This window comes from Neofelis nebulosa, chromosome 9 (assembly GCF_028018385.1).
Source record: "Neofelis nebulosa isolate mNeoNeb1 chromosome 9, mNeoNeb1.pri, whole genome shotgun sequence".
Lineage (NCBI taxonomy): Eukaryota > Metazoa > Chordata > Mammalia > Carnivora > Felidae > Neofelis > Neofelis nebulosa.
In genome coordinates this window covers 16,172,638-16,316,816 of record NC_080790.1, presented here as the reverse complement: position 1 = coordinate 16,316,816, position 144,179 = coordinate 16,172,638, and the positions used below count along the sequence as shown (strand labels likewise).

At 39.3% G+C, this 144,179-nt stretch overlaps 1 protein-coding gene across 3 annotated transcripts; it reads left to right on the top strand.

Annotated features, from left to right (window-relative positions):
- Positions 1 to 25,362: 25,362 nt before the first annotated feature.
- Positions 25,363 to 137,058, top strand: LDAH (lipid droplet associated hydrolase). Of its 3 annotated transcripts, none has more exons than XM_058682638.1 (7): positions 25,366 to 25,476; positions 39,215 to 39,370; positions 54,626 to 54,769; positions 68,849 to 69,018; positions 102,734 to 102,968; positions 117,785 to 117,867; positions 134,919 to 137,058. In XM_058682638.1, exons 2-7 carry the CDS (start codon positions 39,217 to 39,219, stop codon positions 135,141 to 135,143), a joined length of 1,011 nt encoding a protein of 336 aa, XP_058538621.1. In that variant the 5' UTR covers positions 25,366 to 25,476; positions 39,215 to 39,216; the 3' UTR covers positions 135,144 to 137,058. The 3 variants fall into 3 exon arrangements, with proteins under 3 accessions (XP_058538623.1, XP_058538621.1, XP_058538622.1); XM_058682639.1 differs by lacking the exon at positions 25,366 to 25,476 and adding an exon at positions 25,543 to 25,682; XM_058682640.1 differs by lacking the exon at positions 54,626 to 54,769 and having other exon boundaries at positions 25,363 to 25,476.
- The last annotated feature ends 7,121 nt before the right edge of the window (positions 137,059 to 144,179 follow it).

Here is a 144,179-nt window from a genome sequence, read left to right as displayed (position 1 = left end):
TGAGTTCAAGTCCCACATCAGGCTCTGTGCTGACAGCTCGGAGCCTGGAGTCTGCTTCAGATTCTGTATCTCCCTCTCTCTCTCTGTGCCTCCCCGACTCACACTCTCTGTCTCAAAAATAATAATTTTTTTTAAAAAATTTAAAAAAATAATTATTTATAACTGATTATTTGAGTTTCATTTATCCATTAAACAAATATCTGTAATACTGAAGAGTATGCTCCTGTTTGGGTTTATATCTTGGGGAAAATTTGAATTGTCTTAATATTTGCTAACCATGTCTAGAATTCAAGCACCATATTTTCAAATTAAGCTTGCTTTTGCTTGAGATCTTTCCTTTAAAAATATATAGACTTAGCTGAATAATCTATATTTTATTGTATCTTAAGCAAATACAGAAGGAAGCTTTTAGGAAAAAGTTAGCATGCACTGTTTTCTTTTTCCCAATAGCTTTAGAGGAAAATAGTGTGATCAGTCAAAAGCAAATGACTGAAAGGATTGACAGGTTGTAATACTGTAGGTCCAGGAATTGGGGGGTAAACCACACTGTCTTCTTCAAGGACTGCAGAGAAGAGATTAGCTCCCTGTATTTCCAGCAGCATGGCAGATTCAATCCTCTGAATGAAACACCCTGGTAAACACCACTACAATTTCTGAATAAAATATTTTAAACACTTCTTTAACTTGACAAAAGGGTCAGGAATCTTCAGAAGAAGAAAAAAAATGGGGAACAAAATGAATACCAAAGTCAGCTAACTGAAACCACATAAGCACTAGAACACATGTGTGATCTCCATTTTCACTTCAATAGAGAAAAAAAAAATCTTGCTGCAACTCAAAATCCAAAGGCAATAAAACTGGGAGAAAATATTCGCGACAGTATCACAGATAAAGGGCTCCTAACTCTAATTTTAAAGAACTTCTAAAATTTGGGAGGAAAAATGGGCAAAAACACAGACAATTCACAAAAAGAGATACAAAAGTGGCTCCAAAACATACGAAAAGGTGTTGTCCTTACTCATGATAGGAAGAATAGGCGTTAAAACCACACTGAAATGCCATTTCTTACCCAATAGATTAGCAAAATTTGAAAACGTGGCAATGTGCTCTGCTGGCAAGGCTATGGTTAGTTGATGGTTTCATGCTTTGCTGGTGAAGCTTCAAAAGGGAAAGAACCCTGTGTGAAGAGGAGTTTGGCAACATGTAACAGAACCACGTATGTTCCTTCAACCCAAAAATCTCCCTAGAAATGCTAGAAATTTACCTAGAGTATCCTCTAGGATACACTCTCTAGGTTGCATGCTCCAACAAGGTGCATGTGACCCTTTGGGTCTTAGGGTAATTCTATTTTTAATTTTTTGAGGAACCTCTACAATGTTTTCCCGAGTGGCTGCACCAGTTTGTACTCCTACCAGCAGTGGAAAAGGGTTCCCTTTTCTCCACATCCTTGCCAACATCTGTTGTTGCCTGAGTTGTTAATTTTAGCCATTTCTGACAGGTGTGAGGTGGAATGAATCTCTTTGTGGTTTTGATTAGTATTTCTGATGATGAGTCATGTTGAGCATCTTTTCTCATGTCTGTTAGCCATCTGGATGTCTTCTTTGGAAAAGTGTCTGTTCATGTCTTCTGCCCATTTCTTCACTGGATTATTTGTGTTTTGGGTGTTGAGTTTGGTAAGTTCTTTATACATTTTGGATACTAACCCTTTATCTAATATGCCATTTGCAAATATCTTCTTCCATTCTGATAGTTGCCTTTTAGTTTTTGTTGATTATTTCCTTAGCTGTGCAGAAGCTTTTTATCTTGGTGAGGTCCCAGTAGTTCGTTTTTGCTTTTGTTTCCCTTGTCTCCCGAGACAAGGTCAAAGAGGTTGCTGCCTATTTTCTCCTATAGGATTTTGATGATTTCCTGTCTCACATTTAAGTCTTTCATCCATTTTGAATTTATTTTTGTGTATGATGAAAGAAAGTGACCCAGTTTTATTCTTTTGCATGTTGCTGTCCAGTTTTCCCAGCACCATCTGCTGAAGAGACTGTGTTTTTTTCCACTGGATATTCTTTCCTGCTTTTTTGAAGATCAGTTGGCCATACATTTGTGAGTCCATTTCTGGGCTCTCTATTCTGTTCCATTGATCTATATGTCTGTTTTTATGCCAATACCATACTGTCTTGGTGCAGCTTGAAATCTGGAATTGTGATGCCTCCAGATTTGGTTTTCTTTTTCAGGATTTCTTTGGGTATTTGGGGTATATTCTGGTTCCATACAAATTTTAGAATTGTGTGGTCCAGTTCTGTGAAGAATGCTGGTGTTATTTTGATAGGGATTGCATTAAATGTGAGATTGCGTTGGGTACTACAGACATTTTAACAATATTTGTTCTTCCAATCCATAAGCATGGAATGTTTTTCCATTTCTTTGTGCCTTCTTCAATTTCTTTCATAAACTTTCTATAGTTGTCAGAACTTTTACCTCTTTGGTTAGGTTTGTTCCCAGGTACTTTGTGATTTTCGGTACAGATGTAAATGGGATCTGTTCCTTGATCTCTCTTTCTGCTGCTGCATTATTGGTGTATAGAAATACAACCAATTTCTATACACTGATTTTATACCCTGCGACTGCAAATTCACGTATCAGTTCTAACAGTTTTTTGGTGGAGTCTTTCGGTTTTTCCACATAGAGTATCATGTCATTTGCGAAGAGTAAAATTTGGCTTCTTCCTTGCCAATTTGTATGTCTTTTATTTCTTTTTGTTGTCTGATTGCTGAGGCCAGGACTTCCAGTACTATGTTGAACAATAGTGGTGAGAGTGGACCTCCCTGTCATGTTCCTGACCTTAGGGGGAAAGCTCTCAGTTTTTCCCCATTAAGGATAATATCTGTGGGTCTCTTGTATATGGCCTTTATGATGTTGAGGTGTGTTCACCCTATCCCTACTTTCTTTTTTTTTAATTTATTTATTTAAATTCAGGATTTCTATGTTAACTAACATACAGTGTAGTATTGGTTTCAGGATTCATCACTCAAATATAATACCCAGTGCTCATCCCAATAAGTGCCCTCCTTAATGCCCATCACCCATTTGGCCCATCTCCCTGCCCACCTCCCCTCCAGCAACCCTCAGTTTGTTCTCTGTATTTAAGAGTCTCTTATGGTTCATCTCCCTGTTTTTAACTTATCTTTCCTTCCCTTCACCTGTGTTTATCTGTTTTGTTTCTTACATTCCACATATGATCCCTACTTTCTTGAGGGTTTTTATCAATTAAGGATGCTGTATTTCATCAAATTCTTTTTTTGCATCTATTGAGAGGATCTTATGGTTCTTATCCTTTCTTTTATTAATGTATTGTTTCATGTTGATTTATTTGTGAATTAAGGCAAACAACAAAAACAAGAAACAAAACAACAGGGCTTCTAAGAATCTTAAGGGCCTTGTCCCATTGACTGCAGTCCCTCAGGGAGGTTAGGTAGAGGAGGGCGTATCTAGAGATTTGTGAGTGAGACTTTGGTCTAATGGAGAGGCTTATAAATTGAAACAAAAGCTCACAACATTTTTAAAGGAAGCATATCAACTTAGACAAAAAAGAGTGATACTCAATGGGGTGCCTGGGTGGCTCAGTCGGTTGAGCATCCAACTTCAGCTCAGGACATGGTCTCAGGGTTTGTGGTTTTGAGCCCTATACCGGGCTGCTTGCTGCTGACAGCACAGAGCCCACTTTGGATCCTCTCTCTGTCCTTCCCCCACGTGCTCTCTCTCACCCTCTGTCTCTCAAAAAATAAATAACAATATTAAAACAAAACAAAAGGAATGATACTCAAGGAATTGTACCTGAGGGATGGTACCCCACAGAGGACCTTCACCTGCACCTGGACCTGATCTAGATGGTGAGATACTGACTTCAAGCTGATTTCTAAAGGGATGAGAATGGATGGTCTTAGGGATAAGGGATGGATGTATTTCGCACATGTAAGGGGTGGCAACTCTTATGGCCAGAGGGCAGACTGGGACAGGCAGAGTCTTTTCCAAATATGGGAGCAACAATACTGTCATTCCATTTGCCCTCCTCAGAATGTGACTTTGACTCTTCTCTCATCAATAGAGGAGGTCTGTAAGAGGGTTTCCAGATGTAACAAGTGAGAAAATACAGGAAACCCAAAAAATTTTTTAGTATACGTATGACCTGAAAGTTGCATGGGACACACTTAATACTAAAAAATATTGTTATCTGAAATTCAAATATAACTAAGCATTTTTGTATTTTATCTGGCAACCCTAGAATTTCTCCCCTTAAGTCTGGGCGGGCTTGTGATTACGGTTGAGATGATGCTATGTGAGTTCCCAGGCTAGGTCATAACAGGTGGTACAGCTGCCTGGTTCTCTCTCCTAGGTTGTTTGCTGGTTGGAACACAGTCACTATGCTGTGAGTCACTAGCCTGTGGCGCACATGAACAGGAATGGGGCTGCTGGCCAATAGCTCTGGCTAAGCTACCAGACAGCAGCTGGTACCAGCTTGCTAGCCATGTGTGAGAGTGATCTTAAAAGTGAATCTTGGGGTGCCCGGCTGGCTGGGTCAGTGGAGCGTGTAACTCTTGATTTCAGGGTTGTGAGTTCAAGCTCTGTGTGGTGTAGAGATTGCTTTAAAAAAAAAAAAAATCTTTTAAAAAAAGAGTCAATCTTTATTCCAGACCATCGCTGAGCCATCCCAGCTCTGCCACTAAGTTTTAGGGCTGTTTGTTTTTTGTTTTGTTTTGCTTTTAGGTTTCATTTATTTATTTTGAGAGAGAAATAGAGAGCATGAGTACAGGAGGGAGGACAGAGAGAGAGGGAAAGAGAGAGAATCCCAAGTGGTTTCCGTGAGCAGTCAGTATGCAGAGCCTAATTCGGCGATCGAACTCATGAAGCCATGAAATCATGATCTGAGCCGAAATCAAGAGTCAGTTGCTTGATGGACTGAACCACCCAGGCACCCCAAGTTTTAGGGTTGTTTGTTATGTAATAATAAGGTAACTAGAAAAACAGGTCACATGTTATATCAATCAGGGTTCTCCAGAAAAATGAAACCCAACAGTGTAATTATATACACACAACATATAAAGACAGAGAGAGAGAGAGAGAGAGAGAGAGAGAGAGACAAAGAGACCAAGAAGGATTAAGAATTCAAGTAATTGGCTTAAATGATTATAGAGGCTTGGCAAGTCCTAAATTTGCAGGGTAGTCCAGAGGCTGAATACCCAAAGAAGAGTTGCAGCTGCCATCCAAAGGTAATCTTGTGGTAGAATTCTCTCTTGCTTGGAGGTAGGAGGAAGCCAGTCTTTATTCTTTAAGGCCTTCATCTGATTAGATGAGGCCCACCTACATTATGGAGGGTAATCCAAGTCCACCAATTTAAATGTTAATCTCATCCAAATAACATCTTCATAGAAATTATCCAGAATAATGTTTGACCAAACATTTTGGCACCATGGCCCAGCCAAGTTGACATATAAAATTAACCATCACACACATTAAAGGCTTGTAGCTCATGATTTGTCTAAACCAGCATTTCTCTTCTGGGCCCTAGAGAGGTCTTGACACTTTTATATATATGACTTTATAGGAAATGACAGAAGTACACGTTCTCTGCTGCCAAAATTTACCATGATTGGCATTGAAATTGCAACTCTGGGGTGTAACATTCATTAGATGACAGAACAGGTTTGAAAAAATCCTTTTAACACCATATAGAAAATGACCCACGTGGCAGGATCTTTATCAGAACCCCATAAACTGTGAGAGGAGGGCAAGTTATAGCCTTGATAAAAGGCATATGTGTTTCCAGGCTTTGACACTAATGACTGGAGTCCAGAGATGAAAATGGATGGGAGGGTTAATTAGTACTTCCATCTCCCTCAGTACTTCCACTTACCCCTGACCTGTGAGAATGGGGAGGTGAGAACACGCAGCGCTGCTCCAGCAGTGTTTCTGCAACGTACCCAACAAGGGGTGGACATGACAAGAGCATCTCTGCCCATCTCGCGAGAGTCACATAGTGGGTGGAAGAGTGTATTGCTTCAAGGAGGCCTTTCTATTGGTCTCTTACCTCTCCACTTTCGTACCTTATTCTGGCCACATTCCTTATCTTGCTTAGCCAAATCAACTTCCCCTCTTTGACAGAAAAAAAAGGGGGGGGGGGACTCTTTGTGCTGTATACCCGAAAATATTTAAAAGCCTAAACCCAAGGTCACGAAACTTTTGCTTTCACTCAGCACAAGACTTACGGACAAGGACACTGCCTTCCTTCAGAGGGATTGTGAATGCCCTAGAACATCAAGTAAGAGGTATTTCCACACAGTGTGATCTGGTAGAGTCCAATCAAAAGCTCTGGAAAGAGGGGCACCTGGGTGGCTCAGTCGGTTAAATGTCTGACTTCGGCTCAGGTCAAGATCTCAAGGTCCGTGAGTTTGAGCCCCATGTCGGTCTCTGTGCTGTCAGTTCAGAGCCTGGAGCCTGCATTGGATTCTGTGTCTCCCTCTCTTTGCCCCTCCCCGACTCGTGCTCTGTCTCTCTCTGTCTCTCAAAAAATGAATAAACGTTAAAAAATTTGTTTCTTAAAAGCTCTGGAAAGAAAGTCACAACTACCTATGGGCCACTGGTAGCATGTTGACTAATGCAAGGGAAATTCTCTTTAAGAAGTTGGCTCCAAGAGCAAGTGTCATGTCTCCTCAACTCAAGGGATACTCAAAAGGAGACTAGACATCCTGTGAGTACTGACTTAACTCCTTTATGGCTCATGGATAGTGAATACCTTGGCTGTTTGCTCAACTGAACATTGAATGTTCTCCAGATGCCATCTTTCTTCTTCTCCCATGGTCCATCCCATTTTCCCCAAGCTCTTCCCTAATTAATCGTATCTTCTCCCTTTCTCTCTCAACCCTCCTAGCTTAAGAAATGTCTCCAAGTTTTCTCTTATCATATATAGGCTTCCAGTCTACAGTCCAGGTCCTAGAGGGGAATTCCTCCCCTTTTACTGAGACTTAAGAGTTTTGAAACACAAAAGCAAGGATTGCCTTCTTTCTGCTTTCTGCCGTGCTTTCCTACCCTACTGTAGGGAATGTGGAATGTCCGCTTGACTGGGTGGGAGAAGGGCCAGAAGAATACCAGGAACAAAACTGGATTCATTATTATTTCATTTATTTTTGGGACAGAGAGAGACAGAGCATGAACGGGGGAGGGGCAGAGAGAGAGGGAGACATAGAATCGGAAACAGGCTCCAGGCGCCGAGCCATCAGCCCAGAGCCTGACGCGGGGCTCGAACTCACAGACCGCGAGATCGTGACCTGGCTGAAGTCGGACGCTTAACCGACTGCGCCACCCAGGCGCCCCGATTCATTATTTCAATAGCATGATACCACAGCATGCTGGTTTTGAAAGCAGGCCGTAAGTATGAGACAACAATGACTCAGTCAAGGCGAGTGGCAACTCAGCACATTCCATTAGCAGCTACAACTGGACCCAGTGTTTCTCCTTCAAAATGCTGTTTATTCATTCATTCATTCATTCATTCATTTACCCACTCAATGATGTTAACATTTTCAAATTTATTTTGTTAGCTATTTTTTCTGAGAAAAGGGAGTGTGATGCATAAAATATCTTCAACATTTTTTATTTTTATTTTTTTTTTATTTTTGGGACAGAGAGAGACAGAGCATGAACGGGGGAGGGGCAGAGAGAGAGGGAGACACAGAATCGGAAACAGGCTCCAGGCTCCGAGCCATCAGCCCAGAGCCTGATGCGGGGCTCGAACTCACGGACCGCGAGATCGTGACCTGGCTGAAGTCGGACGCTTAACCGACTGCGCCACCCAGGCGCCCCCATAAAATATCTAATAAAATAAGTAAAGAAAAATCACTTTGGAAATAAACCTAATTTTCAGAGTCAACATAGGTCAGAAATGATATTGAATGAGTGAGCATCCAAGTTCAAATTATCATGTTGAACCGAGCAAATACTTGTGAAGAACAAAGGAAAATATCAGAACTGACTGAGGAGCACCAGGGCTTTCCGTGCAGTCAGTGCTGATAGAAACAAACATCATCCATATGCAGGTAGGATTACATATGGAAAATCCACAAGCCTCTGAACTGAGCACCTACTGTAGTTAAGGTATTTTCCCATCAAAGCTTTAGTTACAAGTATAGTGAGACATCAAGGGAAGATTACAGTGAAAATAAAAGCTACTTACCTTCAGGAGAAACTTCTTGATCGATGGAGTTAGGGAGTGGGAAGGACTTGTCTTTTGGAATCTCATTCACAGGAACTTGAACAAACAGATGAAGAAGTTACTAAAATTGCCATTCTCCCAACATTTACTATTTGTGCTATGGCTCATGAATGCCCTTGCAAATTAGATTTTTTTTTAGGGGTGCCTAGGTGGCTTAGTCAAGGTAAGCATTCAACTCTTGGTTTCAGCTCAGGTCATGATCTCATGATTCATGGGTTTGAGCCCCATGTTGGTGGCAGTGCAAAGCCTGCTTAGGATTCTCTCTCTCTCTGCCCCTCCCCTGCTCATTCTCTCTGCTCCCCAACCCCACCCCCCGTCTCTGAAAATAAAATAAACTTAATTTTTTTTTTTACTTTTTAAAAAACATCTGTGGCTTTGTTCTCCATAAAAATACACAAACACACAATTTTTAAAATTTATTTTCTTTCACTGAAAATTGGTTTGTTCAGTGACCTGATATTAATATTGCATAGTGGGAAGAACATTGAATTGGCTCTGTCACTAACACAGGCAAGTTCATGTAACCTCTATTGATCTCAGTTCCTCATCTGTAAAGTGAGAAGGTTGGACTAAATGACCTCCATATGCCCTTCTATTATGATGTGTCCCTAACTGAAGGGAAGTTCAGTATTCCTTAATGGAGGGTCTTGCATTAGAAGCAGTACTCTTGGTGAAAGGTGTGGCTGGCCCTTTGATTCACTTTCCTCACTCTTTCCTCCTGAGTTCTCCCTTATTCTTGTGGACCCTGGATGATTCTTACAGCTACCATCATACTGACTTCAGAAGGACTCTACATGGACACAGGCCCTTGCCTTGGCACCTCTGAATACTACTTAGATAGGGAAGAAACATTTAAAGTGGAAATACACAGAAAGAGCAGCATGCATCTAGAGTGAATCAACTTACAAGCTATGGCTTACTCACTTTTACTCTGTGATGCACAACAAGGGTCCCACTCAGTCTGGGTCCCCATATGCCTTCTCACCTAAAAGTATCCTTATGGAAACGTAAACTCCTCATAGCTCAGGCTCAGAGAGGATGAGAAAGGCCCAGTTATTTATCAACTGAGTTCCCCCTTACAATTGTTCTGGTTTTATCTGAAGACTTTGCCTGGTCTCTAGATGATAGACACCAAGATGACCTTCTGGGAAGTCTCCACTCTTACCAGTACCACCAATTCAAGGATCATGCCCTGACAGAACTCAGCATGATAGTCTTGTTATATTAGAATACAACATGGGGCGACTGAGTGGCTCAGTTGGTTGGGCGTCCGACTTCAGCTCAGGTCATGATCTCATGGTTTACAAGTTCGAGCCCTGGGTAGGGCTCTGTGCTGACAGCTCAGAGCCAGGAGCCTGCTTCAGATTCTGTGTCTCCCTCTCTCTCTGCCTCTCCCCACTCGTGCTCTGCCTCTCTCTCCTTCAAAAATAAATGAACATAAAAAAAAAAAAAGAACACAATACAGTAACCCCAGCTCTCCTCCTGTGAAATAACAGAGTAGGGGAGATATATATGATAAAAGACCAATGTTATAACTTTGCTAGTTCTCATTTTGCAGATGCATTAGTCAAGAGTTGGTGAATGTAAGAGAAAACCCAACTAAAGACTGCATTCCACAAGCATATTTCAAAAGCACGAAGTAGATAAATAAACTTTTATCTCTCAGGTAAAGGAAGTTCGGAGGTACATAGTCCAAGGCTGTTAAGACAGCCTTACAGTGCCAGTCTCAGATTTTTCCATCTTTCTGCCCCACCATCTCTAATACATCGTGTTCATTCTCATGAGAGCCTTATGGTCCAAGATAGGTGCTGGAGCTCCAGCCAATACACCCATATTGCAAGCAGTATGGAAATATAAAAGGTCAGTGCCAGATAACTGTCTGCCTTTTGAGATTTCTTAGAAGTTTCACCCACCATATATTTGTAGTTTATTGGCCAAAGATTGGTCACTTGGCCACAATACATTTGGAAACTCGGCACCTGACACCCCAAATAAAATTAGAAATCCTTTATGAGGGAAGGAGAGAAGAATAGATATTGGATTGACAGTAAATTAGCCATCTCTGCTTCAGTTGGTGTGTAACAAAGTATAGTGGGAAATCTGGAGGATGCTCCAGGCAGGTAGAAAAGGCTTCCCTGAAAAGGTTTAGCATTTGAACTAAAACAAAAGAATTAATTAGCCTCCCCAGTTGGTGAAGGCCATCTAAGACTAAACAAATAGATGTGTAAATACAAAGGGATCAAAATACAGCTTGTAGAAAAGCTCTAGATTTTTAAAACTCCTACAGCAAGGGAGAAAAGACCAGAATGGAAGATTAGAGCCAGATCATGAAGACCTTGTAAGCTGAATAGAGGACTGTGGGTTTCATCCTGTAGGTAAGAGAGAGCCAATAGGCAATTTTAAGCATGGGAGTGACATAGTCTGATTTGCACAACTGTAAGATTATTCAGCACTTACACTAGGATATGTCCATAGGTGAGTGATACAGAGGAATTCTCTCTTATAAATGGCTCACCTCAATAGAGAGTCACTAACAGATGCGATAAGGACATCTTTGGTAATGGGAGGGGGGGAAATGGAGGAGCAAGGCAAACAACTGGGCTAAAAACACTTTCCAAAATTTCCTTGCAAAGACAACACACACATATACACACACACATACACATACTGACACACTGCACACGAAACCCAGTATAAACACACTCCGAATCTGCGGAAGTTGTCAGGGAATCTTGGGACTCAGATAAACATAAAGGAGGGAAAAAAATAAGAGATGGATAAAAAAGTCACAGATCTAATTCTGATCTATTCTTTTGTTCTGTCATTTACAGATCAGTCTCCCCCACCACCACTTAAATTCTATCTCACTCTTAACATAATGGAGAGCCAATTTTTTAATCAAAAGCCATTTTTAGGATCAAAGAGAAACATATTTCTAGGCGGATAGTATGTTAGTTATATCTTGTAATATCATATGGTGAGGGGTATTCAACTAAAATTAGAGATGATATTTACTGAAATTCTCAAAAAATCAAATGCCTCCAAATCCAGGGGAGGCAAATTGAATCTTTTTTCTTTCAGGATATTTTTCTCAAGTACTAGCGGAAGTGCTAATGAGAGACAGGCCTCCTTGCCATCCAGTGACAAATGTAATAGGTTACATGAAACCACAGAAAATGAGTCTATTTAAAAATGTCAGATACAACACTAAAGGAAAACTCGGTCTTGTATTTTTTCCTCTTGATCATGGTCTAATAGAGACAATTCAGAAATGATTTCTTCTGAACTTGGTGATATTCATGATTGAAATAGTGTTGCTAATGATAACAATGTGTAGAATTATTACATGGAAAGTACTAATAATGCAAATCATATGGTCTGTAGATGCAGTTGCCCGCAGATTATTTTTTTCCTAGGCATATTTGATTACTCAGAGATTAGCATACTAAAACTCAGATTTGTACTAACATATTGAGAATTGGGGTTTATAAGAACAAAATTAGACATTTAAAAATCGCTTCTTAGCCTTTTAGCTAAGATCAAGTGTAAAATTAGATATTTAACCAGATTTTCTTATGCCAGCTTTGCCATGTACAATAATGACAATACAGAGAAGGAAGTATTGAACCGAAATTAATATTTTCAAATATTTTTTGATCTTATGTTTTTGCTTAGATCTACTACAACAGTGTTCTGTAACCCATAATATTAAAATAATTGTAAAATTATAAGTACTTGCTAAATAAAAGTACAGCTCTTAATCTGTGGTTTCAAAATAAGATGCATATTTTAGAGTCTTTAAATATTACCTGACTTCTTGACTACAGCTTCAAGAAAAAATTAGAATATTTTCTTTTTCCTAGTTAGAGGAATTTTTTTAAACTATCTTCGTATATCATGCTAATAGTTACAGGAGACACTTTTATTCTGGAAGAGACAACATTTATAAAAATATGTTACTAAGATTATGGGTCATTTCCACTGGTTTTAAGGAATAATGAAGTCAGAATTTTTAAATTGCAAACAAGTAGAGCCAGTGTTTTCTTTTCTTTCTTTCTTTCTTTTTTTTTTTTTTTTTTCATATTATTAGCTTTCTAGAACCATGTCCCAAAGGTGATGGGTATAGAGCAAGGAATTTTCTCAAAGAAAAAAAGTTGTAACAGAGGAACTTTTCTGACCCAAGACTTAGCATCAGACAAATCATGGCTATGACTACAGATGTGTTATAAAAGCAAAGACACAACTATAAATTTTTGTAATAATTTAATTAGCAAGAATTGCATCTGAAGTCCCATAAAATTTACTTATACCTTATTTTTCAAAAGATGTTCCTATATTATATCTAGGTATACATGATATATAGTATATAGTATATAAAGGTACATATGAAGGAATATAGAAAATATACCTATATGCGTTTGTATATATATTCAGTACATGCTATAGCAGACGGTTTTGCTAGCTTATTCTACAATAACAAATAACTCAAAAATCTCCGCAGTTTACAACAACAAAGATTTATTTCTTGCTCCCATTACATGTCTTTAACTGATTGGTTGCACCTCTATTCTGTATCTTCTTCATTCTGGGACCCTGCTCAAATGAATAGTCCCAACATGGGACATACTGATCTTGGGGTAGAGAGGAAAGACAAATGGGAGAATCCTTCAATGAACCATCTGTTAACATTTCATTGTCCAAAACAAGCCATATAGCCAAGCTTGATACCAATGGGTCACCAAAACCAAGTCTTTCGGTGGAAGGGCAGGAAATTATTGGGAATAACTTTGTTGCTTAAATGACTTCCTGAAAACCTATTTATCCAAACAATAGATCACTCAACTATCTCCTTCACAGGACAACAGATCTCTCAACTGGGCACATCTGCTTGTTTATCAAATGACTTTACTCATCAGAATCATGGGATACAAGCAAAGTAAAGCTCAGGGGAAAATTCATAGCTAAAAAAATTTATATTTACAAATAAGACTCAAAAAGAATGCCAAGGAAAGCAGAAGGGAAGAATCATAAATAACGCATATGCAATAATGAATTTAAAAGGAGAAACATATAAATCCAAGAAATGTTTTTTCCAAAAATCTTAAACCTACATTAACATAAATCTTTAGGTCATCTGATCAAGTGAGGAAATGGGCAATACCATGAAAGCACAAAAGTTGGAAATGATAAGGGAATAACCACAAATAGAGGAAACTGCAAGATTCATAAGTGAATATTTTGCTCAACTCTTAGTAAATTAACTTGAGAAACTGAATTAAAAGGGTGATTTTAGGAAAATATAAATTGCTGTTAGTTCCAATACTACTCAAATTATTCCAGAGCATAGAACAAAAAAAAAAAAAAAAAAGGAAAGAAAATGTCTAAATTCTTCTTATGAAGCTAGTGTAATCCTGGTAACAAAAACCCTAAAAGAAAGCTACATATTAATCCCACTTATGAATATCAATATAAAATCCTACATAAAATATTAACCAATAGAATATAGTAGTGTATTAACATAACATTTTATGATTGTTTATGTTTTTGAGAATACTCCCAAAATAGTGCCCTCCATTTTCATCAGGGTTCTAAAAAAAAATCTGAAGACTAGGAATAGAACATATGGAGACCAAAACATCATCTGGATTTCCAATAAAGGCTATATTAGGGTCCACAGTTGACATGTTAGTCCAAAGGGGCTGCACAGTGAACCCCAGAATTAGATTTACTCAAATAGCATTCAGTTAGGGTGGAGACTTGCCCAGGCTATATCATGGAGAAGCAAAGACCTCCTACATGCTGTGGGAAGCTAGCTCGGAGAAGAAAACAGAAATGAGCTAAGCATGCCCGGTTTATTCTTCCAAAACTTATATATCATGCAAGTCACTCCACTTTCCTGGGGCAGAGAGAAGAAGGGATTGAGAGAGGCCAGGAATATTACATTCATTTAGATCCTTCACCTTGGAGAGAAACATTGGAAGTGGAGAATACATTTTAGCTTTAAAAAAAAAAAAATTCATTTGGTTTGACCATGAGTCTATGGTCTACATCCCTCAAGAGAGACCCATAAGGAGAGTCCTGCTCTTACCCTCAGGAGGCTATTCCACCTAGAATTGGGTGATCTGGGGCTTCGATGGACAAGACAGATTTCTCCCCCAGAAGGCTATGAACTGGCCCAGAAGAGTACATTATATAATAAATCCAAAGCCATGCTATCCTCAAGGCTGAAATTTTATTCTCCATTCTTTTTTCTATCTTAATTTTTGTTCCTGCTGTGCTAAAACAGAGGTTGTGCAATCAGTTTAAATGACAATCTTAAGGTACCCCAATGGTAAAACACAAATCCTTTTGTTGTCTTAGAAGCCCCCAACTGGAACCTTGAGGATGCAGTCAGCTAAATCCATTTTAGAGAAATTCAAGAAATTGAATAAGAACTGGGTAATAAAAAGATATTACTGAGTTATTGTTAATTTTATGAGGGGTGATAACAGTGCTGCTGTTTCTGTTATTAAAAGTCCTTATCTGTTAGAGACTCACACTAAAATATTTAAGGTTAAAGTAGTATCATTTTAAGAATTTTCTTTTAAATGTTTCAGCAAAAAAAGCAAACAGACAAAAGACAGTCAAGTGAACATACTGTAGATGTAGTAAGTGCTAGACTGTTAGAGATGTTTAAGGTATCTCAAAATCCCAGGAGCCTAATTCTGCTGCCTAGGAAAATTAGGGCAGTGTTACTTGAGTATTGGAAAATGCATACAGACTTTTCTGGTCTATTTGGGGGTAGGGTTACCAAGGAAGGCAACTACATTCTAAACACAGGACATGGGATATGTAAGGGCACACAGGTTTGGATGTTGAAATACACATGGAAGAGCTCAGGGCAATTCATTAGTAAAAAATGTGCACAACCCTAGTGAAAACATATAAGGTAAAAAGTGTTATTTGTTTTGATTGTGCAGAGTTATGACTAGAATCAACTTTTTTCCACTGGATCATGCCATTTCAGACCAGTTAATTTTGTTAAATTATCTCCTCATCTAGAATGCCATTTTCCTTTTCCTTTATGAAAATACCAGCTATCTTTCAAGACAGGACTCAAGAATTCCCTTCAGTCAAAAGCTCTCCTTACCCAACATATAGTTAACTGAATTCCTCCTCTTCTGACTTACGAGCAGGCTATTCACTGTGGCACTGGATGATGAGCTCGTCTACAATATCAGGACAGTTTTATGTGGGATAATCTCATCTCCTGGGCTAGAAAAAGTTAACTCAAACCAAGTCTAGAACAATACTTAAGATCTTATAGGACTTATCTGTGGGGTATTTCCCCAGACACAGGGAGAGGGCCAGATGTGAGCAGTCAAAAGTTCACACATCTACTCAACTCCCACAGATGCTCTTTGGGGTTGATATTTCAGTTTTACTAACCAGGGGCAAGAATCACCCCCCAAATGAAAATGAATGTGGTTCTATGACCTCCTTAAATGTTACAAAAATGGGTAATGCCAGAACTAAAAGCTGAGATCCTTTAGTAATATTGGAATATTAACATTTCTTTTAAAAATTTTTGTTTAACTTTGTTAATTTCAGTTAAGAATTCTAAAGAAAAGCACGAATGAAAATGGAATCTAAGAATGGATTTGAACTCTATGGTAACAATGTGACTACATTTTATTTTTTTTAGGAACTAGGCTATGAAAAGACAGGCAAGCACGACTCTTTTAAAGGTATCTAAATCCAAGAAGGCAAAAGTTTAACAGAGAAACCATAATGCAGGGCAGGAGAAGAGTAGACATTTTAGTTCCTCTGTTATGTGGTACCCAGGATCACAGAGGGCGGTATCTCTGATGGATAATTTAGAGAGCTGAATTGTAGGCTTGGGTCTCATTAAAGCTATTAAATATGTTAGCTTGGTTGGTTTAGGCTGAGAACAAGATGGCTTTGCAATTTTTAAGATCACAACATAATGCATTTTTAAACTATAAATTAAAAAAAAACTAACACATATGGCTAAACCCAAAGAAAGCTCAATATTAGAGAAAAACATAAATTAGCTGAGTCGGTTGGCTTTCTCTCTGTCAAGACTAAATACTTGTCAAAAGTCACATCAAGCAGGAATATTCAGCCAACAACAGGACAAAGGTACACTGAGGGGAAATATTTGGTGGAAGAGAAGGCATAGTGTTTCGCAATAGCTAATATTCTGAAGCTTGAAATCTACTTGTTTAATATTGTTCATTTGTTTACAAAACAGAAATGATCTAAGCCTTTATTTAGTTGGTATATTCCTTTCCTATTGCTGCTTCCACAAATTACCACAAATTTGTGGCTTAAAACAACACAAATTTACTCTCTTATACAGTTCTGGAGATCAGAACTTCAAATTCAACTTCACTGGGCTAAAATTAAGGTGGTGATAGGCTTTTGTTCTTTCGGGAAGATGTAGGAGAGAATCCATTTCCTCGCTTTGTCCAGAAATTGGCTACCTACATTCCTTGGTTTGTGGCCCCTTCCTGCATCTTCAAGCCAGCAGCATAGCACCTTGTTATCTGTTTCTTTGATAGAACTGTTGCTTCCACCATCACATTCTCCTTTCTGATTCTGCCCCCCTCCACTTTCCTCTCCTATGGCCCCTTGGTATTACATTAGGTCCACCTGGATGATCCAGGATAATCTCCCCATCTCAAGATCCTTAACACATCTTAATCACATCTGCAAAGTCCTTTTTGTCATGTAAGGTAACATATTCACAGGTTCCAGAAATTAGGACATGGACATCTTTGGAGGACCATTTTTCAGTCCACGACTGTTCAACAAATGGATGATATGGAAAGACATTTTGATTTATGAAAAATTCCATTTTTATTTTCCTAGGGAATTTCCATTAAAGTCTCCACTGAAAAATAAGAAGGAATAATTTGTAAAAGTAACAATATTACTAGTCCACAAAAACTAGGTTGAACAGAGCAATTCACTTCTGAGGAATCCAATAAAATGGAAACATACTGTACTCTAAAGGAATATTCATGTGTAGCTAGTCCCAATCTCTACTTTGTCTTTAATTTATAGTGATAGCTGAACTACATCTCCCATATTTTTCTTATCCTCACTGTACCCTGCCCTGACATTAAAAGCTTCCTTATGATGTGGGTTTCATTGAGGAGAATTAATGGGTCATATTGATGGATTAAAATGAAACATTTGGAGTTGCAGTTACATTATGTATGGTGAATGACCTTGAAAGTCTTAAAAATATTATTTTAGTCTCTCTGTTATATATATATATATATATATATATATATATATACATACATGTGAGATGTATCAAATATCTAAATGTTGATGTTTGCCAGATTTTAAAAAAAAATCATTCTTTTTATAAGCAATGAAGGCAATGCTATCATTGAACAGTACTTTTGCAAGAATTTCCAAGTCTCACAGCTCAAGTGTGCTGGCTTTTAGGGCCATCTATCTCTTTGGGTCTCTGCATAATTAAATGCCAGCTGGCACAGGATAGCTATAATATAGGAGTTAAATATGGTTTTATGAATGGTTTAGCTATTGATTTTTAACTTACATTTAAGATAAATAAATCTCTAAGTGGATCAGTTTTCTTGATCTAAGGTGTTTGAAAAGATATTAATGTGGATCTCAGGGTACAGCAGAGCTATCCTATGGAGGCTGCATGAAGCAATTGTATGTTTCACAAGCTTTTAGAATTATCTATACTTAAAAATTTACAAAGAATAAAATTCACTATTAGAGCCAATGGAAAACCACAATTCAAAAGTCACTGATATTTATGACTAGTGGTTCTATCTCTAGAACATATATTAAGAACAAATTTTAGTTTTCTTCTACACTTAGAAAAAAAACTTTATTTTCTTCTGTGTCTTTGCTCTTTTTCTTCCTCTTGTCCCTTTTTACATAATCTTCAATCTACGTATCCTAGTTCAAAGGGGGTCTAACCAAGATTTTCAACTTTATGTGCAATGGAATAATGAGGAAGAGGGGAACATAGTCTACGACTAAGTGCAGGTCCTTCTGACATCCTTATAACATCCACCAGAAATATTCCTTCCTACCATAAATATCTAGGTGTTACATTTTTCTCTGTTTCAATCTCACTGCTATTGTGGTCTCTCCATCCCTTCTGCAGTGTCCCCAACTACTCTCTTACTTCCATGAAACGGTCCTCAACAACTGTGGCAGTTTCTAGGAGTTATCTTCAAGTGTCCCCACATAGCTGATCTGGGCCATATCAGAAATGCAGCCATTTTTCCTCTCTTTCTGAAACATCAGCAACATTGCCCATGAAATGCCAAGAGGCTCTGACGCTACCTCCACTGCACTTTCTTCCTTGTAAGGGCTGCATATGGTTGACAGTCCCCTGAAATCATTTCATGTCCTTGGACACCGTGCAGACATTTCTGTGCTCAACAAGAGACATATTTCCTTGGTATCATATTTGGTCATGGTAGTTCCTGAGGGGAACTACTTTAGGATCCCAAAATCTCTCATAGATTTTGTGGGAAAATTACTTCTGTCTGCTTCCTGCTATAATCCTTCTCTCTCTAGGACTCAGACATGAATTTGAATGGATAGGGCAAAAAGAAGACCATTATCTGAGACCATCATCCTGAACTCTGACTTCAAATTTCTCTTCCCCTTCTAGAACTATATAAAGTGTTTGGCACAAAACTTGGCATGTAATAAATGTTCAATAAATATTAGATGACAAAAGTCTCTGTCTCTTCTTTTGGTCATTTACATTCCTTAGAGTTCCATAATTAGCCTATTCGACATAAGCCTCAATTTACATTTTAAAGGTTTCTTTCCATAAATGATTCCTTGCCACTCAGTCATGAAGTTAAATAATCAGAAAACCTTGCATCACATCTTTTTGTGGACATTGCTACATCAATAAAATGTGGAGTCCATTCCTGAATGCTCTTATAAATGAGCCCCTGGATGTCTCTAGAGTAGGTCAGCCACTGGCCAATAGCCAGTGAGGAACAGTGACTGGCCAACAATCACATGACTGAGCTCAGCTGTAGATTCTCCAGCCCCAGGGGATCTTTGAGATGTCTGCGTTTCTGACCAATGAGCTTGGCTGCAACCTCATGAACGACTTTGAGCTAGATCCTCACATCTAGGCTACTCCTAGATTCCTGAGCCTCAGGAGATAATAAATTATGTGAGATAATAAATGCCTGCTGTTTTAAGCTGCTATGTTTTGGGTAATTTGTTAAGCAATAATAGGTAACTAATGCACTCCTTACTCTTGATTCTTACCCTTTTAGCTCCCCATCATCAGACGTTAATGCATTTCATTTGTTTATTGTGTTTCTGTGAGACCAAGTGTTTTCTCTTTGGATTGCCTTTGTGTCCTCAGTGCCTGGAAGAGTTTGGAATGTAATAGGTGGTCAATAAACATTGAGTAATGAGAGTCTAAAATTTTCATGTAAAAGGTTAAAATTTTTCAATTTCATATACTGTTGTTAAATCAGTGTACAATTGTCTAATTTTATAGCCATGTGTGTTTACAGTAAACACTCTTGTGGAATGTTTGCCTACTCCCTATGATCCCCTTCACTGGAGCAGAGGGCCCCTCTGTATAAGGTACAATATGACCCCTAGCCCATGTCACTGATGATTGGACGACTGCTAAAAAACAGATCCAAGCTGAGCCAATCTGAAATTCTCCCCCTGAGTATTTGGAATTAAAATCAAGAGAGTGAGAAGAAAGAGCCTCCCTGTGTGGCTGTCCCTGTGTGTCAGTCTGAACAGCCTACAATGTACTACCATAACCACACCAAAATTAACACAGAGGTGGATTTCTTTCTTCTATGTTTTCATCCCAGGATGATCAGAAGGCTTTATGCAACAGCAGCTACTCAAGGATACAGCCTGTTGGGACAGACACCATCTTGAATGTTGTCATCACTGTGCCAAAGAAAAAGCTGAAACTTTGAAGGATCTCACACAAGGAATCAACTGCTCAGCCTGGAAGTGACATAACATTTTTCCTCACAACTCATTGGACAGAACTGCTCACATCCTCTTTGTCTCTCTCCTCCTCTCACTCTTCTCCCAAGTATAAAGGAAGTGCATTCCTAGCAAATGCCTAGAAGGTAGGAAGTAGAAACTATTTGAACAGCACTAATGACTCCTCATCTAAACACAGATTGCATGAGCCATGAACAGCCATATACTTTCAGGTAGCCTAGGGATTGAAGAATGATGACAAAACAGATGTCCAGAGAGAAGTGAAGTCAGGAGAGAATTCTACCTCAGTTCCCAACTGTTTGTTTTTCTTTTTCAGGTCCTGTTTCAACTTTGTACTGAGATATGAATGCATTCTTGCCCTTGGAGTTGGAAATCAATAATTCTGTGTGGGATACGTTAACTTTGAGATGCCTATTTGGCTTTCAAGTGGAGATGTTAGGGAGGCCATCTGATCTATAAGCCTGGAACCTCTGGGAGCAGTTTAGGCTGCCGATGTGACTTTGAGAATTGTCTATAAATGGTATTTAAAGCTGTGGGGGAGGAGGGAAGCATTTATATAGAGCAGTGGATGAAGGATAGTACTCTAAGATACGAGGCAGCTAATATTAAAGGACAGTATAGAGGTTTCTCAAAAAATTAAAAATATACCTACTATATGATCCAGGAATTGCACTACTGGGTATTTACCCAAAGAATAAAAACACCAATTCAAAGGAATATATGCACCCCTATGTTTATCACTGCACTATTTACAATAGCCACATTAGGGAAGTGGCCCATGTATCCATCAATGGATAAAGAAGTGGTGGCATATACATTCAATGGAATATTATTTAGCAATGAAAAAGAATGAAATCTTACCATTTGCAACAACATGGATGGATCTAGAGTACAATGCTAAGCAAATTAAACCAGTCAGAGAAAGACAAATACCGTATGATTTCACTCATATGTGGAATTTAAGAAACAAATGAACAAAGGAAAAAATAAATAAAAGAGACAATCCAAAAAACAGACTCTTAACTATGGAGAACAAACTGATGGTTACCAGAGGGGACGTAGGTAAAATAGGTGAAGGGGATTAAGGGTACACTTACCATGACGAGCACTGAGTAATGTATGGAACTGGTGAAGCACTGTATTGTACACCTGGAACTAATATAACACTGTGTGTTAACTACACTGGAATTAAATTTTTTTTAATAAATAAAATACACACAGGGAATGAGAATGAATGTAAGAATTATCTTCCACTAGATCTTCTGGCTGATTTCTTACCATTTAGGTCAGTTCAGATACTTGCCTGACTGCCCAACCTAATTTAGCCACTCTCTTTCACATTGTCCTTTAATTTTCTTTTGTTACTTTCTTCTTTCTTACTTTCTCAATTATCTGATGTCCTTCAAGAAAGCAAAGATCCTTCTCAGAGAAGATATTTACAAATGACATATCAGAAAAAGGGTTAATATCCAAAATCTATAAAGAACTTATCAAACTGAACACCCCAAAACAAATAATCCAGTGAAGAAATGGGCAAAAGACATGACTATACACTTTTCCAAAGAAGACATCCAGATGACTAACAGACACATGAAAAAATGCTCAATGTCACTCATCTTCAGAGAAATACAAATCAAAACCACAATGAGATACCACCTCACACCAGTCAGAGTGGCTAAAATTAACAACACGCAGCAACAGATGTTGGCGAGGATGCAGAGAAAGAGGATTTCTTTTGCATTGTTGGTGGGAATGCAAGCTGGTGCAGCCACTCTGGAAAACAATATGGAAGCTCATCAAAAAGTTAACAATAGAAGTACCCTACAACCTAGCAATTGCCCTACCTGGTATATATCCAAGGGATACAAGTGTGCTGTTTCGAAGGGGCACATGCACCCAATGTTTATAGTAGCACTATCAATAATAGCCAAAGTATAGAAAGAGCCCAAATGTCCATCGATGAATGAATGGGTAAAGAAGATGTGGTGTGTGTATATATACATGTATATATATATGTGTGTGTGTGTGTGTGTATATATATATATGATGTGTGTGTATATATATATATGTATACATGGCATATACATATATATACATATATACCATATATACACATATACACCATATGTATATATGTATATGTGTGTGTATATATATATATATACACACCACATCTTTATCCATTCATATGTATGTATATGTATATGGACACCATATGTGTGTGTGTATATATATATACACACACATATATATATACACACATATATATGTACATATACATACATACAATAGAGCGTTACTCAGCAATCAAAAAGAATGAAATCTTGCCATTTGCAACAACATGGATGGAACTAGAGGGTACGCTGCTAAGCAAAATAAATCAGTCAGGGAAAGACAGTATCATATGACTTCACTCATATGAGGAATTTAAGACACAAAACAGATGGACATAAGGGGAAGGGAAGTAAAAAGAACATAAAAACAGGGAGGGGAACAAAACATAAGAGACTCTTAAATACAGAGAACAAACTGAGGGTTGCTGGAGGGGTTGTGAGTGGGGGGATGGGCTACATGGGCAAGGGGCATTAAGGAGGACACTTGTTGGGATGAGCACTGGGTGTTATACATAAGGGATGAATCACTGGAATCTACTCCTGAAAACATTATTGCACTATATGCTAACTAACTTGGAGGTAAATTAAAAACAACTAACTAAATAAATAAATAAATAAACAAACAAACAACAAAAAAGAAAGCAAAGATCTTTCTCTCTTGTCCCTAGCATCTGAAACAATACCTAGCACACAGCAGGCAATATATATTATATATATATATATATTTTTTTAAAGAATAAATAAATGAATGCTTCAGTGCAAATCCATTTCACAAAAATATTTTGTGGATCATCTGTTGTAAATGCTAGAAGTGATGACAATTATACATATTCTTAGGTACAAATTACTATACATCAAGACGATTGTCTTCCCACCAAGCATTTCTCTATGACTACCATGTAATGCAGAACCATGAAAAGAGTATGACCTGAGAAATAGCAGTAGCAGCAGCATTATCTCTGAATTTGTTTGAAATGCAAATTCTAGGCCCCACTAAAGACCTACTAAGTAAGAATCCCTGTTTCAACAAACTCTCTAGATGACTCTTATGCACACTAAATTTCATAAGCATTGATGGATTATTTGATTTCAAAATACCCAGACCTTCAAATAAATTAATACATGCATAAGAATATTAACACAGTCTTTATACAAGGACTGTATGGAGCACAATTTGCAAGGAAGTCTCTTTCTTAATTAGACCTGGAAACCAGTGTGGAAAAAGATACTCACATAAAAATTCCACAATGCAAGTTTACCTGGAATAAATGCCAAATGGATCCTATAAGCCTCACAGCACACTCCACTCCACTACTTGAGCAGAATCATTTGAACACAGCTTTACAGAATGCTCACCATGTCTCATACCCTATTCTAGACCTAGAGAATACAAAGATAAAAGAAGGAAGGGGTACTTGTCCTCCAGGACCTCACAGTCTAATGCTGAAGACAAATAAGCAACCTAACAGCATATAAATGGTGATATAGGACTAAAAAGGAGGGACCTCACCATACCTGGGGCACCAGGGAATGCCATTCCAAAGTGAATCTTGCATATGTTGCAGTTGGGGGTGGTGGTGGTGGAGGGATTAGGGAATGGAGGAAGAAGAGCATACTGGACAGAGGGAAGAGTGTGCACAAAACAAATGAAAGCTTTAATGAAGACAGCATGAGCATTCCAGAAACAGCAAGAAGACGTGGAAAACAATGAAGCTGCTTCAAGTAATCAGGTATAGAAGAGTAAGTGCTTCAACAATAGCAGAGGGAGTGGGAACTCATCCAAGCATGAGGTACTATATAGAGTTGTAGAATCCAGCTCTGCCAAGTGAGGTTGGACAAGTTAATTTTCTGTGCCTTACTTTATCGTGCAGATAAAAATGGAGATAATCATAGAGTGGCCATCAGTCTGGAAAGAGATCTTTGTTTTTAAGTGATTGAACTCTCTTGGTTAGGTTTTCTGGCATAGGCTTATTTAATGAAATCAGAGACATAAATCACTTGAGCAAAGCACCACAAATGTATTCACAAGGATTCAAAGAAAGGCTGCATTAGTTAATCATGTTCATTGAAATGCACACACTGAGTTGTGCATTAGTGATGAGAAAAAATACCTTGAACATATCATGTAATGCCATTGCAATGTAATCACTCATTTAGTTTGTGTATTTGTGTTGCCAGATTCTATGGTCACATGTTAATACTGACCTCATTGGGCTGTTGGGAGTATTAAAAATTAGTTAATTCATAAAAAAAAAACCTCTTAGGAAGTGAGAGGCTTTTTCTAAAATCATTAACTATTGTTATTAAGGAAGTAAAACTGAAAAATGGAGAGGTAATCAATAAGAGGTACCAGTCCACTGCTAACAACCCATTGGATGGTGGTCCTATCACTGATGGATACTGATGTTGAATACAAAAGAATCAAAGCTTCTTTCCTAACTGTGGGTAAGATTACTGGTTTGCCAGCCTACTTGTCTGCTTCCCTCCCTGTCTATAAAACGACGTCACATTCACTACTGCATTTTTGGACAGATGAACACGGATCAGCTACTATGCGCTGGGTACTGAGAATGCAACAGTTCACAAGATCAGCGTAACTGTCTTCACGGAGCTTGGGTACGTTAAGTTCGAAATATCTCTGGAATCGACAGTTTCCACATTTTTCTAAAGTGTGCAGTAGCAGAGGCTGGCCCTCTTAATGCTAACAAACAAGGTCCACTGAGAATCAACTTTCCTATGCATATGGGTAAGGGAAAGAAAGAGACGAAACCATTAACGGAGGAAGGGAGGACAACGCGGTAAGGGAAGAAGCAAACGAGATTGACTGCAATAAGAGGAGGATAACATTCAAATGAAAAGGAAGACAAAGGTCCAGAACAGCTACACCCTCCCGACGCTCTCGCTGAACAGGAACACACGCCACAACCCACGCTCAAGAGCCTCGCAAACCTGAGAACGTCGCGCATCTTCAAAGGACCGCCTCTCCGCAGCGGTGCCCGGCGCCGCGCTATGACGTAAGGGTAGACGGGACTTCCGCTCCGAGTGCCGCCTAAGCAGAGTCGTTGCGGTAGAGCCTGCTGTTTTCTAGGCTGACAGGTGAGGCATTGCCTTGGGGGGACGATTTTGCGCGAGAACCGACAGGCAAGCAGGCACAGGGGAGCCAGAGACCTTCCTCTGTGTGGTTTCTCGTAGAGCCTGTGTTGCCCTGGGCCAGACGGCCCGCAGGGCGTAAATAACTGCTGCGACCGCTCGAGGTTCGGATCCACTCTGATGCTGTCCCAGCAGTCGCTCCTATGGGCGCGGTAAGGAGCCATTTGTACTAACTGCAGCCTGCCTGCGGGACGTTTATGGAGGCCCTTTTGGGAGTAGGGGCTTGGACATTGGGCAGTTGGCCGGGAAGAAGTGACTAGCAGGGGCCAGTCTGGGCCGGAGACTCCACAAAGATCAGAGTTCTTGCACCTCTAGGAAATTCTAAGAGTTCTAAGCCTCTAACTAGGCCTGGACTAGTCACTGTCTTCCCTCGAGCATCCCACTTATCCATCGGAGGGGTCATTAAAGGCTGTTTTGGTTTGACCTCAGTTTTCTCCGTCGGATCAGCTTCCTCCCCCCATCCTCTAACAAATTTGTTACACCAGGTACCCTTGAGTATTGACTCGTGGGCCAGTCTCTGAACTTGACACTTCCCTACCACATGTTTGATGTTCAGTCTTAGTTGCTCAAGTATTTTTCTGTGGCACCAACGTCAGAACCGAGCTTCTTCCTTTGAACTTAGAATGTAGCATGTTGGGGAACCCGTTGGGGCTTTCAGTTGCCTCAACTGCTTGCCCTGCATCATGGTATTTTATTTATTTATTAAAAAAAAATTTTTTTTTAAACGTTTTTTTTATTTTTGGGACAGAGAGAGACAGAGCATGAACGGGGGAGGGGCAGAGAGAGAGGGAGACACAGAATCGGAAGCAGGCTCCAGGCTCTGAGCCATCAGCCCAGAGCCCGACGCAGGGCTCGAACTCACGGACCGCGAGATCGTGACCTGAGCTGAAGTCGGACGCTTAACCGACTGAGCCACCCAGGCGCCCCAATGGTATTTTAAATAAGGAGTCTGTGCCTCAATTTTTCTCATCTGTAAAATGGGATACATTGGTATCCATTTGTTAAGATTGTTTTATCAAACAAGATAATTCTTGTGGCACTTAGTGTTTTACACACAATAAACACTCCATAATCATCCACTGTTACCGAACGACACACCCATACCCACACCCACTTCACAGCTCTCTAGATGTTCTTTACAGCAGGCATCTTGTGCTCACATTGCTTTATAATCACTCTTCACCCTAGGGCCTTAACTGTAAATTCTTACCCTTGAGTTTTTTTTATTTTTTCACACAAGGCAAGATGAGACATGTATTCTTTGATTCACAAATTCATTTCTCCTCTCACAAGTAGTAACAGAGCACCTGCTTTGTGTCTTGTATGCCAAACACTGGGAGAGTTCATAGTCTATATCTGAACCCGTAGTTTTTAGCCACTTTTGTTCCAAGAGCAAATCCCTGTGATGAAAGAGATAGATATAACAAAAAGAAACCCAGAAAACTTAGGGGAAATCTCTGAAATCTTTATTCATGAACTTTTTTTTTTTAAGCTTCTTTCTAAAATGATAAATAGGAAAGTCTCTTTTGGTTCCCCCCATCCCCCATTTTTCCACCTAAAGGTGAACGCCTGCAGGATTTTGGTATAATGTGCATCATGCCCATTCCTTCTCTGACTTTCTCCTACAATACTGTCCTATTTATTCAGATTCTATAGTATTACATAAAATTTCAGAGTGCTATGTGACTGGAAAATACTGGAATAGGAGTCAGAAGACTATAGAATTGATTTTGCCATTTAAAAGCCCCATAACCTTGGACAAATAACATAACATCAGTTGTACGTCCTGTCGTGCAGACATTGTTAGAGTCAGAAGAGAGGACGAGAATGTACTGCACAAATGAAAAGAATTGCAAAGAAGGTGGTCTTGTTGCGACTGGTGAGATTATCATCAAGTCAATATAGAAAATGATGACTTCCTCTAATATGTTATTTGGAGAAAGATGAAATGAATATAAATTTAATAGTAAGCAGACTAAAAAAGGTTCTATTTATGCATCTATTATGTGTTGACTTGCAGCTGTATGTTTAGAAGCTTACATGTGACTGTGTGGTAAGATTCCTGGTTTTTCTCTTTAATTCCACTTATACCAATTGCAATTAAATAAATACATGTGTAGTTTCAAAAACTTATTCTGACATAAATTATATATTGACAGGAAGTTGCAAAAAAAATGTATAAGGAGGTCCCCATGTGCCATTCAACTAATGTTCCCCAATGGTAGCATCTTGTATAACTATAGTATAATTTTTTAAACCAGAAAATTGACATTAATGTATCTACAGAATTTATTGAGATTTCCCCCATTCCGTAAGCACTCATTTGTGTGTGTATATAGCTTCATATAACCACCATTTTCTTTATAGCCACAACCTTCTCATCCTACCTCAGTCCTTAACCCCTGGAAACCACTAGTCTGTTCTCCAACTCTTTAATTTTGTCTGTTTCAAGAATGTAGTATAAACACAATCATACAGTGTATAACTTCTTGAGATTACTTCGCATTAATTCCTTTGAGATCCATTCAAGTTGTCGAGTGTATCAATAGTTTGTTTCTTTTTATTGCTGAGTAATATTCTATGGTATGATTTACCATAGTTTGTTTAACCATTCACTTGTTGAAAGACATATGGGTGGTATCCAGTTGTGAACTATTACAGTTACGACTAGTATGAACCTTTGTTTGAAGGTTTTGTGTGAACATGTTTTTATTTCTCTGGGATAAATGCCCAAGAATGCAATTGTGCTAGGTCACATGGTGTGTATTTAATTTGTATGATATGATTTTTCTTCTTTACCATCTTGATATGGAGGATTACATTGATTTCTTAATGTTAAATGTACCTGAAATAGATCCCACTTGATCATAGCATATAATAATTTTTATACATTGCTGGATTCTTTTTGCTAATATTTTATTAAGGTATAGATATGACAGGCATTGGTATGTAGTTTTCTTTCTTTTTTTGTGCTGTCTTTGTCTGGTTTTGTCTTTTATCAACCCACTAGTACTCTACAGTCTTTAGTGATAAACCCCTATTTCATTCCTAATATTAGTAATTTGTGTCTTCTCTCTTTTCATCTTAGTGGAGTTTTATTGATTTTATTGATCTTTTTCAAAAAACTACTCTTTATTCCACTCATTTTTCTGTACTTTCAACTTTAAAAATTTTTTTAATGTTTACTTTTGAGAGAGAAAGAGAGAGTGTGCGCATGAGCAGTAGAGGGGTGGAGAGAGAGACACACACAGAATCTGAAGCAGGCTCCAGACTCTGAGCTGTCAGCACAGAGCCCAAATCAGGGCTCAAACTGTGAGATCGTGACCTGAGCTGAAGCCGGCCGCTTAACTGACTGAGTCACCCAGGCACCCCTACCCTTTCCACATTTCATATGTAATTGTCCTATTTCCTCTATATACATTGAGCACCACATCAAATAATGCTATGAACTTTTGGTTCAAGCATCAAATATGATTTAAGAGCTTCATAAGGAGAAGGATAGTCCCTTATATTCGCCATTGCTTTTAATCATTCCATTGTTCGTCCTCCTCTGAAGTTAAACCTTATTCACTTACTTCTTTCTGTTTGGAGAACTTCCTAAGGATAGGTCTGTAAGGGACAAATTCCTTTAGTTTTTCTTCATTTGAGAATATCTTTATTTCCCCTTCATTCTTGAGAGGTCGTTTTTCTTGATACGGGATTTGTAGTTGATAGTCTTTTTCCTTCAGCACTTGAAAAATGTTGTGCCACATTTTCCTGGCCTCCCTGATATCTAATGAGAAATCTGACATTCTAATTACTGTTCCCTTATAGATACTATTGTCATTTCTCTGTGGCTCCTTTAAAGACTTTTTTCCCTTATTTTGGTTTTCTGAAGTTTGACTATAAGGTGCTTTGTATTTCTGTAGTTAAGAAACTCTGTCCCAGTAAATATGAAAATTTATTATGTGGAAAAGATTGTATTTTAATTCAGTGGAGGAAAAGATGTTTTCTTTATTAAATGGTATTATCTTAAAGAAAACAAAGCAGATACTTATACAGGTGGATTAACACTTTAAATGTAAAAACTAGAATAACAAAAATGAAAATAAACATCTAAGAAGCTGTATGTAAAATATAGGAATCCAGAAAAGGGCCAAGGGTCAGGAATATACAAAATTCTCTTGCAAGTCAATAATAAAAAGATAACCCATTTGGAATGTTGGCAAAGAATATGAATAGACAGTTCATAGAAAACAAAGTCCAAAAGCCCAGCAAACATGAGAAGATGTTCAAATGCACTAGCAGCCAGAGAAATGCAAACTAAAGAGTGCGATGTTTTATACCCGAAGACTTAAAAGAATTAAAAATAATGGTAACTCTTACTGATGATAGGATTATAGAGGGAAAGATACCTTCCTAGATTGCTGGATGAAATGTGATTCTTACACCCTTTTGGAAAGCCATCTGGCAATACCTATTAAAATTCAACCCAGGAATTCCACACTTGGGAATCTGGCCATTAGAAACAAAAGAACTGGTGTATACGGATATATGTAAGAACATGGGGATTTAAGAGTACTTATGGCAACATTGTCTCAAAATACTGGGAGTCAGTAGAGCGCCTGTCAGCAGGGAAATGGTCACATGAATTATAGTGTATCCATATTATAGAACCATTGAAAATAATGAATTGGAGTTACACTATTTGACTTAGCAGGATTTTTGTGTGTTATTATGAAAGTAAAATACATCGGAGTGTGTATAATATGCTCCTACTTACCAAATACTGACAATTCATATTTATCAAAATTCATATAAATGTTTATGTATATGTGTATGTGATTATAGAAAGATATGGAAGACCTTATACTGAGTTAGTAACTTGAGTTTAGGAGTAATATGCATGGACGTGAAAAGGAGAGGTAGAAATGAGGCATATAAAAGATTAAAAAGTAATTGACCATTTTTTAAAAATCCCAGTATATATTATGTCTCATTTATACATTCAAATGAAATTGTGCGTGTGTATGTAAAATTTCTCAAACAAAGAACATGACCTCTGGAGTCATTCAGACATCTGGGTTCAAATTCTGACTCTACCACAGTCCAGTTTACGGGTTGTGTGACCTTATGCAAATTCCTTAGTATCTTTCAGTCAATTTTCTTCTCACATGTTTTGTTGGGGTAGAGGGAGGAAACAGTAGTACCCATCTCATAAGATTTGTTGTGAGGGTTAAGTGATGACAATATGTATAAAGTGTTTAGCACAGTGCCTGGTTTATAGAAAGTACTCTTAAAATGTGAGTTCTTACTATTGCCTCACTTCTTTTGCTCTTTGACATTTGTATGTTTTTAAAAATTCATTACCAGCTCCTAACTTTCTGGAAACATTCCCCTGTGGCTTATATGACTTTACATATCTTCTTAGTTCATGCCTGTTTCTAATTGTTCCTTTTCATTTTTTAGCTGGCTTTTTTTTTTTTTTTCTTGCTTAGGGAAATTCCCCTCCCCCAAAATTGCAGCAGGAGCTGTCAAAGAATCTTTTGAGTTAGGTGACTGGGTGAATAATGGTACTCTCTATAACAACAAAGTCAGGATCTAGGATGGGATCTGTAGAGTTTATTTTTGAAACAAGATGATTTTAATTTTTGACACTTATAAAAGTTTGGTGCATCAGTGAGGCACCCAGATGAAAATGCTCAGTAGTTAGCACTCAAAGGGATGAGGGTCTGGGGCAGAACCTTTGGGTACAGTCAATGGAGGAGGAAAAGGTTCTCAGTGAGGATGGGGAGGTATCACAGAAGCCAAGACAAAGGAGCTCTTTAAGAAGGAGCTGGGCAAATCATCTCTCTACTGTGACCTTTCTGGAGCTTTAGCTCTGTGGGTCCCACTTTCTTCTGGTATTGTCGCTTATTTTCTTGCGACACTTGCTGTGTTCATAACTGCATCAGCTTCCTTTCCTCCAACTAACTTCCTTTCCCCAGTATTTCCCCTTTGTGTGGACTAGTGCTTTCATTCTCCTCATCTTTAGCGTCAGAATCTAAGTCATCTTTGCACTCACCCTTCCCTGGCTTGTCATACAGAATCAGTAAATTACTAAGACTCTAGTCTCTCATTCAACTCCTTTATTCCCAGCCTCATTTCCTGCTTAGGTTATTTTGATAGTATCCAAGCTTTAGTGTATTCTTCTGGTTTTTTTTTTCCCCCGTCTTTCACAGTCTTTTTAAAAGAACTACATTAATCAAATCCTTCCCCATTTTAAAAACCATCAGACTTCCTGTGCCTTCAACACTTTCCCAAACTGTTCAGAAAAAGAGAGTGAGATGTTAAAGGGAAAAGTTAATACGATCACCATTGACAAAATTGGTCAAATCAGCTTTTAGAAGGTTGTATGTATATTCTGTCCCTCTCTTAAAGGCTCAAAAATTCTTATTAGTGTAACTTGAAAAGTTCTGCAGAACTGAAATTTATGTATCTTTGTTTAACTTATTTTAGTAGGTTGTGTTTTCCAAAGTTGGCCACAATAACTCCCATACTGCATATTCTTCTTGCAATGACTTTGACATGCTTCATTTTGAGAGAGGTTCATTTTTCCTCTCTTTGAATATGGGTAGGCTGTGGCTAACATGCCACTGATGCCATGTGACTTGTGAGGCTAGGTCTTAAAAGGTTACTGTTTTAATTTGGTCCTCTTGAGACAATTGCTGTTGAAACTCAACCATTATGTTCTGAACAAGCCCAAAATAGTCCCTGTGGAAAGACCACATAGAGTTGTCCAGTGCAGGTGTTCCTGGCCAAAACCTATCTGACAGCAGCATCTGTCATCAGACATGTAAATAGAGATACTTCCAGATGGCATCTCCTGCCCCCAGTGTACATATCACACACCCGGCTGTTGAGTCTTCTCAGCAAAGGTCCCCAACATTATGGATTAGAGATAGGCTATTCTCCTGCTGTGCCATTTGTCAATTCCTGACCCAAAGAATCCATGAATACAGTAAAATGGTTGCTTTAAGCCACTAAATTTTGGGGTAATATGTTATGTAGCAAGAGTAACTGGAACACTCATAAAATATATGCGATCTTGTTTGTGAATAATGACAGCTTACTTTCTTTTTATCCAATTCACATACTTTTATTTCTTTTCTGTGTCTTATTGTATTGGCTAGGACCTCAAGTACAACACAGAATAGAAGTGTTGATAGCAGATTTGTCTTGATCTCAAACTTTCAGGTCGGAGGTGGGGGTAGGGTTGGTTTTCAGCATTGCACCCTTAATAAAATGTTTGCTGTAGGTTTCTTTTATAGATACTTATATTTCATCAAGGAAGATCCCTTTTTTTCTTTTTTTTTTCTAAAGAGTTTTTTCATGATTCTTTATTGGATTTTATCAAGTGTATTTTCTGTATTGGTTGAGATGGTTATATGGCTTTTCTCCTTTATTCTGTTAATGCAGTAAATTGACTAAATTTTGAATGTTTAAACAGCCTCACATTTCTGATATATACACAGTCTGATTGTCATGTATGGCCATGGTATGAATCACTGGATTTGGTCTGCTAATATTTTGAATAGAGTTTTTGCATCTATGTTCATGAGCGAGGTTGGCCTGTAACTTTTCTTTCTTACAATGTCAGGTATTGATACCAAGATATGCTGGGCTCATAAAATGAGTCAGGAAATGATCTCTCTTTTTCTGTTTTCCAGGCAACTCTGTTAGATTGGTGTTATTTCTTCCCTAAGCATTGACTCTCATCTGGCCCAGGAATTACGGACTCAGTGTCTTTACTAGCTATTGGACTATTAAGAGTCTTCTAGCCTTTTTATTTTGTCTGTATTGGAATTTGCCCATATCAAATGTATTGGCATAAAATTCTTCATGATATTCTTTATCATTTTGATGATATAACTCCATTATATTTTTAATGTCCATAGAACCTAGAATGATAGCCTCTTTTCCCATCTTATTGGTTATTTGTGCCCTTTTTCTTTATGAGTCTTCTCAGGGGCTTATTTATTTATAACTCTTTTGAAAGGCTAACCTTTTGGCTTTGTTAATCCTCTCAAATGTAAACTTTTTTCCTATTCCATTAACTTCTATTCTTTATTATTTTCTTTTTTCTATTTTTCTTTATTTGGATTCATTTAGTTTTCCTAACTCCTTAAGATAAATAGTTACATCTTTAATGTCCAGCCCTTTTTCCCTAATATTTTAGAAAGCATTTTAAGACTTTAAATTCTCCTGCAGTCATACCTTTATCTGCATCCCATACATTGAAATTTCTTATTTTCATTATTTATTTCATTATTACTTAGTTTTCAATTACATTGTGAATTCTTCCCCTACTCATCAGTTATTTGGACATTTATTGCTTAATTTCCAAAAATTGGGGGATTTTCTTATTATTTTTGTTATTTTTATCTAATTTCCACTGTGGTTAGAGAACATACTCTATTATTTCATTTTTTTGGAAATTTATTGAGACTTGCTGTATGGCTCAGTATATGGTCAGTTTTGGTAAATGTTCATGTGCACTTGAAAAGGATGTGCATTTTGCAATTATGTGGTACAGAATTCTACACATGCTGATTGTGTTAATTATGTTAATATAAGTATTATGTAATTAAGTTTTCTATATTTTTATTGGCTTTTTTCTTTGTTTATTATTTCAGATATTGAGGTATGTCAGAATCCTCTACCACGATTGTGGTCCAATCTATTTCTCCCTTTACATTTGCTAATTTTTAATTTATCTCTGGAGGCTAAAATATTATGTACATACTTATTTAGAATTGTTATGGTCTCCTGGTGGATTGACTTTTTGAAATGTTCCTGTTTATGTCTCATGTGCTTCTTACTTTAAAGTTTACTTTTTAAATCTGACTTCAGTATAACTATACCATCTCTTCTTTGATTAGTATTTCCATGGTTTATTGTTTCCATCCTTTTACTTTTATACATTATGTATCCTTATTCTTAATGTGTATTATTTATAAGTAGCACACAATTATTTGTTTTATTTTTATCCAATCTGATCATCTTTGCCTTTATCTAATTAATGTAATTGGTCTATTTACATTTGATTTATTACTGTTATATTTGGGCTTAAGTAGTTTTACTGTTGTTTTTTTTTTTTATTTATTTGTTACACTTGGTCTGTATTACTTCTCTGCTTTCTTCTTATATTTATATTAATTATATTCTCTATTTCCTCTTTTATTACACATTCTTGAGCAGTTCTTTTATTGGTTACTGATTTTTCTAACAGATTTTTTTTTCCAGTACTGTTTTTTCTCTAGCTTTTCATATGGTTTCAACACAAGGCTTTCCTTGCTAACATGGGATTGAACTTAATTCTAATGTACGTTTTAAACTAAATTTAAAACAACCCCCAGACTCACCAGATTCATAGAGCTCTCCAGTATGTTAACGTTCATTAATAGAGTAACTAAAAACTTAACAGAACTTTAAATAAAGCTTCTGCTGCTGTTTTTGTACATATTTGTACTTCTTTTGTTGTGTTTTGAAAACAATTACAAATTTTATATCTCATCACTGGGACTTAAAAAATTCAATTTTCACTTGTTTAGTCACTAAATATTCTACAAGTAGTTTTAGTACTAGTGCCCAGAAACATCATTAATTAACTGTCAGTCAGGGCTCAGGTACATGCAAAGTATATGCTCTGCTCTGTGTAGTTGTGGGACATTAACACAGCCCTAGTGTTTTAACTCTGAAAGAAAATCATCTTACTACCTCTGTTTCAAAGTTAGTGTACTTTAATTGAAGACTATCTGGACATTGCAACACAAATTTTGTTGTGCTCATCACAGCAAGTGCCCTCCTTGATACCCATCTCTCATTTGGCCCATCCCCCACCCAACTCCCTCCATCAACTCTCAGTTTATTCTCTATAGTTAAGAGTCTATTTTATGATTTGCCTCTTTTTCCCCTGTCATCCGTTTCATTTTCTAAATTTCATTTTCCACATATGAGTGAAATCATAGTATTTGTCTTTCTCTTATTTTGCTTAGCATATCCTACAGCTCCATCCATGTCATTGGAAATGGCAAGATTTCATTCTTTTTTATGGCTAAGTAATATTCCATTATATACATATAGCACAACTTCTTTATCCATTCATCAGCTAATGGACATTTGGGCTCTTTCCATTATTTGGCTATTGTTGATAATGGAGCTATAAACATCGGGGCGGATGTGCCCCTTCAAATCAGTATTTTGTATCCTTTGGGTAAATGCCTAGTAATGCGATTGCTAGATCATAGGGTAGTTCTACTTTTAATTTTTTTTTAATGTTTATTCATTTTTGAGAGAGAGAGACAGAATGAGAGCAGGGGAGAGGGAAAGAGAGGGGAAGACACAGAATCCGAAGCAGGCTCCAGGCTCTGAGCTGTCAGCACAGAGCCCAACCTGGGGCTCGAACTCACAAACAGTGAGATCATGACCTGAGCCAAAGTCGGATGCTCAACCCACTGAGCCACCCAGGCACCCCTCTACTTTTAATTTTTTGAGGAACCTCCATACTGTTTCCAGAGTAGATATACCAGTTTGCATTCCCACCAAGATCGTAAGAGGGTTTTTCTTTCTCTGCATCCTCCCCAACATCTTTTGTTTTCTGTGTTGTTAATTTTAGCCATTTTGACAGGTGTGAGGTGATACCTTATTGTGTTTTGTTTGTATGACACAAGTTTTTTAAAAATACTTTTATCATTTGCAGTTCTTACATGCATGAATAAAGCAGAATTCTTATTGAGTAGCCAAAATGAAATGCGAATGTTATTTGGATTTGGATGCTAAAGCTAAATGAGACTCATTTATAACTCCACTTGCAAATATTTTTGTTCATTAATGTAGCCTCACTGTCTCACCGGCTGACTTTATAATAAATAAATATTATAAATTTGAACTGTAAAATTTATACTGATCAAATGCTGCTTTTCTGTTTTATATATTGTCTAGGTTTGTGTAAGATTTAATTGGAAATTTTTTTTTCTAAATAAAATTAAACCCATTAATAAAAACAGATGAACACCTATATTTAGGTAAGTAAAGCTTACCTAAGTTACACAAATTGTATTCACACTTGGTTTTTATCCACCCTAAGTCTTGCTGGTTATCAAAGCTGATTTCATTTAAGATTGCTTATAGGCTGTGTTTGTAGGTAGGGCCATCAGCCTCTACTATTATATACTTAGAACACATTGTCCCTTCTTAATTGGACACTTGTTTGCAGACCAAATCACCTTGGATTCTTAGGTAAGGAAGAACTTGAAATTTCTTACTGTTAAGGTTTCCTTTGCTTTTCATTTATTTATTTATTATTATTATTATTATTATTATTATTATTATTATTTTTGGCTCTGTGGAATCAGAAACATAAGTGTGAGTAAAATTAAAAGATGCTCTGTTGGGGCGCCTGGATGGCTCAGTCGGTTGAGCGTCCGACTTCAGCTCAGGTCATGATCTCGTGGACTGTGAGTTCAAGCCCCGCGTCGGGCTCTGTGCTGACAGCTCAGAGCCTGGAGCCTGCTTCAGATTCTGTGTCTCCCTCTCTCTCTGCCCCTCCCCTGCTCACATTCTGTCTGTCTCTCTCTCTCAAAAATAAATAAAGATTAAAAAAATTTTTTTAATAAATAAAAACATTAAAAAATTAAATTAAAAAAAAGATGCTCTGTAATACATAGGTTTACTCCAGGTCTCTTAGTTGTATTTTATTTGAGGTATTTTAGAGGTGTAATTAATTTTTTGTTTTCCAGATTTTATAGACTGTATTTGAATTTCTTATCTATTTGAATTCTCATTAATTTTGTGGCTAATCAAACTCCCAACATGTCATTTGTTTAAAGTTAAGTACTTATGAATAGAATATAGTTAATAACTTTGGATTCTCTTCTAGTGCAAGTATGCAATATATCCAGTGTCTTCTCGGATGGTGCTCTAATTTAATGCAGTATAGAACAGTTAAATCTCATTGTTTCAAACATTTTATAAATGTCATAAGAGCTTTATAAATATACTCTGTTTTGTGACAGTTTCAGAGATTGGAGTACAGTGACATGTATTAGTGAACTAAAGATCGATCCTTAAGAAAATGTGAGATGATACTTTCGTTTATTTAGTCAATTTATTTTGAGTGAAGAGGAGTCCCCACTTTTTGAGTAAGAATTTTTTTTATTTTCTAAGTCGTTTTATTTGGGAAGGTTTTAGACTTTGGGTTACACATGGAGATTGGGGTGTATGTTAATGTTTTCTTCCTTCCTGTGTCCAATCCTTACCTTAACCTAAGGTGGCTGTCAATCTGGGGAGGTTTGGGTGGTGCCGGTAGTGAGTTTGTTGACTGTTGTGCTGTGAGAGTATGGCATGACATGAATAACAAGTGCATAGATTACCAGGTGAAGTTTACCTGGTTACCTTTACCACTGTTGACTTATGTTAAAGAAAGGTGCTGTGAGTTTAGAGTTTATTTGAGGTGTTCAAGGAAGACCTCAAGTAGGAGGTAGGATTTGAGCTACGTCTAAGATGGGAAAGATTTGAAGAAAAAAATCTGGATAGACAATGCAGGATGTATCAATCTAGATCCATTCAAGAGACAGAAGCCACACAGTAACTCACATGGTTAATTTAATATAAGGAATTATTAAGCTGTGGAAGAAGAGAAACTATAAAGTTACTGTATAAAGAAAACTCTAAAGATCCCCTAGGGATGAGGGAAAGTACCCAAGAAGAGACAAACTGGGAACGTGGGTTTAGATCTTATTTAAAAGGTGTGGTTGCAGCCCAGTGTGTGATAGAGAAAGTTGGTGGTTGCCTGCGCCAAAGCTGATCCACAGTTGCCATGTTAGGACCAGTGAACCAAGACTGGTGGGAGGGTGTGCAGAGTGAACCAGGGTGCTGGTGTAGGTGTGAGGTCTGGAGCGTGTGGTGCCTGCATGGAGGGCCACAGGAGCAACTCCAAGTGAGTTGAGGCTGATAGGCAGGTACAGAGCAAGTTGGGACACTGCTTTGGGTACTGCTGGAATAGGGAGTTGAAGAAGCTTCCTTTTTTTTTAAGCAACCCAGAGCTCTATTGGGCAAGGCACTTCCAGCCTACTGTGTGTGACAGAGGTCAGGTGGCTGGCTCTTCAGTGTGCATGTGAGCTGAGGAGAGGGTGCAGGGAGCAGCCACCTGGTCTGAGGTACTATCTGGGACTCTTGCTACATTGCTGCTGCTGCCAGAATAGAGAGCTAGAGGAAGAAGAAACACTTTGCAGCCAACCAAATGCTGGACAAACTGTACTCTATAGGCACCTAGTATTAGAGTAGGGTTTTGTTTTGTTTGGTTTGGTTTTTCAATCTTGGCGCTGTTGACTTTTGGGCTAGATAATTTTTTTGTTGTGAGTGTTATCCTAGGTGTTATAGGATGTTTAGCAGGATCACTGGCTAATCTGATCCTGATTCAGACTCCTGTGAAATCTTTCACTTCACTGAAGATGTGTCTCCCTGTTTCTCCTTACTCTTGTGGTTTGTTTTAATTTTGTGTGTGTGTGATCCTATAATCCAGAATAGATGAGTGGTCATATACCTACCATATATGCTTGTGTTTATTGAAATTTGCCTTTTTTAAAAAATTCTTGAATATTGTCTTTGGCCCAAGGTTTTACATTTTAGCAACTCATTTTATTGTTTTTCTCCTCTCATTTAGAAATGGACTCCAGTATCAAGGAGGAAGTTCCTGTGCATGAGGAATTCATTTTATGTTGCGGAGTTGAAACCCAGGTTCTAAAATGTGGGCCCTGGACTAACCTCTTCAATGAGCAGAGAGCCAACAGGCCTAAGCTGCTTATTTTTATTATTACAGGTAAGTTTAAAAATCTGGATGAGGAGTCTTTATACAGATACTTCTACAACTTTTTCAGATTTTAAAGAGAATTTGATAAATATAAAAAGCTTTGTGGAAAGAAATAAAATCACTCAAACTATTAATAACAACCACGCTTAGTACTTTAGTGGCTGGGCTTTTTGTTTTTCTTCAGTGCATTTATATTATGTATATTGTGTTGTGTATTACATATGCATTTTATTTTTATTGTTTTTAATATAAAATTTATCAAATTGGTTTCCATACCACACCCAGTGCTCATCCCAACAAGTGCCCTCCTCAATACCCATCACCCACTTTCCCCTCCCTCCCACACCACATCAACCTTCAGTTTATTCTCAGTTTTTAAGAGTAAAAAAAGAGGATCCTGGGAAGATGGCAGCGTAGGAGGACGATGGGCTCACTGCGCGTCCTGCTGATCACTAAGATTCCACCTACACCTGCCTAAATAACCCAGAAAACCGCCAGAAGACTAGCAGAACGGAGTCTCTGGAGCCAAGTGCAGACGAGAGGCCCACGGAAGAGGGTAGGAAGGGCGGAGAGGCGGCGCGTGCTCCAAGGACTGGCGGACAGAGCTGGGGCAGAGGGGCGGCCCGCCAGCCAAGCAGAGCCCCCAAGTCTGGCTGGCAAAAGCGGAGGGGCCGGACGGAGTGTGTTTCGACAGCAAGCGGGACTTTACATCTGGAAGGTTATAAGCTAACAGCTTTGCTCAGAGAACGGGAGGGCTGGAGGACAACGGGAGGGAGAGTTGTTGAGCCCCGGAAGACAGAGCTCAGCTTGGTGGGGAACAAAGGTGCTCACTAGCGTCATCTCCCTTGCCCATCCCCCAGCCAAAATCCCAAAGGGAACCGGTTCCTGCCAGGGAACATGCTTGCACCTCGCAAACACCCAATGCTGTGCTTCTGTGGATCCATCCCTCCAGCGGATCTGACTCCCTCCCGGTGCCGCAGGGCCCCTCCCGAAGCGGATATCCGAAGGAAAAGCAAGCTGAGCCTGCCCCTCCCGCCCCTGTGCACCTTGCCGATCCACCCCAGCTAATACGCCAGATCCCTAGCACCACAAGCCTGGCAGTGTGCAAGTAGCCCAGACGGGCCACGCGACCCCACAGTGAATCCCGCTCCTAGGAGGGGGAAAGAAAAGGCACACACCAGTCTGACTGTGGCCCCAGCGGTGGGCTGGGGGCAGACATCAAGTCTGACTGCGGCCCGCCCACCAACGCAAGTTATTCAAGACAGCACGGGGGAAGTACCCCACAGTCCCGCACCACTCCAGCGACTATCCAAAATGAAACGGAAGAATTCCCCTCAGAAAAACGTCCAGGAAATAACAACAGCTAATGAACTGATAAAAAATGATTTAAACAATATAACAGAAAGTGAATTTAGAATAATAGTCATAAAATGAATCGCTGGGCTTGAAAACAGTATAAAGGAGAGCAGAGAATCTCTTGCTACAGAGATCAAGGGATTAAGGAACAGCCAGGAGGAGCAAAAAAATGCTATCAATGAACTGCAAAATAAAATGGAAACAACTACAGCTCGGATTGAAGAGGCAGAGGAGAGAATAGGTGAACTAGAAGATAAAATTATGGACAAAGAAGAAGCCGAGAAAAAGAGAGATAAAAAAATCCAGGAGTATGAGGGGAAAATTAGAGAACTAAGTGATGCACTAAAGAGAAACAATATACGCATAATTGGTATTCCAGAGGAGGAAGAGAGAGGGAAAGGTGCTGAAGGGGTACTTGAAGAAATTATAGCTGAGAACTTCCCATATCTGGGGAAGGAAAAAGGCATTGAAATCCAAGAGGCACAGAGAACTCCCTTCAGACATAACTTGAATCGATCTTCTGCACAACATATCATAGTGAAACTGGCAAAATACAAGGATAAAGAGAAAATTCTGAAAGAAGCTAGAGATAAACGTGCTCTAACATATAAAGGGAGACCTATAAGACTCGTGACTGATCTCTCTTTTGAAACTTGGCAGGCCAGAAAGGAATGGCAGGAGATCTTCAATGTGATGAACAGAAAAACTATGCAGCCGAGAATCCTTTATCCAGCAAGTCTGTCATTTACAATAGAAGGAGAGATAAAGGTCTTCCCAAACAAACAAAAACTGAAGGAATTCGTCACCACTAAACCAGCCCTACAAGAGATCCTAAGGGGGATCCTGTGAGACAAAGTACCAGAGACATCGCTACAAGCATGAAACCTACGGACATCACAATGACTCTAAACCCATATCTTTCCATAATAACACTGAATATAAATGGACTAAATGTGCCAACCAAAAGACATAGGGTATCAGAATGGATAAAAAAACAAGACCCATCTATTTGCTATCTACAAGAGACTCATTTTAGACCTGAGGACACCTTCAGATTGAGAGTGAGGCGATGGAGAACTATTTATCATGCCACTGGAAGTCAAAAGAAAGCTGGAGTAGCCATACTTATATCAGACAAACTAGACTTTAAATTAAAGGCTGTAACAAGAGATGAAATAGGGCATTATATAATAATCACAGGGTCTATCCATCAGGAAGAGCTAACAATTATAAATGTCTATGCGTCGAATACTGGAGCCCCCAAATATATAAAACAATTACTCACAAACATAAGCAACCTTATTGATAAGAATGTGGTCATTGCAGGGGAGTTTAACACTCCACTTACAGAAATGGATAGATCATCTAGACACACGGTCAATAAAGAAACAAGGGCCCTGAATGCTACATTGGATCAGATGGACTTGACAGATATATTTAGAACTCTGCATCCCAAAGCAACAGAATATACTTTTTTCTCGAGTGCACATGGAACATTCTCCAAGATAGATCACATACTGGGTCACAAAACAGCCCTTCATAAGTATACAAGAATTGAAATTATACCATGCATACTTTCAGACCACAATGCTATGAAGCTTGAAATCAACCACAGGAAAAAGTCTGGAAAACCTCCAAAAGCATGGAGGTTAAAGAACACCCTACTAAAGAATGAGTGGGTCAACCAGGCAATTAGGGAAGAAATTAAAAAATATATGGAAACAAACGAAAATGAAAATACAACAATCCAAATGCTTCGGGATGCAGCGAAGGCAGTCCTGAGAGGAAAATACATTGCCATCCAGGCCTATCTCAAGAAACAAGAAAAATCCCAAATACAAAATCTAACAGCACACCTAAAGGAAATAGAAGCAGAACAGCAAAGGCAGCCTAAATCCAGCAGAAGAAGAGAAATAATAAAGATCAGAGCAGAAATAAACAATATAGAATCTAAAAAAACTGTAGAGCAGATCAACGAAACCAAGAGTTGTTTTTTTGAAAAAATAAACAAAATTGATAAACCTCTAGCCAGGCTTCTCAAAAAGAAAAGGGAGATGACCCAAATAGATAAAATCATGAATGAAAATGGAATTATTACAACCAATCCCTCCGAGATACAAGCAATTATCAGGGAATACTATGAAAAATTATATGCCAACAAACTGGACAACCTGGAAGAAATGGACAAATTCCTAAACACCCACACTCTTCCAAAACTCAATCAGGAGGAAATAGAAAGCTTGAGCAGAAACACCCCACTTACAGAAATGGATAGATCATCTAGACACACAGTCAATAAAGAAACAAGGGCCCTGAATGATACATTGGATCAGATGGACTTGACAGATCTATTTAGAACTCTGCATCCCAAAGCAACAGAATATACTTTCTTCTCGAGTGCACATGGAACATTCTCCAAGATAGATCATATACTGGGTCACAAAACAGCCCTTCATAAGTTTACAAGAATTGAAATTATACCATGCATACTTTCAGACCACAATGCTATGAAGCTTGAAATCAACCACAGGAAAAAGTCTGGAAAACCTCCAAAAGCATGGAGGTTAAAGAACACCCTACTAACGAATGAGTGGGTCAACCAGGCAATTAGAGAAGAAATGAAAAAATATATGGAAACAAACGAAAATGAAAATACAACAATCCAAACGCTTTGGGACGCAGCGAAGGCAGTCCTGAGAGGAAAATACATTGCAATCCAGGCCTATCTCAAGAAACAAGAAAAATCCCAAATACAAAATCTAACAGCACACCTAAAGGAAATAGAAGCAGAACAGCAAAGGCAGCCTAAACCCAGCAGAAGAAGAGAAATCATAAAGATCAGAGCAGAAATAAACAATATAGAATCTAAAAAAACTGTAGAGCAGATCAACGAAACCAAGAGTTGGTTTTTTGAAAAAATAAACAAAATTGACAAACCTCTAGCCAGGCTTCTCAAAAAGAAAAGGGAGATGACCCAAATAGATAAAATCATGAATGAAAATGGAATTATTACAACCAATCCCTCAGAGATACAAACAATTATCAGGGAATACTATGAAAAATTATATGCCAACAAATTGGACAACCTGGAAGAAATGGACAAATTCCTAAACACCCACACTCTTCCAAAACTCAATCAGGAGGAAATAGAAAGCTTGAACAGACCCATAACCAGCGAAGAAATTGAATCGGTTATCAAAAATCTCCCAACAAATAAGAGTCCAGGACCAGATGGCTTCCCAGGGGAGTTCTACCAGACGTTTAAAGCAGAGACAATACCTATCCTTCTCAAGCTATTCCAAGAAATAGAAAGGGAAGGAAAACTTCCAGACTCATTCTATGAAGCCAGTATTACTTTGATTCCTAAACCAGACAGAGACCCAGTAAAAAAAGAGAACTACAGGCCAATATCCCTGATGAATATGGATGCAAAAATTCTCAATAAGATACTAGCAAATCGAATTCAACAGCATATAAAAAGAATTATTCACCATGATCAAGTGGGATTCATTCCTGGGATGCAGGGCTGGTTCAACATTCGCAAATCGATCAACGTGATACATCACATTAACAAAAAAAAAGAGAAGAACCATATGATCCTGTCAATCGATGCAGAAAAGGCCTTTGACAAAATCCAGCACCCTTTCTTAATAAAAACCCTGGAGAAAGTCGGGATAGAAGGAACATACTTAAAGATCATAAAAGCCATTTATGAAAAGCCCACAGCTAACATCATCCTCAATGGGGAAAAACTGAGAGCTTTTTCCCTGAGATCAGGAACACGACAGGGATGCCCACTCTCACCGCTGCTGTTTAATATAGTGCTGGAAGTTCTAGCATCAGCAATCAGACAACAAAAGGAAATCAAAGGCATCAAAATTGGCAAAGATGAAGTTAAGCTTTCGCTTTTTGCAGATGACATGATATTATACATGGAAAATCCGATAGACTCCACCAAAAGTCTGCTAGAACTGATACATGAATTCAGCAAAGTTGCAGGATACAAAATCAATGTACAGAAATCAGTTGCATTCTTATACACTAACAATGAAGCAACAGAAAGACAAATAAAGAAACTGATCCCATTCACAATTGCACCAAGAAGCATAAAATACCTAGGAATAAATCTAACCAAAGATGTAAAAGATCTGTATGCTGAAAACTATAGAAAGCTTATGCAGGTAATTGAAGAAGATATAAAGAAATGGAAAGACATTCCCTGCTCATGGATTGGAAGAATAAATATTGTCAAAATGTCAATACTACCCAAAGCTATCTACACATTCAATGCAATCCCAATCAAAATTGCGCCAGCATTCTTCTCGAAACTAGAACAAGCAATCCTAAAATTCATATGGAACCACAAAAGGCCCCGAATAGCCAAAGTAATTTTGAAGAAGAAGACCAAAGCAGGAGGCATCACAATCCCAGACTTTAGCCTCTACTACAAAGCTGTCATCATCAAGACAACATGGTATTGGCACAAAAACAGACACATAGACCAATGGAATAGAATAGAAACCCCAGAACTAGACCCACAAACGTATGGGCAACTAATCTTTGACAAAGCAGAAAAGACTATCCAATGGAAAAAAGTCTCTTGAACAAATGGTGCTGGGAGAACTGGACAGCAACATGCAGAAGATTGAAACTAGACCACTTTCTCACACCATTCACAAAAATAAACTCAAAATGGATAAAGGACCTGAATGTGAGACAGGAAACCATCATAACCCTAGAGGAGAAAGCAGGAAAAGACCTCTCTGACCTCAGCCGTAGCAATTTCTTACTTGACATATCTCCAAAGGCAAGGGAATTAAAAGCAAAAATGAACTACTGGGACCTTATGAAGATAAAAAGCTTCTGCACAGGGCGCCTGGGTGGCGCAGTCGGTTAAGCGTCCGACTTCAGCCAGGTCACGATCTCACGGTCCGTGAGTTCGAGCCCCGCGTCAGGCTCTGGGCTGATGGCTCGGAGCCTGGAGCCTGTTTCCGATTCTGTGTCTCCCTCTCTCTCTGCCCCTCCCCCGTTCATGCTCTGTCTCGCTCTGTCCCAAAAATAAATAAAAAAACGTTGAAAAAAAAAATTAAAAAAAAAAAAAAAGCTTCTGCACAGCAAAGGAAACAACTAACAAAACTAAAAGGCAACCAACAGAATGGGAAAAGATATTTGCAAATGACATATCAGACAAAGGGCTAGTATCCAAAATCTATAAAGAGCTCACCAAACTCCACACCCAAAAAACAAATAACCCAGTGAAGAAATGGGCAGAAAACATGAATAGACACTTCTCTAAAGAAGACATCCGGATGGCCAACAGGCACATGAAAAGATGCTCAACATCGCTCCTCATCAGGGAAATACAAATCAAAACCACAGTCAGATATCACCTCACGCCAGTCAGAGTGGCCAAAATGAACAAATCAGGAGACGATAGATGCTGGAGAGGATGTGGAGAAATGGGAACCCTCTTGCACTCTTGGTGGGAATGCAAACTGGTGCAGCCGCTCTGGAAAACAGTGTGGAGGTTCCTCAAAAAATTAAAAATAGACCTACCCTGGGACCCAGCAGTAGCACTGCTAGGAATTTACCCAAGGGATACAGGAGTACTGATGCATAGGGGCACTTGTACCCCAATGTTTATAGCGGCACTCTCAACATAGGCAAATTATGGAAAGAGCCTAAATGTCCATCAACTGATGAATGGATAAAAAAATTGTGGTTTATATACATAATGGAATACTACGTGGCAATGAGAAAGAATGAAATATGGCCCTTTGTAGCAACGTGGATGGAACTGGAGAGTGTGATGCTAAGTGAAATAAGCCATACAGAGAAAGACAGATACCATATGGTTTCATTCTTATGTGGATCCTGAGAAACTTAACAGAAACCCATGGGGGAGGGGAAGGGAAAAAAAAAAAAAAGAGGTTAGAGTGGAAGAGAGCCAAAGCATAAGAGACTCTTAAAAACTGAGAGCAAACTGAAGGTTGATGGGGGGTGGGAGGGAGGAGAGGGTGGGTGATGGGTATTGAGGGCACCTTTTGGGATGAGCACTGGGTATTGTATGGAAACCAATTTGACAATAAACTTCATATATTGAAAAAAAAAAAGAGTAAAAAAAAAAAAAGAGAGAGGGAGGGAGCCAAACCCTAAGAGACTCTTACATATACATTTTAAATCATAATTGGAAGTATGCATATAGTTTTGTAATCTTTTTAAAATTTCTTAATACCTAGAATAATTAGAACTGCCAAATTTGTGACATTTTTCTAAATAATTTTTTCTGTCTCATTCCAAGATGATTGTAAGTTTACTGTGGAACGTTTATTTATTCTGAGATGTGGAAGCTGGGTCATTTGTGACTTTTGCAGAATCACTATCAATAGAATGTCCGGGGTAGTTTCTTGATCGTAGATATTCAAAGCCCTTTTAAACTTGTAAGTTAGAACATATTATGTATATATATATATATAGAGAGAGAGAGAGAGAGAATAGATATCTATCTATATAAAGATATATCTCTATATATCTTTATATCTCTATATAGAGATATATCTCTATATCTCTATATAGATATATCTATCTATCTGATATATATATACATATATCTATACAGAGATAGATAGACACATATCAGCCTTAAAGATTAAGATTAAGAATGAAATTGTGACTATATATCATACCGTATATAGCTAAGCCAATGAGGTATTATGATTGCATTTCTTTTCTTGTACATTTTTTTCTTGTTGTTCTCTCTGAGGTAATTATTGTCTTATTTGCTTAGTTTTCTACTTTTGAATCACTAATTTATCCTAAAATTATTCTCTAGGAAATGAGAAAAACGTTCTTTTAATGCATTTGAGTAATCAGTCTGGTTTTGGTTTTGTTTTTCTCATTTTTGTTTTGTTTTGTTTTGTTTCTTTGGAGATACGCTTCCCAGAACTCTCAGTTCATTGGCTCCAGTCTGGACTGATTGCTCTGTAGGTCTGCTGCCCAGGCCATGCTGGGAATTCCTGTCACTTTTCTCCTGAGTTAGATTCCATTTCCTGGATCCCACATTTTCTTATTTCTTGCTTTATTGGTTAAGCACATCTCTTAGTAACTTCCTAAGAAGAGGTACATGGGAAGTAATCTTTTAAAGATCTGTCATGTCAGAAAATGTCTTAAACTTCTAGTTTGGAGATAATTTTTCCTTAGAATTTAGAGGGCATTTTAGCTGTTTTCCACGGTCCAGAGCTGCTTTTGAGAAGTCTTGATATCATTCTGATTTTTTATCTTTTGTATTTGAAGCTCACCTGCAAGGAAAAGCATTTTAGATCTTTTCTTTGTTCTAAGATTCTGAAACTTTACCATAGAGCACCTTGTATGGATATTTTTTTCATACACTATAGGTTTTTGTGTACCCTTTTAAACCAGAGAGTCATATACTTCAATCCTAAGAGCTATGTTTTCTCTTCTTTTTTATAGTCACCTGTTTCATGGATAAATTATCATTTTCTTTGGCTTCTTGCATTATTAGAGTTTTTTACTTTCTTCCTTTTTCTGTTTGTTTGCATTAGCATTTGTTTTTCCTCAAATATCTGGTAATCCTGACTACCCTTTCATTTTTAAGAGGAAGACACAAACAGCTATTGGAATCTTTGTGTTCAGGGATGAGGCTTGTCCTCAGGTGTGCCTAGAGTGACCAGCTATTGTAGTCTGAGAGATTTTCTAGGACACATGCCTTTCAGTACTAAAACAACAACAGTCCTATGCAAAGCAAGATGGCTGGTCACCCTAGATCCCACACTAGGGTAAGGGTAATTGGGGAGGAACCCAGCATTTCACTGGAGAATTTCCAGCTTTCAGTTATCTCTACCTATTTCTTGGGTCATTCAGTTTTCCTAGGAAGGAATCTCCCAATATCCTGTTTGAGGAGTGGAAGCCTGTTTGTGAATGTTCAGGGCTGAACAAGGGAAAGAAGGTAGGAAGTTTCAGTGTTTAGTAACAGTTAATCAAAGCTCTTCTCAGTATAGTGCTTCTGTTTTCAGTTGGCCTAAGATTCCTGACCCAAAACCTCTTCCGTTTAACCTCTTCTGGAAATAAAATTTCCAGTTTCCTTTCATGATATAACAGTCATTTTAGAAAGCAGTCTGTTGGCATCTATTGAAATTAAAAATACATATGCTTTAATAGCAGCTAGGGAGAGTTTGAAATTATAGGCATGACAAGTACTGTTTGATGGAGCAGAGATTTGAGGCCATGGTAGAGTATAGGATTGAGAAGGTAAGTAGAAATGTTGTCTTGGACTGGAGACAGGATATTCTTCAGAGGCTAGCATGAAGGAGGTGAAGTTAGCTACCAAAGTGGAGAAAGTGTGAAAGCACGTCAGAGAGAGTAAAGTAATTTCCTGCCTCCTGAGCTCTGTTTTTTCTTCTAATTAAGAGTTGAGGTGATCTGTTGAGAATAAATATGGCAGAGGGTAGATAAGGGCCCTGAGGAAAGTGGTCAGCATTGAGAATAGCAGGTATACAGGATGAAAGGAATTATCAACTGAGAACAAGTAGATTTTGAGCAGCACTGTGATGGAATAGCAGGTATATTGGGAGTGAAGTCTGACCTATCAGAGGTAGAATGGTTTGAATGTTAACCATTTCTGGGTAATGAAAAAATCTAAACCAGTGGTTCTTAAAGTTGGTGTTGGGACCAGCAGTATCATCTGAGAACTCATGAGACATGCAGGTTCTCGGGCCCCACCCAGACCTTCTGAACCAGAAACTCTGGGGGTGGAACAGTCTGTGTTTTAACACGCCTTCCAGGAGATTGTGATATGCTTACTACTGATCCTAGGCTGTGGCTATCAGAATTAGTTGCTTAAGTTTCATGTGCAGGAAGTTCGTTGAATTTGATCAGGGTAATGAATTATGGGACAAAAGTGTTGGCTCAGTGAATCTACCCAGATTTTGAAATCTCCTGACATGGAATGGCACCTAAAATTGTTATTTAAGGGCCAGGGTTTTCAGGGAATGTGTGAGAGTGACTAAGAAGTTGATAGATGGAAATGGAGGAGGAGAGGTTGTTGCAATAAGGTAGACGAGTAGGTGGAGCTGACAGTTCCCTGTGCTTCCCTACTCAGAGGTGTCCGTTCACTCACTCACTTACCCTCAGAGCTGGGAAGCTTGTGTTGCAAAAGTCTTTGCTCTCCTTGAGGTGCATGAGGTGTTAGAGAAGAGTGCAGGCTCTACTGTGGACGCTTGAAAGGAAGAGTCCACCATAGGGGAGAGCCAGGTTTAAAATATGAGGAAGAGACAGATAGAGGGAGCGTTCAGTGAAGACACTGTGAAGAAAGAAGCTTAAAACATTTGTTGCTTTGTGGTGTCATTGTTTTGTGGTGCTTTGACATTTTCAGATCATTCTTAGTTTTTCAGTGTTCTTTTATGTTTGCCCTTCTATTCTCATTGCTGCCCTTGGCCCTTTTCCTTGGAGTTCATGGGAGCTGAAGGCTGGTGCTGTTCATTAGTTTATGGAGTTCAGAATTGTATTTTATATTTGGGCTTAATCTATTTATACTGTGGGGAAAATTAGGATGACAGTATTTCAAAGATTGTTAAACCACTGAAGACATCATATTTAGTCTGTCTCTGATAGATTGATGTAACATGTCATTTTAAACCACTTTGCTTTTGCAGCTAGCAAAATTAATCACTTTTAAGTTGGTAATGATAATGAGGAGTGATTTATTAGAATCCTCAGATTGAGGAACTTTTAATTTAACTTCGTCTTTTCCAGTGAAGCTTTGTTGTAGAATTTCTGTTAAGTAACAATATCCTTGGACTTTCTTTAAATAGAGAAATGACCAAAGGGAACCAATTTGAGAACTCACTGTAAAATATATTGAGTCATTATAACTCTCCAGTGGTCCTTTGGGGATAATAGAGTCATGCAGTATGTCTTAGATTTGAGTACAGTGATCAGAAATGGAGTGGACAAGGCTCCATGTGCAAGCCCAGTGTTCTTTCCATCTGACAACCTTCTGTATAGATGCTATGCCACATTAACTTTATATGTGGCAGGTTTTGTCTCCTACAAGATTAAGTGGAAGGCAAAAATCTACAATTGCAACGTTGAATAGTTTATTGGCAGTTGGGGTCTAGAGATGGTCACCACAGCCTCTGTTATATGTTACTCAAGCACTTGACTATATGTTTGATCAAGCATATATTTATAACACATTTTGATATCCTTTGATAAAAAGTTTTACTAGCAGTTTTGTATTGAAATGTTTTCAAACATCCCTATACCTGAAAATACACGTATACATACATGTGTGAATGTGTGTATATCTGATTTTAGCTGCAGAAATAAGACCCTTTCAATTTTTTGTGGTTTCCTAACCAGGAAGTTAAATTCATGGTTCATAAAGTGTTATTTAAGGGCCATGATATTTAAGCAGTGAAGTATGCAAAGACATTTAAACGGTTTGCATTACATTTTCCACTTCTATCTCACTTGTCAGTCGGATCTTCCTGATACTTACTGGCCATTGTGGACTCTTCTGTTTCTTCAGGAGCCAAGCTCTTCATTGCTTGAGGGCCTTCGTACCTGTTCTTCTCCTGTTCTGGTATCTTCTTTCCTCAAATTTTTACAAGGTCGATTTCTTTTCATCTTTTGGGTCTTAGCTAAAGGTCATCTCCTTAAACATTTTTCTCAGGCCACCCTAATCTCTTCCCTTGAGGATCCTCCCACAATCATCATATAACTTCTCCCACTCTTGAATTAGCTTCTTTATGTATTTAGTTATATGTATATATTTTCCTACTGAATATGAATTATAAAAAGGCCTTTAACTGTCTTGTGCCTGACACAGTGACTTCCATGTAGAAGGTGATCAGTAGTAAATAATTGGTAACTAAAAGAATATACAAAAGAAGCTATAGTACTGAATAGAATGAAATGAACATGAAGCAGTTGAAAGTATCATTTACTTGATGATGACAAAATAGTGAACAAGAAAGCTTCAAGGTATTTGCTTAAGATCTTATAGTCATTAAGCAAGAGAACTCAGAACCCAGAGATAGGTGGAAAAATTGTTTTGTAGCAATTCATTAGCTAGTACTTTTCAGGTCCATATTGTAACTCATTGTGATTTGTGGTAATTATTGCATCTAACTCATGTAGGTGTTATCTTTGGATTCTCCTTAAACCAGTTTTAACGTGCTGTGCACCTTTAACTTACAGAACACGACATGTCAGATTTATTCAATAAAAAAATAAATATATAATAACAATTATAGTAATAATAGCTACCATTTATTCAGCCCTTTCTGTGTGCCAGGTGTTGTGCAAGTAATTGCCCATTCATTATTCCTAATGATAAGGCCAGCTACTCTGTGGGGCTTTTGTAAGATTAACTAATACAAGGTATGCAGAAGATCCTAAACCGGATAGTTTATGTTGAAGAACTGAAATGATGAAGAAATCAGTGTCAGGTAGTTTATGTTCTTTTCTAAATTCAGTATTACTATTTTCTTTTGTATACTCTTCCAGTCATCAAGTACTTATTGAGCACTTATCATCTGTGTGACCTTGGGCAAGTTGTTCAACCTCTTTGTACCTCAGTTTCGTCATTCATAAAATGGAAGTAATAATAGTACTACCTCAGGTTGGGACTAAATGAGTTAATACATGTAAAGCACTCAAATGCTGCCTAGCATGTAGTAATTTCTAGCACTTTAAAATGTTGATGACTATTATTTTCTACCCATGTGAAAAAAAATGGTGAAACTTAGCTGAGAGACCTAAAACATTTAAATATGAGACATAACCCACTCCCAGAAGATTATACTCAGTAATATAAAAAGCATCAAACCTTTTTAAATTAATGTATAAATGAGGTGAATTTCATCAGAATTCCAAAAATAAATTTTAAAAATTGAACCTGGTGGAAATAATTCTAAAGGTTATGACACCAGCCTAGAAAATTTAGGGGAAAAAATTAAGAGAAGGGATTTGGCCTGCCAGTTACCGAAACATTTTTTAAAAAAAAGAAAGGAAGGAAGAAAAACAATGTAGTAATCAAGGCAGTATGGTGCTGGCAGAGGAGAAAAGGAAAAAATAAATGGAATTATTTGGAATCAGAATTAGCAAGCAAATGTAAGAATTCAGGGTTGAATTTGAAAGACATTTCAAATCAATGCAGAAAGAATGGGTTATGTAATAAATGGTCTTGGGGCACTTGGCTAATCATTTGGAAAGAAGTTGGATTGCTACTTTGTACTTGATACTAAAAAATATTCCAAACTTATTAAAGATTTAAATATAAAACATGAAACAGTGCTGTCCACACCCACCTTAGATGTTATAGCCCCAGTGCTGTACACCTCTCCTCTCTTCGTCAGCCAGTCAGCTGACCAGAGAACATATTACTGCATTTAAAGAAGTTTCTGTACTATTTAACAAAGATGTCACTGGCACAGTTACAAAAAGGAATTTAGAACTCAAGTCACTAGGTCTGAATGCAACAGAAGCAGACTAGCGATATGGACGACAAGACCATTTACCGCCATCGCTAGCCATGACACGTCTGAGTAGCTAACATTTATACAGCACTCGCATCGAGCAGTGTTTAGGTGCTTTACCTTTATTAATTCACTTAGTTCTCACATTAGGTAGTGCAGTTATTATCCTCATTTTGAAGACAAGGAAACCAAGGCTCAGAGAGGTTAAATAACTTTCCAGAGGTCACACACTTAATAAGTGCAAAGCCATGATTCCAACTCCCACAGTCTGGCTCCAGAGTCTGTGCCCTTAACCGCTTTGCTACATTCCCTGTCAAGAAAACTGAAATGATGAAGAAATCAGTGTCATTTGACAAGGGTGGCAGAGGTCATATCAGTGCAACAAAACCATGTCATCTAATTACAAAGAAGAGAAACCTAATAGCATGAAAAAATAATAAATTGTACAATAGATATTGCTGGAAATGAACTAGTGTCTGTGAAAGCATTATACAGATGGTGACTGCAAGATGAAACCCCATTTCACTGTCATTTCCCCCTAAGATATATCAGATTGACTCTTTTTTCTAAAAGGTTATTATTCATTCTGTTTCTCTATAGCAAACCCATGTCAAAAATACCTTCTGTACATACACAAGAAAAATCTATATGTTGGTGGTCTTTTTCCCAAAAGGTCAAACTATACATATGTTTACAATAGAAGTACTTGTGATAAATGACAAGGAAACACTCAGTACACTCCTCAAAGTACGCTTTGTGAATGATTCTTACACTGATTTGTTTTCATGCAGCTTGGTAACTGAGCAGAATAATATCTTGAAGGGCTTTAGAGGCAAGATTAATGACTTTAAACCAATAGGATGATAATGGGAAGCCAGTGTAAGGTGTTTAAATAGGATACAGCTATGATTTGGTCTGAAGTTTGAGGGTATCTCTCTGGGTACCTGAAGAATGGATTCCCGGGGGACAAGAGTAGCCAGAACTCCCATTGGGAGACTAGTGCAGAAAACTTGATGGGAAATGATAATGCTAATGGAGAGAAGTAGACAGTGTGAGGATGTATTTTGGAAGCCAAGTTCACAGGACTTACTAGGAAATTGGCTGTGAAGAACAGAGAGAAACCGGGTGTTAGTACTTGAGCATTTGGTGTAGGGTTGGTGGCTCCATTTATTAAGGAATAGGGAGGAAGAATTTATCTTGAAACAGTTGGAGAACAAAGCAGGAGCAGGAATCTTCTGAGCGATCATTCCCAGACTTAAGGCAGAAAGGATATTAAAATTGAAGTGTATGTGTCAATGTTAACAGATTTGTGGAAGAAAGTGTGAGGATAAATCCATCGTTTCCACTCTGCACATCTTCTTATGTGAGCTTAGCTTTGGTTAACTAAGATCTGTGTTTCTTTTCTTAGGTAATCCAGGTTTTTGTTCCTTTTATGTACCATTTGCAAAGGCTCTGTACTCCTTAACAAACAGACGCTTTCCAATTTGGGTTATCAGTCATGCTGGACATGCTTTGGCGCCCAAAGACAAGAAGATTCTTACAACCTCAGATGGTATGTCTTTATTAACATCTGCTTTCCTTTACAGTGAGTGAGTGTTCATGAATCTGGAAAGCCTGCTAAGGTTAAGAGTTACATCATTGAAAACCTCTGCTTGTGGTATTGGGCCCAGGCTCTCACATTTTGGTAATTTTAGGGTTTTTAGAGTCATTTTAATTTTTTAAGGTAATTTTCTCTAAAAATTTGAGCAGATCAAACAATGTGTGTAAAACTTGCCTTTTCTGTGTACCAGCTAGTAATCAGCTATATATTTATTGATCAAGCACTATATCTCCAGAGTTGTACCACGAGGTGGTGGGGGAAAAAAGTATTATAAGCCATGGTCCTTACTCTAAAGAGGCCCTTACTCTAACATTTAGAGATTGATTAAGTGATAAACCCTGGCCTGCTAATCATGTAGATATTGAAGAAGTGAACAAAGGAGAGAACACAGTATCGGTTTGAAAAGACTTTGTGGAATAGATGGGTTTTGACAGTTGAGTAGAATTTGGATCTAGGGGGTGAGGCGAGTGCACAGGTGTAACAGGCAGAAGAATTAGCACAGCAGGGAGAGAGATTCAGTAGGTGTGCCAGTGCTGGGCAGGGCCAGACACGGAGGAGCCTTCGACCTGGGGAGAGAGCTCTGACTCCATTGCTGGAGGCAATGCAGGACATAAAACCATATAGCTGCAAATTACTTGCTTAAAAGCAAGTATTTTTATGCTAAAGCATAAAAATTTGGCATGTTCACTCTTCTAAAATAAAACAATGAGAGGGGAAAAAAAACAACTTAACGTCTCTGTAGGCATCTCATTCAAGGGCCATTTGTCCTAAGCATGTCCCTTAGTTAATTTGAGGTGGGAGAGAGGTGGCTGTGGTGTCATTGCTGAGTTGCTCCTCGTTCTGGTGTGCCTCTCCTGTGGTATGAGCATTTTACTGAGCATCTAATTATATGGGAAACCACATGTGGGTAGGGAGGGAGAAAAGGGCAGGTGATAAGGGAACTCTCTGTACTAATCAGTAAAAATTTTCTATAAATCTAAAACCATTCTTAAGACCTAAAAATTACTGGAATTTAAAAATAATTTAATATTTACATTGTGCTCTTTATCACTGTTTTAACTTGGTCTGCCATAACAGAAACCATAGACTAGGTAGCTTGATTAATAGGAATTTATTTTCTAGTAGTCTGGAGGCTATAAGCCCAAGATGAAGGTTACAGCATGGTTAGGTTCTGGGGAGAGCCCTCCTCCTGGCTTACAAATGGCCTCTCTCTCTTTGTGTCCTCATATGACAGGGAAGGAGACAGAACAATTTCATGTGCTCCAAGAAGCTCTCTGATGTCTCTCCTTGCAAGGCCACTAATTCCATCATTAGGGCCCCACCCTTATGACCACCTCTAATCCTAATTACCTCCCAAAGGCCCTATCTCCCAGTACCATTACATGGGGGTTATGGCTTCAATATAAGAATTTTAAGGGAGACAAACATTTAGTCCAGGACAGTCATGAGTAAGAATGTTTTATACATATATTTTAAAGCTTTATTTATTTTGAAAGAGAGAGAGAACAAATGCGAGGCTGAGAGAGAGGGGGAGAGAGAGAATCTTAAGCAGGCTCCACACTGTCAGCACAGAGCCCAACTCAGGGCTCGATCTCACAAACCTTGAGATCATGATCTGAGTGAAATCAAGAGTCAGACACTCAACCCACTGAGCTACCCAGGTGCCCCACGAATGTTACGTATTGACATTCCAAATCTGATCACAAGTATAGGTCAGCATATACATATATGTATATATACCTGAATATATATTGTACCTGAATAATACTAAAACATACCAGTTACTACTTGAAATAGTTTTACTAAATATTTAATCAGGTTTTAATAGTTGCCTTTGGTCTGTCCTCAGAAGTATTTCAAAACTGGTCCTTTGAGGGTGCTAGGGTGACTCAGTCAGTTAAGCCCCCAACTCTAGATTTCAGTTCAGGTCATGGTCTCATAGTTCATAGGATTGAGCCCTGAGTCAGGCTGTATGCTAACAGTGTGGAGCCTGCTTGGATTTTCTCTCTCTCTCTCTCTCTCTCCCTCCCCCCTCTCATAATAAATAAGTAAACATTAAAAAGAAAAAAAAAAAGAAACTCATTCTTTGAAGCCTTGAGTAATGAGGGAAGTTTCTGTTCTAAGTAGAATTTCTTCCCACATTCATGAACATCTGCATGTGTGCTAAATTTGTAATAATTGCCTTATTTGAAGAAACGGGTGACAGCTAAGAGGTGTCTTATTTTTATCCACATCCTGTTTTTGGCTGTTAACTGGAACATATGGTCAAGACACAATGTAGTTTTTGCAGAATTTAGGAACCAGAACCACCCTCATGACTACAAGGTTGATGGCTCTTTGGTTCTGTTGTTAGTATGGAGTTTGGTTCTCTTTTCTTTTCCCTCCTGAAGCCGTAGCTCAAACTCTTTGTGTGTCACCTCACTGTGAACATCTCAGCTCCCTGGCTTTTGACCTCCCCTCTTAATTCTCACATATGGTAGTAAAGATCAGCTTCCTGAAATGTTAGTTCTGGTTCCAGAGTCCTGTGTTAACTTTAAGTTGATTTTAACATGAGATACCAGCTCCTGAGAATGGAATTTAATCTCCTTCCTCCCCGCCCCTGCACCCCACCAATTTCACTTAATTTACTCATTTTAACTTGTCTCTTTGCTAGCACTTAGGGAAAAATATGCCTGTACTTACAACAAATCTGTTGGACTTACATTGTTTATTGTTAGGTAAGTCATCAGCCAGATTTCCTATGTCCTCCTCTTTCTTTAAGATATCACATGTAAGATTACATGTGATCTCAGGGGCGCCTGGAATAACTCAGTTGAACATCCGATTCTCAACTTTGGCTAAAGTCATGATCTCACAGTTGGTGAGATGAGGCCCCCCATCAGACTCTGTGCTGACAAGCATGGAGCCTGCTTGGGATTCTGACACTGTCTCCCTTTCTCTTTGCCCCTCCTCTGCATGCTGTAAACAAACAAACATTAAAAAGAACCCTCATCTCCGGAAACCCTCCACTCCTCTCTGCTCAGTTTCCACTCTGTGCTCAGGCCTTTGGTAAGTCAGACTTCACTTCAGTACTTTAGTAGCTCAGATTTCTTCTGCTACACTTCCACCATCTTTTTTTACTTCCCTAATTATCTTCTATGTAGAATTATAGATCTACAGATCCAGTGCAATCCTTGTATAAATTCCCACCAAAATTCCAATGGCATTTTTCACAGAAATAGAAAAAAAAATCCGGGGTGCCTTGGTGGCTCAGTCGAGTAAGTGTTCGACTTCGGCTCAGGTCATGATCTCATGGTTTGTGGGTTCAAGCCCCACATTGGGCCCTGCGCTGACAGCTCAAAGCCTGGAGCCTGCTTTGGATTCTATGTCTCCCTCTCTCTCTGCCCCTCCCCCACTTGCACTCTGTTTCTGTCTCTCAAAAATGAATAAACGTTAAAAAAATTAAAAGAAAAAAGAAATTAAAAAAATCCTAAAACTCATATGGAATCATAAAAGGCACCAAATAGCCAAACAAACCTTGAGAAATAAGAACAGAGCTGAAGGCGTCATGCTTCACGATGTCAAACTATATTGCAAAGGTGGTAATCAAAACAGTGTCACACTGGCATAAAAACAAACCAGTGGAATAGAATAGAAAGCTCAGAAATGGACACACACATATAAAGTCAATTAATCTTTGACAGGGGCTCCAAGAATACACAATGAAGAAAGAGATAGCATCTTCAGTAGATGGTGTTCAGAAAACTGTATATCCAAATGCAGAAGAATAAACTGAAATACAGTTTATAAACTGAAATACTGGAAATTAATTCAGAATGGATTAAATATTCACATTAAGGCCTGACACCATAAAACTTATTCTAGAAGAAAACATAAGGAAAAATACTCCTTGACAGTGTTTTGGTGGTGATTTTTTGAATATGACACTGGAAGTATAGGTATGAAAAGCAAAAATAAACAGTGGGACTATCTCTAAAAAGCTTCTGCACAGCAAAGGAAACAATCAACAAAATGAAAAGATAACCTGTGGAATGGGACAAAATATTTGTAAACCATCTATCTGATCCAAAATATATAAGAAACTTACATACTTTGATAGCAAAAAAATTAAAACTCTGATTTAAGAATGAACAGATTTTTTCAGTAGTCAAGAGGTGTATGAAAAGATGTTCAACCTCACTAATCATTAGGGAAGTACAAATCAGAGCCACAGTGAGACTCACTTCACATCTGTTAGGATGACTGTTATCAAAAAGATAAAAAAAAAAAGTAACAAGTATTGCCAAAGGTGTGGAGAAAGGGGAACCCTTCTTTACTGTTGGTACAACCATTATAGAAAATAATATGGGAATTCCTCAAAAATTGAAAATAGAACTTCCATATGATCCAACAATCCCACTTCTGGATATATATCTTTTTAAAAAATATTTGTTTACTTATTTTGAGAGAGAGAGCGTGTGTGGCAGAGGGGCAGAGAGAGAGGAAGAGAGAGAATGAGAGAATCCCAAGCAGACTCCGCGCTGTCAGAGCAGAGCCTGATATGGGCCTTGATCTCATGAGCTGTGAGATCATGATCTGAGCTGAAATCCAGAGTTGGACGCTCAACCTACTGAACCACCCAGGCGCCCCTGGATATATGTCTAAAGGAAATGAAATCAGTATCTCAGATATCTGATATGATATCCCATATTCATTGCAGCGTTATTCACAGTATATGGATAATTCCGGGATATTGAAACAACTTAGTGTCTGTTAATGGATGAATAAAGAAAATGTATATGTAGACACAATGGGATATTATCCAGCTATAAGAAAGAAGGAAATCCTACCTTTTCAACATATTGATAAACCTGGAGGATAGTCTGCTAAGTGAAATAAACCAGACACAGGAAGATAAATACTGTATGATCTCAGTTATATGTGGAATTGAAAAAGTCAACCTCCCAGAACCAGAGGCTAGAATTTTAATTGCCAGGATTTGAGGAATGGGGGAAATGGGAAGGCACTGGCCAAAGGGTACAAACTTTCAGTTGTAAGATGAATAAGTTCTGGGGATCTAACGTACAGCATGATGATTCTAGTTAATAATACTATATTGTATAACTGAAATTTGCTAAGAGAGTAGATCTTGGTGTTTGCACCATCACAAAAAAGAGAAGAGGTGATTATTCCCTCCATCTCGAGCCTACTGATGGCAGTGCCCTTAGTTAGGGATGCCTGCAGCACAGCACTTGCCCACACACACATCGCTGGTAGGGAGCTCCACAGACATTTCCTCCATCAGGGCACATATTTATGGCTGTGCTGGCTCTTGTGGTTCTTATTGTGATCCGCAGGATTCACTTCAGCAAGAAACCATCATACCATCAGGGAACTCTGAGGAAACAAGATTTATTACCTATAGTTCCTGGAGGGTACATGGCACGGGGAATAGATATGGGGCTCTGCCTTTATTAGGGTCTGAGGGTGGGGGGTCTACAATTTTGGAGGTTTACTCTGTAGAGCCAGAATCAGGGTTTGGGAAGGTAGAAGTGGGTTACACAACAGTCAGTTATTTAAATTACCCAAGGCTTTCTGAAAGGTACCTTTGTGGGGGAGGGGGGGGGGGTGTGTGGTATAGTTCCTTATCTGGTTGTTTTGCTAGCAGCTGTGTCATAGAGATGGCAATATGTTTATTGAAGATGGATGTCTTTTGAAGTGGATACCTCGTCAATCAAAAGCTTAATGTCAGGTACTTACACTACACTGCGTAGGTGATGGATATGTTCATTTGACTGTGGTAATCGCTTTACATTGTATACACATATCAAATCACGTAAAAACAATCATGTATAACCTAAATATATACAATTTTTATTTGTTAATCATATTTCAATAAAGCTGAAGAAAAACAATTATAGATAGTGGATGATGGGTACTTGGGGGTTTATTATACTATTCTCTCTACTTTTATGTATGTTTGAAAGTTTCCACTCTTGAAAAAAAACTTTAAAGAAATAAAAATAATTATAGAATCTTAGATCTAAAAGTATCTACAGCAATCCTACCATGAACCCTTATTTTTTAAGGAAAGAAAATGAGGCCCAACAAGGCTAAATCACCTGCTGGTGAGTGGCAGAATTTTGACAGAAGTGCCTTTTTCATAGTGTCTTTTTCTCTCTGTTATTGTGTGTGCTTGCGCACACTTGTGTGCATGTGTGTGTGTGTCCTTGTGTCCCTCTATGAATGCAATTCACTTGAGATTGAGAGTCTTTTACACTTTGCAAAAGACTAGGGTATACTTTGAAAAGTAAGTCGATCCTGATTACCTAGCATGAGAGATTTTCAGAGCAGTAGTAAGTGAAACTAAATACACAGATCTTGTTGCCTTGATTAAAAACATCTATTTCAACAGCCATTGTATTGAAATGTAACTGAAGGTGGACAGAATGTAGAGCAAGATACTTGCTCTGCTATGAACTATTTTAAAAGATACATCTTTATTGTTTTAATCTATTTCTTCATAATGTGCCCAAAGAAATTTGGGGGTTCAATACCATAGTTTTTCCTTTGTAAGGAAATTTATATGTTTGCTCAAAGTGTGTTTTTGCTGTTTGGAAAACAGAGGTGTTAAAAGAATTCTTCTTAGAAAACAGACTCAATTAACATGCTAAACCTCCAGAAGCTGCCGGCCCTTCTGGCCTGTTATCTTAACCTCTGGCAAGAGAAGAGACAAGCCCAGGATAGAGGGAGCCAGGAAGTAGTGGAAATACCTCGGGATACTCAGTGAAGGATAATGCATCCTCTTTTCTGTAATGTAATGGTGATTAGCTAACATATCTGATTCCTACATTCTTAACCTGGGTGAGAAAGACCATCTACAATAGAAGCTGTGTACTGAATTACCTAATGAGAGCAACATTCAACTCAGTTATCAACAGTAAGTCCTTAAGTGAAGACAAAACCAAGCATTTGAACATGATGAGCAACTTTGAAAGTTGAAAATAGATTCAAAGAGTAACCCTAGATGAGGGCTTCTCAAATTTTGGTCAGCATCAGAATCACCTGGAGGATTCGTTAAAACAGATGAGTGGGTGTCACCCCAAGTTGTTGATTCACATACATGTGGGGTGGGATCTGAGAATTTGCATTTTTAACAAGTTCCTGGGTCATGTTGATACTATTAGTCCTGAGACCACATTTTCATAACCATTAACTGTAGATCTTCACCAGTAAACACTAGTGAGGAAAACCAGTAGAAATTAACTGTTGTATGTCTGGATTTCTGAGAAATGTCTTTAGTTCTTGTTTTATTGTTCTTGTTATTTATAACTTTGAGTATACTTGTTGCTTAGGCTGCTTCTCTACTATTGAGTTAATAACTTAGTAATTAGAGCCTGGTTCCTCTGCTCCCTAATGAGAACAGTGCCATCTAGAGGCATTAGCCCAGAGGGCCACCAGAGGGCCAAAGGAAGCTGTGGTTTATCTAGAGAGGGTGAATGGACAGCTCATCATCATCGAGGGTTTATTGGCAACCTACTTGGTTATTACATGAAATTCCAGTCTCCGCCTTTTAGGTTAGTGCCTTTCTAAAAATTTGTTTAAATTTTTTTGTTTATTTTATTTTTGAGAGAGAGAGAGCATGCGAGCAGAGGAGGGGCAGGGAGAGAGACAGAGGATCTGAAGCAGGCTTTGCACTAACAGCAGAGAGCTCAATGTGGGGCTCAGACTCACAAACAGTGAGATCATTACCTGAAGTCGGATGGTTAACCAGCTGAGCCACCCAGGTGCCCCAGGTTGGTGCCTTTCTGTCTGTTCTGAGGAGCCAAAACCTCTGTGCAGGGCAGGGGAGGGTGCTGTGGGCCCCACTTGCACCCTCATTTAACCAGAACAGTTCTGCTTTCATCTGTTTTACATAGTGAAAGTTGTGTTTGCAAACGCAATCCATGGTAGATTGCTTTGGATAGGCAGGACAGATATATTATTCATCGTCCAAGATTATTGCTCTAAAGTACAGGTTTTTTGACATGCAAAATATGGCGTGAAAAAGATGTAATCATTGAGAGAAAGGACATAAGCTATAACCACCCATCAAATGTTGAAAGTATGTTTTGCTTCATATTAGCACATGTTAAAATTATGAACAGTTGGAAATAATATTCTAGTTGCACCACATTATCACAATCATAAATTGAGTATAATTGGGAGAACAGATGTTCACCGATGTCAGGAGGGGGTGATTCAAGACAAAAAAAAAAAAAAGCGTGAAAAGAAAATGTGAGGAATTAGAAGTATAAACTCTTTCTGGCTTTGATTTACTATAGAGTCAGCTTACTTGATGGCAGATTCATTATCAACTATTTTAAGTCATTTGTTCAAAAAGTATAACATAAAAGCTAGAAATCACAGTGGTTTAGTTTCAGCTGATAAAACATTACCTAAAAAAGTTATACAATCTTTCAACTAATGATGAATTTGGGTCATGCTTATCCAAAGAAACAATAAACCACTCCCATTCCAGTATTCAAACAGAAGGAAAGAGAGAAAAATGGAGTTTTCTCTCTTGCCAGAACCTTGATTGTCAGAGGAACATGATGGTAAAATGGAATGGTTAGATGAGCCCAAGGCAAGGACAGTCAGTCAATGCTCGGGGCTCACAGTCATTGGAAATAAACAAGTCTCTAAGTAAGTGGGAAGAGACAGAAAACCAAAGGGCAGAGCAAGAAAAGAAGTTAAGAATCAAGCAAATTGTAGAGTCTTGGGGGAGACAGAAGTATGAAGCACAGCAGGACTAAGGAGAGTGACACTGCAGTTAGTGTCCTGTTACTGGGTCTCTGCCCCTTTCTTTGTGGACCTTAGGTATCTTCTTACTGCTCATGCAGTGGAACCCTGACTCCTTGGTGATGTTCAGTGTCCTCCTTGATCTAGTTGCAGCCTTCCTTTCCGACCTCATTTGTCTTGTCCCACCTCTCTATAACCATAGACACAGAACTCATCACTTTCCAAAATTACACCTCACACTTTTATGCCTTTGAGCTTTTGTTATTTACTGTAATAACATTATGTTCTCCTTGCTGAACCAATCTGTCTCTCTCTTTCTCTCTCATTTCCCATATTTTCCCCCATTGAAATCTTTAGCAGATCATTGGGTTTTGTCAGGGTTTTGGAAAGCATAATTTGATGACCCTGGTTTTCACCATCTATTTGGAGAATAATAATTAGAAATTATTTTACAAGGCATGTTTGGGTTTTACAAAGGTTTTTGTTTGATAGCAGTTTTAAATAGAGTGCCTAACGTCACTGCGTTACATACCTTAAAGGCTAACAGAGTCACACCAATGTTTAGATACAGGGAGTTTACAGAACTACTTAGGGGGCCAGGGACAATCAGGGCCTAAACTATGAGGGTGTGCTTTCACATCGACTTAGTAAATTCAGGGCAGCATCATAAAAGGAAGGCCTTTGGATCAGTAAATTAAATGAGCATAAAGAATTAGAGACAGTTCATGTCCACTGTTTCACTAATATTTGGCATAAATCTAGGTAAAGTCCTTTGGGGCTTTTGTATTCCATTGAAAGTAATGAAGAGGGGCGCCTGGGTGGCACAGTCGGTTAAGCGTCCGACTTCAGCCAGGTCACGATCTCGCGGTCCGTGAGTTCGAGCCCCGCGTTAGGCTCTGGGCTGATGGCTCGGAGCCTGGAGCCTGTTTCCGATTCTGTGTCTCCCTCTCTCTCTGCCCCTCCCCTGTTCATGCTCTGTCTCTCTCTGTCCCAAAAAAAAAAAACAAAAAAAAAAAACGTTGAAAAAAAAAAGAAAGTAATGAAGAAGTGAAGGGTGGTTTCCCCTATAAAACTGATGTAAGATAGGTAAGAACAATATGCCAAAGCATTCTTTATTAAAATTTTTTCTTTTATTTTGAGAAAAAAATTTTAAATGTAGAAAAGTACAAACAGTAGTGTAACAGTCCAAGATTCCGTTAGTTGATTTTCTCTTGATAGTTAACACTTTGCCATAATGGCCATATTTACCATCATTGCCTCAATATTTTCTGTTAATAAATAAAACAATACAGAAAATTTTCATTTTTAGATCCTATCTCCAGTTATAATTTAGAGTAGATTATATTTGTAGTGACATGAATGTAATGATGCACAACATGTGATATTGTTTTGTGTTTTTAAAGCTTTACCTGAAGAGTAAATCATATATGTCTTCCTCAAAGCATTCTTTAAAATATGAAGTGCCATTTTTAGCCTTTTAATATCCCTATGTAAGTTGTTTAATTGAAGTTATTATTAATAAATAGCTTTGGAGTAATGATGGGGGCAGGATGGAAGAGTCCACTAGTTGAGAAATTCTGGTGTGAGAGCGGAGAGCTACTGTCTGTAGACTCAGTCCCAGCAAAAGGCTCATGTAGGCTAATCTCCAATTTTGTTAGTTAGATTGCATTTGAGTGTATAGAGTATACATTTATAGTAGTATGCATTAGTAAGGAATATTTCCTGGATGTTTATCTTGGTTTATTTGGAGAAGGACACAGTAGTTTTCATGAAACCAGTATGCATTACCTTTCAGCTGTGATGCAGTAAAAATGTGTCCTTTTCTCGAGGAAATGCTTGATATATACTTATTTCAGTGTTTTACAATTGTGTTTTTATCTATTTCTGTTTGCTCTTATTAGATTCTGAACTCCTTGAAGGGAAAGGGAGTATATTGTATTTATATCTGTATTTTCAAAGTCACCATGAGCCAACTAGTCACCATTTTCTGTCAGAGTGGTCAATTCAGTTGATGTGAAATGGAACAAAATAATAGTTCTCAGATTTCCTGTATCCTGAATCTGTCAGGGATACATATTTTTTAATTTATTTTTTAATTAATTAATTTATTTATTTACTTATTTATTTATTTAGAGGGAGGAGGGGCAGAGAGAAAGAGAGGGAGACAGAGAATCTCAAGCAGACTCCACACTGCCAGCACAAAGCCCAATGCAGGATTTGAACCCACAAACCGTGAGATCATGACCTGAGCCTAAATCAAGAGTCAGATACTTAACTGACGTGCCACCCAGGCACTCCCATAATATTTTGATCTAAGATTGACAATGTTAATAACTGGATCAATCAATTTGAATAACTAGATGAAAAGTAAATATGAAGTGCTAATATTACTTAATTCCTCTATGAACTTTGTAGAAACAGATTATATATACCTTTTGAAATAAACTCCAGCATCAGTAAATGAGCTATAAAGTAAATTCCATAGAAATGGGCCTAAGAAATAGGGCCAGGTTCTAAAATGGAATTGTCAGTATCATATTTAAGACTGTATCTGGATAAAGATTATGTTCCAAACATACTTTGTTGATTGTAATTTGGAGTACATTTTTCTATAGAGAGAATAGCTTAAGTAATTTCCATATTATTATTCTTCTGATTTGGGTACAATTGAATGTAGTTTTTTTTACTGTATTTTGTGGACAGTAAGTTAATGATTTCTAGCATTTTTTCAGAGTATATTAAAATAAAATATGAAAATATGTAGTGAAGTTTATAGCTTTTTAACTTCTAGTTTTTGCTAGTAAAATAATGTCCAGGTAGCACATTTAAATTTGCTATCAACATTGTTTCTAGAAAGTGCTTTCTCCTTTAATCTCATTACTACAGCAGACACTAATAAGTAACATGCTTACCTTGGGAATCTTCTGAGGAGTTCCCAGAAGTAAAGCCAGATTTACTTCTGAAATACTCGTTTGAGTAATCTTTTGAATTTTAATATGCATTAAAGTTTATCCAAAATATAATCTTTTAGAACGTTATTTCTGCTGCCAGTGAAGTTTTAAAATGTTCACTGCATTTAGCTCGTTCCCTTTCTGTTTACACTATCCACATAAATGTCCTTGGTATATATTCGAGGGAGGACATAAATGACAGGAACTGAAGTGACAGCAATCGTAACTATCATTTCTGTCACAGTTTATGCCAGACAGCTGTGCTCTGTGCTTCAGAAGCGTTGTGTTTACACTGCCAAGACTACCTCCATTATATATGAGGACACTGAAGCCAGGTTAAGGGACTTGCCCTAGCCACCCTCCTAGTGAGGTTCTCGGCTGGGATTTAGACCCAGATTTATCTTGCCCCTAGCACCCATGATGTTTACTACACCATACTATCCCAACGAAAGGAAGATTTTTGACATTTTCAAACATTGTGTATTTTGAAAAATAAAGGATTTGGCTTGCAGGTGTTACAGATGCTTGTTTTTAGAGTATCTGAGAACAATATGATCCCTTCTGGGTGGACTGATCAGAGAAGATAAACTGAGAGGGAAGCATAAACCACTCAAACTTAAGTGTAATATTAAATAAACATTTGGGTTGGGAGCTATCAGGGGCCCTACCAAAGTCAGACTTCCAGATTCTGTCTCTTCCCAAGTCTGTTTGATGCTGAACTTCCTTGTTAAACGGAGAATGGATTCAAGGCTGACGTAGGAAGAAGGATTAGGGCAGAACACATCTTACCCGAGACATCAGTAATACCATGGAAAAAGGGAACTAAGCCTCACTGACTGGGTAGAAAGGTCTTCAGAAACTGTATGCCAGGCATTGGGAGACAGAGATAAGAGACATAAATTGTAAAGTAGGAATAAATCAGGAGTAGTGTGGTGAGATAAACGTGGATGGGATGTTGTGGGAACTGAAAGGAAGGCTACTTTCCCCTCGCCTACTGAATCATGAAATGGTCTTTCAGAGGAGATGACACTTGTTGGGAGGTTGAAGGATGAAGAAGAGTTGGCCTGATTAACAGGGGGGGAGCTGAGCACTGAAGAAAATGAAAACAGCATGTACAGATAAAACTAAAGAGCAGTCCTTTGCAATGAGTTTCGGGTACCTTTCGAATGAGCCACGTTGTGGCTCATTATAGTTCGCATGAGTAACTTGTAGGAGTCAAATTCTAGTAATCCAAATTTTAATAAAGAATTTATTACACCTTATGATACTTTGAAATATTACAGGTTCATAAGGAAAACCTATTGACGTTTTCTATATGTATAGAATATCAGAGCTGACAGCATCCTCAGAGAATGTCTAGTCAGTACATATTTTCACACCACACAAATATTTACTGCGTGCTAGTAGTCACAGAGGACACAGATGAAAAGATGGACCTTGCCTCCAAGGAGCTCACAGCCTCCGAGAGGAAATAAGCAGACCATAACACAAGTATGATAAAGGGTTGTAATAAGGATAGAGAGTACTGGTTAAACACAAAGGAAGGCTCATTCATTTTTCTTGGACATTAGCTAAAGTTTTAATTAGCTCTTGAAGATTCCAGAAGACAGTTCATTTAAGGAAGGAAAGGAAGAAAGGATATTTCAGTTAAGGCTGCTGGTTAAAAGGAACAATTACAACATTTCTCCTTAAGCCCTTCAGTCAAAGTTCTTCAAACAAAAATTACCTCAAATAATGAAGCACTGTCATGGATAGTTGTCTATTAATAATATAAACTGGCCTAACCAGTGGTTCTCAGTGTGTGGTCCTGGGACCAACATGTCCAGGATGCTTAGAAATGCAAATTCTTGGGCCCCAACCCAGACCTACTGAACCAGGAAGTTTGGTGGTGGGTCCCAGCAGTCACCGCTTTCACGTGTCCTGCAGAGGATTCTGATACCTGATCAAGTTTAAAAACTAGTGGCCTAAGCGAACTGTAGTTCATGGAATAGTTGAAAGTTCATGGGCTTTGAGGACAAAACCTGGGTTTGAATCTCACCTTTCTCACTTATTAGGTGTGTGACTGTCAGTCTATCACCTAATGTCTGTGAGCTTTGGTATTTTCATCTATAAAATGAAATCACTAATACTTCCTTTCCAGGACTGTTGTGAAGACTGGTTGATGTAATTTAAATAAAGTGGTTAACACTGTAGCTAGCACATTTGTAGGCTTTAAATAAATGGTGACTGCTACTGTTGTTAGTTTTTTTAGATATTCTTCCCAGTGAATTTATTACTTTCACTAATTGAGTGAAAACATATTCATATCTTTTGCTTTTAGATTCAAATGCTCAAGAAATCAAAGACATCTATGGACTACAAGGTCAAGTGGAACACAAGCTAGCTTTCTTGAGAACTCATGTGCCAAAGGAAATGAAACTTGTGGTCATTGGCCATTCAATAGGCTGCTATATTTCCCTTGAGATTTTGAAGCTTGCTCCTGAACTGCCAGTAAGTATGCCTCAGGCGGTGACGGTAGGTGCCTGATGATGCTCTTGCACAAATCCTCCTCAGCTCTCCTTCCCCCTTTTGTCTCTTGTTTAACTGATCAGTAAAACAGAGAGGGGGGTTATTTGGTGGCTATGTTTACTTTTATTTGTATTACCGTGGGCCTGTGTTAGTGTATGTATGTTCATGAAATTTCCATGTGTTTCAAAAAATAATACGGTAAGAGGTAGGGATTTTTCCAGATGGATGCCATTGAATCTAGGGTTACCTGGAATTCTGAAGTTGTATGTAACTCATTGTCTTTTATAAAAGAATAGTGAAGAGCAGTTACCAGCTACGACCCAGCAAGAATCTTTATTGGGAGAGTATTTTGCAAATGTTCATGCCTCCTTTCAAAAGGAAGAAAATTTATCATCATTATCATCATCATTATCATCAGTAGGCAAACAACAGCTGCCCTTTATGGAACACTAAATCTTTATTAGGTCATAAGTCTGGGCCCTTATCTGTTCCACAGCTTGGCAACCTTTTTGAGACATTCACTTATTCATTCTCAAATTATTGGGTGCCACTAGGTGTCAGATATTAAGTGAGACACTGAAGACACAGAGACCTGTTTAAAGTGCCCAAGAAAGCTGGTGAGCTAGAAGAGACTTGAAACAGAAACTTGTACTTTCACTAACATGTACCATTGAAATGACCTTTTGAATGGATGCAATTCACAACAAAGCATTTCTTTATTTGATAAACATATATTAAACACTGGCCATGTGTCAGGCCCTGAGCTGTGTTTCGAGGACATCCCAGTGAGTAAGACAGCCTTTGAGGTAAGAGAGTCCAAAGTCTCGTGAAGGAGACACACTAACCCATAGGTCTGATAACTGTGATCTTACATAAGTACAGGGTGTGAGGGAGTACTATTTAACCTTGTAATCCAAATGCAAGATTGAAAGTGATTCCTTCCTGGAATCTCATTCCATATGATAAAATACATCTAGTGGAGTTTCGGAGCTCACTAGGAATTTTCTTTTTCTACCAGCTTGGCACACTTACTTCTTATAATCGCCCTTAGGAAATGTACAACTATAGCCTCCGTGGGTGTGTTTTTTAATACCAAATGGAAATTGTTAACTTTCTTTTATGGAGTATAAGAAAATGTATTTTTCATTTCTGAATGTGATTTTGATAAATTCAAGATTGCAATCCATTCGCTGTTTTATTGTTTCTATTTTTTTTCCCATGGATAAGCCATCTTAATCAGAAAGGAGAGATTTCATTTCTGTTTTTAGCATTTGGCTTGGCCTCTAATCTCTTTTGTGCCTTCTAAATCTCCTCCAGTACTGTGTGATGAGGTTACCATCTTCACAGTGCCCAGCCCTGCCACTCAGTGCTTCTGTTTACACAGTTGCCATAAGCCCTGGTTCCAGAGCTAAGACACCTATCTACGTTCAAACAGTCAGTGTCATATTTTGTCTGTGACCTGGGACAAGTTATGGAGTATCTCTGTACCTCTGTTTCCTCATCTGTGAAATATGGATAATTGTTCCCCAAAGGATTTTTGTGAGGAATTATATAAAGAAGTAAGAATGCTGTCTAGACCTTAGAAGTTCCACAATAGGTATTAGCTATTATTATGATGATGGAAATGACAGTGGAACCATTGGCTCACTAATTAAGTTAAGTACTATATTAGTTATCAACAGCAAGTAACAAATTGCCCCAAAGCATAATAGCATAAAACCATACACGTTTATCCTCTCACAGTTTCTGTGGGTCTGGGATCTGGCTGATCTTATGATCTTATGAGACTGCAATCAAGGTGTCTTCCAGGGCTACAGTCTCATTTGAAGATTTGAATTGAGACAGAGGTGCTTCTAAGCTCACTTATGGGGTTGTTGGCAGGACTCCATTCCTTGAGGGCTTTTGGAATGATGACCTTGGTTCATTGCTGGCACTTGGGTGGAGTTCACCCTCAGTTCCTTAACATGGGAGAGTCTTTCTAACTTGCCTCATTAGAGCAACTAAGGTAGAAGAGCCAGAGGAAGAGTCTGATTGCAAAATGGAAGTCACAGACTGTAACCTCATTACAGAAATCATATCCCATTACTTTTACAGTATTCCATTTGTTAGAAGTAAATCACTAGGTCTAGCCCCACCCCCGCGACTCGAGGAACAGATTACACTAGAGCATGAATATTAGAAAGTAAGGATCACTGGGAGCCATGTCAGAGGATGCCTGCCACACCATTACTACAGTTAGGATTCCACTTGTGTGGTGTACAATCAAGTATGTAGATACATAGATCTATATAAATTAAAAGAATGTATTTCCCAGTATAGAGGTGAGTTTATCCTGTCAAATAGAGTATAGCAAACTGATATGGAATAGAATTTTGGGTTATTAGTTATCCCAGGTGTTTTAAACACTTAAAAAATACATATTTTAAAGAAAAGAGTCCTTGGCATATTTGAAATAATAATAGCATTACCATTTGTGATAGTTAATTTTTTTTTATTTATTTATTTTGAGACAGTGAATGCACAAGCAGAGGTGTGGGGGTGGGGGCGGAGAGAGAGGGAGAGAGAATCCCAAGCAGGCTCTGTGCTGGGCATGGGGCTCAGTCTCACAAACCATGAGATCATGACCCAAGCCAGTATCAAGAGTCTGATGCTTAACCGACTGAGCCACCTAGGAGCCCCCATTTGTGGTGGCTAATTTTATGTGTCAACTTGACTGGGCTAAGGGAAAGCCAGATAGCTGGTAAGACATTTCTCAGTATGTCTGAGGATGTTTCCAGAAGAGATTAGCATTTCCATCAGTTGACTGAGAAAAGAAGATTTGCTCTCATCATTGTGAGTGGGCATACTCCAATCCATCCAGGTCCCAAATAGAACAAAACTCAAAAAAGGAGGATTCTTTATCTCTCTTCTTCAGTTGAGACATCCATCTTTTCCTGACCTCTGACACTGGAGCTCTGAGTTCACTGGGCTTCAACTCTGGGCCTTACACCATCAGCTCCTCTGGTTCTCAGGCCTTCAAACTCGGACCGAATCATACCACTGGCTTTCCTGGTTCCCAGCTTGCAGATGGTATATTGTGGGCCTCCATAATCATGTGAACCAGTTCCTATAATAAGTCTCCTTTTATATATATCTATATCTTTGTGCGTGCATGCGTGTGTGTGTGTGTGTGTGTGTGTGTGTATCTCCTATTGGTTTTTTTCCTTCTGGGGAGCCCTGACAAATACACTATTCTGTAAACATAGAGAAGAAAATATTCATTTCTGAGTCCTTCAGAGCCTATTAACTTAATCACCGATCTTTTTGGTTTTTGTTTGTTTCTCAATTCTGCATGTGACGTATGGTTTCTCTTGTGCATATTTGAAAGCAGTTGTTGAGCACACCTGTTTTGAACCCATCTCTCCATTTCGGCCTGCATTCACAGATCTATTGGGAAAAAAATACAAATGCATCTTAAGGTTAATGCAGCTTCTTACAGCTCCTTTAGCTTTAGAGCTTTCTAATTATTGCTCTACTTCCGGGTGTTCTTGCCCTTGAAATAGTGGTGAAAAGGGGAAAGGAAGATGAAACATGAGCTTAACGTACTCTGTTTGTGAAGACATAACTCATACTGTGATTATAGAGTTTTCAGAGGGACATGTGAAACTGTGTTTTCTTAAAGCGGGTGTTTTCTAGAAAATAACGCGTGCGATAAATTGTCCATAAAGGTCACCCGGGGAAGACGGTGAACATCTGTATGATTTTTTTTATTATTATTCAAAAGCTTTATCTGGTTTCAATTAACTGCATTGTTGAAGTTCCCCCCACCCCTCTTTAAACACCTGGCCCAGTTAATATCGGTGGTGTGATCCCTGCTGAAGTGTTGAAATTTCAGTGTCTCTGGGCTACTCTAAGACGGCACGGTGCCTGCATGCCTGAAGTTAGCATGACACGCTCCATTTAAGATGCATTGGACAATCAAATAAGTTTGTGTAAGCCAGAGTGTTGCAATCCCTAATCATTTTGCCAAAAATAAGTTAGCTGTTATGTTTTATAACATATGAAGTGTGATAATAAGAAACTTGTGTTTCCATCTCTTCTGTTATTTTTACTGGAATATTTGACTCCTATAAGATTTTGAAGACATATGTGTAGTTTAGTAGCTGGTTTATTTGGTTTTATTTTGGTTCAGTTCTTTATAATATTTTTATAACTAATTATAGGAAACTTTGGTCTTAAAATCATTTTAAGTAACTTATTGTACACTTTAGATGTATTATCTGACCTATATTTAAATATACTAAAAAAAAATGGCTTCTTTAAAAATCTAGAATTAAAATTTTTTTTGTTTCTTTAAGCAAATTTGTTACATAGAATTATCGAAATGCTTCCTATGTTTTGACAGTAATGTCCAGAGTAAAGAATTTAAATAGAAGCTAGAGAAAATAGATATTTGGAAGACTGTTAAATAGTAGCTGTCATAACTTCTAATAATAAACATAGTTTTAGACTCATAGGATCTTAGAACTGAGATGGGCTTTGGGAACAGTCTTGTCCCATCTTTCTTTTCATGGATGGGAACTGAGAGCACAGTCCCTTGCCAGGATGCAGTCTCAGCTCTGTCTGAATCCAGGGGTGGGGTCCTGTTATGTTAGCTGTGGGTATAAAGAGAGTCTAAGAAGATATTTGATGGGTCTTTCAAACTTAGGATGATAACAGAGCCTGCCAATAGCTCACCATACTCGTGGACTATACGCAACAAGCTGCACGTGGTCCATTACATTGCAGCTCAGGGAACAGGAGATTCCATGAATGAATGTTGTTTTAGCAATTCGGAGCTAGAGGTGGAGTAATCAGAGCAGAAATAGTAGTCTTATCCCCACTATTTAGAATCTTCTTTCAACATTGATCCTATGTATGTTAAAAAAATGTGCCATCTGATTTTGCCAGTAAATTGTTTGCATAAAGTTCAAGGTTGGGAGTTGAAAGCCCTTGATTCTTTTTTTTTTTTTTTTTTTTTAATTTTTTTTCAACGTTTTTTATTTATTTTTGGGACAGAGAGAGACAGAGCATGAACGGGGGAGGGGCAGAGAGAGAGGGAGACACAGAATCGGAAACAGGCTCCAGGCTCCGAGCCATCAGCACAGAGCCCGACGCGGGGCTCGAACTCACGGACCGCGAGATCGTGACCTGAAAGCCCTTGATTCTCAAGTAGACTCAGCACTGAGTCTTGAGGTGAACCTCAAGTAATTTAACTTTTATTTTCCTCTAAGTATTTATATAGCACTTTATGAAAACACTTCATTCCCTTCCAGGGATAGCAGATCCTTCAAAACCTTAATTTTTTATATCATTTGGCCTTTTCTTGGGGAAAATGCACAATAACATAGAGCTTCCTTTGTCTGTCTGCTTGGCAAAAATGTCTTCTCTCTAAATGAAATTTCCAGATTACTTGAACTCACTTCTTGAAACACCAGATTCTTTTATCCAGTTGGATAAAACTGCGTCTAAAATTTATTATTTATCTGCATCCTTATCTGCATCTGCATCCTTCAACAATGCATATTGATTATGGAGGAATTGGTGGTTCAAGGACATCATTTTGAAAAAGTGTTATTATACTATAGTAAAACACAATCAAAGGAAGTTTCCTATGTCCTAAAGTTCCTTATATAATAGTGCTTTTAAAAAATAAAAATAAAAACTTGTCTGTTTATTTTACAGTTTCTCTGTCTCCTTCCTCAGTGTTAGGCTCCGTGTTTCTTCCCTATTGCAATTTCTTACTGCAGTTTGCTGCTAGTAGAGAAAAAAGATAATCATGTTAGAATTTTGTGTTAAGAATGGACAGGTCTTGGGGCGCCTGGGTGGCTCAGTCGGTTAAGCGGCTGACTTCGGCTCAGGTCATGATCTTGCGGTCCGTGAGTTCGAGCCCCGCATCGGGCTCTGTGCTGACAGCTCAGAGCCTGGAGCCTGTTTCAGATTCTGTGTCTCCCTCTCTCTCTCTCTGACCCTCCCCCGTTCATGCTCTGTCTCTCTCTGTCTCCAAAATAAATAAACGTTAAAAAAAAAAAAAAAAAAAGAATGGACAGGTCTTAAATGAATATACAAGAGTAAAATTGATGAAATTAAGTACATGGATTTGTTACTGCTCGGAGCTTTCTTTTGTTTCTTTTGGGATCCCTGGTGGTGTTTTAGGTACTCAAAATTTGAGAGACTCAAAACACACTGCAAGTACAGCTGAGAAGCTTGAAAATTTTTACTGAAAGAGTTAAAATAGCATGTTAAATCACATGTGTGTTGATTTAAGAGTGCCTCTTGTCTGCAGTAAGGAAAAAAAATATTCTGCAAGCAATGAGATTATTTAGACTGTGGTGCACTTCCACTATATTCTGATGAACCTTCATGTCTGCAGTCAAAGTTAGATATGCTTGTGAGAAACATCCATATAACATCAACAGTGGAGATAAACTGGAGGGAGGGGGAAGAATAGGAGATCATTCACATGTCAAAGTGACTGTTGTGAGAGACCTGTCCCTAGATTAAGTGTTAAGAAACGGAAGGCAAAATGAGGAGGTACCTTAAGGCTCGAATGTTTTGAAGAAAGAGATGGCCCCTCACTGAGAAGATCAGAAGACTTTGTGAAGAGCTGGTATTTGAGCAGGGGAAGACTGAGTTAGTACTTAGAAATGTGTAGGAGTAGAGAGTTCGATGTTTGGGTGGTAGGGGGTTGTTATATATTCTAAGCGGTGGGAACAGTATGAAAAAAAATGGTTTTTATCCTTGGACACATGAAGAGAGCAGTGAGCGATCTGATTAGGGTGCAGCATAGTGTGCATGAAGGGAGCTGTGGGAAGTGAGAACCGAGGCTGATAGAAGTGGGGACAAGAAAGTTTGGGCTCAAGGTTTGGACTCTATTTCTTGGACAGCAAGGAGCCACTGAAGGACCTGTGATGATAATAGTCCTGCATCAGATATATTAATGTCTCAAGAAAAAGGTGAGTGAACTGGGGAGAGAGTGTAGACTAAGAAGCTAACAACCAAGTGATGGGCAGGTTTACTACTAGTTCAGATGAGAAATAATGAAGACAGTATATGGAATTTGCCAAGGGAAATTGTTAAGAGAGGAAAGAAACGGGTCATAGATATATATGAGGAGAATGAGTTTCTTTGATAGAGAGGAGGATGAAGAAGAGGAAGAGGGGCGCCTGGGTGGCTTAGTCGGTTGAGCGTCCGACTCTGGCTCAGGTCATGATCTCCCAGTTCGTGGGTTCAATCCCCGCTTCGGGCTCTGTGCTGACAGCTCAGAGCCTGGAGCCTGCTTCAGATTCTGTGTCTCCCTCTCTCTCTTTGCCCCTCCCCCATTCATGCTCTGTCTCTCTCTCTCTCTCTCTCTCTCTCTCTCTCTGTCAAAAATAAATAAACATTTTTTAAAAATTTTTTTTAAAAAAAAGAAGAGGAAGAGGAAAAAGATGTAATAATTTTCCAAAATAACAACTACAGTCCATTCGTGGATTTTGAAGCCACTGCAGTGGCTTCAGTCAAGATAGGGTAGACCATGCTATAGTAACACAGGGTCAGTAGCTTTTAACAACAAACGCTTATTTACTGTTCATGATACAAGTCTTTTGGGGATTAGTCGCCCCATGTAGTTCTCACCTTGCACTCTTAATCTAGAATTCAGATTGATGGAGTAGCTTCCATCTGGAATATTCCAGTCTCATGGCAGAAGATAAAAAGGAAATAATGAACCAGCCACTGCATTTTAAAACCTCTGCCTGGAAGTGACATTTGTCGCTCTTCACACAGCATTAGACACAGCAAGTTATACGACCAAGTCTGCCATCAACAGACTGCAGAGTGTAAGGAGGCTGCAAAGTGTCATCCTCCTCAGAGCAGAGAAACTTGTTTGTGAACAATAAAATAGCATTTGTAAAAATATATCTAATAAGGTAGAATAGAAAGTATTAGTGTATTGTATTGCGAAACTTCTGTTTCACTTTTTATGGAGTATGTTGATATCCTACATTACAATGTAGAATGTATATCTTACTGTGAGTTAAGGTTTAAAAAAAATTGAAAGCCATTACTCTAAGCTGGAGTGTACCACTCAGTAAGAGAAGAGAAAGGAGAATGTCAAGGAAGATGTGGATACATGGTAGATTAAAGATGGCCAAAGATTCTTTGCCATTCCTCTCTCAAGAGATGAAGTCCCTTTCCCTTCTCTTTTGCATTTGGGCTGGGCATGTGACTTTCACCAATGGGATACAGTGGAAGTGATATTCTAATAATTCTCAGCTTAAGGGGACTGGGAACTTCCATTTCTTCCCTCTTGGAAGCCAGCTGCCATATACAAAAGTCCAACTGCCTGAGACCATCATGCTGTGAAAAAGCCCATGCTGGCCACATAGGAGGAACCAGGTGTGAGTGAAACCTTGGACCTTTCAGCCTATCTCATTTGCTACTGAATGCAGCCCAGGGAGTGACCAGCCAATGCCACATGGAACAGAAGTCCGGCTGAGCCCTGTTTGAATTCCTGACCCCACAGAATAAGAAAGAGTAATCATTGTGGTTTTAACCATAAGTTGGGGGATGGTACATTATGTGAAAATAGATAACTGAAATAGGGTAGCAGAGTTGAGTTCAAAGAGAACTTCAGGCTTCTAGTATTGGTAACCAGAAGGCCATTAATGACCCGTAAGAGAACGTTTGTAGTGAAATAGTGGGAGAAGGAGATTGCAAGCAGTTAGGTGATAAATGGATCGTGTTCCAGGAATTGGCCAGTGAAGAGGAGGAGACAAGATGATAACTTAAAGAGTACACTGGTCAAGAGAACATTTTTTTCCCTGTAAGTGGGAGAGCATTTCACATGCTGAGAGGAATAGCCCATGCAGAGAGCGATGTTGAGAATGAAAGAGAAATGGGAACATTTGTTGGAGGATCATCATCATCTATTTGTCTCTTAAACTTTCACACTTGGAAACTAGGAAAATTGAATTTTTATTAATCTTGGACTAAACCCTTTCAAAAGTGTTTTTGTGATTTAACTTAGTTCTTCATTTGAGTCTAGAAACCTGAAACAGTTTTTAAAATTGATCTATTGTCATCACTAACAATTATACCCAACATTCATTTGAAATTTGCAAAACAAGTTTACATGTAATAAGGACAAGAAACAACCTAATTTTTTCCATTTTGTGATGGAGAGACCATAGTTCCAGAGAGTTACGTGTCTGACTTTTATGTCAGTTAGCCATGAAGCGGCAGAACCAGGACTCTGCCTTCTGTTTTCTAACTTTTCCATTATCTGTTTTCCAGGTGAGGTAGCTAGGGGAGGTCATGATGATAAGGGGTAGAGTAAGTTACTTTGACAAACCACCAAAACCTCTTGGACCTAAATGTAAGATTTCTACTGCTGTTTCTTTAATACTTGAGCTCTTTAAATACACAAGGAAGACTTTAATGGGAAGCAGGTCAATGCTTTCATGGGGAGTTCAGAGAGAATTAGGAGGAATGAGAACCTGTGTGTTTTCTAGAGCAAGAAAGATAAAGGGACTTGGTGTTCAGGCATGGGCCAAGGGCAGAAATTGAACTCAGAAGACAACGAATCAGAATCCTAGGACGGAGCTGGGGGCAGAGGGGAGATGGAGTATGGAAGGAAGTGGGTGGTTCTGTAGACACAGGGCACAGGAATGCCACACTTGTGTCCTTGTGAACCATGAGTGACCCCTGGTACGTGAAAACCACAGAGGTCAGGCAGTCAACAGCTAGCTACTCTGCTTGGTGAAAGACTCCATTTCAGAAAATAATAAATCCCCTGTTCTGAGGCAGGTTTATATAGAATATGATGAAATGCTATTTTACCAATCACTTATGCATTTATTTAAATGTATTTACTTATCTGTTTATGTGTATGCATACACATTATCTTTTCTGAATTACCCAGGAGACTACCTTGCTGAAAGCTGAACACATGGAAAGTTTCAACTTTTTGACTTCAGCCATTTTTTAGTCATCTGCATATTTTTTAAAAAATCCTAAAATTGCTTTCAAAGTGGAAAAATTGTGTGGGCTTTTTTCATCTTTTCATAACTCAAAAACTATTTAATATATTTTTCTCAAACTGTGCAAAAAAAAAAATCACCTTTGGGCTGAAACCAAGCATGGAAAATTTCACCACAAAGGGCTAATTTTTTTGGAAAGCTGCAAGAAAGTGAAAACAGGGGTTTATAATAAAACATTCTTCATGCATGTTAATACTTAGTACTTTATCTAATGTGTTTCATCTGAGTATTTCTGAGCACTTTTCTGATTTAAATATTGAACCATTTTAGTATTTGTGTATCCATGGTACTATCAAATATGGAAAATTCTCCCCATCCTCTCACAGACCCAGTATATTGGGAGTTAATGACATGTGTTTAAAGGAACAAGTAAGGCAAGTGAAGTGAAGTGGCTACTAGCCAAACAGCCTTATATGCTGCCTACACTCATGTTATCACCACCGCTTCCTGGCCCAGGCATAGTTGTGAGTAGAATATAATAGATGATATGAGGCACTCATTCAGATATCTAAGCCAGCATTTCTCAAAGCAGCATCAGCATTACTTGGGGTCTTGTTAGCAATGTAGATTATTGGGTCCCACTCAGACGTACTGAATCTGAGACGTTAGGGCTGAGACCTAGCTATCCGTGCTGCAGGTGATGCTGGTGCACGCTCCCACCAAACTTTCCAGAAGCTGGGAACACAGAACGTATGGAGATTCCGTGGACAATTAAATCTGCCCCTGGTCTTTCGGGAACATGTCAGCTCTGTCCTCTCACATCCTCCCTTGGAAGCAGGAGGAATGCTAATCAGGTTCTCTATAGGAAAGTTCTTTTTTTCTGTATTTCACGTATCCTAGCTCTTTCTGCCTACGATCCGATCCACAAGCACAGTGACCCTCTTGAGTAGAGGTGCAGATATCCAGATTGTTCAGGGAAACAACACTCCCAAGAAGTATTTTCTCATTTCCTTGAGTTATCAGGGTCAAACCTGGGGTGGGAACGTATATTTCACTGTCTTTCTTGGATTTAAGTGGCAAGGTAGCAGAAGTCTGTGAGCAGAAGCTGACTTAAGCCCCACACTTCAGGGTGCGAGTTCTCAATCTTATGTTTTGCAGTGGCCTCTGCATTCCAGCAAACCCCAATGCCTATGTTATTGTGTCTCTAGGCACTGAAGTAGCTGTATTTGTGGCATTATAACAAATTCTGAGAATGTTCTTCTGGTGGCGGAAGTCATCAGTCAACTGTTGTATGTGGGCCTTTAGCTAACCACCTTGTTTTGGAGATAGGAAATTTAGACATAGCCTGGGAAAGGTGTTTAAGTAGTTTAAAGCAGTGTAAAGGTGGGGCGCTTGGGCAGCTCAGTTGGTTGACCATCCGACTCTTGATTTCAGCTCAGGTCATGATCCCATGCTTCATGGGATTGAGCCCCACATTGGGCTCTGTGCTGACAACGTGGAGTGTGCTTGGGATTCTCTCTCTTCTCTCTCTCTCTCTCTCTCTCTCTCTCTCTGCCCCTCCCCCGCTTCCTCTTTCTCTCTCTCTCTCTCTCTCTCTCTCTCTCTCTCTGTCTCAAAATAAATAAACATTAAAAAAATATAAAGCAGTTTAAAGTTATATTCAGTTGCAGTCCATCTCAGCAAAGCACGAATACAGCTATCTAAGCTAATATAGATGGAAAGGAAAAAGAGACTCCTTTTTAAATTGATCATCTAAAATTTCTATCATGAAAAACTTCAAACAGAAAAATAAAAATAATTGTAATTGTATAATGAATTTACAGAACCCATTATCCAGATTAATATAGCTACTAGTATTTTGTTACCTTTGCCTTTTTTTTTTCTTAAATACTTTCAGTTGAATTGTAGCCCTCATGGTATTTTACCCATAAAGACTTCATTGGGCATCTTGAAAAAGGGGCTTTTTGTTATATAATCACCATGTCATTATCACAGCTAACAAAATGATAATTCTTTGATATCATCTAATATAGTCAATATTCAGATTTTCTTTGTCCCCAAAATGTTTTTTTACAGTTGGTTTGTAAGATGTTAAATTTCAGGAAGGCAAAAAAGTAAATGTAACTTTGAAGGTTGATGTAGTAGACAGAGACTTAACATACTAAATGTACCATAAATTGCTTTTGTAGCTCAACACGTAGCTTTTTAAACTAAACGTGAAATTGTTTACAGAAAAGTATGGATAGATCATGATTTTATGTAGGTCATTTTAAACCTATCTAACTTGAGTTTTCATGCTTAGACAGAGAATAATACAGCACCTCCTCTCAATATTGTTTTATCTAATAAGAAAACAATGAAAATTTGAACTGTTATGCATTGTTGCATATTAGGGTATAAAATTTTGTAGAAGATACTTAGTTCTCTTGTAGATATTTAGAATTATTAAAGATTAAATTATGAACTATTTTTTGCTATGGCAGTTAGTATATTACTGTTGCTATCATTTGTGGGTCTTACTTAATCCACTCAGCAACTCTTTGAGGGGCTCCTGTTCCCATTTTCTACATGAGGAAACTGAGACCTCAGATAGAAGTAACTTGCTCAGGGTTAGACAGCTGGTAAGTGCCTGTGGTAGGATTTGAACCCATGTGTGTTTGACTCCAAAGTCCATGCTCCTAGCCACTAAGCTAAAAGGTTAGCTTCTTATTATAGAGAATTTGTAGAAATCAATAAAAAGAACAGTAGCTTTTCCAATAAAGGCACAGAGGACATGAACAGATAATTCACTAAAGAAGAGCTAATAAAATCTATCAAAAAATATGTACCTAGCACAACACATGACACAGTGCTTAATAAATTAGTATATGGTAGTATTTAATAATGTCTGCTTATTGAGTATATAGAAGCACTTCATAATGCTTGCTAAATGGACCTCAACAGTTATCAAAATGAGCTGCTACAATAGTAGCAGTATTTAAGAGAAGTTTAATGTTGTATGTGTATATACTTCTGTATACACTTGTAGAAAGTCTGAACTGGTAAACACCAGGTGGCTTATATTAGTGATCTCTGGGTTTAGAGTTAAGGGTATGTTGGAGGTAGAGACTCTACATTGTTTCTGCTATTTTACAATGACTGTGTGTTATCAGAAAAAAATAATTCCTATAAAAAATGCCCATACCCTTTGAACCTACTAATTCTTTTCTTTGGAATCTATATTAAGAAAAAAATCTCAAAGATAGAGAAAACACTCATGTACAAAAACTTGTCATTTGTTGTAGCAAAAAATTGGAAACACCCTAATGTTCCGCCCTAAAGGAAAGGTTAAGTGGACTATAGAATGTGCAACTATCAAAATATATTCCCAAAGGGTGCTGTAGTACACAAGAGTCATAGAATGTTAAGGAGAGTATTAAAATATATACAGAATGTATGAGTAAAACTATATTAAATGAAAACATACATTTAAAAGCTTGAAAATAAAATTACCAAGGTGAATATAGTGATTGTGTTTGAGTGGTGAGTTTGGGGGTGATTTTTTTTCTATTTACTTTGTGTTTTAAAATTTTCCTTTCGGGGCGCCTGAGTGGCTCAGTCAGTTGAGCGTCCGACTTCAGCTCAGGTCATGATCTCACGGTTCGTGGGTTCGAGCCCCACTTTGGGCTCTGTGTTAACGGCTCAGAGCCTGCAGCCTGCTTTGGATTCTGTGTCTCCCTCTTTCTCTGCCCCTCCCCTGCTCATGCTGTCTCTTTCTCTCTCTCAAAAATAAACATTTAAAAAACTTTTTAAGATTTCCTTTAATGGCATATGTTTCTTCACTGCTATAAGCATTTAATGATTATGTATTTTCTTTGTTTTTTAAGAAAGCACTTTGTAAGAGTTCATAACAGAAAGTTGGTTCAGGAGAGAAAAGTTTTGGTAATTTGTTAGACAGCAATCGATAACAGATAAAAGGGTGACAAGTAAAAAGGTGAGGTCAACTTCCTGGTCTCTCTGCAGGAAAACCCACCCCTAAGACCAGTACTGTCACCAAGTCGGTAGCAGCATCTTTCGCAGTATCAGCAATGCTCAGGTCTTACCTGTCCTACCTACTCTTCATCCTCTACTCAGTCAGCTAGGCTTTTGTCCTTCCTGGTGATTTTTTATTAACCTGTGTCCCCCCCACCATTCCCAGAATAATTTGGATTGTTGATAGGTATGTGTTTTGATGGTCTCTTCATGATTGTTATTTGAATGTGATTTTTTTTAAAAAAATCACAGTTGGGATTAACTCATCATTCATCATACTGCTAGAGTAAAGAAGGTTCCCTTTCAGAACAATTCTGAACAAATTTCAGAACAATACAGTCCTATTCAAATCTCATCGGACTAAGGTTCATAGTGGCTAGGACTCTAAGAGGCTCTGGGATATGAGTGAGTGCCAGTGCTAAGGCAGAGGGTTATCTTTATGAATACCCTCACAGTTAGATGGATACAGGTATGAAAAATACACTCATACCTTGCTACATTTAGACTTTGTTATGCCAGTGAACTGGGTGTTCACAGACATACAGACTCGTAGAGCCTTAGTGGATGGAGCACAGCAGTCAGAGAAGAGAGAATCTGCAAAAGTGTAAAAACAGATGAACAAGATTCTGTGAAGTTCTTCTGTGGCTAGTGTTCATTTTAGCCAGAAGATTCTTTTTTAGGTCTATCAGCCTATGGAGATGAGAACTGTGAATGTGGTCTTTAGGGAAGGAAAAGGCTCTCTAGTATGGTTGTCCAGTGCATGAGGCTCCTTCCCCCTCCCTTCTTGCTCTGATGGAAAATCTGTGAGCAATATGTAACGTAGGCCACAACAAATTCCCTCAAGTGGAAAAAGCCCAGCAGGCACTGAAGGGGAGATGCTTCACAAGAAGAAAATGTGGTCGTCTTGAGATCTTGCATTCCAAGCCAGTTCAGACTAACTGCATTGGGTTGGGAAGAAGCCAGATTATCAGGTGTCAGAAAGATATACTGATGAAGGGATAAAGATTGAAGCCAGCATCATTTCTGGCAGCCTGTCCCTAGGAAAGCAGACAATACAGCATTCCCAGTATCAATTTTACAGAGTCCAGAGGGAGTATGCATAAATGAAGTCTGTAGATAGTACAGAAACTCCATTTCAACAAATAATTTTAACTTATCTCCTCACCAGTAGAGTCCTGGGAGCCTCTATAGTAAACCAAATTGAGTGTTAAAGATTCAACCTTTTCCTTTTCCATTGCTCAGTACCCTTAGGGAGATACTGAGGAGCTTCGTGAGCCCCACTGCAGGCGAGAAAGGCTCTGAGGGCTTCCATAACATCATACAAATGTTGACTGATGCTGACTCAGAAGTGATTTCATGAAATCTTAGGGGCAGATTCTGGTTATCTGAGTTGCAGGGGAATGTTCCTCAAGGTCCTCTGAGAGAGATGGTCTCCCGTGGCCGTAGTCCCTGTGCCTGCCAGTGCATATCTAGTGCTCCCTCCTAGCTATTATCACTTCTTCTTATCCACTTCTTTTCTGCTTTTTCCTCCCAGCACCCAACAGATGCCTTCTGCCCGTCTTCTAAAATCATCTCAGATGCAGACTCTTTTCAGAACTCTTTTCTGATTCTCCTCGGTCATTTTTATTGTCCTTCCTTTGAAACCTTTTTTTCACAATTCTTATATATTCCACCTTGCATCATAGGTATTGTAATTCATTTGATACTATTAGATTTTTAAGCTTTTCTTTTTTTTTTAAATTGAGGTATAATTTACATACAAGAACTCTTTTTCTCTCCCCACCCCAATCTACATATTTTCTCCTACACTGCTTTTCAGTTCAGCAATCTTCACTTCAGCTACATATAAACTTTTAAACCCAACTTTTGCATTCTCAATTCAGCTATTCTAGTTTTTGCTTATAAAATTTCCATTTTTTAATTTTTGTTGTTACAAAGTCGTAAACTTCTGTTGTGTCTGATAATCTCAGTATCCAAGTCTCATGTTGTTGCATTTCTTTCCTGCTGTCCCCTCTTTGTTTTTGGTCACGTCTTCTTGTCCCTCAGTATATTTGTGTAGGAGTCAGAGTTCTCCGGAGAAACAGGACCAGTGGGATATGTGTGCATATAGAAGGGGATTAACTCTAAGGAATTAGCTAACGCAATCCTGGAGGCTGACAAGTCCTAAGAGCTGTAGTCGGTAAACTGGAGACCCAGGAGGAGCAGGTGGTGTATCAGTTCTAGTCCCAGAGCAGGCAAGCTAGAGACCCAGGAAGAGCTCACATCTCAGAGTCCAAAGGCAGAAGAAAAACAATGTCCGGGCTCAGAAAGAGTCCTCAGAAAGAATTCTCTCATACTCAGTCTTTCTGTTTTATTCAGGCCTTCAGCTGACTGGATGAGGCCAACTGACATCAGGGAGGGCAATCTGCTTGACGTGGTCTACTGATTCAAATATTTATCTCATTCAAAACACCCTCACAGATGCACCCAGAATAGTGTTTGACCAAATATCTGATCATCCCATGGCCCAGCCAAGTTGACATGGAAAATGAACCATCATTGCTTAGTAAGCTGTTCTTTTTTTTTTTTAATTGAATACCTGACGTTCTATGTGAAAAATTGTTACGACAATATGAGGCTTCTAGATTCCTCCATGGAGAATTTCCTTTTGCTTTTGACTAGCAATTATGGTGAGGGATGATCACTTTAATGCCATCTGGAATCAGGCTAAACTAACAATATCTTTGTGAAAGTTGGTCTATTTCCAGTTGGTCACTACTTCTAGGGGGTAGCCCTTTGGTAGTTCCCACTGAAAGGCTAGGGTGCCTTCTCTTTAATGGGCACCAAATGCCCAAATTTAGACCATTGAGCCATATTATATTTCAGCCTCTTGTCCTCTTAGCTACTGCTCACAAATTGGTAAATAAGAAAAGCTGTTTCAACACACCTCTCTTGAGTTTCCTTTTTCTCTAGAATTTTGGCCCTTTCAGTCTCTTCTGCCTTTGATGCTTTCAAAGGCACTTTAAGAAAATACTTTTTCCAGCTTTTCTAATTGTTCTTGGCAGGAAGATTGCTCTGCAGTAAGCTAGTCTCCCCTCCCTGCTCCACTGTGACCGGCTGTTGCCTGGCTTTAAGTTCTCCAAGATCTGCTATTGAAAAATATACCATTTTGATTTTTTGATTCTTTCTGTGACTTGTTTTTTCTCTGGGCAATTTTAGGATCTTTACTTTATCCCCATTATGACATTTTATGATGATATTCTTTGGACTGTTTATCCTTTCTAATTTGAAAACTGGCATCCTTATGTACCAAAAACCTCTCCTGTATATTTTTTTTCCTTGTTGTCTCATTATTTACATATTAAACATCCAGAAATGATTCTCTTGATTTATTTTATTTTCCATTATCAATCTCTTTCTCCTCCCCCCCCACCCTTGCGTTTTCATTCTATACATTGAGAAATATGGGCTATTTTCCCGACTTTTTCTTATAATTTATATAACTAAACTTTTAATTTCAGCCTTCATGCAAATAATTTCTAAGATAGCTTCTTGTTCTTTTTTCCCTTTTTGTAGTGTCCCTTTTATTTTATGGCTCACTCGCTTTCTCTTTCTGAGGAGAACAAATTTTTGGAGTTTTGTTGCACTTTTCGTACTATCGCGATTCATTCTGGATTCCTTTTCTCATATTTTGTTTATGTTGATCTGTGTAGTATAATTGAAGCTTTGCTCAAATGTCTGACATTCCTTTGTTATCTTCATGTTTAAGAATGAAGCACCGAAAATCCTTGGCGGTTTTGTGTGGGAGTGGGCCTTATCAATGAGTCAGCCTCGTTGCAGGGTGATTGGACAGGTATCCTGACATTTTTTGTGTGGCATTTGTCAGTGTCACTGTCTGTATGGTGTTTCTCTGAAGCCATTCAGTTTCTCAAAAAAAGTGTCCAAATCTCCCGCCTAAGGGCAGCATCATCAGAGCAAAGCAGCACGAGAGGCTGGTGTTTGCATGCGAGAGTGTCCGCACTCAGTGTTTCAGCTTTCATTTGATCCCTCTTTCCTGTGGGCCCTTTCCTCTGCCTTTCTCTGTGCCTGACCCAGCTCCAAAAGCTCTCTCCTTCAGTTTCTATACAGAATAAACCTGTAGTCCTGAGCTGGCTTGCAGAGGAGGAGTTGCTTGAAGGTATTGGATGAGGCAGTCATTTTGGAAGATTTGCTGCCCGTCAGCCAGACCTGCATTCATTCAGTCAGTGAGGCGCCATGCACTGTCCCTGAGCCCCTGTACTAGACGTGAAGGTACTCGTGAACAAAACAGAAAGGAAGCTCTGCGCTCTCAGAGTTCACAGTCTGCTAAGGGAAAATGGTAATAAACATGAAAGATGCCCAAATTAATATGTTCAATGGTGATACTACCTTGATAAAGAGTAGAGCAAGACCAAGGGGATTGGAAGTGCCATGGCTGGAGATAGAGGGCAGTGGTGGACTGTACTTAATTATTTAATGCTTTGTTTGGAAACAATTTCAAACTTAAAGAAGAGTTGGAAGAATAAGAATAGTACAAAGAACACCATATACACAGGGTGCCTGGGTGGCTCAGTCGGCTAAGCATCTTTGGCTCAGGTCATGATCCCACGGTTCTTGAGTTTGAGCCCCGGGTCAGGCTTTGTGCTGACAGCTCAGAGCCTGGAGCCTGCTTCAGATTCTGTGTCTCCCCCTCTCTCTGCCCCTCCCCTGCACATTCTCTCTCCCTTTCTCTCAAAATAAATAAATAAGCTTAAAAAAAATACCATATACACTTTATCTACATTTACAGTTAGCATTTTACCTCATTTGCTTTACTACTTGTTCTCCCTCTCCCCACCCTCTCACACTCCATCTGTCTCTGTGTCTGTGTTCTCTCATGTATCTAGTGTAGGGGTGTATATATACTGTATATGTATGTGTATATATATATATATATATACAGTATATATACTGACTATATTTATATGTGTGTATACATGCTCAGATATATAGAGAATATTAGTTGCTGGCTAAAATTTAAGCTGATAACAAAGTCCAATAAAACCTTGGTTTGTGAGCATAATTCATCCTGGAAACATGCTTGTAATCCAAAGCACTCATATATCAAAGCAAATTTCAAGAACCATCGGCTCAGTTGTGATCACATGACATTCGGTGTCACGTATTACTCGTATTGCAAGACCTCGCTCGTTTATCAAGTTAGATAATTTGTTAGAAATCTTTGCTCATCTTGTGGAACACTTGCAAATCAAGTTACTCCCAATCCAAGGTTTTACTGTACGTAATTCCCATGTCCATCACATAGCATTTTCAGATACCATGGAACATTTTCAATTGATAAATTAGTGACCTATTGCGTGTGTATGCCAAATACTCTTAAGAGCAGAGATGTTTACAGACTGTCAGGAATGCGTCCACCCCCGTTACAAGAAGGTAAGGAAGGGCCTTCCCCAAGGCACTTGTCCCCTCTCTGGGCTCCATAGAAGCTAAGGTCTCAGGAATGCAGTGAGGCATGTGGGAGGACTTGGAAACTACCTCAGGTGTTTGCTGAGCCTAGGAGACAGCCAAGAGGGATACTACCGTAAGGAGCCTGCTGTGTCTGTGTGTCAGTGGGAGCAGGAACACCCCCTTCAGAGACCTATGAGGAAGAAGATATGTTAAGATACATCTTTGATACATCTATTTTTTCCTGATCTGAAAGGAGGATAGATCCTTACCTGTTTCATTACCAAAGCTGGTAATGGGGGGCGTATGCATGAACTTCAGTTATTTGGGCCAAATAACTTGTTTTCCCAAGTTTTCATTTCTGCCTCCTAGAGTCTTAGCTTCCCTATTGGATGTGCTTGTCGCCACATAAAATGAATCTTGAGAGCCATACTGTGAGCCTTCCTTTTGACTTCTGAGAAGCTAGGAGTGTTTACTGGGACAGCTTCTGAGCAGAAATCCCTTGTTGTGTGCTGCTTTGGCATGCACCCAGAGTGTGCTTCTGGCCGTGGGCTTCTCCGTTGTTAGGCTCTCGTTGGTCTGGAAACCTGTAGTGGATACCTTCGCACATCTTAGTTCAGGTTAGTAAATGGCATTTTAGTATATGAAACTGAAGTGTACATGTTTCCCAGTGTCTTTCAGCAAAGTTAAATGGGGAGGAGTCTTTTGTACAGGTTTCCCTGAATTACCCTGAGCAAAGTCATCAGCACTTTGCTCATGTACGTACTCAGTGAATATTTGTCAGCTTCTTTCCAAAGACCCTTTCAAAGGTTTCTAGGCCATGATGAATCAGAGGTTTCTGGTGCCCGTTGTATGGTTCTCTTGTACTCTTTCTTTCCCATAGCATACTACCCATCCTGCATTATTATAAATGTCTCTCTGCTTAGACTTAAGTTCTCTGAAAGCAGAGACTCTCTGTCTCATTCACCATTGAGTCTCCAGCACTCACCGTAGCATTGGCATATGGTAGGTGCCAATTTATCCTCAGTGAATGAATGAATGAATGAATCAATCAATCAAAAAACAAGCAATAGGCCTAATTAATGACCCTTCCTTCTCAGTTATTCTTGGCTTAAGCTTTTAAAGACTGGAGTTTTTAATTTTGGAAAGTCCCAACCCCACTGCTGAACAATTGGAATTTTTTGTTTCCTGACCCACATAGGCTACTCCAGCTCCAAGTTTAGGGAATTGCCAAGTAGCAGGTTTTAGGTCAGTAAAACCATCCTTTTAGATTCTGTGTCGCTTTGCCATTGGAAACCAAGAAAGAGCCGAAATTGCCAAAAGCCCATGGTAGTCACGTAGCCATGAGGATGGGTCTGCTGTCGTCACCATTCGCTGCATTCTGAGGCTACCTGGAGAACGCAGTTCAGTTCAGAACAACAGATGCTGTGTCATGGAGTGCTGTACTGCAAGGGTCTGTGAGCATCGTTATTTTCCATTTGAGTGCTTTGTGATTCTGAATCTGAAAGACTCAAAAGAAAGTGAATTCCGAGAGAGATTAAGCTGAATAGAAGAGAGAGTTTTTGCATTCAAAATAAATATGAAGTGTATAAAATGACAAAAGCTTGTGAAGAATGGGCTATGGGAAGATTTTGAACCCATGTTTTAAACATTTAAGTGTAATCATAAGATATAAGTATACCTGCAAATATGCAAGCATTCCTTGTAATTAGCAACATTGACATGTAGATTAAATGCATGGAATGGCTTTTTTTTTTTTTTTTTACATTCAGGTCGTTAAATTGTAGAAAAATCCCTTTCCCAGAAAGTCATGACTATAATTCAAATGCATGGAAAATGGTAAAAGTAGTCATTTTCTCGAACGCCAATTTTTTCTTAAGCAAAACATGTTGAAGCGGCATAATTTTTTTCAGTAATCAATAGTTGAAGGATCCCATGTTCTATTTCGTAAGACATAGGGTTAGTTATTTCTGAAGCTGAATGGTTCAAAACACTTGTAAATATTGGCATGCCTCTAACAATAATGATAGTGACTGGCTCAAACATAGGAAATTGTGTCACCAGATAATATTGATTGCTAAGAAGTTGTTTTGTATGCAAGTATATAGTGTATATAGTCATTAATGGCATGGGCTCTAAAGTTATGCTTGACTGCATACCTCATCTTTGTCGGTAAACCTCCATTTTCTCATCTATGGCATGAAGACAGTTGTTTGATAAGTTTGTTACAGGTATTAAATGAGATAATGTACACAGGGTGCATTAGCATAGTTCCTAGGAAGTAGTAAGCTAACACTACCACTGCTATTGTAAGCACTTTCTTACTGTGGGGCATATTCCTATCTTACTCATGTATGAAATTGTTAAGCAAAATATAAGATCTCAAAAAGCAAGCACTTGATCATTAGAATAGAATGGCATCTGCAGTTTATAAACTGCATATGTGTGATTAAATAAGCTGAATAGTCTTATCCTCAGGAGAGGAAAACATGGCCTTATGGAAAGAGAGAGAAACAGGTTTAAACTAGGATTATTTCTAGGTCTGTGATTTGATCCTAGCAACTTTATCTTTGAAGGCTATGTGGTTTATCGTGCATATTTCCTAACATGTCTTAACAATGTTGGCAATCATATAGAAGGAAAAACTGTGTGCCATCCATTCTTGTTTTTAACATGTGCAGTGGAGAAGCACCCTGACATTACGACAGAAGGTGGGCTCAGCTAATAAACAAATAGGGAGAGTAGCAGTGATGCTGTTCTTTTGACCATGTTAAAGGAGCATGGGCTTCATTTAGTCCTATCATAGAGGCATCCTTGCTGCACCCTAGAAGAATGGATGCATGTGTAGTACATTATCTGAACAGTAAAATTTATTGATGGTTTTTTTGGATTTTACTCTTTGTTTAAGAAAAAAATACCCATTTATGGGGCGCCTGGGTGGCTTGGTCGGTTAAGCGTCCGACTTCGGCTCAGGTCATGATCTCGCGGTCTATGAGTTCGAGCCCCGCGTCGGGCTCTGTGCTGACAGCTCAGAGCCTGGAGCCCGTTTCAGATTCTGTGTCTCCCTCTCTCTCTGACCCTCCCCCGTTCATGCTCTGTCTCTCTCTGTCTCAAAAATAAATAAACATTAAAAAAAATTTTTTTAAAAAAAGAAAAAAATACCCATTTAATGAAACAGATTGCATACAACCCACACCTGAACATCATGCATCTTACCTTGTGGCTATAGTTCAAATTGTTCCTAACTTCCTTTCTGTAAAGTAATTAATAATAATAATAAATTCAAGAAAAATAAACATCAAAATACTATATCTAATCCCCCAAAATGTACCTCTATAAAAAGTCCCAATGTGTATATTTACTTTCCTGTACTAGTCAAGAAAACATGGTTGTGCTTCATCATCAAAGTTGACTCTGGTAGATTTCAAGAGAATGTGAAATATATGAAAATGTTTCCTTAGAGTAGAATGAATTGGCCAGCCTAGAAGTTCTTTCTTTAATGAGACAGTAACATAAGAAAATGTTTTGTCATGTACACAGATTTGGAAACCTTCTCTGCACAGCTGTGTTATAAAATTGGGTACACTTTCTTGACCTTGGTGATTTTTTTGCCAATGGGTTTCTATATGAATAAAAGAAATTTTTATTACTGTGGCTTATCCTATCAAATTTGGGCTATAAATTTCATTGAAGTTACTATTATGGTATCTAAGGAAAGTATAAGTTTCACCCAACAGGTAATAACTGTTGTTCTCCAAAGGCAAAAGAGGAAAACCAGTCTCATCAACTAAGTATTAGTTGTGATAAACAATCTTTGGTCTTCTTATAGTTTTGAGAGGCAATGATGCATTCAGAGTATATATTAGAACTTCCTTATTGTTTCGGTACATTCCCATGATTTCAGAGTGCACTTTAATTCTCATTTTGTTATTGATATAAATCAACCACATGTAACCCTGTAGTTGCTCGTGTATTTTTAGTTTCCCTTGCATGCAGTTTTGTTTAACATGGGTCACAGTAATGGATCATTTATACAAAGTAACGGATTGCTTCCTCTTTCTGCCAGCTGATTTGATCAGTCCGAAGTTCCTTTATATTGTGGGTTACATAACTAGTATGGAATCTGTATGGTATATTTTTTAGTAGGACAGTAACTGTATTAACCATTTATATTCTCTAAATCTTTTAAGGACATTTTAATAATCACAAGGAAGCCATTGTTTTGAAGTGAATAAACTTGAAACTAAAATGAGCAATGAGTTATAATAAAGGACTAAACTACCAGACTTCTTAGAAAACAGATCATTTTCAGGGCGCTTGGGTGGCTCAGTCGGTTAAGCATCCATCTTTGGCTCATATCATGATCTTGCAGTTCGTGGGTTCAAGCCCCGCATTGGGCTCTGTGCTGACAGCTCAGTCTAGAGCCTGCTTTGGATTCTGTGTCTCCCTCTCTCTCTGCTGCTCCCCTCCTTGTGCTCTCTCTCTCTCTCAAAAATAAATAAACACATTAAAAAAAACCAGATAATTTTCATTAGGTAATTGTTCTTGTTTAACTGTGGATTGGCCAGGCGGGGAAAAAAAACAAAAACATTTCTTTCTAGCTTTCCCATTTAACATATTTTTCTGCTTTGACAAACAGAGTATGATAGAACATAATAGTTTTACTTTCCTAATGAAGAATTGTAGTGCCTAAAGGTCCTAGTTCTGCATATATTCCTTCATCATCCATGGTGCTATTCTATAAATGGCAGAAGGTTTAGGGATTAGGATTAAAGGTAGTGATCTCACATTATTCCCTGGAATTATTTTTTTAACCAAACCCCTGATAGTGGTTGGTTTGGTTATTTACTAATATAGTGTTAAAGTTGCCCAGATGAGGAAATAAGACTGAGAGCTGAACAGTTAAAGTCCAGTTAGTGGAGGGAGACTGCATTATCTAGTGACATCTCCAGGTATCATTTATAGGACATAGTTGAGGAACCCGAAAATAAACAAAATCGCCTTTGTGTTTTCTGAATTAAAAGCCCAAAGAGCATATGAGCCCAAATGCATAGAATGTCTCATTTAAAGCTTGCTAAATCCTAACCAGCTGGTTTCAAAGAAGAGAGAGAAATTGGAAATCCTTGTTGTCTGCAGGTGCAAATCTATCTGATGTCTCATTGTAGTATAATGTTCCATTGTATGGGTGCACCACAATATGTGGGGCCACTCCTCATTATGAACTCTCATCTCCAGCCCTTTGCTGTTCCAAATAATTCTTTTTTCCAGTTTTCCCTACTGCATTTAATGAACAACTCCTTTTTTTCTCCACCGATGCCTTTATGCTAAATTTAATTCCCACATGTATTTCAGGTTTGTTTTGAGACTCCTTTTTGTTCCACTGAATTATGTGATCCTTTTCTGATACCATACAGTTTTAACTGTTGTAGCTTCATAATCTGCCTAATATTTAGGAGAGCTAATCTCTTTCTCTTCTTTTTCAGAATTCCTAGATGGTTAATGCATTTCATTTTCCAAATTAACATTAATATAATTCATTAAATTTCAAAATAACAACCATGTTTTAGTATTTTAATTGGGACTGAAATGAATTAATAAATTAACTTGGTGGAAGAATTTGTATCTCTTTTGCAACAGAAGAACAAAGAAACGCCCCTTTGTGTATAAAAATTTTTTTTAGATAAGCACTACATTTTTTCTTACATTTGTACTTAGCTATTATTTTTATACATGAGATTTTTAAAAATATTTTAAACAAAAGTCATATGGTAATTTTGCCTTTCCAATATTTAGAACTCATTTTTTTATCTTGTCTGATTTCATTGATTTAGTACCTTTGAGATAATATTAAACACCAGAGTAATTCTATTAAAATGGAAGTCAGACATACCACCTCTGTTTCCAAAACCCTCCAAAGGCTCCTCGGCTACCCAGAGTAAAACTCAAAGTCCTATTAGACCCTCATCCTCTGTCCCCTTGCCGCCCCTGTGATTACAACGTGAAATGCCCTCCTTTTACACACCCCACCCCAGTGACACTGTACTCCTTGCTTTTGCTCAACACAACAAATTAGGTTCTGTCTTATGGCCTTTGCACTTGACTTGCTCCTCCCTCTCCCAGAAAAACTTTTTTTCCAAATATTTCCCAGCTTACTCCATGACGGACTTTGCTCAAACGTCACTTTTCACTCAACACCCTGTTTAAGGGTATACTGTCACTTCCACCAAGTCCTAGTCTTCTTTCATTATTTTATTTCTTCCCTATGTCACCGTGGACATTTTACTAACATATGCATTTTTCTTATTATATTATTATTCATCTTCATTCCTTAAATTGTCATATAATTACTTTAGAATTGTTAATCATTTTTGTGATTTACTGACATATATTCTTTATTCATTTTTTGTATCACTCAATTATTTAATACTTACTATCAATTATATTTTTATTATTTGTATCTTTCTCATGCAAAAAAAATAGTAAGAAAGAAGAAAAAAATAAGGTGAGGATATACAAAAAATGAAAAGCAACAACGTAGGATTTTAGGTTTATATTTTAGATGTAGCTTCAAAATACTAGGAATTATTTAAATAAAAATGCAGTAAATGTATTAAGCATATTAGGTAAAAGACAAAGATTTTCAGGTTAGATAGAGAAAAATAATCCAAATATATTCTCTAAATATAAGGTCATAGAAAGGTAGAAAGTAAAAGAGTAGGAAAAGTTATATCTTGAAAATTCTAACCAAAAGAAAACTGGTGTAGCTATGTTAATATTAAAATAACCCCTAAGAGAGAAGCATTAACAGAAGTGAAGATAGTTCCTTCATAATTGTAAAGGTTTACTCTATCAGGCACTAATAGTATCAGTAATGAAAGGAGTGATATTGCTACTGACTGTCCAGAGATTGAAGTATAATTGCAGGATATTATAAATAATTTTATGCTAATAATTTTTGAAGTTTAAATGAAATAGACAAACCTGTAGGAAAAGTTAACATCAAACAGATTCAAGAAGAATTTTTAAAAAGCCTGAATGGTCCTAAGACATTAAAGAAATTGAATCCATCAATAGACAAAGCTTTTTGTTTTGTTTTTTAGTAGGCACAACTTTCTAAAAATAAACTCTAGGCTTCACTGGTGAGTTCTATCAAATATTCGGAGAATAAATCATTATTATTTTATGAAATCCTCTAGGCCATGGAAGAGGACACCATACTCTCCAACTCAATTTCTTCAAACTAGCAAACCCTTTACATCCAAACCTGGAAAAAAATAATATAAGAAAAGAAAGTTATAGACCAGGCTCACTTATCAACACACAGAAGTCCTACACAAAGTACTAGGAGACCATGTAAAAAAGATGTATCATGACCCTGGTGGGTTTATCCCAAGAATGAAAAGTTAGTTTCACATTAGAAAATCAATTGATGGTTTACCACATTAATAAATGAAAGGAGAAAAGTCATATGACCATCCAATAGGTACAAAAAAGGTAATTGATAAAATTCAACATTCATTTATGATTTTAAAAAGCAATTAACAAACTAGGAATAGAGGAAATGTTTTTAATCCAACAAAGTATATCTCTAGAAAACCTTCAGTACACATAATGCTTCTTAGTGATTATATTGGGAAAAAGTTTTTTTTGTTTGGAAACAAGAATTATTTCTGTCAGCATTGTATTAAGGTTTTGGTTAATGCAGGTAATATAAGAGAAAAAAGATAAAAATATTTGAAAGGAAGAAACAACACTGTCATTATTTGTGGATAATATGAGTGTGTGCTTAGAAAATTCAGAAGAATCTGCAGACAAGTTATTAGAACCAATAAGGGACTTTAAAGTTTGCTGGACAGAAAATCAACATGTAAATATTATTTATATCATATATATAAGCAACAACCACTTAGAAAATGAATTTTTTTAAATATCCTATTTACAATAGTATAAAAATATAAGTACCTAATACTCTGACAAAGTTGTGCAAGATGACTATATGTAAAATGTCTAAAACATTTTCAGAGACACATAAAAGGAGAACTATCCCATGTTCATGGGTTGGAAAGCTCAGTATTGTAAAGATATTACTTCTCCTCAATTTATAAATTGAATACAATCAGAATCTCAATGAGATGTTCGTGGAACCTGAATAGGCAGCTCCAAAATGTGTATGGAACTGCAGAGAGCCAAAAATACCCAAGGCATTTTTGAAGAACAACAAGGTGGGGTTTAACTTCTTCTACCAAATATCAAGATATTGTGAAGGTTTTAGTAGATAAGACATTGTGCTATTGGCCCAGAGTTAGATTAGTAGGCCAGGTCAGAGAGCCCTGAAAAGGACCCATTCACATCTACACAGGACTCACAACAGGAGTGTCGCTGCAGAAAAGCAGGGAAGGGGCAGCCTTTTCAGTTAATAATGCTGGGACAATCGAGTTTCCATATGGAAAGAAATTAAATTAGACCCATATTTCACAGCACACATGACAATCAGTTTCAGGTAGATTATGAACCTAAATGTGGATGACTAGACCACAGAGTTTTTGGAGAAGCTATTAAAGAATGCTGGCTGCTGGGGAGCCTGCCGTGACTGAGGACTGTAGCCAGCCTGGCTTTCTCAGCATGGCGTGTTCCTATAGCTTCTGGGGAGACTGGCCAACGAGAGGCCAGCTGAAGCCAAGAAGTCAGTTCCTTCATCTTTCCCTTTGTGGCCACCACAGCTGCTGACACACCTGCTTGCAGCCTCGAGGGAGAAGACTTCCTGTGGTTGGGGCAAGTAGCTCCTTCATGGTCCTTCAGCTGGGAGGCCTCAGCAGGGCAGTGAGAAACCTGCCTCTCCCAGCACCAAAGATTGCTTTGCATAAATCCACTCTGTTAGAATTTCTCGAGTCTGGTTAAGTCCAATAGAACATTGGTAGCACTTAACAGGAATAAAAGGACTTATGATGTTAGAACTACCCAAAAGAGAGGGAAAAGACTTCTGAGTTTGCATGTGTAAAATCGATGGCTAATTGTAACACCACTCCAGTCGCTGAGAGAGCTCATCATTTCTACTCTTGGACTCTTAAAGCATGCTGCTTGCTACCCAAGCGAAGTGTCAGATCCCCGATTTAAACTTCTAGTGTTCAACAAAATACTAACAATGTACTTTCTGTGTCAGTTCTAGACACCCCCTAAAGAGCATGTACTTTGAGAAACAGAGGAGGAAAGTCTAATAGTTAATGCCATGCTGTGTAAGTGTTCTTGTTGATCCACATCTTTAATACTTGGTGTTGTTAGACTTCTTTAATTTTGCCAGTCTAAGGGTATATTCCATATCTCTAAGAGAGACAGCAGTCACACTTGACTTTGAGCCTCTGGCCACGGTCCTGAAGGATGTCTTTGGGCAGAAAGGTAAAGGTGAAATAGCGACATACAACTGTTCACCGAATACAAGAACAGGGAGGTCTGTTCAAGGGCTTGGAGATGTCGGAAAGCTATTGGATTCTTTACAGGTGCCTCCTGCAACAGAAGAGGCCTCATGCTGGCGCTTTCACACCCTGCTTACCCTGGTCTTCACCCCATGGTGGTTACTGCTGAATCAGGAAGGCTGTAGCCCAGTGGGAGGAGGGCTAAGTGGCAGGGGGAGGAAGAAGACCAAGTGTCAGAAAAGTCCTGGGATTCTAGAGCTGATCTCATTCCTGTCTGTGTTTGAATACACGGAGTTGGAGTTCACACTGAAAATGGCATCCAGGGAGGATTCTTTTAGCTGACTTTTCTCGGTTAGTCAGACTTCACAGAGATCCCATAACCTTTATGTGAATCTTTGTATATAATCTTTGTATAAACCCATTGCAGTACAGGCAGCTGGCTCTGACTGGAGGATTCTGGATCATCTCTGACGTTTTGGAGCCCAGATCATCTACATCACAAGTCCCCATGAGTGCCTTTATTAAATACACACAATCCATTTAGCTTCTTTTCTGCTTTGTACTTAAGAAGATGCTAAGGTGGCAGAAATTCCCAAATTCTAGCTGAGACCCTGCATTCATTCCAAATGCATGTTGAGCATTTGCATGTATTGTTGCCAATGCAGCATTTAAAAAATCATCTGAAAAGACTGTGGCTCCCTGCTCCCAAAGAATGTCTTTTATTCACCACCAAGGCCACAAGGAATAGTACATTCTTATTTATGTGACAGAGGAGAAGACATAGTAGAGGTCAAATTATTATGAGCAAAAAAAAAAATATCTCAACTACTGTTGAGAGAAAAGGAAAAGTCTATAGGAAATGGCTGAGCACTCAGCTGACAGATATGACCAAGGAAAAACAAGAATGATGATTAGAAAGAAAAGAGTCCTCCATGGTTGCACCTTCAAATCCCTGTTCTTGGGGCACCTGGCTGGCTCAGTCAGTTAAGCGCCTGACTCTTGATTTCAGCTCAGGTCATGCTCTCACAGTTTGTTAGATCCAGCCCCGTGTTGGGCTCTGCGCTTACAGCCTGGAGCCTGCTTGGGATTCTCTCTCTCTCCCTCTGGAGCTCTCTCTTCCTCTCTCTCTTTCTCTCTCTCTGTCCCTCTCTCTTTTAAAATAAATAAACTTTTTTAAAAAAAATCCCTATTCTCTATTAGTAAGAGAGACACTAATAGACCATATATTAGTTCAAATTAAAGATCAACTTGAACATTTGGTTAATGTCACCCAATGTTGCTATGGAAAAGGACTGTCAATGGTAGAGAATGAAAAAGAGTCCACAAAAACCCACCTTTACTGTCAGCCCCTACCAGGAAAAGTGCATTCAGTTCATCCAGAAGGAGGAATGTAAATACAAAAGGGAAATGGCGAGTTACTGATACCTGAAATCAAAGGAACACACCCACAGCTGTAGTTGAACACAACCAGAGGCTTAAACATACATTTTAGAACAGCTCAGAGGTAGCATTACCTAATTTCTAAAAAAAGCATTTTGAATGAAAAAAGTAGTATCTGCATGATATGAGGTTGGACAAGAATTTTTTGAACTAGGCATAAAGAGAGGCACCTGAGTAGCTCATTCGGCTGAGCATCCAACTCTGATTTAGGCTCACGTCATGATCCCAGGGTTGTGGGATGGAGCCCCACATTAGGCTCTGTGCTGAGTGCAGAGCCTGCTTGAGATTCTCTCTTTCTCCCTCTCCCTCTCCGCTGCTCACTCACTGCCTCTCTCAAATACAATTTTTTTTTTAATTTTTTAAAGAACTAAGCACCAAAAACAGTAAGTATAAAAGACTTAAATTCAACTGCATCAAACTTAAGAAATTAGGTCCATTGAGAAAAAAATAAGAGATGAACAGGCAAGCCAAGGACTGCAACGTGACAAAGGACTAGAATGTAGAATTAAAAAACAAAAACAAAACACACGCAAAAACACCTACAAATCAAGAAGAGAAAATGGCAGGCAGCCTAATAGAAAAGTGTGCAAGAGACTTGAATAAGCACTTCAGGAGATATAGACAATGTCCACTAAACACATAAAAGCTGTTCAACCTTACTGGTCATCAGAGAAAAAAAGGTCATAGTGAAAATATGTCAGGGTAGTTGAAATTACAAAGTTTGCCAGTACCAAATGTAGTGTGGATTTGTAACAATACGAACTCTCATGTCTGTTGGCATGAAAATCATTTGGAATCATCTACTAAAGCTGAACTTATGCATAACATATGACATAGAAGTTGTACTTTGTCATCAACAGAAATACATACATACATGCATCAAAAGACACATATAAAAATGTTCCTAGCAGCATGTTTGTAATACCTCTGCACTGAAAACAACCCAGATATCTATCAGATAAAATAAATAGCAATATGTTCATGCAGTGGAAAACTATATAGCAAAACTAATAAGCTATTGCTGCATATGTCAACATGAATGAATCTTACAAACAGTGTTGAGAGAAGTAAAACACAAAAACATACTACAAGATTGTATTTATGTAAAGTTCATTAACACACAAAATTAAACTATAGTGTTAAGAAATATGTATTAGTCTGCTCAAACTGCCATAAGAAAATACTGTAGACCAGGTGGCTTAAACAACTGACATTTATTTTCTCACAGTTCTGCTGGCTGGAAATCCAAGATCAGCCTGCCAGCACGGACAGTTTCTGGTGAGATGTCCTGGCTAGTAGATAGCCACCTTCTCCTTGTGTGTTTCAGCAGACCTCTTCTTTGAGTGTGCCTGGGAAGAGAGAATGAGCTCTCTGGTCAGTCTCCTTATAAGGATACTAATGCTATCTATCAGAGCCGCACCCTGTGACCTCATTTAACCTTAATTACCTATCTCTACATATAATCACAGTGGGAGTTAGGGCTTCAACTTATGAATTTGGGAGAGACACTTCAGTCTATAACAGGACAATAAGTATTAATGTAAAGCAAAATAAGGAAGTGATTATAGTATTAAGGAATGATAAGTATTGATATAAAGCAAAGTAAGGAAGTCAGGATAGAAGTAACCTAAGATGTGAGGAGAGGTAGGAGTTGGGATTAGAAGATGTCATGCTGTCAGTGTTTTGCTTCTGGAGCCACATAGCTGTTCATTTTATACATTATTTATTAAATTGCATATTCATATTTTATATGCTTTTCTGTATGTATCTTATATTTAGCTGAAACTTTTTTTAAAAAAAAAGTAAAACCATTGTGTCCATTCTCGCTTCCTGTTCTACACTCTGTTAATACTGGTGATCTATTTCATTTATATTACCGTATTGTTAATAGGGACTGTGCTTAACTATTTGCCTTTTCTGATCCCCCATAGAAATTATTTTCATTAATTTTTAAAATATTGGTAGTACGTAATGGTAAATGTAAAATGTTTTAGCAATGCTCCTTTCTTGTGGAGTATTATTAAAATGTATTTCTTGACATCCTGATGAATTCAGTTGAATTATATTTTTGTCCTTAAACATTCTCCTGTGTATGTAGAGATTTCTAGCTTTGCTTGTTTCTAGCCTGCACTTTATTAAGGTTAAATCATTTGTTAGAAATGTATTTGGTCCTGTTAAAGATTATCTTTTATCGGTAACAGTAAGGAATAGAGGAGTGTTTCAAAAAGTGAACTATCCCCAAATATAATCAGTAAAAGAAATGCTGACTAGACACATAATTTTTTTTTTTAAGTTTATTTATTTTGGGGTGGCTGGGTGGCTCAGTTGACTGAGTGTCCTAACTTCAGCTCAGGTCATGATCTCACTGTTTGTGGGTTTGGGCACCATGTTGGACTCTGTGCTGACAGACGTGGAGCCTGAACCCTGCTTCAGATCCTATGTCTCCCTCTCTCTCTCTGCCCCTCCCCTGCTCATGCTCTTGCTCTCAAAAATAAATAAATACTTTTTTAAAAAAATAAAGTGTATTTATTTATTTATTTTGAGAGAGTGAGCAGGAGAGGGGCAGAAAGAGGGAGGGAGGGAGGGAGGGAGGAAGAGAGAGAGAGAGAGAGAGAGAGAGAGAGAGAGAGAGAGAGAGAGAGAATCCCAAGCATGCTCCACACTGTTAGCTCAGAGGCTAATGCAGGGCTCAAACTCATGAACCATGAATTCACAACTTGAGCCAAAGTCAGATGCTTAACCCACTGAGCCACCCAGGTGCCCTTAGAAACAGAGTTCTTTAGGGGCACCTGGGTGTCTCAGTCGGTTAAGCATCCAACTCCAGCTCAGGTCACGATCTCATGGTTTGTGAGTCCAAGCCCCACATCGGGCTCTGTGCTGACAGCTCGGAGCCTGGAGCCTGCTTCAGATTCTGTGTCTCCCTCTCTCTCTGCTCCTCCCCCATTCGCACATTCTCTCTCTCTCTCTCTCTCTCTCTCTCTCTCTCTCTCTCTCTGTCAAAAATAAAAAAACATTAAAAAATTTTAAAAATAAAAGAAACAGAGTTCATTATGTAGCTCTACTTTCTTCTGTTATCATTAGTCAGTCAAGGTGGTATAACAAATGGTATATGAATTCCTAATTTCGGCAATCCTTCAAAGGGATTGTGAATTGCTGTCACAATCAGGAAGTTATCTAGGAATCTGATTTGCTCCTCGCCCTGAAAATTAACCCCAATAACTCAAGGGACATCCTTCTATGCTCCCCAGATTGTTTGTGCACTGAGAAGACAGCATATGGTGATTCTTCTCATTTAGAACAGATCTTCAGTCATATTCTGAAACCCAGTCATTTGTCAGTACTATACAAAAGAAACAGTAAAACAGTGGGTTATCCCTTAAGAAACTTCTCATCAAAGTATGTTTTTTATTGTAGATAATTCGCTCCTTTCTGCTTTTTCCAACAATTGAGCGACTATCTGAGTCACCAAACGGCAGGATCGCCACTCCACTTCTGTGCTGGCTTCGATATGCTCTCTATGTTTTTGGCTACCTTTTACTTAAACCATGGCCTGAGAAAATCAGGTCCCTGATAACAAGAATTGGCCTTCAAATGATGAACGTGCAGTACGAATTTTCGGTCCTGAATATATTGGAACCATTCTGCCTTGGTAAGCACATTTTAAAAGGTTTATGTTTATTCTTGTATCAGAAAGTAGTAAGAGAACAACCTCAGACAGTGCATGAATATCGAGCCCCAAAGCTTAAAACCAGACATAAAATAAAAATAGAAATAGAAGCTTTAATTTTAATTTCATCAAGCTTTAATTGTAAACCTTACCCTTCTGATTCTCCCCTCTTGCTGCCAGATGGTGGGAAGGAATATTTGCAGGAGTCTAGCGTGTGCCCTGTTAGTCCAGTGTGAGAAATTAACAGAAACCAGCCAAGGAAACCAGGCCAAATATTCCCATAGAGGGAACAGGCTATGCTTTTATTTTTCCTCTTTAAATGTTTTTGGAGGAGTTTAAATGATAAAAGTAATAAATAATAGTCATGGTAATACAACACTGGGTATTGTGCTGAGTATATTTTCTGAATGTGCCAGGGAACATTTGCTACTTTATCTTTTGCCTTCAACCTTTGTTTTTAAATGTAATCTACCTTTGTAGGTTAATACTAATTCAGAGAATGCTTATAAATTATTTTCATAATAATATAATCCTTTTTAATCTATACCTCAAGAGGTTATTGCAGAATTAAATATAATATATGCAATGTGTCTATATAATATTTTATTTATAATAAGCCTCCAACGAATGATATAACAACAGTTGCAGCAGCAGCAGCTAATGGCACCGTTCTAAGCTTTTATTTGTAGTTCTCAAAACTAATCAGGTTTGGGTATTTTACTGTCCCTGTTTTACAGATGAAGATACTGAGGTACAGAGAAGTTACATGATTGGCACAGTCACACAACTAGTGGGTAGTGTTTAAACTTTGACTGTCTACCACTGTGCTAAGCTTCCTTTTACCATAGTTGCTACTATTGTCTTTCTGCCCCAGTTAATCATAATGGCAAGACTCCTGAAGAAAGTTTACCGTGTTCACCTGTGTTAAGAGCACCACACAGTCATGTACATAATGAATCCAGGAACAAGTCACAGCCCTGTTGTACAGCTACAGATTGATTATACAAGGTTATTTTTCCAAATATGTAGCAAGAAGCAATCATTACAAATACAAGTTCAATATATTTTCTGTATTTTTATGGATTTTTGTCTGCTCCATACTTTCCCCAATGTCCATTCTTTATTACAGCCTTAGCATAGCAATGGAAGAAGATGAGATAGGAAGAAAGGAAGCAAAGATAAGGACAGTTATAAAAATCACCAAAGATTGAAGTTGGAGAAGTCCCTTAAAGAAGGATAAGGTCCAGCCCTTTATCCTTCCCTCATATTATAGAAGAGAAAGAGATGGCCTAAGTGAAAATAGTATTGACTGCAAGTCAGAAATGCTCAATTCTCATTTTGGTTTTGCTTTGGTTTTGCTTACTCATTTTGGTCCAGACTTACTCTGTGACTTCAGTTTAGTCCCTTCCCCTGTCTGGCCCTCAGTCATTGTTCAAAACAAAGGTGAGACTAGATGATCTCTAAAGGAACAGTACACTTTGGAAATTATTTGAAACCAAAATGGAAATTACGTGAAATTCTGGCAAACATGTATAAAATTACTCCACATTTACTTCAATAAATCATTTTATTTTTCTTTACAGTTTTTCCCCCTTTGGTATTTTTCTTTTTACCCTATAGAGGGAACTATAAAAAGCATTTTCCAGTTAGGGACTCCATTTTTCTCCAAGGAATTCTGCTTCCAGGAGGATGGTATAGGTGTACTTTTCCCTGCTTTTCCTACTAAGTGCTAAAACCCCTGCATATTAGGGAACACAGCAAACAAAAAACCTTGACAAATAGAAAACAAATAATAAAATGGCATACAAGCTCTAACATACCAATAATTACATTAAATGTAAATGGAAAAAATACACCAATTAAAAGACAAAGATTGACAACATGGATTAAAAAGCATTACCTAAGTATATGCTATCTTCAGACAACCCAGTTCAAGTATAATTATATATACATAGATTGAAAGTAAGAGAATGGGCAAAGATACATCATGTAAACAATAATCAAGAGGAATAAGGAATGACTGTATTAATATCAGATAAAGTAGACTTCAGAACAAAAAAAAAATTACCAGGGACAGAGAGGGACATTGCACAATAATAATAAAAGGTTTAGTCTACCAAGAAGACAGAAGGCAGCAATCCTAAACATGTGTGCACCAAACAAGACAGCTACAAAATATATGAAGCAAAAACCAATAGAATTGAAAGAAATAATGGACAAATACACGATTATTGTTGGATACTTAAGCACACCTCTCTCAACAGTTGATAGAACAAGACAGAAAATTAGCAAGGATATAGAAGAATTCAACCACAGTGTTCACCCAGCAGGACTTAATAGACATTTATAGAACACTTCACCCAAAACATGAGTTTCTGATAGGCATTAGGTAGACAGCTACCTGTGCTTTTCTTATACCTCTTTAGAAATATGTTCCAGGGGTGCCTTTTCTTATACCTCTTTAGAAATATGTTCCAGGGGTGGCTCAGTCAGTTAAGCGTCCCACTTGGGCTCAGGTCATGATCTCATGGTTCGTGAGTTTGAGCCCCACATTGGGCTCTGTGCTAACAGCTCAGAGCCTGGAGCCTACTTCAGATTCTGTGTCTCTCTCTGCCACTATCCTGCTTGTGTTCTGTCTCTCTGTCTCTCTTTCTCAAAAATGAATAAACATTAAAAAAAAATAGAAATATGTTCTAAACTCAAACCAGGACATGGAGTATACAAAAGTTTTATTTGTTTTTCTATATACATTTAGTAACTATGTAACACATATGATATATAGTCAAGTATTTAATGTTTTTAACTAAAAGATAATTAAAGATGTTTTCCAATTTTTCTCTACCAGAGTTATAAGCACCCTTTTAGAGAAGTAGGCTGTATAAGCTGCACTTAAGGGAAAGGAATCTTCCTTTCAGCTATAGTGATTGACCTCCTGCTGCATCTTTCAGTGGCCCCAAGTGCAGGCATTCAGGAACAAGATAGTTTGGATGTGACACACTATCCTCCCAGACTCAAGGCAACCAGAACCTTCTAGCCACATTGCTGCCTGGGGAGCCCTGGGATTCCTTTTTCACACAACAACCCCTGTAGAGTTACACTATGTGCAAATTAGACTCTAAAGCAGACTGAGCCCTCAGCTGCCTTCCTTCATCTCTGTTCCAAATAACTAACGTGCAAACATACTTTTGGAACATAGCTCTCCTATTTCAGACATCCTTCCTTCTCTGATGTTCTGTTCTCTTTGTTCTAGATCAGGCCTTCTGATGTCCATGTAAGCAGTACTTTGGTGGTCTCTTTTTTTCCCCATTACTCACTCAATCTGTGTAACTTTGGGTAAAGGGAAAGCAGATAAAAATTACTCATCTTTCTTCTTTGGGTTCTTGGTTCATTGTCTACTTGGGTTTTAGTTAAGTCTCATAGTAGTGATCCTAGGCTGATCCTTAACCAAGCATTTTAATCATGCTAGCCAGTCTCTTCCTACCTATCCCCTTTGGGTCTCATATCACCCTTGCCTCCTCTTGCAACAAGTACCATACATAGAAGCTGTTTTGCCTGGGCTTGCCCTGGCAATCCTTTAGGCAATTCCTATTACCTTGCTTACTACAAAAGGAAGAAGGTCCCAGCTGAGAAATACCCATACTAATAAGACCCTGGCTTTTGCAGGTGATTAGTGGACTTCTTCCAAGCTTATATCCCATGAATGGTAAATGTAATCAGTATTCAGACCAGCCACTTGAATCAGCAGCATGATTTTTAGGTTACCCAAAGAGAGGGTTTATCAAGACAAAGGAAGACCAGCTCCAAGATCATTCTCAGAGTCTGTGCAATCTGTGACATCCTCTGTAGACCTGTTTCTCTGGCTTTCCTGTCATCCAAAGAGTGACCTTGAACATGCCAGCTTGACTTTTAGGAGGGCTTGCAGTATTTGCACATTATGTAATGTCTGTGCTTTAGTAGAAATCTTACAGAAACAAACGGAGGAAGTTTGCTAGTCCAAGTAGTGGATAATAAATCCTGCCCTATCTAGATAGAAACTGATTTTCTGTATCCTTTAGTTTATACACATATTTTTTTGTTGTAGTAAGGTCTGAAAAATTCAAGGAACCAAAATATTCAAGTATTTCAAATGCTGTTGCCCTTTTGGCAAAGACGGCCCTTCCTGTAGGCTGAGATTCTGTGTATTAGCCTCCTTCACCAAACTGAGTGAGTAAAACCACTTCCTATCCATCATTCAAAGAGTAGCCCTAATTCAATTACCATACTTTATAAACTTTACCACAGTGTCCATCAGATGAATTTACATAATTAAATTGTTTTAAGTGTTGTTTTCAAAGAAAATATATGAGGTTTTTACTTTAATTCTGGAATGTTTGCTACTACATATTTTCTTTACAATAGATGTTCTTCTATTTCATTAGACATAGGCTTTTCACTGAGACAGCTAAATTGGATTTCCTGATCAAAGCTGAAAGCAAATATATTTTAGCTTAGCAGTATCACAGGTCAAGATAATTAACTTTAAAAAATATTCTGGGGTCTTTTCATTAGGCCAAATGGATGTTTTAATTCCTCTCAGTTACCTAACTAGAAAAACAGTGCAGAGACAAAGGTCATTCCTGGTAGGTTATGTTATTTTGTTGCATACATTCTTGTAAAAATCAAAACAAAAAACAAACAAACAAAAACTTTCATTATCTTTCCTTTACTTGATCTATATGGAAATAGCTTTTTAAAACATGTACAATGATATGAAATGAACTTTTCAATGAACTGAAACATAAGCTTTATTACGGAATCAAATTTCTTCTCAAAATATTTTTAATCCAATCAGAATAATTTTTTGAATAAGACAAAATCAGACTCCTTTGTTACCTCTCCTCTCATTTATGTGTGTAGCTTAGAAAAATCTATTTATAGAAGGCAACTATAGCTTTACTAATTAACGGAAGTTTAGCCTAAAATGCAGCATGAAGGAGAAGTTGTGTGTGTGTGTGTGTGTGTGTGTGTGTGTGTGTGTACTCAGTATTAAGATTTAGGACAAAAGTTGATTGGATACAACACTAGAATATCATCTCTGGTTTAGAATTAAATCATTCAATGAAGGTTTTACTATGTTTTTCTAAAGAAACATATATATATAATCTGCCACTCTAAAAAGCTGTATTATTTTTTCTAAAAAAATACCTTCAGTTGTGGTTTTTACTTTGGTGAACTTAGTGTCACAGAAATAAGATGATCTGTTTGCAGACTAAATGGATAGTTATAATCATCAGTATAATGGCAACATCAAATGAACTGAAGCATTCTGTGGAGCCCTACTAGTGGCCCTGGGCCACCTGCCACCACAACAGCAGGACAACTTGGCTTCCAGTGCCCAAGCTCTACTTCAGACAACTATGTATGCATCTCCCCCAAACTTCCTGTTGTATCATTAATTGTGGGTTTACTTACCTCTGCATTGTCCCCCACTGCTGAGACCAGTGCTTTATGAGGCCTAATTTTCGGCCAGTCTCAGCAGAAGCTCTTAGACTGTCCCCGCGCCTGGAGTGATTTGTCCCAGTCTTATACCACTACCTCCCCGCCGGGCTCACCGGTGTCAGTGTGCTTCTGCCTCCACTTCTGGCCTCCATTGTGGCCAGACATCAGCTCTTGCACTGCTTCAAGGAAAGCAGCAGGTTTTTCCTCTCACCACCCCCCATCCCCCCAAAAAAAACCAACACCAGCTCAGTCCCTTCCCATTTCATTTAACAACCCTCGCTGACACCTGCCATGAACCAAATACTCAGATAAGCACTGGCAAGAGTAATAAATGAAATATAGCTCCTGCCTTTAAGTTAACTTCCAGCATGGAAGAATTTTAATACGTCACCATTAGGGCTGTCATGAGAATAACCACAGGACACGAGTAGTACCAATAAAGGAGAAATCAGTTCTACCTAAGTAAGGAAGGGAAAAGAAGACAAATGAATTCAGACATGAAGATGAGTTGGGATTTTTCCAGAAAGATGAAAAATCACATCAGTACAGGTAACTGAGGTCAGCAGAAGGCAGTGTTCCGTCGTATATTACGTGTACTTGGAAGCGCTTAGTGACGCTTAGTCTGGCCTGTGAGATGCAAGTCCCACTGGTCCCTCCAGCGCCGGCCCCCACTCCTTTTGTTCCATTAGCCACTCTCCTGCAACATGAAGGCCTGTAGTGACACTTGAACACTAAGCAGGTTCAGAAGATATGGTAGCAAATAAAATAGAGTATCGGACTCCTTGGCGAGTTTTTTTACACCTGTGTTTAGATTTGTAATGGAAAAAAAATAAACAACTCACACTCTCCGAAATCATTCTCTTTCCTTCATGTTTTTGTTTCCATTACTCCTACTTCTGGATATTTCCTTCACTGTGGTGCTTGAAACTCTGAATTCTGCTGGGTTTCCAGGAATGCTGTTGACAGTCATTGCCAAGAGAAATGTGTTTTCCCCTTAGGAAATTACATGTCCATTTGGTATTATTATTTCTGACCACTGTGTTGTGTTATGAGCATTTCTGAGGAATGAAAAAAAAATGGCTTCCTTGGAGCAATTACAGGAAAGGAAGCTGGTATGTTACTTTCTTAAAAAATAAAAAAAGTATACTTAGATGAGAAATTATCAGGAGGAAAAATGGAAAAAAAGGTAGGGTGAGATACATTCCCTGATAAAAACTTTACTTTTAGAAATATAAAATTCCTTACCAAGTTATTCAGATTTTTAAGTTGTTTCTAATTGAGGAATGACACTACAGAAAAGTGATTAAAACATAAATGTTTTTACTTCCCGTGAATTATCCCAAAGCAAACTCCCATATAACTCCCACTCATCTCAAGAGTCACCATTGCCTGGATCTCCGAAACCTCCCTAATGGCCCTGCACATCCAGAAATCCACTTCAGAGCTCATTCAGGTTGTTGGAAAAGTCTGGTTTGTGTGGCTTTATGACTGAGGTCCCCATTCTCTTGCTTACTGTGAGCCGGGGGTCCCTCTCAGCTCCTAGAGGTCACTTTCCATTCCTGTCTACATGCTTCATCTTCAAACCAGCAATGGTACCTCTAATCCTTTTAGCACTTTGAATCTCTAACTTCCTCTTCTCCCACCAGCCAGAGGAAGACTCAGATTTTGAAGGACTTATGTGATTAGGTTGGGCCCACCAGGATAATCACCCTTAAAGTCATCTCTGCTCTATAACGTAACCCAGTCATGGGGGTAATATGTCATCAGATTTACAGGTTCCACCCACACTCAAAAGGGAGTGGATTCCGGGAGGGCAAGGATTATTTGTTTCAATTTAGAATTCTGCCTGCCACAGACCACCTATTTTCTGCTGCTCTTCAATACTACCTCTGTCAGAAATCCAGTATCCACATATGTGTAGGATATATGGAAGAGTTTATGTAGAATCAACATTATTTCTTCCTTAAATATTTGGTAGAGTGGACTAATGAAGTCCTCGTGCCCTGGGGTTTTCTTTGTGAAAAGGCTTTAAATTACAAATTTAATTTCCATGATATAAGACTTTTCAGGTTATCTATTTTCAAGTAAGCTTAAAACTTTTGTCTTTGTTGTAGATTTTGTACGTTTTTATCTAAGTTGTTGAATTTCTTAGCATAAAGTTGTCCACAAAATTACCTTGATTATCTTTTTTGGCATCTGTAAAATCTATAGGATGTCACTTTTCTTTCCTGATATTTAGTAATGTTTTATGTCTTATGTCTTCCCACATGTTGTTTTTTCCTGATCAGTCTGGCTCAAGGTTCATCAGTTTTACTGAACTTATTCTTGGTGTCATTTATTTTCCCAACTGTTTTTCTGGCTTCTATTTAATTAATTTCTGCTATGAACATTCTTATTTATCCTGCCTACTTTGAAGTTAATTTTCTTTTTCTGGTTTCTTACAGTGGAACAGAGGTCATTTATTTGAGATCTTTTTCCATTTATAAACTGGGTTTTTGCTGCTTTATAAACTTCTCTCTAAATACTGCTGTGGTCATGTCACACAAATTTTGATATGTTGTGTTTTTCTTTTTATTCACTTCACAATGCTCTCTTATTTCCCTTTAGATTTCTTCTTTGACCCAGGGGTTATTTAGAAATGTGTTACTTCATTTCTAGATATTTGGAGATTTTCCAGATATCTTTCTGTTATTGATTTCTAATTTGGTTCCATTATGGCCAGAGAGTGTATTTTGTATGATTTTGTTTTAACGGACTGATACATGTTTTATGGACCAGGATATGGCTTAACTAGGGAATACTTAACTATGGATACTTAAAAAGAATGTATATTCTGTTCTCATTGGGTAGACTGTTCTATAGATGTCACTTTGGTCAGGTTGATTGATGGTGTCCTTTTCTGTATCTTTACTGATTTTCCTCTCTAACTGTTCTGTCAGTTATTAGAAGATATCAGGGTGCCTGGGTGGCCCAATCAGTTAAGCATCCGACTCTCAGTTTCAGCTCAAGTCATGGTCTCACAGTTTGTAAGTTAGAGACCCCCATCAGCCTCTGCACTGACAGTGTGGAGCCTATTTGGGATTCTCTCCCTCTCCCTCTCTCTCTGCCCCTCCCTGCTCATGCTCGCTCTCTCGCCTCTCTCTCAAAATAAATAAACTTAAAAAAATTAATTATTAGAAGATGAGTATTGAAATCTCTGACTATATTTGTGGATTTGTCAGTTCCTTTTTGAATTTCTGTTAGTTTTTACTTCACATACTTGAAGTTCAAACATACCAGGTGTATAAACATTTAGGACTTTTATTTATTCCTGATGAATTGACACTTTATCACTACACAATCACCCTCTTTATCTCTGGTAGTATTATTGGCTCTGAAATCCATTTTGTCTGATATTAATATAGTCATTCTACTTTTCTTTTGACTAATGTTAGCATGATTTATTTCTGTTTTTTAACTTTTAGTTTATTTATGTCTTTATATTAAGATCCATTTCTTACAGGCAGCAAATAGTTGAATCTTGGTTTCTTACCTACTTTGCCTTTTGATTTGAATGTTGAGACAATTTGTATTTAATGTAGTTGTGAATAGAGCTGGGCTTAAATCTGTAATCTTGATATATATTTTCTATTTGTCTCCTATGTTCTTTGTTCCAATTTTGCTTTTTTCTACCTTCCTATGAGTTAATTGGATATTTTATGCTTTCATTTTATCTCCTGCATTGGCTTATTAGTCATTCTTTGTTTTGCTGTTTCAGTGGTTGCTTTAGGATTTACAATCAACATTTTTAACTTTTACAGTCTTCAAATGACTTACCATTGAAGTATACCATAAGAAACTTAACAACAGTAAGCCTTTTCTCCCTCCTAGCATTTGTGATATTGTTGTCATATATTTTACTTCTTTGATATGGTATTACTATTTTCTCTTTAAACAGTCAGTTGTCTTACAAAGAGATATAAATAAAAATTGTATTTTAAATTTACCCACATAATAACTATTTCTCTTTTTTTTAAGGAGAGAGAGAATCCCAAGTAGGCTCTGCGTCTCCAGCACAGAGCCTGACATGGGGCTTGAACTCATGAACCCTGAGATCATGATCTGAGCCAAAATCAAGAGTCAGACGCTTAACCAACTGAGCCACCCAGGCGCCCCATCTGATGTCCTTGTGCAGATACAATCTCCATCAGATATCATCTTTTTGCTTCAAGTATTTCTCGTAACATTTCTTTTACTTCCACTGGTAGTTAATTCTTTCAGTTTTTGTATGTCTGAAAGCTATTTTCATTAACTATAAAATTCTAGATTGGCAGGCTTTTTTTTTCTTTCATTACTTTAAAAGTATTCCTCCACTGTCTCCTAGTTACATCATTTCAAGAAGAAATCTGCTGTCATTTTAAGTTTTGGTTCCTCCGTAAGTAAGATGGTTGACCCTTAAACAATGTGGGGAATAGGGGCGCCAACCCCCCATGCAGTCAAAAATCTGTGTATAACTTTTGACTCCCCAAACACTTAACTATTAATAGCCTGTTGAGCAGAAGCCTTACAGATAACATAAACAGTTAACACATATTTTGTGTATTATATGTATTATATACTCTATTCTTACAATAAAGTAAGAGAAAAAAAATCATAAGGAAGAGAAAATATATTTACAGTACGGTCCTGTATTTATCAAAAAGAATCCATGTTTAAGTGGACCCACACAATTCAAACCCATGTTGATGAAGGATCAACTGTGTATCATTTTTCTCTACTTTTAAGATTTTCTCTTTATACTAGTTTGAAGCAATTCCTTAGGTACTTTAATATAGTTTTCTTCATGGTTCTTGTGCTTTGGGATTCTTTGAGCTTCTTGGATTTGTAGGTTTATGGTTTTAATATTTTAATATTTTTTCAGATATTTTTTTCTGTGCTTCCCTCCTTCAAAGACTCCAATCACATGGTGTATGATGCCACTCTGAAGTTCACTTGTGGTTCACTGATGTTCTGTTCTTGCCCCTGTCCCCCTCTCCCCCACTTTCTTTTTCTGTGTGTTTCCCTTTGGATAGTTTCTATTGCTGTCTTCAATTCACTAATTTTTTTTAATGATGTCTGCTCTGCTATTATCCCATCTAGTGTATTTTTCATCTCTAGAAGTTTGATATGAGTCTTTCTTATATCTTCCATAATTCTATTTAACACGTTCAATATTTCTCACTTCTCAAATATATGGTATAGGTTATAGAACTTTCAATATCTGCAAATACCAATTTTTTAAAAATAGGTTAATTTTGATGTAATTAAAATGCCATAAAACTCACTCCTTTAAAGTGCACAATTCAGTGTTGTTGTTGTTTTTTTAGTATATTCTCAGAGTAGTGCAACCATGACAACTATGTGACTTTAGAATATTTTCATCACCTCAGAAGAATCCCCATGCCCATCACTCACCATTTCCCCCTTACCCCAGTCCCTGACAACCACTAATCTATTTTCTCAATGTATTTCTCAATGTATTTCTCAATATATAACGGACATTTAATTATAAAAGGAATTGTACAATATAATAATATATATACAATATACAATATAATACAATACAACATTATATACAATATTGTATACAATATATATTGTATACAATATACAGTATAATAATATAATTGTATACAATATATATTGTATATTATATACAATATAATAATAGCCTTTTGTGACTTGCTTCTTTCATTTAGCATGATGTGTCCACGGTTCATTCATGTTGTAGCATGTATTAGTACTTCATTATTGCTCAGTAATATTCCATTGTATGGCAGTATCATATGTTTCTTTTCCATTTCTCATTTGATGGCCATGCACATTGTTTCTACTTTTGGGCTATCACAAACAATGCTGCTATACATATTCCCACAAAGTTTTGTGTGGACCTCTGTTTTCAGGTCTCTTGGGTTTATTTACACCTACAATTGGAATGGCTAGATAGATGCAGTAACTCCATATTTAACATTCTGAGAAACTGTCCAACTGTTTCCACGGTGCCTGTACCAATTTACAGTGCTACCCACAATGTATGAGGGTTTCAGTTTCTCTGCATCCCTGTCCACACTGACTTTCATTTGTCTTTTTTCCTGTAGCATCCTGGTAGGTGTGATGTGGAATCACATAGTTTTGATTGCATTTCATTGATGGCTAATGATGTTGAGCATCTTTTTACATGCTTATTGGCCATTTGTACATCTTCTTTAGAGTAATGCCTGTTTAAATCCTTTGCCCATTTTTAATCAAGTTTTTGTCTTTTTACTGTTAAATTGTAAGAGTTCTTTATATATTCTGGATACTAGATCCTTATTAGATGTACAGTTTTCTTTCATTCTATGGCTTATCTTTTCACTTTTCTTGACAGTGTCCTTTAAAGCACAGTGTTAATTTTTATGAAAACCAGTTTATTTTCCCTTTTCTCACTTGTGCTTTTAATGTCATATCTTAGAACTCATTACCTAATCTGAGATCATAAAGATTTATTGCTATGTTTCCTTGTAAGAGTTTTATACATTTAGTTGTTAAATTTAGGACTGTGATCCATTTTTAATTAATTTTTGTGTATGGTATGAGATAATGGTCCAACTCATTCTTTTGCATTGTGTATATCCAGTTTTCCCAGCACCATTTCTTGAATGTTTACCAATTTTATTATCTTTGTCACTTTTGGGTCAGTTTTTATTAATTTTTTCCTTATCTTGGGTTGTATTTTCCTGCCTTGCATACTTGATAACTTTTTATGGGATGCTTTACATTGTTAATTTTACTTTGTTGGATGCTGGGTATTTTTGTATTTATGTATATGTTCTTAAGCTTTGCTATGGGACAGTTATGTTAATTGGAAATAGTTTGATCCTTTCTGTTCTTGCTTTTAGGCTTTATTAGTTGCTTACAGAACAGCATTTAGTTTAGGGCTAATTTTACCCCTCTACCAAGGCAAAAAACCTTTCCAAGTTCTTTAGTTGATACACCTTTTTTTAATGTTTATTTTATTTTAATTTTTGAGAGAGAGAGAGAGAGCATAAGCAGGGGAGGGGCAGAGACAGAGGGGACACAGAATCTGAAGCAGGCTCCAAACTCTGAGCTGTCAGCACAGAGCCCAACACAGCCTCACAAACGGTGAGATCATGACCTGAGCCAAAGTCGGGCACGGAACCGACTGAGCCACCCAGGTGCCCCGATACACCATTAATTACAAGACTTTTCTGCTAGGCTGGTAGGAACAGTAACTACTTCCAGTTTGGACACTGTTCCATCTAAATCCTTTCAAGTGGTTCTTTCCCCAGCTTCTGGTGGTGTCTCACATGATAGTGCCAATCAGTACATAGCTGGAGCTGAAGAGGAACCCTCTGCAGACTCTGGAGCCCCTCCTTCAGTAGCTCTCCCCCCCTCCACTACTCTGCCCTACAAAACTACCACACTGACCTCCCCATACCACCTCTGCCTTGTTTGAAAATGTGCCCAGAATTTGTTTTAATCAGCTGTGGCAAAATGACAGACATGGAGAACAACTGCCTTTGGAATAAGAGTTTATTACCCACAGCTCCTAAGAGGAGACAGGGTAGAAGGAAGGCATGAGGAAGGTTCAGGGATGCTAAGAGTCACCTTATTGGAAGGAAAGATTATAGACACTGATTAATTCTAGAGCGCAGTAGGAAAAAAATACGTCTTACAAAATTTTAGGTACAGCTAACCATTCAGTGAATAAAAACAGAATTTATGCGTTCAGACTATTAGTGAAAAGAAATTTTTAAAAGATAGTAAAGGGGCGCCTGGTGGCTCATTCAGAAGAGCATGCAACTCTTGACCTTGAGGTTGTGAGTTCAAGCCCCACACTGGGTGTGGAGATTACTAAAATGAATAAATAAATTTTAAATAGATAAATAGGAAAAGAAAACTCATCGTTCACACGAAAGGGTGTGGAAAGAAGAGTTAGAAATCACAAGAAAGTGAAGCATATACAAAACAGGATGACAGGAGTCAGACCAAATATCTTTTAGATCAATAGATGTGACTATGTTAAGTCCTTTATTTAAGAGATACTTTCAAATTATGTTTTTAAAGAAGCCTATGATTTAAAGAGACATACTTAAAACAAAATGAGAAAAGATTGAAAATAAAGAAAAGGACACATATACCAGGCAGTGATGACAAAAAAAAAGCCAAGTGACAATAATACCAATCAAATGAAAAGGAACACGGCATTGAATGAAAGTTTTCATAGTAGTACAAGAAAGCCGCATAAATTCATGTTGTCTCTTGTTTTCTTCTTTCTCGGGTGTGTGACATCTTGAAAGGGAGAGGGTCAGTTTTGCTCATTATGCAGTCAGTACAATGGGACTAACCCTCATTAAAAACGTTTAGCCTTTAGGGGCGCCTGGGTGGCGCAGGCGGTTAAGCATCCGACTTCAGCCAGGTCACGATCTCGCGGTCTGTGAGTTCGAGCCCCGCGTCAGGCTCTGGGCTGATGGCTCGGAGCCTGGAGCCTGTTTCCGATTCTGTGTCCCCCTCTCTCTCTGCCCCTCCCCCGTTCATGCTCTGTCTCTCTCTGTCCCAAAAATAAATAAAAAACGTTGGAAAAAAAAATTAAAAAAAAAAAAAACGTTTAGCCTTTAAATTGACTTTAAACCCTTTTTTTTTACATTTATTTATTTTTGAGAGACAGAATGTGAGCAGGGGAGGGGCAGAGAGAGAGAGGAGAGGGAGACACAGAATCCGAAGCAGGCTTCAGGCTCCAGGCTATCAGAACACAGCCTGACGTGGGGCTCAAACCCACGAACCGTAAGATCATGACCTGAGCCGAAGTCAGACACTTTACCAACTGAGCCACCCAGGCGCCCCTTGACTTTAAACCCTTTTAGTTGTATCTTTAATATAAAAAAAAAAAAAAAAAAAAAAGGTCAAGATAGTTTCACATTAGTAACTGCATGCAGTTTCCCTGGTATACATGATTTATCTGTGAAAGTCTGTGCTTCTAATCCTTAAATCATAAAAACACACTGATCAGGTGCACTACACGCCATCTACTGAGGTGTCTGACATTAGGCCATCGTACTGCTGTGTGTTGCTATTGAGAAAGGCAGGTGAGAAGAGCAGGTTCTTTTGGGGGACATGCTCTTGCTTCCGGAGGCCATGCACACTGCCTGACTCACACGCCTCTCTTGGCCTAGTGATATCTCACATCAGGTAGTGCTTGCTGAAAGGAAAAGGGGGAACAGGAATAAAATACAGTGCATTTGACTTGTGTGTTTGTTCTGCATATTCCAAGTGTTTGACTCTTTTTTTTTTTTTTAATATAGCTAATGTTGTCTACCTTGGAGGCCAAGAAATGATGAAAGTGGTGGAGAGAGACAACGAAACCATAAGGGCACATTTATCTAAGGTAATCACTTTAATGCTGCAAAGCAGTAAGTAGATGGGCAGCAAAGTTTACTGAGCATGAAGGGCTAGAACTGGTTAGAGTCTGTAAGACCTCAAGGGTTTGTAGATTTCATACAGAGTTCTACTTCTAGTTAAAATATGGCAGTTCTAAAAGTTGCGTAGGAAGGAAGTAAAGCTGACTACATACTTAAATATATACTTAAATATAGTTTACCACCTGTTTTTGTTAGGGTTTTTTTTTTTCATAATCAATGCTTCTCTCTAGGGCCTTATTCTGAGAAGACTCTCAATAATATTTATAGAATAAATGAGTTATATTAACATGTGAGTAAAACACTGGAGAAGAACTGACATCACTATGACCTGTTGACTCAGCTTGTCTTTCTTTACTCCCCAGTGCATTAGAGTAGGAGTGTCCAGCTTTTACACCAAGACCAGATTTCTATACAAGCAGATGCAGAAAGGCCAAGATTGAAATATTTAGTACTTGGGAGTTACTGCTGCAAATTAGCTAGAGTCTTACACGAACACATTTGGAAGCACCAGACCCTGAAACTGTGAGGGTGCCATGGTTTAGAATATGTCTCAGTACCCTAGAATTTAGGTGGCCCTGGTACTCCCATGGCATCACTTGTCTGTCTGTTCATCCTGAATAGGATAGAGCTGCACTGTCTAAATAGGATAGCTGCCAGCCACATGTGGTTTCTTGTGGCTGGTCTGAAAGGAGATGTGCAATGAGGGTAACATACACATTGGATTTCAGAAACTTAGTACTCAAAAGGGGTACATGTTGAAATGATAATATTTTAGACCACTGAATTAATAAATAACATAGATTATTAAAAGTAATTTCATCCATTCCTTTATGCTTTTTAGTATAGTTACTAAAAAATTTTAAATTACATTGTGCCTTTATGTTTCTGTTGGGCTGTGCTAACCCAGAGCTTTATAGTCAGTGCTGAACTGTGGCATCTGCTGGGTATAATGCAGCGCCCTTACTGAGTGGCCAGCATACAGGGCCCGGGAGCCTACAGTCTACAAGTAAAATTTTAGATACCCCACCCCAGGTTTAGAATGTCTTTATAAGCTTTGAGACTTTGACTTAAACTTGCCACAGTGTTAATTCGTATTTCTAGAACCTCCCAATACACTTATCTTAAAGCATGAAATGTACATATGTTCTTTCAAAAATATTCTCAGAGTATTGATCTATAGTAGCTTCACTCAGAGAGAAGACTTTTGAAAATCTGTGTTTATCCTAACAGCCACAGTGGTCATCTTTTTCTAAAATAGCATTTGGCTAGAGACTGAAATTTTGAAGCCAGAAGGAAACCCTCACTAGCTGAATGGAGGAGGTTGGGGCCTCAGAAGGACACTCTCTCCAGGCCTTTCAGCTGTTTCCAGTCATTGAAGGATGTAAAAATTCAAGAAAAACAGTATTTTATTTTTCAGCTAGATTATAAGTGAATTTGTTTCAAAAAAGCATTTAAGTTCTCAAGGCTAGAAGTTCATAAAAACAACTCAATTCCCAGTTAATAATAAGACTGGCAGAAGCTCACTTCCAAAATTCACACTTGCTGAATGACTAGACCCGTCATGTGTCGAAGCCCATCTTACCACCTGTGTAAGCCAGCTGCTGTAAAATACTCATCATTTCGGGATTCTGTTTGTATGTTGTTCTCAGAAAGAGGTCAAAAGAAGGTGCTATCTTATTCCTGTCCTAAGTTAAATCCATATGCAAGTGTAATCATTCCCAGATCGAAGTCTGCTTACGGTAACTGTGGGAGCACTGTAAGTTTCCTGAAACTTTCAGGAGAGAAATACGGGAGTATAATGGTAGATGGCAGGCATTTCAAGGTTAATATTAACACAGTCACAAGAATAAACTTTTCCAACTACAGAAAACTGTTTTGTTTTGTTTTTAAGATAGCATTAAATGTACTTGTGGAATTTTGGAAAGTAAAGCATTGTTTAGTTTAATGATGCAAAACTACCTTGCAGTTCATTGATTATCATTTGTACCGGCTAAGTTTGATCTCTCCACTAGAATAATATAGTTGCAATTCCTAAGTGAAACGAGGTACAGAGAGACAGGAAGTTTATTGCAACTTTTTTTCTGTAATGAAAAAAGAGGAAACATGCTGTAATTTAATATTGGTAAAAGTTGAATCAACATATGTTTCAGTCTTGCTTGAGAAAATAAGGAAACTTGAAAGGGTACATACTTTTAGGAAGATGGTGGGCAATGCCTCTTGCCTTCCAAACAACCCTGATAAGTAGTTCAGCTTGAAAACCGATTTCCAAGACTAGACATATCCCTTTTTAGATACTCTAGTCAAGGATACCCAGTCCCATTTCAGCCCAAACATATATGTTCAAAAACTTCATACCTATCCAGGGCTTCCCTTCCAGCCCTTCCAGGGCTACCTTCCAGTGTGAAGACTTTTGAGCCATATATTTTGTTACAAAGATCTTATAGTGTGTCTCAAATATTCCACTAATTTAAGACAGTTCTAAAAAACGCATCTTTGTGCCATCCAGTCAGGAAGCCACAAGAAAGTTAGTCTAAAAATAGTCTCTCTGCTACATCATGTGGATGGCTTTTGGATTCTTTCTCATCTTCTAGAAAACTATCATCACCAGGCTTTGGTTCTAAATTCAAATTTTCTACCACTGGATTTCCATTGTCCATATGAAGAGAACTTTTTATCTTCTTGAGGAAACTGGACCTTTTTAACTATGAAAAATCCACGAGGCTGATTGCCTGCCTGCCTGCCTGCCTGCCTTCCCTCCCAACCTCCCTCCCAGGTCTAGAGACTTTATATACAGTATCAGACAGTTATGTTTATTAGCAGTGCTTTAATACTACATAAAATTATGTCCCTTTCCTGAAGCAAATATACCAGACTCATAGTTATTGCCAAAAGACTATACTGTGTCCTTTGGCATCATAGGTTGTGTTCTTTCTTCACCTGACTGAATCCTATCTGCCCTTTAAAGTTCATTTATTTAGGGGCACCTGGGTGGCTCAGTCAGTAGAGCGTCTGATTCTTGATTTTCGCTCAGGTCAGGATCTCATGATCTGTGAGGATTCATGAGTTCGAGTCTCACGTCCAGATTCACACTGACAACACAGAGCCTGCTTGGGATTCTGTTTCTCCCCCTCTTCTGCTCAAGCTGCTGTTCTCTCTCAAAATAAATAAACTTTAAAATGTATATATTAAAAAATAAAGTTTATTGATTTATTTTGAGAGAGAGAGGCAAGAAAGAGGGAGAGAGAGAATCCCGAGGAGGTTCCATGCTGTCAGTATAGAGCCTGACATGAGACTCAGTCCCATGAAACGGGAGATCATGACCTGCGCCAAAATCAAGAGTCAGACACTTAACTGACTGAGCCACCCAGGCACCTCTGGATCTTATCCATCCTTTAAAACCTGCCTCCATTGTTATCTCCAGGAGGCTTTCCCAGCCCCTGGTTTTGGTTAGGTGTCCCTCTCCCAGTTCACCTGGCTCCCTGTGTAAAGTTATAATATTACATTTATCCCAGAGCATTCAAATGGTCGGTTTGCCCTTTCCTCCACCTGCAGGTCAGGAACTATGTTTTTCTCATCTTGATATCTCTAAGACTCAGCACAATGTACGATACCTGCTGAGTAATCAACAAATGCGTACTGGATGGATGGATGGGGAAGCCACTAGGGTAGAGAGTCTAAGCCTTCCCTGTGCCATGCGTCTCTTTGGCTCTCTCATGTGTGGACCCCTACGCAAAATAATTTGTCTAAGTGCATAAAATAAATACATGAAATTACTACAAAAAAGCAATTATATTGAAGTATATTTATCAAAATAACTTAAAAACAAATTTGTGATATATAGTATATACACCTTTATTAGCACATTAAATAGTGACATATAATAGCAGTCAGAATTAATGCTGAAAATGTTTATTTTGAGAGAGAGCATGTGCGTGAGTGAGGGAGGGGCAGAGAGAAAGGAAGAGAGAGAATCCTAAGTAGTCTCTGCCCTGACATTGACAGCAAGGAGCCCGATGCACAGCCCAGTCTCACAGACTGTGAGGTCATGACTTGAGCCGAAATCAAGAGTCAGATGCTTAACTGACTGAGCCACCCAGGGTAAATTTATAGCAATGAGCATAAATAATTTTTTAGTTATCCTCAACAAGTTTACTGCGATTTGAGAATTTCCGTAATTTTATAGGTGACAAAATATAGGTGTTACTTATACTATTATCATTTATTGCCTGCATACATAATTGAAGGAAATACTAAATTATAGTTAGAGGTTAGCAAAAATAAAGATGTCATCTTTTTCCCAAGCAAGTGTACGTTACCCCTCCCCCACTGCCACTTCTATACAAACCCACATGGACCCTTAGACCCCAGTGAAGAAGCCCTTCCTTGGAGACACTAGAATATAGGTTAGGCAGCACGGTGTTGTGGCTTGCGCACTGGCCTGAGAACAAGAAGCCATGAGATGTTACACTAAAAAGACTAGATTATTTTGAGATGCTAGGGAGCCATTGTAGGGTTTAAGTAAGGAATGATATTCACAATGTTTGACAACCATATGACACAGCCATTGACCCATCAGAGCATGTGCCATCTGTGAAGAGCCAGCCAGTTGAGAGCTACCAGTTCACATCAGTCAGCCCTAGGAATGTGGCTGGATTAACAAATGAGAGGGATTATTTTGGGGGAACATATGGAAAATATGGGATAAGAATGAAATTTGAGGTAGGGAGATCATTCAGAAGGCTTTTACAAGGACTCAGGCAGTGGGATGGGGGTGGAGAGGAGGTAAGATAGGGAAGATTTAGGAAGTAGAAGAACTTAGTACTTGGGAGCGGACTCTGTAACTACTGACCTGTGTTGCTGTGGGCCAGCGTAAAGGTGCCCTTCATGTGTGCATGTTAGTTCACTGATTAAAGTTTTGAGTCTATAACAAAAAACAACAGCACTTAGTACTAAGTGAAAGAATGAGAGAATGGAGATGGAAGAATCTCAGATTATTTCTCTGTATTTAGATTGATAACAAGATAGGGAAGGAGGATCAGCTAGTTGGGGGAGGTTGTTGAGAGAGTAGTTGATTTGGGTACTTTGTTTGAGATACCTGTGGACACCCAAGTGGGCACATGTCTGGCAGGTAGCTGGCCGTACGGTGTGACGCTTAGAATGGTAGTCCGGGCTGAATTTTGATTTGGAAACGGTAAGGATAGATTTGAAGCCATGAGCTTGGGTAATAGTAAGAAAAGGAAGTAGTATGTGGAGAGAAGACATCTAAAGATTGACCCTTGGGGAACACAGCTTAAAAGGTTGGGAGGAAGTAGAGGGGCTAATGGATGAGACGGGAGGGGGAGGGACAAGAATGAGAACCAGAATAGAAATAAACCCAAGGAAGAGAATCAACTGTACGTCTTCGCCACTCCTGTCCCAATTCTTTGGAGAACCCCTGGGGTATGTTCTGCGTTAGGAGGCACCTGGTGTGTCTGAGGCAAATAGGTCAGCATTCGTGTGTTCTGCCCTTGTTCTAAACTGTACGAGAATGTATGTCTCATTCACAGAAAAGTGAATTCGTGTTTGGTTTAGAAACTTGAAGTTTTCATTTAAAACTCACTTAGGAGGGAAATTCTAAACTGCCGTGACCATCTCTGGCCTCGGCGAATGGAAACAGCTGGTGTGTGCTACTGCCAGACGGAATCTGGGCATCACTGCCGGTCAGCAAGGGTCTAAAATTGTTCCCGGCGAGAACACACGAGGTGCAGCTTTCTGACAAAGGCAGACAGCAGTAGAAGGGCCGCCCTGTGCCCAGAGAGCCAGGCCAGGGTGACAGTGTTGTTTGGGAAAAGGGGCAAAGTGCCCTCAGGAACAGGAACCCCTCTGCTACGGCTTTTTCCCCATCCTGCTTAGCCCACCCGAGCCCAGAGGTGCACGTTGCCTTTGGGAACAAACGTTGTGCAGTTGTTTGCAGATTCGGGCATGCAAATCCTTCAGACATGCACACGTCCTGCTTAGTGGAGCATGGGAAGTGCTGCCTGGACCTACTAACCAGGTCTGCCTTCCGCCACGCCTCGGTCTGAAACTGATTGTGTTAGTTCTGCCTGTCTCATTTGAAGCCTGTTCAGAATGTCATAATCATCCTGGAAATACATAGGCTTGTTTTTATGTCAATCGTTTTGACCTTGAGAGCTTCATGTTACGTACGTGTGTGAGCACACCCTGAGTTCTCAAGTGAAGAGTGATTGAAAGGGGTGGGTATGCACTGGAGAGCAGAGTCTTCTCCTTGCCTGGGGTTCAGACTCCAGCTCCACCACTCGCTCACTTATGTGACCTTGGTTAAGCTACTTGACCTCACTCTGTCTCCTTTCTCATCAATAAAATGGTTTAGTAATAGCATCTAGTACTATACATTTGTTCCAAAAATATAATGCTATAATTCATATAAAGACCTTTTAAGAGTATCTGGCATGCCCTAAGCATTCAGCTAGAAGTTTATTAATATTATTACAAATTTAGTCATACCCTAGATGTGCCTCTGAGTGCTTTAAAAAGACTATTTGCTTAACTTCTCCTCCCCCCACACACTTCTTCCTAGATGTTTTCATTTCATCCTATAGTTAAAGATTTTGGTAATACTAAATATATAGCCAAGAGACCCTGAAATGCCCCAGTCCCATTCTAGATCCCAGCCACTGCTCCCCTTGAGATGCCCGAGGGAGATGTTGAACAGGAATGAACAGTGGTGAAGGAAGGCATAGGAGCACTTAATCTTTACCAGGACTTGGGCCAGTACCCTCGTGCAGAAGATTCAGATGAGCTGAAGGTCCTAAACAGGATCCTTCAGCACATCTGCCAGTTTCCTGAGGCATATGACCAGGGGGAAACACAAACACAAGGGGATAGATTTGTTCCCGATGCCTCATACTCTGTAGCCTCACCAGAGGGAAATTGATGCCTCAGGTCATCTTCGTACTCTAGTCCCAGGTAAGAAAGAGACAAAGCTAATCACTGGCTGGTCCAGCACCTTCTGTTTGGGAGTAGGTGGGTTCTGACCCTTTACGCCTGCGTTTAACACGGAAAGAAAAGAGCTCCACTTCACAAGTCTGTTGTTGCGCAGTCATTCCAGCCACTGGAGAGGGGTCCGGTCAATAACCCACCAGCCCTCACCTCCTCCTTGGGTGACTTGATTTCCACCTGCTCCCCAAGGTGCCTGCAGAAGGGAGAGGGCTCAGTGGTCTTGCCCCATCCTCAGCCACTTTTCTTAATCTTTGGGGATTTTAATTCTCATGTTTTCAAGAATGGTAATTGAGCCAATTCTGGATAAAAGGAAGAAAGGAAACAAGGTAAATTGGAAAATGAATTTCCTAAACTGCCTCCCTTTCTTTAACAACTCTTCAAGTTCCTAAAAATGGTTGCTTGGAAAGACTTGCAGTGAAATTGTAAAAGTTTGAGGCTGCTCTGTTCCCAGGAGGAATATGATTTTTAAATAACTGAAATGAAGAGGCTTATGTTACAAAACAGGTCTCCTTCACAGGTGCCGGGTCTGACTTTGGGGAGGGGGTAAGCAGCAAGCAACCTGTTTTGGATTCTCCCCAGGGGTGGGATACAGTGCAGGAGGGTTAGTACCCTGAGCCTGGGAAAGCTGGAGGGGGGTGAAAACAGGGAAAAAAAGGCAGGACAGGGAGATCTCGCTGGGAAGTACCTAAATGTGTGTGGGTACTAATTTGACCTCTCTGTAAGCAGCTCGCTGCCCTATATCTGATCTTTTGCTTTTTTGATCAAAAACAAAATAAAAACAAAAAACAAACCCACACCTGTTGGGTGGCAGTTATTTCTGAAAAGGAAATAAAAAGTGGAGAAAGCAGGAATGGCGTAAGTTTTTTGACTTCTCAGAGCACGCTAGAGAATACGTGTCTCCTCCCTGAACATCTACACCGTTGCTCCTTGGTTGCTCTCAGGGCGGCTGTTTCCCCTGCCATGCGGCTCGAAGGCTCGGGGTACTCTTTCTAAAGAAATCTGCACGTAAACATACTGGGAAGCCTGTTCATTCAGCACCCAGGGAAGCAGTGGGCTTTATCTCCACTGCCCAGGGGCTCCCTCTGTGAGCCCTACCAGGAGGGTAGTCTCCGAATGCTGGTGCCATCCTTCATTTTGGAAGATACTCAACCAGGAATACCCAGATGGTGCTGCAGTGTAGGCTCCAGGTCTCATTTATAAGTAAAGTGGCTGAGCGTCCACTCAGTGAGCTGAGCATGAGTGGTGGCTTGCAGACAGGGGTTGTGCTTCACTGTTTGTTTGGTTGATGACTGATCTTGGATCTTCTAACTAATGTCTTTCCCCATGATCTTATCACGGGAATACAGTGTGTGTGTGTGTGTGTGTGTGTGTGTGTGTAGAGTGCATGTTTGCTATACATGATAATGTATATAATAACATACTTTGCTTTAGGCTTAAAGAAAGTGTATATTACTTCCATATTTCTTTTAAAATTTGTTTAATGTTTATTTATTTTTGAGAGACGGAGCATGAGTGGAGGAGGGGCAGAGAGAGAGAGAGAGAGAGAGAGAGAGGGAGACACAGAATCTGAAGCAGGCTCCAGGCTCCAAGCTGTCAGCACAGAACCCGACACGGGGCTCAAACTCATGAACCGCGAGATCATGACTTGAGCCGAAGTCGGCGCTTACCCGACTGAGCCACTCAGGCACCCCTTCATATGTTTTTAATATGAAATTTATTTGTCAAATTGGTTTCCATACAACACCCAGTGCTCATCCCAACAGGTGCCCTCCTCAATGCCCATCACCCACTTTCCCCTCCCCTCCACCCCCCATCAACCCTCAGTTTGTCCTCAGTATTTAAGAGTCTCTTATGGTTTGCCTCCTTCCCTCTCTCTAACTTTTTTTTCCCCCTTCCCCTCACCCCTGGTCTTCTGTTGAGTTTCTCAGGATCCACATATGAGTGAAAACATATGGTATCTGTCTTTCTCTGCCTGACTTATTTCACTTAGCATAATACTCTCCAGTTCCATCCACGTTGCTACAAATGGCCAGATTTGACTCTTTCTCATTGCCAAGTAGTATTCCATTGTATCTATAAACCACATCTTCTTTATCCATTCATCATTTGATGGATATTTATGCTCTTTCCATAATTTGGCTATTGTTGAAAGTGCTGCCTTAAACATTGGGGTACAAGTGCCCCTATGCATCAGCACTCCTATATCCCTTGGGTAAATTCCTAGCAGTGCTATTGCTGGGTCATAGGGTAGATCTATTTTTAATTTTTTTAAGAACCTCCACACTGTTTTCCAGAGTGACTGCACCAGTTTGCATTCCCGCCAACAGTGTAAGAGAGTTCCTGTTTCTCCACATCCTCTCCAGCATCTATAGTCTCCTGATTTGTTCATTTTAGCCACTCTGACCGGCATGAGGTGGTATCCCAGTGTGGCTTTGATTTGTATTTCCCTGACGAGGAGTGATGTTGAGCATCTTTTCATGTGCCTGTCGGCCATATGGATGTCTTCTTTAGAAAAGTGTCTATTCATGTCTTCTGCCCATTTCTTCACTGGATTACTTATTTTTTGGGTGTGGAGTTGGTGAGTTCTTTATAGATTTTGGATACTAGCCCTTTTATCCGATATGCCATTTGCAAATATCTTCTCCCATTCCATCAGTTGCCTTTTAGTTTTGTTGATTGTTTCCTTTGCAGTGCAGAAGTTTTTTATCTTGATGAGATCCCAATAGTTCATTTTTGCTTTTAATTCCCTTGCCTTTGGAGATGTGTCAAGAAATTGCTGCGGCTGAGGTCAGAGAGGTTTTTTCCTGCTTTCTCCTCTAGGGTTTTGATGGTTTCCTATCTCACATTCAGGTCCTTCATCCATTTTGAGTTTCTCTTTATGATTGGTGTAAGAAAGTGGTCCAGTTTCATTCTTCTGCGTGTTACTGTCCAGTTCTCCCAGCACCATTTGTTAAAGAGATGTCAAGCTTTCACTTTTTTGCAGATGGCGTGATACTATACATGAAAAACCCGATAGACTCCACCAAAAGTCTGCTAGAACTGATACATGAATTCAGCAAAGTCTCAGGATACAAAATTAATGTACAGAAATCAGTCGCATTCTTATACACTAATAATGAAGCAACAGAAAGACAAATAAAGAAACTGATCCCATTCACAATTGCACCAAGAATCATAAAATACCTAGGAATAATCCTAACCAAAGATGTAAAAGATCTGTATGCTGAAAATTATAGAAAGCTTATGAAGGAAATTGAAGAAGATACAAAGAAATGAAAAAACATCCCGTGCTCATGGATTGGAAGAATAAATATTGTAATGTCAATACTACCCAAACCAATCTACACATTCAATGCAACCCCAATCAAAATTGTACCAGCATTCTTCTTGAAGCTAGAACAAGCAATCCTAAAATTTGTATGGAACCACAAAGTACCCCAAATAGCCAAAGTAATATTGAAGAAGAAAACCAAAGCAGGAGACATCACAATCCCAGACTTTAGCCTCTACTACAAAGCTGTAATCATCAAGACAGCATGATATTGGCACAAAAACAGACACATAGACCAATGGAATAGAATAGAGACTCCAGAATTGGACCCACAAATGTATGGCCAACAAATCTTTGACAAAGCAGGAAAGAATATCCAATGGAAAAAAAGACAGTCTCTTTACTTCCACATTTTCTGAGCCTGACTTACATCAAAAGCAGCTTATCAGAAGAAAATATATTTTCTCAGAAATTATTTTAAGGTCCTGTGGCTTCTTTTTCCCTCTGATCTGAGCACAACTCTCACTGTAGGGAAGAATCTAGACAGATTTTGCCCCCACAGGAGATCCCTTTGTCCTCATTGTTATCACCGGTATAACACCATGTGTCCTTTAAGAGTGCTTACTATATGCCAAGTGCTTGATGTGCTTTGTTTTCTAACCCTTACCACCCCACAAGGTAGCTGTTCTATCCCCACCTTGCTGATGAGGAAACAGGCACAGACAGGCTAAGAAACTAGTCTAAGGGAACAACTAGTGATAGAAGAATGCTAGTGATAGAAGAACCAAAATTCCAGTCTAGGCAGGTATGGCCCAGGGCCCAAGTTCTGCACACTGCACCATGCTCTCTCCCTGTGACTGCATAATGAACTTGAGCAGTTTCACAGATTATTTTACCATAATAGAACACAAAGGCTTTATGAGAAGCCCTTTCACTCTGAGCATGATGGCCCTGAAGCGCTATTTGCTCCTCTGCTCTAGTCTACACTGTATCATGAAACAGATCGCTGGAAGACCACTTGAAGAGAGGAAGTTCACTTTGTTAAACTGCCAGGAAGAGCTAGCTTATACCAAACTTGGCTTTATGATGAATCATATTCTTAGGAGCTTCTAAAATTCAGCTTATGCGTGGGGCGCCTGGGTGGCTCAGTCGGTTGAGCGTCCGACTTCGGCTCAGGTCATGATCTCACAGTTCGTGAGTTTGAGCCCCACGTTGGGCTCTATGCTGACAGCTCAGAGCCTGGAGTCTGCCTTGGATTCTGTGTCCCCCTCTCTGCCCCTTCTCCTTCCTCTCTCTCTCTCTCTCTCTCAAAAATAAACATTAAAAAACTTAAAAATAAATAAATAATATAAAATAAAATTCAGCTTATGTGTAAGGTTAATAAAATGAATGAATGAATGAATGAGGAAGGAAGGAAGAAAGGAAAGAAAGAGAAAGAAAAGAAGTAACATTCTAAGACTATGAAACACTTTTGTTAGGCCTGTGATTCCTATAATGCCTGTAGTCCTCTGGATTGTTGAATAGAGAAAAGTAATACAAATAGAGATTTTTTTCCAGCTTTATTGAGATATAATCAAGGTAAAACATTGTATTAATTTAAGGTATACAACATAATGAATGTGATATATGTATATATTGCAAAGTGATTACCACAGCAAGTTTAGTTAACATAATCACCTCACATAGTTACAAATTTAAATTTCTTGCTATGAAAGCTTTTAAGATCTGCTGTCTTAGCAACTTTTAAATACACAGTACAGTGCTGCTAACTTTAGTCAGCAGGTCCTGCATAAAACCCCCCCAGGGCTTACTCATAACTGGAAGTTTGTACTTTTTGACCCCCTTCACCCAATCCTTCCACCCATCCCCACTGTCCGCCCGTCTCTGGCAACTACCACTCTCCTCTCTGTTTCTATGAGTTCCTTTTTTTGTTAGATTCCACATATAAGTGAAATCATATAGTATTTGTCTTTCTCTGACTTACTTCACTTAGCATAACACCTTCAAGGTCCAGCCATATTGTCACAAACAGTAGGATTTCCTTCCTTTTTATGGCTGAATAGTATTCCTCTGTGTGTGTGTGTGTGTGTGTGTGTGTGTGTGTGTGTGTGTGTGTACACATCACCAGATAGGGATTTTTGTGGGTTTTTGCATGTTTAATATTTCGAGATACATCATTGAAAGTGATTTTAGTTATCAGCTAAATCAAATATATGAACTTAGGTCATAAGATGGTTTCTGGTATTTCTTTTGTTATTAAAATAAATCCTCAGTTAGTAATGCATAAAAACCAACAACTCAAAATGTGTTCTAAAAAAAGATTTGTTGAGGCACCTGGGTGACTTAGTCGGCTGAGCATCAGACTCTTGACTTCAGCTCAGGTCATGATTCCAGGGTCGTGGGATATAGCGTGCATCAGACTCTGCACTGAGAACGGAGGCTGCTTACGATTCTCTCTCTCTCCCCCTCTGCCCATCCCCTGCTCACCCTCTCACTCGCTCTCTAAAATTAAAAAAGTAAATATTTTTAAAAGGTTTGTTGACTCCGTCAGGGCAGAATCCAGGTTTTCCTCCTTTGGACTCCAGAAGTACTTTATACCTTTCTCTGCCTGTTGTGTTTAAGGGCCAGTGTGTACATGCCTGTGTTCTTCCCTAGTCTGGCAGCTTCTCCAGAAGTGAGATTTACTCCCTTGTGAATTTCAACCACTTAGCCAATGCCAGATGGGAAGGAGGGTTAGAGTCATTTTTGGTGAGACTGCTTTGAATCTGTTAGTTTCAGCAGCAAAAAGTGAGAGAAAAAACACCCACATGAGAAAAGACAAATGTGGCTTCTCAATGGTAGCAAACTGCAACAATTTGCAGGGACATAGCTCCTTGGGGGCACGCTGAAATGTTTAAGGAAAATACGTCTGTGAGCACAGGCACTCTAGTAACTATAATTCCACCTTACTGCAGAACACACACGAGGAAAAGCAAAAAGCACAGTCCTGAGAAGTTAAATTTACAAAAACTGGGAAAATTAAATTTTGTGTTTAATAGAGAAACAGATTACTTAACATGACAGCAGTTTGGAAACATGGAATAATTTCCATTCAGTAATGTGTACTTTTTTATCAATTCTCATGCATAGCAAAGCTAGTGCCAAGTAGAAATAAAACTACAGGAAACAATTATTTATCTTCTTACAAACCTTTGAATTTAAACGTTCTGCTGATAACCTGAGGTTCTTAGTTAACAGTTCCGGTCATGTCCCAGCAGTTACTACACCCGTGACACACAGAGCCCCAGAACTACATAGACTTCGAGAAGGCTGTAAGTGAAGGTTGTTGGGTTTGCTCCTGCCCTTGATTGTCACTCTCAGTTTTCATGGCCAGTTGAAGACCGCCCAGTCTTCAGGTTTTGTCTCTTTACAACATGGGTCAGTTCACTGTTAATTGCAAATCATAGTAAAGGGTACAGATTAGGAATGTTGTCTCTGGATTTATACCCCAGCCTTACAACTCACTAATTCTTTGAATTTAAACAACTTAATCTCACTATGCCTCAGTTTCCTTTTCTGTAAAATAAGGATAAAATACCTTCCTCAAGAGTATTGTTGTAAGGACGCAGTGAATATAGAGCTTAACATGTTATTCTCAGTTTTTAGCCGTTCATTATTATATGTTGTGATGGTTCTTTGTTTTGACACATCGATATTATAATAGCACATACACTCTTAACCACCGTGCTTTGGTGTCCAGTTCTTTCTTTCTTTCTGCTTCACCTGTCTCCCCCCACCCCCCACTAGTAGCTCCACACACCCCATACTTTTTCTGTTTCCTGTTTAGGGTTACAGATGCAGAGCCTTCTGTCCAGATCTATTGCCTGTGACTTCTAATCTACAGGGATGGAAAGTATCTTGAGCCAGTGTATATAAAGGCATTAGAATAACCACATGTTTTACTTGTAAGCCAAGATTTTCATAGAAGGCTGCCCTTCAGTGAATATAGTCTGAAGAAAACTTTCAAAACACCCAAGCAAAAAGACCTTACCCCACCATTACTTAGAGATTTAACGAAATACAGCCACTCTAAATGGTTACTGGTCATAGAGGCTTAAGAAATAAAACTAGATGAACCTATGGGAAATCTGGAATCCTCACTGTTAATGCCATCTTGCACACTTTGTGTTAAGGGTCCTTGGACATGTCTTGGGTAGCTTAACTACTTGGACACGACTTGTCTCTGGATACCCTGAAGTAGGTGTAAGGCCTCTGTAATCCACGTGTGTTATTCCTGCTCAACTGTCCACACCTTCATTTGTGAGGGAAGGGATGGTGTTTCCCAGCCCATCAAGCTGGACTTTTCAATGAAGACATTTTAAGTTGTAATTCCCTCACTGAAAAGTAAATGCTAAACTCTCCAAAGGAATAGTCTCTGAAATATGAGGCAGAAAGCAGCAGCAGGTGCACAGAGTGATGGAGCGCTCCTTGTCAGAGACCCCTGGAGAGCTCTTTCTGCCTTGCTGTCCCTCTAGTTGATCCTTCTACAATAGAGCTTTTCACAAGACTTTGCCAGCTTATGCAGGTGTGAGGGCTCCCAAAGCACCTTTGTCGGCATTCAGGAATCTTAAGGCAAGAGAGTGCACTGGGGCAGAGGAACACACATGACGGTCATGGGCCCAAGTCAGCACTTCCAGATTTCTCAGCACTGTTTCATACTCTGAAGAAGTGCCGAACCACTGGGAATGAGGACTGTAACGTACTCGATTTCCTGGATATAATTTAAAAGATTCTTGTGGGTAAGGGTAGGGTATGGTTTAGAGAGAACCTAAAGTTATTAGCCCTATTGGTAGGTAATTAATGCCTGCGGGCAGGGTGTTGCTGGCCAGAATCGTCACCCTCTGCTGGTGGGGTTGCAACATGGCAGAGCGGTAGAGAGACTGATACCCAGGGGAAAAAGCCAGGCTGCCACCAGGTTCTCTGTCCTCCAGCAACAGAAAGAACTTCATACGCTGCTAAGAGCCATGGCAAAATGAATTTTGGTTTTAGGGGCTTTGGATACCCACAAATGATTGTAGTGAGCAAAACACAGGAGAATGGGAAGAAGAAGTGAGCAGCCTGTGAGCCACAGATCCTTTGCAGCTTTCAAAACTAAAACCTCAGGTGACAACCAGAAAGTTGTCTGTGAAGTAATTCAGACTAAGTCTGGAACTCAAGGTTTAGTTGTTAGTAACTGACTCTCTGGAGTAGTCTACATATTTTCCTCTTTAAAGTATTGTTTTAACTGTTCCTTTAAATATTGGTTAAGTCATAAGGTTATTGTAATAAAGACCAGTGTCTTTATCAGAGGAGTCTCCCTTGTCCATATTCAGATAATGGATTTAATGACTGTTAGATCAAAATCACCTAGTGGGCAATAACACGTGTGTCCCGCGTCGTCTTCCCGACACACTTTGACTGCTCCTATCTCTCTTTGCCATTGTAGCCAGAGTACGTGACCTACAATGCAGACCTGATCGTGTCACTTCATTGTGTGAAGTCTTTTGTTAGCTCTTATCAGGTTTCCCCCACTATCCAAAAGTAGAGCGTTCCTGTAAAACCTTTTTGTAAGTTGAAGTGGCGTAAAGCAAAGAAGTAATTACCTTAATTTATATGGAAAATTTTTTGAGTGTTCCCAGGCCCAAAAAATAACCTCTCTTAGGCTTTTCAGATACTTTAGGACACATCATGCTAGTGGGTGCCCAAAATAAATCCAGGTAAAGCCCAGATGCTTGCAGCCACAGTTCAAAGCTATGGTGGCTTGATGTGAAATGTAGTTCCAGGGGAAGGAGCGTGGTGGAGCCACTCCCTCTTCCAGGTGTGCGCTGCCTCTGTACCTGCCCACTGCCAAACAAACACTGAACACTATTTTTGCTTTTAGCTTTTGTTCATAAAAACGAAAATCCGCTTTGGGTGTCTTTCGTTTAGCGAAAACAGATGCTAACATAGGTGTTTCATAAAAGCAAAATGGCATAACATGAACTTTGGAAAAGCAGGGGATACCTGTATGTGCATATATACGTATGTACCCATACACATATACACATTCGTGTATATACGTACATACACATATTTGTGTGTGTGTGTGTGTGTGTGTGTGTGTGTGTGTGTGTGTGTGTCATGGCCAGGTATAGATCAGTATCCAGTAAGGGTCTTACTAATGTCTTAAAGGAGGCTCTGTCTCCATGCAGCTGCTTGCTGTCACCTGAAGCATGATTATATCACCTGCCCACTGAATCTGCATACTCTCCTGCTGCATGGAGCCTATTCAGAAATGTTACAGACACTCTCAGGATTCTGATCACTTTTCGTCTGCTACATTGAGAAGCCTGAGTCTCTCTAGTTCATCTTTGGATGCATTCAACAAACATATCCATATGTCTACCATGTGGCTGCGTGAAAACTGTGAAGTGTGTATGAATGGTCACTAGTCCTTCAGCGATCATGTCTCAGTCACTCTTCCCTGTCCTCCACAGCCATCTCTCCAGTGTCCATCCCAGCCTCAATGTACACAACTTTGCTGGCATGTCCTTTTAGTGAATCATGGGGAATCTATCACACAAGACTCTCCCTATGTGGGGATGGGTTTCATGGTCTGGAGGGAGGCTTGCGGCTATCTTATAGGGCCAGGTACCGGGGCTGTTACCAGAGCATTGCAGGTTGCTGGTGTCATGTTTGTGTTGGCAGAGGAAGTGTTTTCTAATAAAATGTTTTTGTCTTGTCTTTTAGCTTACATTTTACTATGGTACTATGGATGCTTGGTGTCCAACAAAATACTACGAAGACATCAAGAAAGATTTTCCAGAAGGAGATATTCGACTCTGCGAGAAAAAATTACCTCATGCTTTTATCATCCATTTTTACGGAGAAATGGCTGGCATGATAGCTGACTGGCTAAAGGATGATCTGTCCAAAATAGAAGCCCTGACACATGGAAGCGTCACTGACAGCTAGTACATAGCAGTGGTAGGTGTGCTGTCTCTTAGTAGTTAGTAGTGTACTTAGTAGGTAAGTGTCCGGTGTTAATGTCTGATACTAGAAGACTTGGCTTGCTGTCAGCTCCGAGCTAGCTCCCCACACTACAGACTGAAGTAAGCCCAGTTGGTGAAATATGCCATAGGCTTAACAGAAACATTTTCCAAGACTCAGGGAACACAGTGATCAGTGATCTAAACAAGACCTTTTCTGTTTGCACGGGATACCCAGTTGGCACTATGCGGTTTATTCTAGTGGGCAGGATCCTTGCAGACAAAAGGAGGTCTAAATTCAGTTGGTTTTAATTGAGTTACCTTGTAGAACAGGCTCTCCTAGAGGAAATTACAAAAATGTAAAAGAGATCAGTGAATGCTAAGTGTATAGTCAGAAATGTAAGTGTATGTGATCATGAGGACGCACATTCCAATAGCAGGAAGTGATGACTAGTGGGTCTTGGCAGTGGACCTGGGTCTCCCTTAAGGACAGGAGCTAGAGATCAGCCTGGACTAACTTTGTACAGGTCCTGGCTGAGGTCATCAGAATCAGACTGGATGCCAGGCCAGCCTGCAGGACCTCCCCCCACCCCCCGCTCCGACCTGTTACTACCTTGCATTGGGTCACAGGCCCCCAGCGGGGCCAACATCAGGGGAGGTACTGCTTGTCTCCATCTCTAAAAAGCTTCTCTGAGGAGTGAGACTTCCTGATCTTCCTGCATTACACAGAGAATAAAGTTCACCAGACATTCCACTGGTGAAGGAACCAGGAAGAGCTGTTGAAGGATCCTGACTGTGCCTCCTGCCGCAAGACAGCCAGCAAGCTCTGTGCTGAGCCTGCCAGGTTGTGAGCTCGCTGTAGGCTCCTCTTCTGCAGGGCCCGGATGGGGAGGCCCCGGGTTGTCCAAAGCCAGTCTGTACCTGCCTCGTGGACTTGCCCCTTCTGTGTTTTTTCCAATAAAACTACACTGAGGGCCAGCTATGAGCTAAGTACTGTGTTAGGCATTGAGGATAGAGTTCTTAGCTATGCCATGATTCTTTTCTTCTGCAAATCGTCCAGTAAGTAATTTTTGAGAGGGCATCTTTCAATTGCTGAATAGAGAAGGACCATAAATGAGTTCTACATTTCTGCCTTGGCTTTGTGATTTGGAAAGAAGTTATTTTACTAATGAACCAAACAATCCATTAAATTATGTGAATTCACCTTCTCTGGATGCCTTGAGGACCAGTAGAGAAGAAGTTTGTTCTCCAGCCTAGAGCAGGCTCACAATATTTCTGCCTTCCCTAAAATGACTCAATCCTGGGATCCTAGGAGCCAATAAATCCCACTGACAGCAGTAATAGTTGACAGTTGATCAAAAACATTCAGTTTTTTTCCTAGAGGAGACCCCTCATGGCGTTATCATTCCGAAAGAACAATAGAATGTTGTCCTTCCTTTCAAAGTCTAAAGCCCCCTGATGAAAGCTTCAGCTCTGATATGCTGCCAACCCAGTGGTGAGGGTTGAACGAGTTACTGTCCCTTGGCACGGCATCTGCATCAGAGCAAATGACTTCTCAGAGGGGAAGAGCCAAGTGCTCCTGGCCCCAGAGATAAACCAGGAGACACACAGGCCACTGGCATAGGGCTACACACGAAATCCTGATTGGCTGCTGTGTGGGTGGGCCTTCTGGAAATCTAGTGTCAGAAGCTCAGATTCACGGCTCTGAACTGCCTTGCACATAGGAGATGCTCATAGTACTAACTTGAAGCCCTTGATCAAGTCCTGGTGAATCACACCTACTCAGAGAATAATAGCATCGCCAGCTCCTTTCAGCATTAGTTTGTATTACTCTGTCCGTATATATGACATTGTGTCTTATGGTGGTTTTTCAGAGCTTAAATAAATGATGAAAAGTAGAAGATACGGGCTCGTTTTCTATTTATCATCTAATCGCCAGATGAATTTTCAAAATAAATGTTTAACCAACACTTAGAACTGCCTGGCCTGACCTCTGTATGGGGGGCTTGGGTGCATGGTACCGTCTGAACAGGCCTCCTGAGTTAGACTTGGACCCAAGTCTCTCTGTTGGATTTTCTCATTCCTCCTTTTACAGAAGAATCTGATTTCAGGAGATTGGAGTTCATTTCCTTAGGAATTAAACAAAGCACTGAATATTTCCATGCATATATATGACATGATAAGGTATACAGGAACTCTGGAGGCCTTGTCACCTGTGTGATTTTTAGACAACTTTCTCTAATTTCTCCATGCATCAGTGTCCTCACTTAAAAGATAGGATTAATGGGGCGCCTGGGTGGCCAGTTGAGCATCCAACTTGGACTCAGGTCATGATCTCATGGTTCATGAGGTTGAGCCCCACGTCGGGCTCTGTGCTGACAGCTCTGAGCCTGGAGCCTACTTCAGAGTCTGTTGTCTCCTTCTCTCTCTGCCCCTCCCCCACTAACGTGTGTGTGTGTGTGTGTGTGTGTGTGTGTGTGTGTGTGTGTGTCTCAAAAATAAACATTAAAAAAAATATATTTTGCTTCATATGGGTTTATCTAGTGCTGAGTGAAAAGTCTAAGCTGGAGTCATGACCAGTGGCCTTGGCCAGGCTGCTCTGGGCCAGGGGACAGAGAGAATCTCCAGAGGCAGTTCCTGGGGCTCTCATGTTCGAGGTGGCCAGGCACCTCTCACCATCCACTTCTCCACCCAACCCTTGGAGAGCCAGGGACCTCTAAAGGCTTGATTTTTTTTTCTTCACCCTACATTATATTAAAATTAATTCCATATTAGACTAAAAAGACATGATAACTTAACACAATGCTTGATTCTGAATTAGATGCTTTCTTTAAAAAACATTGTTGGGAAGTTTGCACAACTTGACTGGGATCTACAGATGAACTGGGAGTAAGAGATCATTTTTCATTTTCTGACTTCAGTGGTTGGATTGTGGAAAAGAGGATGTCCTTATTTGTACTCTGCAGACACACTGAAGTGTCTGGGGGTGGGCTGGGGCATCATGTCCGTTTGCTCTCACATGGTTCAGAGGAAACAAAATGTTCTTGGTACTTGTAACTTTTTTGTAAGTTTGAGATGAGTTTGAAATCTATAAAAATAATTTTTAAAAAACCACCATGTTCTCTCCTGCATCTGTCTCTCATGGATGCTTTTCTAGAAAGTAAAGTTCTTTGGGGCACCTGCATGGCTCAATCAGTTATGTGTGTCCAACTCAGTTTGGGCTCAGGTCATGATCTCACATTTTGTGAATTCGAGTCCCACATTGGACTCTGCACTGATGGGATTTTAGATTTGAGGAAGGCTTTTGTTTATTTTTAATGGGTTAATTGAGTTCATGCATATAGCATCTAGCACCTTGTCTGGCTTACTGTAGATGCTCTGTAAAATGGTAACTAAAAGAAAAGGCTAGCAAACTTGCTTTTCTCTTACTGTGTCTTCTCTTTGGTGCAGTGGAGGACCCGGTGACATCTCAGCTTCTGCATTTTTTCACCCAGCCTGCAACTTGATTCTTGAAATCTTAACATTTCTGGTTCATACTTAGGGGGAGGGACAGTTACCCCCCTCCCCCCTCAGCTTTCTGGCCCAAGGCCATGCAGTCTTCCCACACAGAGCAGAGGATGCTCAAACAGCACCTTGAGGACCTTACGGTAGATTTAGAAAAGATGCAGGAAGCAAAACATTCCTTAACATGAGACATCCTCTTTGTTCCTAGCCTTCTCTTGCAGGAAAGAAGAGGACATACTTGGGCCGCACTGTCCCATGGGAAATGAGGTTTAAAGAGGGGTCAGTGGCTGGAACTAAGTGTGCTCTGTGAACACATCTCACTTTGGGCCATGTGGGGAACCACTGTGGGACATGGGTCTGGCCTCTCCCACCAGACTGAAGGCTCTAGGTTGCCATAGTTCTGTGAAGAGGAAACCCCCAGAAGGAGAGTGGAGGAGACTGCTTCTAGTACCAGAAGGACAGGTGAGAGAGAGGAGAGAGCCCATAGAAGCCACCGCCATCCCTTCACATTGTTTCATGTGGGCCTCGTGGTCCCATGAGGTTATGGCCACACTCACTATGGATTACCACAGAGGTGACAGGTAAGTGACTGGCTCAAGAGCTCACAGCTACTGAGAGGCGGCAGGAATTCAAAGGCAGCCTCTACTCCAGAGCCAAGATCCCTCCCCTTTACACAGCACCGTGCTGCCTCCTGGAGGCACCAGTGGGCAGTCCAGCAAGAGCAGAGGGCTGGCACAGGAGTGGAGGGAAGGGAAATGAGGGCCAGGTTGGCAGGTCACGTGGTTGGTAACAATGGAATAGTTTGAGAAGAATGAGGGAGCAGAGTGTGTGGCGGGAGGTGGGGCTGGGGTGCATAGGGCAGTGAATTGCAAGGAGTCACAGCAGAGGCTGCCGTCCCTCCTTCTGACCTCTGCTCTCTACCACAGCCGCCTTGGCCCTTCAGGCACTGGTGTCTCTGACCGCACCTGCACCCTGAGAACATTGGAGTCAACTGCTCCAGCTCTGAGAGTGCCCATGTCTCTACTGCCCACCCCCAGACTCGGCCCCAAACGCCAACTACTCCTGCCCCCCAGCATAGACCCTTCCTCCCCCCAGAGGGAGGGAGCCCTCACGGTGCCCTGGCCAGGTCTCTACTGGAGTACTTACCAGCTATTCCCAGAATTCTACTTTTCCAGTCTGCTCCTCCCCACCCCTGCTGCCAAACTCTTCCCTGGCCTTAAAAGGAAAGTTTGAGGACATGGGACTTGTGTCTTCATCATCTCAGTGTTCTCAGGGCTTATAGAATAGGGCCTGCCACACAGAATATTCAATAAGTTTTACCTAAATTAATAAAAGTTTCTACCATACCTGAGGGTCAATGTCAAGAAACACAGTCCTCTCAGTCGGTTGGACTCTCAGGGAATCATGTCTCAGGGACTCTTCATCCCTCACAACTGAATGTGTAAATGGAAATGTAAAGTGGACCAGCTCTTTTCTGCCTTAAGCCTTTCCTCAGCTGAGCTGTGCACAACTGGGATGGACGGACTCAAGGACATCGACTGTTGGCTTTCCGGCTCCAGGGACTGCAGAAAGCGAGGCCCCCACACTTCATGGCCATTCTGGTCCCCTCCAAATGCAACTGTTATTTCCATTCTTCTATGGTTAGGAAGCCTCTGGAGTTTGGGTATTAGCAACTACCAAATATGCGGTTATTATTTGTTGAGCGTGAACCCCGTGCAGCACCCCTGAGTGGGAATTACAGCAACAATGCACAAGACCATGCTCCGGGACAGCAAAGCGTTTTCATTTTGTGGTACATTCCTCAGACATTCTGGCAGAGGGACCTGTGCTGACCTCCCTACATTGGGACAGACTTCCTCGCTGGGTTAAGTCTATGGGAAAATTCCTCTTCCCTGGGAAGGGAATGTGACCCTGTGACTGGGCGTCCATTACAGCCAGGGGGTGCGGGTGCACCTGCAGGGCCTCCCTGCTCACAGAGGGACTAGGATCCCGCCTCTGCAAATCCACCCTGCTCAGGCCCCGCACCGCAGCTGGGCTCCCTCCTACTGGCCACTGCTGAAGGGCCGTGCACCTGCATGCTATTAGGACTGGCAGACGCCCACAGCCTCGCAGGCGGTGGCTGCACACTGGTGACACGTTGCAAAGGATGAGCTTCTCCCCAGATCACTGTTCCTTCTGGATAGAAGAGTGCAGGATTCCCAAGAGCACAGGAGCATGATGCATCCACAACCAGGTCAGGCAGCGCCACCCTCAGCGGGACAGCAGGTGGCACGCATGTGCCTTGGCTGCTGGGCAGTGAGTGGGCACTGGGCACACCAGGGTGCGCCAGAGGGAGCAGGGCTGGAGGTCTCCACCTCCCGTTAGTCTCAGTCACTGTGGACCTTTCAGACTTGCTCTCATCAGTGTTTGGGGAACAGGATAAAGTGCTAAATGCCACCCCTGACTTTGCTTTCTCCCTGTAACTACCCCTTCTCTGCTCACCGGGTAACCCCCTAACCACGGAAGGCCAGGGTAGGCCAAGTGGAGACTGAGAAATAGGAAAGCGAAGAAGCAGCCAAGAATTGTTGGAAACAGCATGACGAGACTACACTTTTCAATGGCACGGTCACAAGTCTTACACTTTCACATACCTACCACATAAGTTAGTTGAAAGGCGAATATAGTTCCCTTCCAATGAAAAAGACTCTTTGGTAATGAAATTAAGAAGCGAAAGGGGAGCAGACTTTCTTGAGCTACCTTTCACGGGAGAGAGACTAGCATTAACACGCTGCAGGAACAGCCAATTACAGTCGACATGTGCTGCCATCGCTCTGCAAATAGGTGGGTCCCCCTGGCCGTACCCAGATCCGGGAGGAGGTCATTCTGGTAACAGGTCATTAGTGAGGGCAGTTCCTGTCACCTTCCCACAACTGCTGCTCTGTCACTCCTCTCCCAGAAATACTTAAGGAACAGATGAAATCACTTTCTCTTTCCTCTGTTGTAGAACAAGTTGTGAGGGCGGAACAGCTGTAGAACGCTGTGTAGCCAGTGCTCTCCTGCCTGGTCTGGGACAGCCGAGGTGGTGCCGCTGAGCGCAGATCTTTGTACTTGTCTGAAGAGCACTGAGCAAAAGCGGCCCGTCCCATTTGCTGTAGGACTCTGTTGGTTTCCCTAAAATCTATAATTGGCCTTGCAGAGCAAGCTGCTACCGTCGGGCGTTATGCCTTTGGATTTCTGAGATTCGACAGTGCCACCTCTGGAATGGGAGCGCTCAGGCTTTCTGAAGTGAGACAGATCCCACAGCAGCCTGGCCTGTAAAGAGCACAACCTTTCACTCGGACTGTGTTTGCAGTGATGATGTTCACTCATCCCAAGTGGCAGTGTCTGGGGTGCCGGGTGGCTCAGTCAGTTAAGCATCCGACTTCAGCTCAGGTCACAATCTCATAGTTCATGGGTTCAAGCCCTGCATCAGGCTCTGTGCTGACGGGCCTGGAGCCTGCTTCAGATTCTGTGTCTCCCTCTCTCTCTGCTCCTCCCCTACTCCCTCTCTGTCTCTGTCTCCGTGTGTGTGTCTCTCTCTCAAAAGTAAATAAAACATTAAATAAATAAATAAGGCAGTATTCTTTTTCCAAAGGGACAGTGTCTTCCACTGCGTTCTGGCCTCTTCAACCCTGAACCCAAGCTGGGGTGCTTCCCCATGCAGTGTGGGGCTGTGCAGTGTCCTGTGGAGCCACACCAGTCACAGAGCCCCAGGGAGCAGCAGCCCCATGCAGAGGCCCCCATCCGTATGCACTTGACAGGTTGAGGTGTGTCAAGGGGGGACGGTCAGCATAAAGACGGACAGACCCGGCGATACCCCGCAGCCCCCTTTCCATGCAGTCATCCAGACGCCTGAACGGTTGGCTTCCATTCTTAGTGTTGAGCAGTGGGAGAAGACCATCAGAGAAAGACTGAATAATGAGGCAAAAAACAGTTCTCGAAAGACCAGCCAGGAGCAGGTTTATCAATAAAATATTTAATCAACTTATCTGTACAAAATATTAAAATGGTTAACGAAGAGTATACAAGCATGTTTAACAAATATATACTGCTATAGAAACGTCAAGAAAAATAGAGATTGCTGTTTTACAGTTCATTTACATTCCGATATGTACAATCTATTTAAACTTGAGAATACATATACACAGTGGATTTGTACCTGACCTTGAAGAGCTCCCTGCCAACCACCCTGGGCATGGGCAGCATTCACGACATCAGTTCATGCTGCCCCAGTGGCCTGTGGAACAGCAGGGATACAGCCTGGTCTCCAGCCTCCAAGTCTCAGAGCTCTGCTCTGGCCAAACCAGAGCTGGAAGGACTGCCAGCAAAGGAGAGTTCAACTTGCATTAAGTGAGTTTAAAATTCTCACCACTTTTCCCGTCTTACTCCCGAGCAAAGCTGAGAAATAGTGGGTATCATTACGAAATGAAAGGGACTTCAACCCCCATCAAAATAATACATTTTGGTATGTATTGAGCTGTGACAGCATTCCTGTCACTTTGAGTTTTGCCCATTTCCTTAAAATCACAGTATTGGCAGCGGGGTCAAGGTGGCTCACTAAGGGGCAGGGAGCTACTGGCCACCTTAAAGCAGAGCCTGCTTAAACAAAGGGATGCTACAAGCTGGTGCAAGAGTTCTACAGAAACCTCTTTATACAAACATATATACGTATGTGTATTAAAAGTTTTCCAAACTTTTCAGAATCTCCTTGTCTCATGTGCTGAAGGGCAAGTTGCAGTCAGCATGCTAATCCTTGTAAAAAAAAAATGCATTAACATTTTCATTGGGACGAAATACTTCCAGCTGAAAGGCCTAAGGTGACTCAGTTATGATTCTTTGTCACAGAAAACATAAAAGTTGTTTGCACTACTGTAAAAAGTGAAATACAAAACAAACAAACAAACAAACACAAAAACACAAAAATCCAAAACAACAACAGCAACAACAAACCAGCAATTATTGTAAGGAAGCTTATGTTCAAGCTGTGATTTATTCAAGGCAGAGAATGCCAGAGAAATTCCACTTTCCAGAGTCTCTGTTCCTGGCTTGGAACACTTGAGTATTTCCCAGCCAGAAAATACATTCTTGCTTTCTCCCTGAACATGCATCATCATTTTCTAAACAGAATGCTGAATGGCTGGCTTTCCTCAGACTCTGATCGGCCCTGACCCGGAAATATAAGTTGCAAAGAAAAATAAGTCCTGCTTGTGAAGGCACCCCTTCCTCAAACCAGCCTGCTCAACCTCAAGCCAAGTTATTGCCGTCCCGAGCCCCGGGGGAAACCTCGGACACGTGTGTCCCTTGGCAGCCTTCATGCGCTCAGACATAAACATGCAGACCAGGAAAGGCTTTCTGTACACCTTGTCAGACTCACTCTGCTGAGAAGTCCAGGCTAGGGCTGACCAGGTGTAAGAGGTCTGAGAGAAGCCAGGCTTGTCGGGAAGATGTGCAAGTATGTAAAACAGCTACAACGTGTGGCGGATTCCCCAAACCACCTTGC

Coding starts and splice junctions, on each gene's coding strand:
- LDAH (XM_058682638.1), top strand. CDS start 39,217: ATGGACTCCAGTATCAAGGAGGAAGTTCCTGTGCATGAGGAATTCATT. Junction 39,371..54,625: donor GCTTATTTTTATTATTACAG/GTAAGTTTAAAA, acceptor TTCTTTTCTTAG/GTAATCCAGGTTTTTGTTCC. Junction 69,019..102,733: donor AGCTTGCTCCTGAACTGCCA/GTAAGTATGCCT, acceptor TTTTTATTGTAG/ATAATTCGCTCCTTTCTGCT.